We start from the raw sequence: 117,130 nt of genomic DNA on the forward strand, positions 1-117,130 counted from the left end.
GAGTCTATTTGCCTCAGATTTTCAGGAGCACCTTGGAGCAGCTGGTTGGGAACAGAGCCTGGCAAGTGTTTGCTCAGATTCCAGCCTCCCTGTCATTCACCAGGGAAAAGGGGCTGAATTTCCACTGCTCTGCCATGCTGGCAAAGTGAAGGGGAAGAGGGGAGTGAAAGGACCCTGCTGTGCAGCAGATCAGATGTTTGACACTTCAGCTGCAAAGTAGGTGAGGCATCTCTGCTCCTTCATGCAAAATCCACTGCTCCAGGGAGTGGGACCTGCTTTGTATGTCCTTGAGCAGCCATGGCAAGGAGTGTGTCCCTGTCCTCTCATCCCTGGCCAGGCTTGCTGGCAGATGGATCTCCTGTCCTGATCTGTCTGTGATATATCCAACCCTGCTCCTGCCATGGCAGGGTGAGGGAGAGGTGCTTGGGGAGGGGGGAATCTGCTGGGACAAACCTGCTTTCTGCTTTCCCTCCTTCCTCCCCTGCTTGTGAGGGTGTGCTTGCTTTTAGGACCTGCTCCTCCTCATGCTCTGTGAGGATCTGGGATGCAACACCGGGGGAAGCAGCTGGAGAGAGCTGGAATGCCATCCTCCAGCTGGGAGCACCCAGCACTGCCTGCTGCATGTTCAGAGACCTGTGCTGTGCATCCCTCCTGCTGTCCTGTCCCCTCAGAGCAGCCATGCCACCCTTGGAGGGGCTGGTGACACTCTGGCCACTGACCTGTTGGGATCTTCTGTCCCTGGCTCCATCTGCAGCCTCATGGTGAGGGATGTGTTTAACTGCTGCCTTGGAGAAACATTGAACCCAAAACAGCTTTGCCTGTGCTGGTGGTGTCCCCACCCTGTGTGGCTGGGCTTCAGGGGTGGCAGAGTCCCCAGTGGCACATGGACAGTCTCCTGCTGTCCCTGCTCCTGCCCTGGCTGCCCTCCTCCATCTCTGGGTTGTGTTGGCCCTGCCCTTTCAGACATAACTGGGACTTCACAGCAGTTTTGGGTGGTCTTTCTTGTTCTCTGTCTGCCTGCAGACTCCCAAGGTTCAGCTGATGCTCTGCTGCAGGATCCCAGCTCCTCTTCCAGCCCAGCCATGGCAGGAGCAGGGCAGAGAGGGGGTGGCAGTGTGTCTCATAGTGTTTGAAATGTCTCCTGGAAGTGCTGCTTGGCTTGCAGGGTCCCTTTTTTTGCTGTGGGATGGCTTTGAGGAGGCAGTGTAGTCTCATCTGTGCCCTGGCACCTCCTCAGTGTTGCAGCAGGCCCTTGGCACAGAGCTCCCTTCACCCCAGCACTGCTTTGGTTGGATTTTGGGATGAGAGCTGGCTTTATAGGCTGGAAGCACTGCTGGAGGCAATGCTGGCAGGAGTGTGGTGTCCATGATTTCCTCCATGTGTTACTGGGGCTGGGCACTTTGGGCATCAGGAATGGCTGGGCAGAGTAGGTTCTGCCAGCCTGGAGGTGACAAGGGCAGAGGGGCACTGCTGGCAGCGATACCCAGGCAGTTCCCAGCTCTCCTGCAGTGATCAGAGCAGGATGTCCAGGGCAGGAGGAGCAGCTTCCCTTTGGATCCGAGCCTGGCTGTGCCTCCCTGAGCCGTGGCTTTGCCTTGAGTGGCTGTCACTGGCTCAGTGTCCCTCTGTGTGCATCTCCCACCTCCCCACATGGCCTGAGGGACCCCAGGGGATGCCCCCATGTCCCAGCTCCTGCAGCAGCATGTGTGATGCCCAGTGCCTTCTGCAGCAGCCTCCCCACCCTGCCCTGCTTCCCCAGCCCCAGCGTGTGTGTGCAGGAGGGGTGGCCACGGCTTTGTCACCCTGGCGTGGGCTGTGCTGCCCTCTGAGCCCCAGCTGTGAGCAGGGACGTGGCTGCAGCCAGGATTTGGGATGGAACTGGCTTTTCTCTCTGCTCCCATGGCCCGTGTGGGCCTGTGACTAAAGGGGTCTGTCCCTGGATGCACATCTCCCTGAGGAAACACGATACATCCGGTCAGGTTTACATTCACAGTTCAGTTCTTTTGATAAAGCAGAATAAAATTATTTTGTTACCAATTTTTTTTGGGATGGTTTTATGTGTCCTAGGGCTGGTGGCACACGAAGTGGGGGGACCCCTCTACCTGTGCCCCTGCAGCAGCACTGCATGGTGTGGATGTCCTCAGCTGCAGTGAGTGCCACCCTGGGAGCCTGTGCCCAAAGCCAGGACAGCCAGGATGGTGCTGAGCATGAGGGGACTCCCTGCAGCATCCTGGGGCAGCCTGGCTCTGCCTGCCTGGCAAAATGTGCTGCAATTTGTCCCCTGTGGCTCTGGCCCTGGAGTGGGGAGTTCAGCTCCACCCTTTCCCCATTCCGTGATCCCCGCACAGCTCCCTGCCTGCTGCCACCCTGCTGTGCCCTCCTGCCCACACACACCCCATGACACCTCTTCCTTCAGTCTTTATTGGTATAAAAGCCTTGAACCTAAATTATATCAAAAATGGGAGGCCTGGTTTTACAGCAAGTGGCTCAAAATGGTCACATGAGGGTCATAAATAAATGGCTGCAGTAAAACGGCTCCCAGGGAATTCCCTTTTGAACACTTAAGGAATAACTCCAGAGATAAAGGCCCCGTGGGGAGGCCAAGCCCAGCTTTGACCTGGGTGACATTCCCCTGTGTGATGTCCCCACAGAGCCAGGGCAGGTCCCCACGGAGCTGTTCTCTTCCTGCCCCATGGTGCCAGGAGCTCCAGGACACATTCAGGACGTCGGGAAAGAAGGCAGCAGCTCCCAGGGCACAGGAGAGCCTGGGCCAGCGTGGGTTGGTGCCCCAAACCAGGAGCTGGCATTGTCCCGTCTCCTGGTTTCCTTGGGAAGCCCCGGCTGGCGGCTCCCCCTGAGGCTGCCGAGTCCATTAAGGCACAACTCGAGGATCTGTAAACACTGGTGCCCAGCCCGGGCACGGCCCGAGGCTCCGGCCGGCGATTCAAGTAAGGGTGGCAGCGAGACCATGGCTCCCCAGCGGTGCCACCCGCCAGCGGTGCCGCTCCTCGCAGCATCCTTGGTCACCTCCTGCCCGGGGGCGGCTTCAGGGCCACCTTGGGCGGGGGACACCGCTGAAAGGGGCTCGGTGGGAGGGTCGGTACCGGCGGCCCCTCGCCCTGGCTCGGCGCTTTGCCCTTCAGCGCTGGCAGAGGTTTGCTGGGCGGCTTCGGCTTCGCCTGGCGAGAGGAGAGACCCGACTGCCTCACCTGGGCAGGGACCCGGAGGGGCAGGGGGGAGGAAGGGTCCCCAATCCCCCCCAAGCCACCGCACAGGTGGGACTGGGGCCATCGAGAGGGAAGGTGGGGTTACCTGCGGGGGCCATTCCGGGAGGCACCGAGGCGGCCCCGGTGGCCGCGGGGCCAGCACGGGGCTGTGAGCCCGGGTGACCCGCGGGGCCGCCGTGCTGCTCAGCAGGCTGGGCTGGCCGATGTCCCCGCGGCTCAGCTGCCGGCGACCCGGCCGCGCCCGGCCGCCCTCCAGGAACAGCGGGTTGGCCAGGCCGGAGGGAGTCCCGCTGGAGCTCCTGTGGGACACGGGCACCATGAGGGGCTGCTCGGGCACCCCTGGAGCTCAGCCCCCAGCACCGGGACGGGAATGAGTTACCCTTTGTGCGAGCGCCGCGCCGCCCTGGCCCTCAGGAGCACCGCGCCGCCCGCCAGCCCGACCCCGGCCAGGGCCAGCACGGCCAGCCCGGCCGCCAGCACCGCTCCGCCGCTGCCTGCGGGGACCAAACCGGGCTCTGGTGAAGGAGCGGCACCCGGCAGCGGTGCCAGCCCCCTCCCCAGGCCCCCTCCTCGGCACCCACCTGCGGCTATGCCCGAAATCTCCTGCTCGCAGTAGGGCGCTGCCCAGCCCGGGTCGCAGTGACACTCGCGCCGGTGGTTGCACACCTGGGGAGGGGACAGAGCGGGTCAGGGCGGTGGCAGTGCCACAGCGGCACCTCCGGGAGGGGCCATCGCACCGCCTACCCCGTGGTTGTTGCACTTGGCCGAGCAGTTCTTGTCGCCGTAGACCAGCAGGTTCTGGCAGCGGCCGGCGTAGCAGACCTGGGGGCAGACAGGGGGGCTCTGAGGCTGTCCCGGGGCCGGTGCTCACCCTGCCCGGCCCGGCACGGCCCCGCTCGGCTCTCACCATCTCCTCGCCGCACTTGGCGCCGGTGGGCACCAGCCGCAGCTTGGCCGCCTCACCAGCGTCGCTGCCCGCGATCACCGCCTTGCACTTGAAGCGGCCGAAGTAGTAGCCGAAGGAGTAGTAGCCGGTGCCCAGGATGGGCTGGGTCTTGTCGCTCAGGCACAGCAGCGTGCCGCACTTGACATCCCTGCGGGGACAGAGCCGTGAGCGCGGCCCGGCCGGGCTGGGGCTCCCCCGCACCCCCGTCCTTACTTGGGGCTGCAGGGCTGCTTGCCGTACTCGGTCAGGCAGTGCAGGTGAACGTGCTGCTCGCTGTTTTGCTTGAAGCAGACGTCGGGAGCCACCTGGGCCTCTGCGGGACACACGGAAAATGTCATCCCGTTTGGGATCCTGGGGTGCAATAAGGGACCACAGCCGGGCGATGCGCTGGCCCGGGGGCTGCAGGCACATCCCGCAGCTGGTGGGGCAGGAGGAAGGGAAGGGAAGGGAAGGGAAGGGAAGGGAAGGGAAGGGAAGGGAAGGGAAGGGAAGGGAAGGGAAGGGAAGGGAAGGGAAGGGAAGGGAAGGGAAGGGAAGGGAAGGGAAGGGAAGGGAAGGGAAGGGAAGGGAAGGGAAGGGAAGGGAAGGGAAGGGGCCCTACCTGCGCCCCAGAGCGCCCGGCACTGCTCGCCGTGCGAAGGGCAGGCCCCGTTGTAGCAGTAGCCGCTGCCGTGCTGGCAGGAGATGCCGTTCTCCTGGAACACATCCTCGGGGCACTCGGCGCTCAGGCCGCTGCAGTGCTCGGCCAGGTCGCAGTCGTTCTTGCTGGCCCGGCAGAGCGTCCCTGCAGCCTTCACCTGCACGGGGAGCAGCGGGGTCAGCTCTGCCTGGATGCTCTCACTTCTCCAGGCACCGCTCTGGGAAACGCCTCCCAGCACACCCTGGATCCAGGCGCTCGGCTACCGACTGAGCCGCTCCGCCAGGGCTCGGACCGGCTCTGCCCCGGGTTAGGAGCCTGCGGAGCTGCTCCCTCGGGCGGCAGTACCTTGCAGTCCTGGCAGCATTCCCCGCGGGCACACTCGGCTCCCTCTCTCAGCTGGCACGTGGTGGCATTGCAGCAGCGGTCCGAGCACTCCTGCGGGACAGGGATGGAATTAAACCCTCCTGGAAGCCCCTGAAGGACCCTTTCCTTCCTTTCCGAGGGGACCAGGCTGCTAAGTCACCAGCTGCCCATAGCAGGGTTAAACCACGGGCTAAAACCACAACAACATTCCAGGTGGGGACGGACATTCCTGCTGCCTCTTTATCTCCATTACCAACACCAAACCAAAGGGCCAGAAAGGAGTTTTTCAAAAGATGGAGCCTGAGCTGGTTCCCTTTGCACAAGGAGAAAAAGTGAGGATTTCTGTGCTCCCTGGGGCAGGGAACATTCAGGGATTGATCCCAGAGGCATTGCCTATCTGTCTGTCTGTCTGTCTGTCTGTCTGTCTGTCTTAATTCCAACATTCTGGTAGGGGTGAGGAGCAGCTGAGCACAACTCTTGAAAGAACAGCCTGCCCTGATGTTCCCTCCTGGAGGGACGACACCTTTGGAGGACACGAGGGGATGTCCATATTTCCTAGGCTCAAATCACAGCCAGCCACACGAAGCGGGGGCACACACGAACATCCTCCGCCGGTTATTTTTTGGCAGGAGCATCAGGAACCAGACAGCTCTAAGGTCCCTGCTGGCCACCTCGGGAGGGCATCCCCACCTGGGGCGTGCCGCAGTCGCACTGCTCTCCCCGCTCCACGAACTGGTTCCCGCACACCGGGCCCCCGTAGAGCTCGTCGGCGCGGGGCGCGTTCAGCAGGCAGCTGGTGCGGGGGTCCCCCAGGAACTGCCACATGTCCTGCTCGCTGCAGCGGCTGAAGAGCTTGGGGTACACCAGCCTGCGGGGGCACAGAACGGGACACGGTCAGCAGAGAGCCCCGGGGGCAGCGGGAGGGACACCCATCCACTCAGAAGCATCTGTGGTCATGGGAATCGGAAAAATAGGAACTGCCACAGGCACTGAAGGGGTTGATCTGCGGCCTTGGGAGAAGCTTGGATTGATATAAAAATAAAATATACAGACATTAAGCAGAAAAATAATAAACTTGTGTTTCTGTACCCTAAGTGAGAAACTGCACTTATAAGGTGGTGAAAGGTTCATAATGTAGAAAACTGTATTGATAAGATGGTAAAGTATTTATAATATAGAAAAATGTATTGATAAGATGGTGAAGGGTTTATAATGTAGAAAACTGCATTGATAAGATGGTAAAGTATTTATAATATAGAAAACGGTATTGATAAGATGGTGAAGGGTTTATAATGTAGAAAACTGTTGATAAGGTGGTGAAGGGTTTATAATATAGAAAACTGCATTGATAAGATGGTGAAGGGTTTATAATATAGAAAACTGCATTGATAAGATGGTGAAGGGTTTATAAGGTAGGGTATGATTGTATGGGGTGAACTGAGAGTTTAGAAGTTATAATAGAAGCATATAAGTGTGGCAGAAGGCCATTGGGCAAAAGTATCCACAGGGAAGTAAAGATGATGAGTTAGAAAAGCAAAATGAACCTTGTGGCATCTGTCCATTGGGTTAGAAAGTTCTGTATTGCCTTGTAACAAGGAACTTGTGACTGCTTTGAGCTATGGCTGAGTGCTTGCTCCTCTAAAATCTCACAGCCTCGGAAACTGATGTTTATCTGAGCAATAAATGGTTCTGAGCCTGAAAACAGTCCCATCCCTTCATTACAAAGCAGTGACAATGATATGCAGTGACGTGAGGTGGGGTGAAATGTCCACCCAGACCTGACCATCTCACTGGTTCCACCCCCTCAGGACACCCTGCCTTTGGGTGTTTTTGCAGCCCAGGGATGTCCCCCTGTCCCCTTCACTCACCCCACGCTCCCTGCCATGACGCAGCCCCCGTCAGCTTTGGGGACAGGGCAGCGGCAGCCGGCGACGTCCTCGTCGTGGGACATGCCCAGGTTGTGCCCCAGCTCGTGGGCCATGGTGGAGGCAGCTCCGATGGGGTTTGTGCTGTGGTCCTGTGGGACAAGGAGCCCAGCCTGGGTTAGGGGCCCTTCTGGCTTCTCCATGTGTCTCCTCACACTGCCACGCTCAGGTAAAGGAAGACACAAGTTGGACATGGTCCCTCAAGAGGCCCAGGTTGGTCTCTCAGGGCTGACAGTGAGCTTAGACTGCTCCAAAAGTGATTCTTTGTGGTGGTTCTGGGGGATCACAGGTCCCAGAGGAGGAGCACAGCCAGTCCCTGACAGACTCCTAAAATCCCAGCTCCTGTGTCCATGGAGCTTTTCTGGGAGGCTTCCCAAGTGCACCAAAGGTACCACAGGTACCCAGCTGTGTGTCCACAGCCCAGCACCTCTCTGGGCATCAGTCACTTAGGGGATGGAGATGCCAGGGACCAAATCCAGCTGTGAGGCTGCAGAGGGGGACAGCTGGAGGAGGGGGTGGCCCTGGTGGCAGTGCAGGGAGGGCAGGGCACAGCACCCACCTGGTTGACGCCGCCCGAGTCCCTGGTGCACATCACCAGCTTCTTGGCCAGCCCCACGGTGTTGCCATGGAAGTCAACGCCCCTGTGGGATGGAGATGATGGAGATGCCACCATGGCCACCTGCCCTGGGAGGGTGACAGGGAGGTGTCCCCCCACCATGTCCTTACGTGATCAGCTGGGCGTTGTCGTGGGGCTTCTTCCTCAGCAGCTCCGACTCCCGCCAGTGCAGGAAGTTGTCCAGGGTCACCTCGGGGTTGGGGCTGACGGTGATTTTGTCCCTGTGGTTCCACACCTCCAGGCCAATGAGGGCCACCCGCAGGCGGAGGGGCTGGTACAGCTGGGGTGGGACACAGCCAGAGGGAGCCTGGACTGGGGCTGCAGCAGAGCAGGGAGGTCCCACCTGCCCCAGGAGCTGCAGCCCAGCCCAGGACGCTCCTCACTGAGCAATGTCACCTCTGTCACCTCAATAAATGACACCAGCTGGGGTGGCCATGGACACAGGATTGCCCCCCAAACCTCTGGGCTCTCTCTTGGCTGGTGGAGGCTGGGGTGTGTCTCCCACACTGCTAACCAACAACTGGGGCTGGAGCAAAGCCACCAGGAAAGTCAGCATGGCCCAGTGCATCCCTCCCCTTGTTAGCAGCCTGAGAGTGGCCACGGGATGGGCTCCCAGGGGTTACAGGACAAAATTTCCCTTGTGGACAGAGTTGAGTACTCATGTCCACGTTGCACATGTGGTTGGGGTGGGTCACACATGGAGGGATGTGGTCACTCTGTGGGGCTGAGGTTGGCTCCAGCTCCACCACCCCAGCCGTGCCAGGCTCTGTGCCACCTCCCCTGTGCCCACAGCGGAGCTGGGAGGGGGATCCAGAGCCCTGGGCTCACCTTGTCCACGTGGTTCACGATCTCCTTCATGCGGTTCTGCACCGTGCGCAGGTCCTTGTGCTTCCTGAACTGTGGGGAGGACACAGAGAGGCTCCCAGGTGAGCTCCCCACTGCAGGTGTGACAGCAAACCCCCAGCACCATTCTGCCCACTTTACCTCCTGGTTGTCTGCCACCAGCACCAGCTCCACGTACCGGGGACCTTTTTGGACCGGACCTGATTTCTGAGAGGGAAGAGGAAAGGAGGGCTCAGCTTCCAGCTTGCCAAGCCACCAGCTGCCCCACATCCCATGGGGGAGTGTGCTGGATCCTGGAGGGCCTCCCAAGGTCAGCAGGTCTCCTAGCTCAGCTCTGGGATGTTGTTTTGCTGGGTTACAGACCTCTTCCAGCCTGCGGATGCTGGGATGCTGCAGCCCCACATTTCTCCTCACAGAGAAAAGCAAGGCACAATTCTTCCCAAGAATATTTCTGGGATTCACATTCTCTGAACCCCAGAGAAAGGAAAAACAGTTCTTATCTCATTTGCTGTGCCTGTGTTTGTGCAGAAACAGAATGCAATATGGGGATTGTTTACCCAAAGTGATGGGGTTTTGCTACAAGGCCTGTTAGGGCCAAGAGTGTGTGTCAGGACTGTGGGGTGACAGTCATGAGCTTCTGTGCATTGTGTGCAGAGTGGAGTGCTTGGAGGTTCAGTTTTTAGATGTATAGAATAATATAGTATAATAAAGCAATTAATTAGCCTTCTGATAAGATGTTAATTCTGATAAGATGATAATTCTGATAGGAAGATAAGCATCACTCTCTCACACCTCATTGGGTTGCCAGCAAATGCCATAGGATACCCCACCAGGCTCTGCAGGATCACAGATGCTCCTGCTCATGGCACAAGATCCAGGGACCTCTTCCCACCACAAACCCTGTGTTGGGGCACTGACACCACCCCATGGGACAGGATCATGGCAGAGATGCTCAGAACCCCTTCCTCCCTCCCAGGACAGGCTCAGGAAGGAGCAGGGATCCCATCGCATCCCATCGCATCCCATCGCATCCCATCGCATCCCATCGCATCCCATCCCATCCCATCCCATCCCATCGCATCCCATCCCATCCCATCGCATCCCATCCCATCGCATCGCATCGCATCGCATCGCATCGCATCGCATCCCATCCCATCCCATCCCATCCCATCCCATCCCATCCCCATCCCATCCCATCCCATCCCATCCCATCCCATCCCATCCCATCCCATCCCATCCCATCCCATCCGTACCCATCGGTAGAGCTTCATGGCCGCGGGGATCTGTGGCTCTCGGTCGTACTGCAGGCTGGCGCCGGGCTCCCGGCAGGTGCCGCGCTTGCCGCGCAGGCGAGCGGCTCGGTACACGGCGTGCCGGCCGGCCACGGCCCCGTCCAGCGGCTCCAGCAGGAACGTGGTCCCGTTCACCCGGAAAAACCCGCTGGGGACGGACACACAGACAGACAGACAGAGGGCAGGCGTCAGGCTGGGGGACAGGCAGCCCACGGACAGATCTACAGGAGTGCCCGTGGTCGGTGCCCCATCCCTGGGATTGTTCTGGTCTAGTGGAAGGTGTCCCTGCCCATGGCTTTAAGGTCCTTCCATCCCCAACCGTTCTGGGATTCCCAATAAACGCAGCTGCCAAAGCGGCTGCAGGGCTGGGAGGGGACAAGCAGCACAAGTGTCACTCACTGGGAGTGCTCCAGGCAGCAGGAATGTCCTGGGCTTCGGCAGCTGATCCTTTAATTAAGGATGGATCCAGCCAGGGCATTCCTGCCCGGAGCTCCGGGGGGCTCAGGGCTCCACTCTCACCCCAAAGAGCCGGGAGCCTTTCCTGCCGGGGGCAGCAGCTCCAGCAGGAACAGGGATGTCACTGTCCCTTCCGCAGGGAAAGCTGAGCTGGGGCTCTGTCACCCTGGGTCACTGGGCTCTGTCACTCTGCTCACCGGGGCTCTGTCACTGGGGCTCTGTCACACTGGGGCTCACCAGGACTCTGTCAGTGGATCACCATGGCTCTGTCACCCTGGGTCACCATGGCTCTGTCACTCTGCTCACTGGAGCTCTGTCACTCTGTGTCACCAGGGCTCTGAAACTCTGGGTCACCAGTGCTCTGTCACCAGGAGTCTGTCACCCTGGGTCACTAGGCTCTGTCACCTTGTGTCACCAGGGCTCTGTCATTCTGGGTTACCAGAGCTCTGTCACTCTGTGTCACCAGGGCTCTGTCACCCTGTGTCACCATGGCTCTGCCACCCTGTGTCACCATGGCTCTGTCACTCTGGGTCACCAGAGCTCTGTCACTCTGCTCACAGGGGCTCTGTCACACCATTTCACCAGGCCTCTGTCACTCTGGGTCACCAGGGCTCTGTCACTCTGGTCACCAGAGCTCTGTCACACCGGGGCTCTGTCACACTGGGGCTCTGTCACTTTTGTCACCAGGGCACTGTCACTCTGGTCCTTGGGGCTCTGTCACCCTGTGTCACCAGGGCTCTGTCACCAGGGCTCTGTCACACCAGCTCACCAGGGCTCTGTCACTCTGTCACACCAGGGCTCTGTCACACCGGCTCACAGGGGCTCTGTCACACTGTGTCACCAGGTCTCTGAAACTCTGGGTAACCAGGGCTCTGTCACTGGGAGTCTGTCACCCTGGGTCACTGGGCTCTGTGACCTTGTGTCACCATGGCTCTGTCACCGTGGCTCTGTCACTCTGGGTCACCAGGGCTCTGTCAGTGGATCACCAGGGCTCTGTCACTGGCTCACAGGGGCTCTGTCACTCTGGGTCACCTGGGCTCTGTCACCCTTGTTCACCAGGGCTCCGTCACTCTGCTCACCGGAGCTCTGCCACCCTGGCTCACCGTGGCTCTGTCCCCCCGTGTCACCGTGCCCTGTGCCCAGGCTGGCAGCTGTCCCCAGCTGTCCCCAGCCCGAGCAGGGCTCCACTCACCTGAGCCCTGCGCAGGTGCTGATGCTCGCTGCCGAGTCGGGCTGTCCCCGCACGTGGCCCTGGTAGAAGCAGTGATCCTGCAGGGACAGGGGGCACAGCTGTGGGGCTGCCCTGGCACCCCAGGGGTGGGAGAGCTGCTCCCCCCAGCCAGCTGTGCCTGTGTGTCCCCCAGCTGTACCTGTGTGTCCCCAGCCCATACCTGTGTGTCCCCAGCTGTACCTGTGTGCCCCCAGCCCATACCTGTGTGTCCCCAGCCCATACCTGTGTGTCCCCAGCTGTACCTGTGTGTCCCCAGCCCATACCTGTGTCCCCCAGGCTATACCTGTGTGTCCCCAGGCCATACCTGTGTGTCCCCAGGCCATACCTGTGTGTCCCCAGCTGTACCTGTGTGTCCCCAGCCCATACCTGTGTCCCCCAGGCTATACCTGTGTGTCCCCAGGCCATACCTGTGTGTCCCCAGGCCATACCTGTGTGTCCCCAGCTGTACCTGTGTGTCCCCAGGCCATACCTGTGTGTCCCCAGCTGTGCCTGTGTGTCCCCAGGCCATACCTGTGTGTCCCCAGCTGTGCCTGTGTGTCCCCCAGCTGTGCCTGTGTGTCCCCAGCTGTACCTGTGTGTCCCCAGCCCATACCTGTGTGTCCCCAGCTGTGCCTGTGTGTCCCCAGCTGTACCTGTGTGTCCCCAGGCCATACCTGTGTGTCCCCAGCTGTACCTGTGTGTCCCCAGGCCATACCTGTGTGTCCCCAGCTGTACCTGTGTGTCCCCAGGCCATACCTGTGTGTCCCCCAGCCCATACCTGTGTGTCCCCAGCCCATACCTGTGTGCCCCCAGCTGTACCTGTGTGTCCCCAGCTGTACCTGTGTGTCCCCCAGCTGTACCTGTGTGTCCCCAGCTGTACCTGTGTGTCCCCAGGCCATACCTGTGTGCCCCCCAGCTGTACCTGTGTGTCCCCAGGCCATACCTGTGTGTCCCCAGGCCATACCTGTGTGTCCCCAGCTGTACCTGTGTGTCCCCAGCTGTACCTGTGTGTCCCCAGCCCATACCTGTGTGTCCCCAGCTGTACCTGTGTGTCCCCAGCCCATACCTGTGTGTCCCCAGCTGTACCTGTGTGTCCCCAGCCCATACCTGTGTGTCCCTCAGCCCATACCTGTGTGTCCCCAGGCCATACCTGTGTGTCCCCAGCTGTACCTGTGTGTCCCCAGGCCATACCTGTGTGTCCCCAGGCCATACCTGTGTGTCCCCAGCTGTACCTGTGTGTCCCCAGCCCATACCTGTGTGTCCCCAGCCCATACCTGTGTCCCGCAGGCTATACCTGTGTGTCCCCAGCCCATACCTGTGTGTCCCCCAGCTGTACCTGTGTGTCCCCAGCCCATACCTGTGTCCCCCAGGCCATACCTGTGTCCCCCAGGCTATACCTGTGTGTCCCCAGGCCATACCTGTGTGTCCCCAGCCCATACCTGTGTGTCCCCAGCTGTACCTGTGTGTCCCCAGCCCATACCTGTGTGTCCCCAGCCCATACCTGTGTCCCCCAGGCTATACCTGTGTGTCCCCAGGCCATACCTGTGTGTCCCCAGGCCATACCTGTGTGTCCGGCTGCTCCGTGATCTCCGAGCCGTTTGCAGAGTAGTGAGTCTCGGTGTAGTGCTGCCCCAGCAGGGCCCTGCGGGGTGGGGAGGGGAGATCAGCAGCTTTGGGGGAGCATTTGGGGGCTGTGACACCCCCGGGTGGGCTTGGCAAGGAGGGGACAAAGCGCTCTGGGCTGAGCTGAGCTCAGCAGTGCAGTGACACCAGGAGAAGGGACCCCCACCCTGCCCTCACCTGTTCCTCTCCAGCCACAGGAGGTGCTCCCTGCCCTCGGCACGGATGCCATAGAGGACATGGCTTGGGTAGGTGCTCTGCAGGAGAGAGAGGAGCCGTCAGAGCCTCAGCAGCTCCAGAGCCGCTCCAGAGGGGCCCCATCCTGCCCAGAAAGGGGCTGCTCTGCTGAGGGAGCTGCTCAGCCTGCGGGCACGCAGCAAAGACACAGGAAATCAGAAGAGAAGGAAGAGAGCCTGTGGGCAATCAGGCAAATCCCCACACATCCTGAGCCGGGGAACAGGCCACCAGCAAGGAGACGAGTCAGCAGAGTCTGGTTTCCCGTGTCTGACACATGGCTGCAGATGGCCCTGCCAGGGACTGAGCTTTCCTCCTCACCAGGCACAGAGCTCCTTTTTTGGGGTCTGAGTTCAGCTCTTACTCACCAGCTGAACCACAAAGATCCCCGTGGCTCTTATCAGCAGAAACTTTTTCCTGCCTGCCCGATCTGACACACCACAGCACGTTTGGGGAACTGCCTCCCCTCGGCCTCAGAGCACATTTTGGCATCGCTGCGTCCCCAATCCCAGTGGGAGCGAGCCAGGGCGGCTCTGCCAGCTGAGCCCTGAACCCCCAGGATGGAGATGTTCCTACAGGAAAAGTGTTTCCCTCTGGGTCATCCTGAGATCTCCACCTGCAGAGCCTCCATCCCGCTGGAATCACTGGGAAAGAGCCACGGTCCTGTGCCAGGCTGTGCCCTTGCCAGAGGGACCCGAGACCTCCCCTGAGGGCACTTCCTGATGGCACATCCACTCTCCTGAGGGCACATCCACTCTCCTGATGGCACATCCACCTCTCCTGATGGCACATCCACTCTCCTGAGGCACATCCACCTCTCCTGAGGGCACATCCACCTTTCCCAATGGCACATCCACCTCCACTGAGGGCACATCCACCTCTCCTGAGGGCACATCCACCTCTCCTGAGGGCACGTCCACCTCTCCCAAGGGCACATCCACCTCTCCTGAGGGCACATCCACCTTTCCCAATGGCACATCCACCTCTCCTGAGGCACATCCTCCTCCACTGAGGGCACATCCACCTCTCCTGAGGGCGCATCCACCTCTCCTGAGGGCAGATCCTCATCTCTTGCCAATCCAGGTGTGGAGAGAGCCCAGCCAAAGGCAGAGCCAGCCTTTCCCATGGGGCCAGCATTCCTCAGGGATGAGGTGTGCTGCCTCTCCCCGGGGAGGGTGGCAGTGCTGGCTGTCATGCCATGGCTCAGCATTCCCGAGGGGATGATCTGCACCCTGGAGGCAGCCAGGCTGAGTGGAGAGCTCTGCTGACTCAGTGCCAGCAGCAGGGCCAGGTGAGAGGCTCTGCCTGGCACTCAGCTGCCCTCGCTCTCCCTGGTTTGCATCCACAGAAATTCCTCTCTCATGAACAGCGTCTGTCCCAACAAAGCCATCCTTTGTTATTGTTGGCAGCCCCAAGGCCCGAAGAGCTCTGAAGGAACGGCAGGAAAGCTCTTGGAAGGGGCTGCTGGGTCAGGGAGACGACCGCAGGGCAAGTTTCAAATAAACGTCCTGCAGAAGCTGCTGTGAATCAGCCCGGCCTCACCAGCACGGGCTGGGCAAGGGCTCCAGATGGGAAAGCTCTGGGAGCAGCCCCGAGATCGGCCTGGCCGTGTGAGCCAGCTCAGCAGAGCACAGGGACAGCACAGGACAGGGAATTCTGCCAGCTGCTCCCAGGGAGAGACTCGGAGAGATTGGGATGGGGATGGAATGGGATTGGATGGGATGGGAGGGGAGGGGATGGGATGGGATGGGATTGGATGGGATGGGAGGGGAGGGGATGGGATGGGATGGGGATGGGATGGGATGGGATGGGGATGGGGATGGGGATGGGATGGGATGGGATGGGATGGGATGGGATGGGATGGGATGGGATGGGGATGGGATGGGATGGCATGGGATGGGATGGGATGGGATGGGGATGGGGATGGGGATGGGGATGGGATGGGATGGGGATGGGATGGGATGGGATGGGATGGGATGGGATGGGATGGGATGGGATGGGATGGGGATGGGATGGGATGGGATGGGGATGGGATGGGATGGGGATGGGATGGGATAGGGATGGGATGGGATGGGGATGGGATGGGATGGGGATGGGATAGGGATGTGATTGGGATGTCCCATCCCACCCCAACTCAGCTGGGAAGAGCCAAGAGGCCTTGCACACTTTTCCAGAGCCCTCTCCATGAAGATCCTGGCTGTGCCATTCTCCCTGCTGGGCTGGTGGGGAGGGTGGCACCAGGAGACCCCAGGGCTCCACCCTGCCTGCAGGGATGAACTTCGGGGTTGCTGGTCTGCTTCAACCTCTACCTGCTGGACCAATCCCATGTGTCCCAACCACTCCAGCCCCAGAACCAGCTCCTGGTGGTCTGCATCCATCCTGGCTACAGGAGGAGCCAGTGTGGAGCCCACCCATCTCCGTCTCACATGGGCTTGGTGGTGGCCAAACCTTGCTGAGAGCTTCTTCTCCACCCAGATGACCAGGAGAGCAAACCTAACCTCTTTCCAAGGTCTTGGAAAGCAGGAGAGTCCCTACCCTGAACAAGGCAGGTTTGGGATGTCCAAGAACCACCCAAGCCAAGACCAAACCCAGGTGCCAGCCATCAGACGGCCCCCGTGGCAGTGCCCAGGCACGGAGCTCATGGCAGATGTCCTCTCCAGAGGGATCCCTCGGGGTGGGAGAGCTCCCCTTGCCGAGGGTTCGGTGCCGGCGCACGCCCGGCACAGATGGCGTCTCTAAATAGCCCGGGGAATGTTTATCTCGTGGACAAGTTTAGGTTTCTGGAGCAGGGAAAACAGATGCTTTGGGGAGTGTTTTTGAAGCTAGCTTATCAGGAAGGGTTTGAATCACAGAGGAACGTGCTGTAAGGCACTGGGGGATGCGTGTCCCCGGTCCCTCCGTGCCTCCAGGCGCTGAAATCGGCGCTTTTTGGGGCTAGAAAAGGAATTTAAAACAAAAAAATTGGCTGTGAGGCAATGAGGAAAGTGACTTTGAGGTCAGGCACTCCAAACTCCTGACTCAAACCCCATTCCTTCCCCCAAATTGCCAGGTTTCCCAAGAAAAACAGCGCTGCTTTGCTTTCATGTGGATTTCTGCAACTTTCTGATTCTTATTTCTCCGTCCCTGAGGACAAAAAAAAAGCCCCAACTTCAGCAAACACAGCAAGAAAAGTGCTTACAGCTCCACGAGGCTCTGCAAACCCCTCCTTAAGGAAAGACCAGATGTCACCAGATCACGGCAGGGCTGCAAGAGGTGGCACCGCTGGGTCACGTCTCCAAAAAAAGCACCGGAGAAAGCAGCCCCGCTCTGCAGGTCCTGATTAAACCCCAAACTGCCCAGAAAAGCTGATCTGATCCACTGCTCCGGCATCTCCAAGGCAAGGAAAGGGGCAGCACATCATTTTTTGGGGGCAGGACTGAGCGGGTCTGGCCAAAATGTTGGTCCAGGGTCCCGCTCTGAGGCCGGTGGTGGGACAAGGTCCCTGCCGGTCGCATCCCCCCGGGCGCCTCCCCTGGGACTCACCGGAGGCGCGGAGAGCTCTCTCTTGGCCCGGGGCACCGGCAGCTCCCGCGGCAGCACCGTCTCGTAGCGCTCCACGTGCGGCAGCTCCTCCGGCCCGGCCCTGGAGCCTGGAAAAGCCCAAGGGATTTGAGACAGAGGCCCGGGAACCACCGGGGCACGGGATATCATCCCGAGTCGCACACGGATCACTGACCCAGCTCCTGACCCCCAACAATCCCACCCTGGGCATCCCTGGAGCGGCGTCCAAACCCTCCTGGAGCTTTGGCAGCCTCGGGGCCGGGACCATTCCCTGGGGGAAGAGCCTTTCCCTGAAATCCACCCTAAACCCTCCCTCCCTGTCCAACACGCCGCTCCCTCGGGTGTCAGGCTAGGGGACAACGAGACCAGCCAGCGTAAAGGTGCTGGGATGACCCCGAAGAGCAAATCCTCAAATATCAGCTGGGAACGCAACTCAGAGCGCTCAGCATCACCTGAGAGCGAGCGAGTCCCTTTGGGGCTGGAAACCCCAAAAAGGGATCTGGGTTTCTCAGCATCACCTGAGAGCCAGCAAGTCCCTTTGGGGCTGGAAACCCCAAAAAGGGATCTGGATCCCAGATCCTCGGTGCGGCGATACAGGGAGAGGTTTTCCAGCTCCCCATGGTGATGGCACCGCGTGTGACTCGGCGTCTGGCGGCTGTGGGGGCTGCCGGGGAGCGCGGCTGGTGCCTGGCTGGCTCAGCCCCCTCCCAGCCTTGCCTGGATGCCGGAGCGGAGAATTCCTGCCACAAACGCTCTGCTTTTCCCGGGAGCCCCGAACGCCGCGGTCGGACGGCGCTGGACGCTCCCTCCGAGGGCGCCCGGAGCCAGATGAGTCCCGGGACACCGCGTTTAAGTGGTGGCCGGGGGGACCTCCCTGTCACCCTCCTGTCGCCTTCCCGAGGCGCCCGCGCGGCCCGGGAGGCACCGGGAGCATCCCGGTGGGAGCGAGCCCGGCCCGGGCGTCCCTTCCCCATCATCGTCCCCCTCCAGCGGAGCATCCCCGTGCCCGCATCCCGGCGCCTCCGTGGGGAAAGCATCCCCGTGCCCGCATCCCGGTGCCTCCATCGCCCCCCAAGCGCCCGCCCGCCCTCCCGGACCCCGGCTCACCGCGGGCCGGCAGCGGCAGCAGCAGCAGCGGCAGCAGCGGCAGCAGCAGCGGCGGGGCCATGGCTCGGAGGTCCCGCCGTGCCCCCGCTCGCCGCGCCGCCGGCAGCCCCCGCCCGCCGTGACTCACCCACGGCCCGGACGGGACGGGGCGGGGCGGGCGGGACGGGCCGCCCACGGCGGGGAACGGCGGGGACACCGGGGGATGGGGCACCGGGAGATGGGGGCACCGGGAGATGGGGGCACCGGGGGATGGGGGCATGGGGAGAGGGGGGCACCGGGATATGAGGGGCACCGGGATATGAGGGGCACCGGGAGATGGGGGCACCGGGATATGAGGGGCACCGGGGGATGGGGCACCGGGAGATGGGGGCACCGGGAGATGGGGCACCGGGATATGAGGGGCACAGGGAGATGGGGGCACAGGGAGATGGGGGCACCGGGAGATGGGGGCACTGGGAGATGGGGGCACGGGGAACCAGGATATGGGGGTACCGGGAGATGAGGACACGGGAGATGGAGAGCATGGGGAGAGGGGGGCACCGGGAGATGGGGACACCGGGAGATGGGGCACAGGGAGATGGGGGCACCGGGAGATGGGGGCACCGGGAGATGGGGCACAGGGAGATGGGGCACAGGGAGATGGGGCACCGGGAGATGGGGCACAGGGAGATGGGGGCACCGGGAGATGGGGGCACAGGGAGATGGGGGCACGGGGAACCGGGGAGGGCGTGGGGAGCTGCCTGCTGGGAGTGGGGAGGGGGCTCCGGGGACATTGAGGGCGTCCATGGGGAACTGAGGAGGGGCCGCGGCACCGGGGGCAGCCGGTGGGGATCGAGGAGGATCCGCGGGCACCGGGGGTGTCCGTAGGGAAATGGGGAGTGCCCACGGGGAATTTGAGGGTGGTCTGTGGGGCTCTGTGAGGCCTTGGGGACTGTCCCCGGGCAATCACGGGGCTCCGTGGAGAATCGGGGAGGGTACACAGGGACACTTGGAGGGGCTGGGGGACATTGGGGAGGGAGCACTGGAGAAGGTCCAAAGGCCATTGGAGCGTGTCCATGGGCCACTGGGGAATTGGGGGGGGGTCCATGGGGCACTGGGGACTGTCCAAGGGGCACTGGGAGGGTCCCTGGGGCACTGGGAAGGGCTCACAGGGTATCAGGATGGTCCCTGGCGTGCGCAGGGTGACAGGGAAGGTTTGCAGGACACCAGAGGGGACACTGGGGACCGTCCATGAGCATCCAGGAGTGCTCTGTGGGGAACCATGGCTGGCTGTGAGGCTCTGGGGACAGTCCCTGGGGCACGGGGGGCTGGGTCAGTGAGGTGGAGGAGGGTGCCCACAGGACATTGGGGTGGGAGGACGGTCCGGGTGGCACCGGGGACTGTGTGTATGGCTTGGTGGGACATGTCCTGTGGCTCTGCAGGGGCACTCAGGGCACTGGGGTGGCTGGACTGTCACAGGAAGCACTGGAGCTGGGAGATCAGGGCAGATAAGCTGGGCACGTTTGTACTTCTGGGTGTTTCTGGCCAGGGACAACCAGGAAATGGAAATGGACAGAGGCACGTGGGTGTGAGCGGATTTGGGATTAGTCATAAATTCACTGTTGATTCAATGAACTCTCCATGACTTCCAGTGGGACTCAGTGCTGGCTGCTGGTCCCCACTCTGCTGGGCTCTCTCTCCCTCTGGCAAGCAGCATCAGCAGCTGTAGGCCATGGAGCACACAGAACCTGGCTCTCCCTCCTGCGAGCTCTGGAGGTCCCTGCACAGGAGCAGTGAGGGAGAGGAAGGACAGGAGCACTCAGTCCTGTGCCCACAGCCCTCACACACATCCCCAGGTCCCCACTCCTGCCCCCAAGGCCTCTGTGCCCCTGGCCCTGGTTACCCCTTGTTCCTGGGAGACATTTGAGTTTCATGTTCTTCCTTCCCTCTATGCACCTGCTCTCAGGCAATATTCAGATTCCCTGGAACTGCTGTGCTGCGGGCTTGGGGTTGGAAAGGAACTTAAAGGTTATCCCATGGCATGGGCAGGGAGACCTTCCATTATCCCAGCCTGCTCCAAGCCCTGTCCAGCCTGTCCTTGGTCACTCCCAGGGATGGAGCATCCACAACAATTTGTGTTCTGTTAACAGACAAAACAACCCTGATTTTTTTTCTTGTTGTTATTGTTTTTAAATTTATTTTACAACACACAAACACATCAGAGTACAACACAGTAATAAAAAAAAAAGAGCAAAAAAAGCCTGAAACATTACAAACAGGTCAGGAGGGTGAGGGTTGGCAGGGTTGGTGGCAGGGTGGGCTGGGCTCACTGGGCAGGCACGGCCAGGCGGGGCAGCAGCGGCGGCGCCTTGCGGCTGCGCTCGGCCGACATGTGCTCCAGGCGCTCCGTGTAGAAGCCATTGAAGTCCAACCTGAGGGACAGAACACACCTGGGCAGGGCTGGTGGCAGCAGGAAACCCCCCAGGACACCCACGGGGTGCTCTGGTCACCAACTGTTGTCACCAATTGCTGTGGTGTTGTAACAATTGCTGTCACCAGTTGTTGCGGTGTTGTTTTGAGGGTCCCCAAGACAAGGCGAGAGATGAGAATCTGACTCCCAAGTTCCCAACAGCCTTCTCAACTAGAAGGGTGATTTATTATTTTATGATATTCTATTATATTAAAATAAAATTATCTACTAAATCTATACTAAAGAAAGAGAAAGGATGCATCAGAAGGTTAGAAAAGAATGATAATAAAAACTCGTGACTGACCAGAGAGTCCAACACAGCTGGCTGTGATTGGTCATTAATTAAAAACAATTCACATGGAACCAATCAAAGATGCACCTGTTGGTGAGCAACCTCCAAACTACATCCCAAGCAATCAGATAATTATTGTTTAAATCTCTTTTCTGAGGCTTCTCAGCCTCTCAGGAGATTTTTCAGAAAATACCCCAGTGACACCAGGGAGCCCTGTCCCTGCACGGGATGTGTGCTGTGCCATGGGTGTGGTGACACCTGCTCTGTGCCAAGCCTTTGACAGGGAAATGCATCAGGAATCTGTCCCAAACACACTGGGAAGGATCAAATGCTCACAGCTCCTCTGCAGGCCACACAGAGGTGTCTCGTGTGGACAAGGGTTGCTCAGGGTCTGCACCTTCCCAGCCCTCCCCAGCAGTGCTGAAACCCCAGAGCTCAGCCCTAACTCCCACAGGAAATCCACCCAGCACCAGGAAATGCTGAGGTTCCCATCCCCACCATTCCCTGGCTAACATCAGGATGCTCCCCATGAATCCACAACTCACCAACACCAGCACATGGCCAGAAGGTGCTCAGCCACAGGTGACACTTGGAAAAGCCTCTCCAAAGCACTCACCACCAGGGGTACCACCACAACCCCACCTCCCTGATCATCCAGAGTGATGCCACCCAGCCCCAAGCCTGCTGTGACCTTCCCTTGGCACATCCCAGAGCACCCCCAGCCTGTGCAGCTCGTGTGCCCTGGATCACTGAGCAGGCAGGCAGTGACAGCCCATGAATCACACCAAAGTTACTCTCTCCCTTTCTCAAATTAGGCTGCTCCAGTACCAACTGAATGGGCACAATATTTGAGTTTCATGTTGCTTAACAACCTCACACAAACGGCAACAAATTGTTCCTTGACATTTTTTGGTGCCTGCAGAAAACAGAGCCTCGACAGATGGAATTTATCTGTTGCTCTCTCCTGGCTGAAAAGCTTTACATCGCCTTCATCCCCGAGGAGTTGAACCAGGGAAACCTGACACTGAGGTGAGAGCTCTGGGCAAGTTTTGCTTCAAACACAAGGCCAGGACTTGCTGCTTTGAGCACCTGCTCCATTTCTAAAGCTGCTTCATGCCCAGCTCAGTGACTGGCAGATTTTGCTTGGCTTCCCTTTCAGCTGTTTTTAGTTTCAAGTGATCCCTGATAACCATTTCTTCAGAATCTCTGTGGTGCTCCCTCAGCATGTGCTTACGTGCCAATTTCTTGTTTTGTGGAGAGGTTTGCACCACTCCATGTCCTGGTGACCTACTCTGAGCTCAGCTTCCTCCACACTGGTAAGGGAAGGATGCTGGTAACCACACTGATGTATGAGATTTCTAAGAATGAGGACTTAACTAATCCTGCTGACAGAGCCCTCTCCACTGTAGTTCTACACCTTTTCACTCCTGGGATGTGTTGCAGTGGCTGGAGAGTTCCTGCACTCCCAAGGGAAAGGCTGGAGCTGGGCCAGGGGAGGTTTAGGTTGGATTTTAGGGAAAGGTTCTTCCCCCAGAGGGTGCTGGCACTGCCCAGGCTCCCCAGGGAATGGGCACAGCCCTGAGGCTGCCAGAGCTCCAGGAGAGCTTGGGCACTGCTCCAGGGTGGGATTGTTGGGGTGTCTGCAAGATCCTTGTTGGGTCCCTTCCACCTCAGGAGATTTTCTGATTCTAGTCCATGACACACTGAGCAGGGCTTGGGCACAGCAGAGATCTGTCACCTGTGAGCTCTGGAGGAAACCCTCTGCATCTCCATCTCCTGTTGCTTGATGCCACAAATAAAATGTCTCAGTTACTCAGTACCACAAAATGAGTAAGTGCTAACCAGGATCAAGTAAATGATGAGCAAGTACCAGAACTGTGAATTTTGTTATTTATCTGACATGTTGATGATCCCTGTTGGAAAGCAGTCCCATAAAAAGGTTATAAATTAGAAGAAAAGTGTGGTGTGTCTTACAAACTCTTCCTTATAAACTCTCTCAAATATGTTATTTCAGATGGCAACTGTCTCCACTCTGCTTCTCAGGTTCCTGTTGCCATAGAGCCCAGGCCTGGAGCCAGCAATCCCTCCAACCTGAATGGGAGCTAAATGTCACCTCTGGGTGACATTCACTGTGGGGCTCCCACCCTTTCACCAGCCCTGAGCAGGGACTGGAAAGGTCCCTTGGGCTGTTCACACCAGGATTTCTGCTGAGGAACTGGGGACATCAGACAGGAAAGGTCCCTTGGGCTGTTCACACCCAGGATTTCTACTGAGGAACTGGGGACATCTGGGTTGACAGGAAAAGTCCAGCAACTCCAATGTCCTGATGAAGACTCAAGTGGTCCCAGAGAGTTCAGTCTAGGGGGGGACATGACAGTGGTGACAGCCCTGGTGGCATAAGGACAGGGACATGGGAACAAAGGGAGGGCAAAGCAGCCAGACCCTCCCCTGAGCCTCTGGGTGCAGCTGGGTCACTGTCCACAGCACACAGCACAGACAGCAGCACTGCATCATCTGCACCATCACTTCTCCTTTCCCCTGAAGCAGGAAGTGCTGCTTGCACAACCCAACCTCTCTGTGCTTGGCAGCAGCAGCTGCAGAGGTTTCACAGCTCAGGAGTCACCTGCTGGCCCAGCTGAGCCCCAGAGGGGCTGTGACACTGATGGAGCAGCTCCTGGTGTGGCACCCTGGGCAGGACACACAGCCAGGCTGTCCCACTGTCCTGGCACAGGGTGACATTCCCACCATGGCAGAGTTGGTAATTTGGTCCTCAGCAGTGTCCTGGCCATGTCCCCTGTGCCCTGGGATCATGGGGTGAGCTGCCATCAAGATCTCCTGGATGGGGAAGTCATGAACATGAACATTCCCCTCTGTTAGAACTTGTACTGGAGATGGGAAAAATGTAAAAAAAAAAAGGATAAAGGAGGAGAGCTGGAGCACTGAGGAGCACTGAATGCTCCTGCCTGGGTGACTCAGCTGCCTGTGGACCCAATCCCTGAATCTAACCCAGTCTGGATGCTCCTGTGACACCCAGCAGTGATGGCAGCCAGGGAACAGGGAGAGCTGAATCCTGCCAGCCTTTGCTACAGATGGATCCTGCCTGGAACCTCAACAGCCTGATGATGATGATGATGATGATGAGCTGGGGTCTCCAGGCACATGAAGGGTGACATGAAATGTTGAGAAGCCACAGCAGCCTCTCCCAAAAGGTCCTGCAGAGATTTGGGGGCCCTGGTTAGTCCTGACAGGAACAACACCACAGCCACACAAACAGTGCTTTGGAGGAATTCCAAGATGAGGAGAAGACCTCTGACTCTGGTTACTTCAGAGCTGGAGCCAGCCAGAGTTCTTAGGGCTGTGGAGAAGGGCTCCTCACCCACATTCCCACTTCATGGGCTCAGCAGCACCCACAGGGGCAGCTCTGGGGGCTGGGAATGCTCCCCTGACAGGGGGTGGAAGCAGGAGAGCTCAGAACACCAAGCAGCTCTGGGGCACTGCCAGGGGCTGTGCCAACCTGGACAAGGGGCTGGACAAGAAGCTCCCAGAAGAAAAGGACAAGTGGAAGCACAATCTCCTGTGGGAATACTTCACCTAACAAGGGTTTGCAAAGTACCAGCAATCCTGACAGCCCTGACAGATGCTGTCAGAAGCAGCACCAGGAGGGGACAACAATCTCCTTAAAAAACACTTGTGAGACATTCCCTCTCTCTCTGCTCTCAGGTGTAGCACATCTCAACAGAGCTGTGGGGGTATCAGCCGCCCAGAAAAGATGTCAGTGCAGGTGGACAGGGAACAGAACATCCAGGGTTTTTTTTCTTGAAAAAGCAACACCCAGCAGCAAAACTTCCATCTGCTTTCTCTCCCCTCCCATCCTGTGTACCTGACTTTTATGTATTTCTGAAGGAATTCTGATTTCCAAGAAGTGGAATAAATGCAATATGGGAACTTAAAATAGACACTTAATGATAAAACCTTTGTGTGATTTTCTCATCTTGGAATGCTAACCCTGTAGTTGGAAATTGGTTTATTCACTGTCTCCACAGTGAGACAACCCCAGGAAAACTAACACTACATTTACAATATTAATGGCCAAATTTCACACAATTCAGAGGAATGCTTTGGGGTTTTCCTAAAGCCTAGGGTAGAAATGCAAAGCAGAATGGTCTGAGTTGGAAGACACCTCAAAGCCCATCTCATTCCAACCCCCTGCCATGGGCAGGGACACCTTCCTCTAGCCCAGGCTGCTCAGAGCTCCTAAATAAACACATTTCTCAGTTATAATGAGCATTTCCTGAGCTGAACCTGGGACCTGGGGAGGGGAATTCACAGACAGGGAAGGCCTGGCTCACCTGTAGATGATGTTGAGCATGCTGTGCTCACAGTCATTGGTGCTGTACACGCTCAGCTTGTCCAGCAGGTCCAGCAGATGTGTGGAGAAATTGCTGTCAAACTTGTTGATGGTGGCTTCAAAGCCAGATGTGAGGTGCAGGCTGTCAGCATGCTCTGCTAAAAGCTGCCAAGACAAAGGCAGAGTGGCCCCATGTGGGTGCTGATCTGCTCACAGTGATTCCCTCCATTCCCTAACCCACCCAAAAGCACTGCCAGCAAACTTCACTCTGAAATAAACCTCTCCAAGTCCTTGGTAGCTAACAGCCCTGCTGTGCCCAGCCTGGGAGAAGCCCAGAGCAGATCCCAGCTGAGTTATCCACAGATAAATGCTGCCATTGCTCATTTTCAAGCAGGAGGAAAAGCCAGCAGGCAGAAAATGTGTGTTGCCTATGACAGGCTGTGACCTCTGGAGCTCTGTGACTGCATGGTGATGCAGTGTGTGCCAGAGGGACAGCAGGATCTGCCAGCCACAGAGCAAACCCCCTGTGCATCCAGACAGAGAAATATGGACAGGACAGATCCCCCAGGTGTGAAAGCCATGGACTGCAAAGAGCCCTGCTCACACTCTGGGAATGGTGAATTGCTGGCATTTTCAAAGCCTGGATGTGGCTCTGCACAGCTGAAAACACAAGTGAAACTCAAATACCAGTGCAGGGACTGCAGTGGGAGAGACAGGGTCTTCAAACAGGCTTTGAGAACTCCAGCAGAGCTCCACACTGCCCACAATTCCACAAAGGTTGTGGTTTTGGGGCCAGAGGTGGTCTAGAAACCAGGAAGGGCTACCTGCACATGGCCACCCTGGCCAGAGTGTCCCACCTTGTTGGTCAGCTTCTTCTTGGCAGCCTCCTCAGCACGCTCCTCCTCGGTGGGAGGGCCCAGCATGGTGCCGTGCTCCAGGGTGAGCCTCTCCATCTCATTGTCCAGCTTCATGCTCTGGGTGAACCTCTGGCAAGGGGACAGCGTTGGGGACATGGTTACAGCTCATTTCTTCCTTTGTGGCACAGCACAAGGCTCAGCTGTGCCCACCCCAACTCCCTGGAGAGCTAACTGTGAGTCTGAATTCAGCATGCAGGTCTGAGGCTGGAAATGGGGGTGTGGATTCTATTTCCATCTGTCAGAGGTGGGGCAGTTCTCTGCTGTTAACTGGGCAGTTTTGTTTATCTCTTCCACAACCAACCCTCCCTCCAGGAGATCTCTGCTGTTCATGGGCCATTAATTATTAGTTATCTTCTGTTCATAGGCCATTAATTATTAATTATCTCCTGTCCATGGCCAGTGAGTGTCCCTGCAGGGCTGATCCAATCCCACCATCCCATGGGGAGATGCTCCGCCCAGGGGAGGAGCCAAGCATTCCTACCTGGATCCAATCTGAGCTTTGGGACCCCACAGCAGCCTTTGCCCCCTGCATTCCCAGAGGAGCAGCTTTCTGCTGCCCTGCATGGCCAGAGGAGCCCAGGCCCATCTCCAGCAGCCCTGGAGCTGCAGAGGAAAACTCCCCCTTGTGCAGGATCCCTGCTGCAGCAGAGCCACAGCTGGCACTGCAGGAGGGCTGAGCCCCCCTGGGATGGGGCTGGGACACCGCCCTGACACACAGGGGGCAGGGACTGCTCTGGCTCTGTTTATCTTTTTGTACTATTGCATCTGTATTTTAATTTTCCTAGTAAAGAACTGTTATTCCTATTTCCATATCTTGCATGGGAGCCCCTTAATTTCAAAATTACAATAATTCATAGGGAAGAGGTTTCCATTTTCCATTTCAAGGAAGCTCCTGCCTTCCTCAGCAGACACCTGTCTTTTCAATGCTGGTACACAGATCTCTCACAACCCACTGGAAAGTGAATTTTAGAAAAGCTGTGTGGGCTCCCTGATGCTGGAATGCACCCCTCACCTCACCCTCAAGAGAGATCTCTACAGAGCACTATGATTTACACCTCAAGAGAGGGAATTTGGTCCATATGAACCTGATCTCCCCATGGAAAAAGGAGAATTTTGTGCAGTAAGAAGCCACAGAAACCATTTAGGAGAGGTGTCAGCTGTGAAACCCTAAAGCTGCAGACAGAGGGAACAGAGACAAGTCCACGTGGGGTGGCACAGGGACTGTGGCACAGGGAGGCTGTACACACCTGCATGCAGTTGGTGAACATGACACACACAGACATCAGCTTGGAGAAGATCTTGAGCAGCTCTGGGTTGGTGAGCATGCAGTCCTTCAGGCAGTTGTCCAGGAAGCTGGTGTGGTGGCTCAGGACATCGTCAATGTTGGATGCCTGTGACAGGACAGCCCAAAAATGACAAACCAAACCATGCTCTGCCCCAAAGCTGCAGCCCAGCACCCTGCCTCTGCCAGGGACCCCTCAGAGTGAGCAACTCCTGGTGTAGCTCCCAGAAACACCCAGAGATGGAGACTGCATCTGCATTGCTGCCTTCAACAGCCCTCACAGGCTTTAAACCTTTCATTTATCACACCACTGCCCACAAAATGCTTGCTTTGATCACCCAAGCTCTTCCCTGGAAAGGATGGAGTTATCTGCTTTATGAACTTGCATTTCCTTTGTTTTTAAATCTGCTTGTCATGGCCACTCCCACCTCCACAACCTCAGTAAAGTCAGTGAAAACAAGAGCAAAAGGGAAAAACAAATCTTAATGTCAATAAATCTTAAATGTTAATAAACTCATATAAACTCAATTAAAGCATACAGGCTATTCAGAAATATGCTTTAGGACCCAATAAGGAACTGGGACATGCAGTGTTGGGAGGATTCTGTAGGATTTTTGTTCATCTCTGCTACTCCAACAGGCTGTTTCAGTCTAGAGTTTTGAATGAGAGATTAAAACTCCCTCTCACTCTGCACAGTGCTGAAGCTCAGAACACAAATCAAAGCTTAGCAAAGAACCACAGGACTCAAACTGCCTCAGCATCCACACTGCTCCAGCAGGACCAGTGCAGGAAACCCCTCCCACACTTTGGGGATTTTGGAAGGAATTTTGAATGAGTTAGAGATGGATTTCTGAGTTTTCAGATGATGTGGTTTATTGAAGAGTGAGTTTGGCTCACATCTTTATTGTATGGTTTAGAAAGTTACAAGACCCCTAATTACAAGATCTCTTAAGGATTTATTGACCAATAAAACACTGCCAACAAGGATATTTATGTTTTGGACCCAATCCTTAAATATGGACTCATGCTACAGCTCGCTTAGCCAATCATGTTATGACACACAAACTTACAGTACCACATTCTAAACTTTTTGTTTACCCCTGTAACCACTTTTATTTTTTCTATATCTTAAACTCTAAAACTCTAAACTTTCCTCTTCTTAACTTAACATGCTTTAAACTATAAATCCACATTCTCACTTCTAGCACCTAAGTTTGGAAGCCTTTTTCCAAGATCTCAGATCAAATCCTGTCTTTAATTCTAAGCTTTAGTTTACAAGCCCAAAGTTCTGAGAATTCCCAGCATTTTGGAACCCACACCACATCCCTTTAAGCTACTGCAGAACAGGGACAAGTGCAGCTTTCTAATGAAGATGATGATGAAGTTGTGTTGATGAAGACAGTGATGTTGTGCAGATGAAGATCCCAGCCACAATTTTAGGAAGAGAGCACCTCTCTTTAGGAAGAGAGAAGTGTGACAAATAAAATGTACTACATGAGACCAGTGAGGATCATCCTTTTCCCCCCTAAAATACAAATTAAAGGAGAAAACAGGGACAGGATAACTTCAACAACAGCCTCCATGCAAGTACAGTAAACTAAATGATGTATTTCACAAACCTAAACTTGCAACAAAATTAAGAAATAAGTACAATTCCCAGATTATCCAGGAGCTTGACATATGAACCCTTTCTCATTCAGAAGTTCTGCCAAGAATGTGCAGAGACACAATCCTAGACCTGCTCCCTCCTGTGAATTCTCCAGGAAAAAAAACATAACAGGGCATGAAAATGTTGGCTAGCTGACCCCAAAAACCTCCTCAGGGCACAGGAAGAGCTAAGGCAGGATCAGATGATGCTGAAGATCCACAAGGGCTGCCAAGAGAGCTGATTGCAGGGGTGTTGGGTGGTTTGGTACCTCAGAGGAGTGTTTTGTGTTTTTCAGGGTGTAAGAGGAAAAAGATGCACAACCCAGAAGCATCTGATCACAAGGTGACTACCACAGGGAATGGTGATGATGATGATGATGATGATGATGATAATAATGGTATTTTTTAAACCAAGCATTCCCTGCCTGCCAGTCCTTGGCAGTTTCATGGAAGGGAAAGCACAGGCTCTACTTTAGGAGCACTGTAACCCAGCCAAGGAATCAGCTGGAGATGCCTGGACTGGCTTATGACCTTTGCATCCACCTTCCTTTTGCACAGCTCTCTCTCTCCTGTGGATGGGAATGTTGAGCAGAACCTGCCTTTACATAACAGGGAGCAGAGTGAGACAGGAGGATGCAGCACAGGAAAGGGATGTATGACTAATCAAGCAGAAAGGTGGTGCAGAACAGCAGCACTCTGCAATGTGGCAGGAACAGCAGCTCCCAGATATTTTAATGCCTCCAAAAAAACCAACAGACAGCTGCAGTTACTGAAATTAGGCCTTACATTTGTTAAGCCTTCCATTCCAACTTCACTCACCAGCTTCAGGTTCTTCTCCAGGATGTGCCATGTTGGCTCCATCACTTCAAACATCATGTAATACTGGATATTCTGCACAAAATTCAGCATCCGCTGCCGCAGTGTGAAAGCACCAGCAAACCTAGGGGAGAAATCACACCCACACATCTCAGAGCTAGCAAATGCCACGGAGAACTAGCACCAGCCTTGCACAGCCAAGCACAGAGCTAAATATTTCTGTCCTAGCAAATGCCTTGCTGCAGTGTGAGAGGGATTATAGTCACTGCAAACCAGCTCTGAGTATTTTTCAATTAGTAGAGTCAGAGTTTTGAACCTGGCATAGGCTTTAAATATTTGTTCATACAAAACGAAAATTTTGATATTAAATATTAAAGCAACTTTACAAACAGCTATTGAGTGAAACCTAAAATGTTACAAATTGATGTCTCTGAGCCTGTAAGACATTTGTAAGGATCTTTTTCGGCTCAGTATTGTCTGAGCTATGTCATGAGGTATCTAATTAGCAAGAAGGAGACCCAAAACTGAAAAAAAAACAAATAAAAAGCTGTACCACTTAGCTGAATGCAGGGAGAATTGCTTGGCTGTCTTATTGCTGATCCAAACATTGCACAGCTGCCTTTCCACGTGCTTGCAGTAGAACATGTGTCTGAAAAGCATCTGGTACCTTGTCAGTGCTTTCCTGGAAAGAAAGGAGAAGCCCATGCAGATTTTGAAGTCCTGCTCTGATTGACAGACCAAGCTGTGAAGGCTGAGGCTGCTCAGAGGTAAAGAGACTTTACACAATATGTTCCTCACGCCTTCAGACACACACAGATCTGCACTGAACCAAAGCAAGAGAGCCACATTTGCAACCCCCCCCAAAGAATTCCTCTCCAAGGAGACCCTCCTCCATATTTCCTGCCAGTGGGTTCATCACCAGCCTCCTTAATTCCCTCCAGTTCCAGGCAGGGGTCACTCACATGGGCTGGGAGGGAAGGTGCAGACACTGTGGTCACCATGCTAAGGCTGAGATGGTCACCCAAGAATTCACCAAGATTTTAGAATTTAGCCAGATTTTCCAAAAAAAGGGGAGGCAAAGCTGTAACCAAGCTCCAGGCAGCATTACCCCAGCAGCAATGCACTGTCACAAGCAGATGGGGCTGCTTATTTATAGCTCTGGGACTGGATTCAGGTCTGTGCTCAGACACTTGGGCGTAGGTGTCTGCAGAGCTCCAGTCGATACAGTTCAGGAAACCTTACCAAAATCCTATTTTCACTTCCATAGCTACCACCAGAGCTAACACACTGTGTTGGGAAGGAAGAGACAAAATCCCAAAAGCGTCGCGTCGTTGGGAAAGTCTCACTGATTCAATGGAATTTTTCAATGGAAGAGGGGAAATTAAGGGAGGAGTTAATTGCTGGCATTCAGCAATTTGGAATCTGCCACTCAGCTCACTCAGTGCTGCTTGTCCCATTTGCTTGTAGCTCGCAGCAGTGTTTTCCCAGGGAAACAAGAAGCAAATTCCTGCAGAATTCCATTTGGACCCTCACAGCTCAGTTAAATGCAAAATAGCCTGTTAGAGTAGCAACAGCCTGAATGCTTTGAGTCTGCAACCAGAGATAGCAGAAAGTGTGTTTTCTTCTGCTCTCCAGCTTTGAGGAATGTTTGATTCCTGCATGGAAAGCCTCTTGGGAGAGTACCAGGCTGTTTTTCCCTCAGTGGATTGATGCCTTACCTGTTTATGATGAGGGACAGAGGCCACTTCACAATGTAGTCGAAGGAAAAGGCCTCCAGGCCGCTGAGGGTGAGCTCTGTGGGCTCTGCACTGATGATGGCTTTCTCCTGCTTTGTTTCTATGGCCAACACCCTCAGCAGCTGTGTGATGAGGTCATGGGGCATCAAGTCAATCTGTAAGGGAAGAGCAGGGAAAAAATGAAGCCACAGGACACCCAGAGCTGCTGTGGAACAACAGCAAGGTGCCCAAGGTCAGAGTCACTGCTGTCACACCAACCTAGGAAGCAGCAGGTTCTCACAGGCACAACACAGATCTCCCACACCTTCTGCTCAAAATCAATTTATCTTCTGCTTCCACCCATTCTCACCTTTAAATCATCCTTGAAGGGATCAGTGTTGGCTGTGCTCATTCTCAGGGCTAATTCCAGCAGAGCCTCCAGCCTTGTTGTTATGATGTCATCCACAGGCTTCTTCAGTTCCTCCTCTGTCAGATCCATGAAGTGAACAAAAAAGTCCCCTTGATCCATCAGGAAATAGTGTTTTATAGATCTGCTCAAGAAAATGAAAAGATAATTGATGACTTTTCTTAAAGTTAAGCCATATCAAACCTAAAGGAACAAATGCAATTAATTCAAACGAGCCTGGGGGGTTTGAGCACAAAATATTTCTCTTTCTGGAGAGCACACACAGCCATAAATAACCAGTTTGGAGACCAGGCTTTTATGGATGTCTCCTCCTCCCTACCTCCTCAGTCAGGACACTTCTGTGCAGTCAGATCAGGGCTGCTGCTGTTGTTTTTTGCCTAGAAAAATGAAAAAAACCCCAAAACTCCTAGGTGTGCTGTGTGCAGGCTCCTACTGCTGTCCTGAACAATTCCCAGATCTGCTCCAGCCAAGGGGCAGCTGCCAGTTCTGAGCAGAATCCTGCCTTCCTCTCAACAAATATCTGTATTAATTTTTTAAAATCCAGCAGACTTTTGCTGTAACAGGACACATGAACTTTGATGTTCACCTGGCACCAGGAAGTGTTCCCTGTGGTGGGCACAGAGCTTGGAAGCAGTTCTGAGGTGAGCCTGAGGATTAACCAAGTGCCTGGTCAGAGATGACACATGATAACTGCAGGCTTTGGAGCAAAAACAGGAGCACAGCCATAACACAGGGTGGCTCCACACTCCTGATCTTGGCTAGACAAAGCCCTGACCTAGTTTTGGCAACAGCCTTCCAAAGAAGTTGGACCAGAGATCCCTAACATCTTTCCCACTCAACATTTCTATCATTTTAGACTTTTTTTTCCTCCTCTCCAGGGAAAAAAACCCCAAATCTTATTTTTTTAGGTCAACCTTTCTAAATGGAAATAGAGAGAACACCTTGGTAATATCCCAAGAGAACAGAGCTAACTTCAAAAATTTATGTCCCTTAGCAGAACCAATCTATTTATCATGCATTAAGTAAAATAAATCCAACCTTAGGTGAGCCACCAGCTCTTTCTCCTCCATCAGGAAGTCCAGAAGAACTTTGCTGGCATAGTTATATGCTTTTTCTATTTGTTCCACATAGGCTCTCTCCTTTAAAGTGTAGATGACCTCTTTGGCCACAGGGCAGGTGACATCTCGCCCACATTCCCTCACAACATTTAAATATTTCCCTGAAATGAAAAAGAAAGAATGTCCCATATTCATCCCTGCTGTACAGCCAACAGGGAAACTTCCACACCACTCCCTTCAGAGGAAGATGTGCTGAGAAATGTTTACACTGTGCTGTGCTGAAAGTTGGAAAGGATTTAGGCACTTTTCAAAAGATGATACAGAACTTTAAGAGGCAGCTGGTATCACATTTAAGGAGATTTAGAAATGGTTTGGTTTCCCAGTGGTGACAAAACATCTCTGCAGGTGGCCTGAAACTCTTCTCTTGAAGTCACTTTGTACAAGGACAAGAGGTTGAATGTTTAAATTAACACTCAGTCAAACCTCAGCTCCATCCAGCCAGAAAACCTGCTCACAAAACAGCAGTGAGACAGCTCCCCTTGCTGCTGGGCTCCTGTGCTGTTTCATTTATAGGGTTTGGGGTTCCTTTTAAATCTGACTCTTCTACTGCTCTCAATTCAGCTGGACAACCCCATAAAGTGGCAAGGCATGGTGACATTTCCCTTCTCCTCACACAAGACCAGCCTGCCTCAGGGTTTCTGTCACAGCAGAAGCACCTACCTGTGCTTAGGATTTTGTCAGCCATTTTCTGCAGGAAGGAGGGGATCTGCTGCTGGACAACAGTGTATCTCTGATCCCAGTACTTGTCATTATAGTCCTCCTGAATCTTCTCCTTCTGCAGCTCGTGCTCCTCCACCATGAACTCACTGAACAGTTAAAGCAGATGTTTAGGGGCAGGAAGTGGCACAATGAGGATTACTGGTTTTGACCTGCAAACTGGGAATGGGATCTATCAGAAATAAGGTCTCATGAGGACATATCCAATCAAGAACTGAAATTTGTCTGTCTGTGAAGCAAGAGGAAAGCACTATGCAGTGTCTCTGATGATCTGCAATGAGAAACAGAATTTTACAGGGTTCATAAGCCAAGGCTAAACATTATCTGTTTGTCAGTGCAGGGGTGAGGAAACACCTTTGTCACCAGCACAAAGGCATTAATTTCAGATATTTTACCTTCATCTTTGTTCCCACCTTAGGATTCTGAAAATGTGGGAAAGAGAAATGCTGCATAAACTATCAAATACATCAAAATGCTTCAAGTGACTCTACAAAAGCCACAAAACTTCCAAGAGGGTTGTTTCAGGCCCCCAGGCAACACAGACTCAACAAAGCAGATCAGAATTCATGAAGTTTTGCATTTTATTTCATTTTTTACTGTTCTTTACCTGTATGGATCATTAATGATGCCTCTATATATCCACTTTTCCAGGATTTCAAAGTAAGGCACGCTGGCTGCCTTGGTTAAATACAGGCACAGCTCCTGGGCCTGGCTGTCCCCTGTGTAATTGAAAGTCTTGTCATGGAGCAAGCTCAGGGTTGATCCTCCCATACATTCACCCTTATCCACAGAGGTAGCTGGAATTAAAAACAAAAACAAAACAACAATATAAGACACAACCTGAAAAGTCCTGAAATAAAATCTCCAGATTGGACATGGCCCCCTGAGCTGCCTGTGTAGCTGTAAGCAAGGGGCTGGACTAGGAATTTCCAGGGATTGTACCCATACAGAGCTGGAGAGGAGTCTGGAAAGGAGCTGAGAGGCAGCAGTGGTGGATACAGCTGATGGGAAGGGCAAGGGCTGTGAAGGCAAAAGGCCCTGAGGTGCCTCCTGACAGCTCCAAAGGCTCATTCACCCCTAGAAGCTGAGTGTTCTTCTCCAGAAGAAGTGCAGTGCCCTCACAAGTACAATTCCCCTGGGCTTTCTTCTTTAATAAAGCAGGAAATCCAAATGGGACATGTCCTGCCTGCTTGGCTACCCTGCAGCTCTCACAACCTGTACATTTTGGAAATTTACCCAGTGAAGCCAGAATCTCCAGGGTCCTCATTGTGGGCTGGATGTAAAACCACAGCTTCTGCAGTGACAGCAGGCCCTGCCTCTGAAGGTGCTCCAGCTGGGTAATTAATATCATGTATTCCTTGATTAGAGTCCTCATGGCTGCAGCCAGAGCATGATTTACCTGTCCATACTCAAAGGAGGACTTCTCCTCTATAAACCTGTAAAAAGCAAAATGAAAACTCTGTCAGGCAATGCAATTTGTGTGATTTTCAGGAAGTTCTGCCTTCAGGACACTGTGCAGGCACACCAGGAGATCCCATGCTGGGAATCACACCAGTCCCTCTCCTTTATTTCTCATCCCACATTTCCTAGAAGGGAAAGCTGTGGGAAGATGTTTCCTCTCCAGCCACAAGGGATTTGTATAAGGGAATTAGAACCATTTGTTTGTTGTAAAAGCACTGTGTAGAAAGTGGAATCAGCACACAAAGGTTCTCTCAGTCCTGGATGCCCAGAGAGGAGCAAAAAGCAGGAAATATGGGGAATTTCATAGCAGAGTGGGAAGAGAAGCCAGAATAGGCAGATACACCATAACTGCATTTTATTTGAAATCACCAAGGCTAAGACTGGAAAGAACAAAGCTGTGTGAATGAAAAAGTGAACTGGTAGCAAAGAGGAAAAACCCAGCAGAGCTAAAACTGACCCAAATAAACTGTCACTCATTTTATACCCTCTAGTTTAAATTAAGCATGCAAGTTAACACCTACACAATGGCAGCTTCTCTATTCTCACAGGAGATCCCCTGACAAAACCCAGCTCAGTACCTGGTGACAGCAGAGTAACTGGCAGCCACAGGAAGAATCCTGGTCACCAACTCCTTGATGGACAAGTCCAGGTTTGGATCAAGTGAGAAGGCTCTGTTCTGCCTGCCCACCAGGGCCTGTGCTGTGATGTACCTGCCATCCACTCCAATCAGCACGTACAGCAAGTCCTCCACAATCATGGATTCCTGGGAGGCCAGTGGCAAAGTGCCTGCTCCCAAAGAGGAGACAAAAAAACAAGACAAAAAAAGGACAAAATGTGTCACCTGTTTCAGCCTTGTACTTTGATTTCCTGGAGAACAGAATCCTTTGCTCATTCCTACCCAAATCCAGCAGGAAAATCCTCCCACCCAAAAGTGCCCAGTTACTTCCAACACCAACAACTTCCCCAACCTGCCACCAAAATATTCAAATACCCAGAAAACAGCCCAAAGAAAAGAAGCGCCAAGAGCCAAGTTTTGCTGAGTGTGAACATCTGGACAGCATTTCTGAATGAGAACAAAACACCACAAATGAATGCAATTTCCCCTGTGTTCCACATACCTATTGGTACTGTGGTGTCAGTGCTTAGGCTGGTGCCAATTAAGAAATCCCCAATGAGTGCAGGTCTCTCATACACCCAGGATGGAAATACTGGAATGGGCTGCCCAGAATTCTTCTTGTTCTGCTTATCCCGGAGGATTTTTCGTGTAAGCTCAAGAGGCTGTTGGAGAAAGAGAGAGAGGGAAAGAAAGGAAAAAACCAGGAGACTTTCAGAAGTCCAAGAAATGTTTAATTTCAGGGAAAATTTGACAGCAAACCAATCGATGGACTTGAGAACAGAAAGGAGAGTGGCTGGTATTTCAGTAGCATGGTGGAGGGTTTAATTTCTCAGTGCCACCTAGTCAATTTGTCCAACTGCTGCAAAAAAGAGCATATTTTTTCATATATTTGACCTTTTAATGTGTGGGTACATCAAATAATGCCTTTCTGCATCTGTCCCCACTGGCTTGGGTGCTGGGGCACACCCAGGGAAGCAGAATGGGGACATGCATCAGCAGCAGGCAGTGATTGCTGGTTTGGAGACAGCACCAAACTCCTTCCAGAAGCAGCAGCATCCTGTTCCAGGGGCACTGAGCACCTCTGAACTCAATGCCAAATGCAACCCAGACAAATCCACCCCCAGAGAGCTGGAAAATGATGGAGTTTTTTGCTCTGAGTGGGAGTTGGCGAAGGAAGTGAGCTCTTGAAGACTGAAAGACTCTCCCACCCCCAGCTCTGACACTAAAATAAATGGAGTGCAGGATCAATCATCAGCTGGGGAAGCTTGTGAAATGCACAACCCACGTGAACATTTGGAGCCCCAAGTGCACAAAGCCAGGGCTGCTGAGGGCCATTGCAGAAACTGCACAGATGTGAGTGTGTGTGTGAGAAAAGGGATAAGCACAGGCTCATTTGACTTCATTATTTACATCATGTGTGGGTGATCTGTGATCTGCTGAAAGGACCTTGATTTCCTCTGCTCCCCTCACAGAACTGGGACTTGGATGTGGAGAAATAGGAAGCATCAAGCAAGGTGCCAGCAATTCAAAGGATGGCTAAACCTATTAAACTGCAAATCTCAGTTGGTTGTATGAACATGTTCTGCTTGGGAGAAGGGCAGCCACCAGTGGGTCTTCCCAAATGGCAGGCAGGAAAAATTTCTTCTCTGAGAGAGTGGTTAATCACTGGAACAAGCTCCCCAGGGAAATGGTGGTGTCACCACCTCTGAAGTGTTCAAAACACGGGCAGAAATGGCAGCTGGGGACATGGTTTAGTGGGCATGGTGATATTCAGTCCAGGGTTGGACTTGATGACTCTCTGATTTTATTCTGTAACAAGAGGCACTATATTTATTCTATATGTTTATTCTATGTTTATTCTATAACAAGGGCTCTTCTGTTGCAGTTCAACCAGCTCTAGTGTAATTTTGTTAACTGGCAGAGGTCAAAAAAGGCAACATTTTGGCTATAAAGGACACATCCACCTGAAAGGGAACACTAAACTTCGCCCACCTCCATGAATCCTGGACCAAAACTGGTCCAAGCACTAACTCCAACCCCTGCATGATCATCTTTCTGTCAGTGCCAAGCAATCCCAGGGCACATGGCACAGCACTTGTGGCACTGGTGACAAAGCACAAGCCACAGGGACATGAATCACCTTCTCTCTGCAACTCAAAATTCAGGTCACTGTCACTACAGGCTTCAACAACAGCCTGGAGAAAGCTCCCAGGGCTGAGAACCAACCCTCAGGTGGCACCCAACAGCCCTGGCACAGGGTGGCAGCTTGCCACTGTCATGGTGGGGAACCTGCAGCTGACATCTTGAGCAAGGGCAGTGCCAACATCCACGGAGGGGGATGAAGGGCTGGACTCTGAGCTCCACAAACACCTCCAGCTCCATCTGTGACCCTCACAGACAGAACATCTGGTCACAGGCTGAGCAGAACCAACACTTCCAAGGAATGTCCTCCTGTCCCAGCCTTTACTGACCCAACAGGCCTGAGCATCAGGGCCTTTTAACACAGTTTCAGCTCTTTAAGTCTGAAGAGACTGCAAATGGAGCAGCAGGGAACACAGATCTTGGCTTGTGATGGCATTTCAATCCCTCTGGCTGTGAACTGCACATCCCAGGGAACGACACTTCCAGGTCTGTCCTCTTTTAGCAAGTTCACACATAAATCCTGGTAAGAAGATCAGTTTTATCACTGGAAATTCATCTTCCCCTCATGATCTAAATCACCCACTTGACTCAGATTGTCTGTGAAGGATCAGGATGAGTCAGGCCCAGTGTCTGTGCAGTATTTCAGGGGATGTAGGACAAGGCTGGTCTCATCACTGCTGACAAGGTGAGGGGTTGGACCCTTTGTTTAGGATTTGAGTTCTCCTCCACCATCACACTCATGTAGAGCCCTTCAAGCTGACACCCAAAGCATGAAAGGTCCATCTCTCTTGCCATTGAGGGCCTGAAGTGATCTGAGGCTTGTCCCTTGTTAGATTTTGCTGACCAGACATGAGAAGGCACTATGGACCTCTGAGCATCTTTTCTTCTTTCCCCTCTGTCCAAAAAACTCTCCATAAACTTTTGCTCCTCTGCCTTCTACAGCCAAAATATCTTTATCTTGACCCATCAGTTTTTCACCATTTTTTCCCTCCCTGTCTTGTTTGGCAGGTCAAGCTACCAGAGTGCAGTTTTTTATAATGACAGGAAACAGAATTTGGGATTTAAGTAATAATCAGCCCTTTTGCACTCTGACCTCACAACCTCCTGCTAATGAAATGTTTAACTGTTTGCTAAGCCTGGTTTTCCTCTTCCTTTGTGTCTTTTCCATGATGCCAGGTTGCTCCAAGCCCTGGCCTTGGGATGAAACACCCACAGCTGCTCTGGGCAGCTTGTGCCAGATTCCTCACAGAGAAGAATTTAACTGTGAATTTTACCTTAGAATTACCTCAAAGAATGTAACCTCAACTGACTGGAATAGAAAAAAGCCACTTTTACAAGGAACAGCACCAAGATTTAATACTGTCTGACTACCAGAAGGGCAGATTTTGTGCCCAGAGCCTGGGAAGGAAGGGCTTTGTACCTGCTGTGCACTGGAGCTGGCCGTGACACTGCCCAGCTGCTTGCGCAGCTCCTCCAGCTCCTGCAGAGACATCTTGGAAGTGGAGCAGGGGATGGAGAAATTCGTGCTGCTGCTGCTGGTGCCTGCATTTGCTGCCAGTTCTGCCCTTTCTTTTGCATTTTGCTGCAGGTAGTGGAGTGTCTGTACATAGAGAAACAAAGAAAAGGTTTTGTGAATGCAGGGCAGCACAAAATAAACACGTGACCATGTACTGAATCTAACCACAGAGCTCTCTCTGTCCCAGTTTTCCATGTCCTGGTGGATTATATCAAGAGGAGCATAACTCTCAGCAGGGCTTTAATAACTCAGTGAAAGCTAGAACTGCTCATTTGCTGATTTCTACAGATTTCACTGAGCTTTACCATAAATCAAACATTGCATTGCTGCTACTCCTCAACACCCAGTTCTAAAGGAGGAACCAACCTCTTTGTCTTCGGTGAGTTTGGACAGCAGATAAACTAAAGAATCCAGATGTCTTGTGTTTTTAGACTTCAGCTCATCATACTTCTTCAAAAAATCTTCAGGAGTTCGAGAAAACTCTGCTATTTTCACCTGTAAAACAGCAGGTTAATATTAAATGGAGTTATAATTAAAATGAAATGGAATTAGAGCAAACAAGCAGCTCAGGCTACGAAGATGCCAAATTTCAGACAGAGCTGGAGACTTCATAGCACCTGAGCTTGACTGGTGGATTGCTTTTAAAAATGAAAACAGAAAGATGTCTTATAGCTACAAAAGCTACATGATTTATATAGCTATAAAAGTATATGAGTCTGATCATGAGTGCCAGGCTTTAATCTCTAGTATTTGGGAGATATTCAGAAGAAAAAAGTCATGTTTTAGTCATATAATTGCATTTTATACAATTTCCATTTCATCATGTATAGTAGAAGAGCAACCCCAATAAGAGGGGAATAATGGGCTCTGACTCCATGGTTTCAGAAGGCTGAACAATTGCTTTATTTAGTTTTACTATATTACATTAACACTGTACTAAATGACATACTAAAGACATACTATACTAAAGAATAGTATAGTATTTTTAGTATATTATTAGTATTATTAGTATACTATGCTAAAGGAGATACTAAAGAAAAACCTGTGACTGTCTGAGACAGGCAGGACACAGCTGTGACCCACCTGACCAAGGAATCAAAACAAGTCTCACTGTGTCTATTTAACAAACCACTGTGGGTAAACAATCTCCATAACACATTCCACATGTGCAACAACAGGAGCAGTGGATAGAAATAAGAATTGTTTTCTCTTCTTCTCTGAGCTTCTCCCAGGAAAAATCCTGGGAGAGAGAATGAATTCTGAACAGAACCTCTGTTCAGAGAATGTGAATACCACAATCATGGAATCAAGGAAAGGTTTGGGTGGGAAGGGAATTTCAAGGTGATCTTGTTCCACAGGCAGGGACACCTTCCACTATCCCAGGTGGGTCCAAGCCCTGTGGGAAGGGAAGGGGAAGGGAACTTCAAGGTGATCTTGTTCCATGGGCTGGGACAATTTCCACTATCCCAAGTGGCTCCAAGCCCTATCCAACCTCACCTTGGACACTTCCAAGGATCCAGGGCCAGCCACAGCTTCTCAGGGAACAATTCCCTCCCAAAATCCCACAAAACAACCTCCTTCTTTGAACTTCCCCACACCCCAGTCCTAACATTCCTCCTCTCCCTCAACCACTCCACCTTTTCCCGCCCAGAACCGCCACCCCGGACCCAACCAGCCCCTCCTTTTCCCATTTTCCCTGGATGGGCACCGAGAGGTCGGGCTGCTTTGCCATCAGAGGGTGGCAGGACCTTGGCACTGTGGGCAGAGACGTTGGTGGTGACGTAGGGCGTGCGGTTCTTCTGCAGCAGCTCGATGTAGACCTCGGCGCCCTCGCCGCCGTGCACGCGCAGCAGGCTCAGCAGCTCGTTCACGTCGTGGTGGATGCGGAACTCGCTCATGCTGCCACCTCCTGCCACCAGCCCTGGGGACACGGGGAACAGGGGTCATCACACTGCTCCAGGGGAAACAGATCCACCAGGGAAAACAGCCCTGCCAGGGGAAACAGCCCCGGCAGGGAAAACAGATCCACCAGGGAAAACAGCCCTGCCAGGGGAAACGGTCCCTGCAGGGAAAACCGATCCACCAGGGAAAACAGCCCTGCTGGGGGAAACAGATCCACCAGGGAAAACAGCCCTGCCGGGGGAAACAGCCCCTCCAGGGAAAACAGATCCACCAGGGAAAACAGCCCTGCCAGGGGAAATGGCCCCTCCAGGGAAAACAGCCCCAGCAGGGAGATGCTTCTGGAATGTGGAGATGTTTGGCTGGGGAAGGAGGAGGAAGCAAACCAAGCAGGGTTTGAGTATGGTTTGGGACAGAGACTCAAAGCCTGTCTCATTCTGGTGCCTCAGGTTTTAGATTTTGTGTTTTTCAGAGTCTGTGCTGCTTTAGTGTGCAGTTTTGATCTACACACTAAGGGATGGTGAGTTCTCTGCACAGAATAGCTAAATAAAACAATTCCTTCTCTAGCTGGGGACCAAGGACAAATGATCCAAATCTCAGGCCCAAGTGTACAAACAATGTGGACTGAAGAGAGAAAAACAAGCAGGATGGGACTGCAATGACTTAAAGCTGTAATTGGACAATTTACTCCAATATGCAAATGGAGCAGAACTGATCAAAGTGACAGACCCTGCGCCTGGTCGTGCATTTTGTGCCCATTTTGGTTCATTTTGTGCCCATTTTGCTTCACCTTGGGTGCAGCCCTGGCTGGGCTCTTGTGCTGCCCAAGGTGGATCCATGGAGGAGATCCTGTTAATAAATCCCTGCTTTATTCTTTAGCTCTGTTCTAGGTCTCAAAGCATCTGTTCCACCCCTGCCATGGCAGGGACACCTTCCACTGTCCCATCCTGCTCCAAGTCCCCTCCAACCCAGCCTTGGACAATTCCAGGGATCCAGGGGCAGCCACAGCTGCAGCTGGGACAGCTCCAGCCAGGAACTCTAAGTCTGGGGGAGAATCTTAAGTTGAGGCTGGCCAGCAGAGGGTTTTTCACTCAGAAGGAATGCTGGAAGCACTGCTTGGTGTCCTGACAGGCTGACCCTGCTGCTGCTGCTTCTGAAATCACCCCAAAGCAGCTTTTCCCCAACTTTAGCATCATCCTATTCCACTGCCCACTTACTGACTCCACTCAAACGCTGCAGAATGCTTAAACAATAACTTTAATACTGACACAGGACCCTGAGATGAGCTCAGCAGGTCAGAGCCTGGTGCTAAAAACACCCAGGTTGTGGGGCCAGTCCTGGAATGGGCCATTCACTCCAGAGCTGGACTTGGTGATCCTTGTGGGTCCCTTCCAGCTCAGAACATCCTGTGATTCTGTAAATCAGAAACAAGACCCTGAGTCAGGAACCATGGAAATTAATAAGGGAGATTCATGTGACACAGACTGTATCAAGCAGATACAATCCAGATCCATGTATCAAGCACAGGGACACACTTTTGTTTTGCCAAGATCGTGGAATCACTTAGGCTGGAAGGGATCCCTGTGTGAAAAATGCCAATCACTTGTTTTTAAAATTTTAAAAGTTTAATAGTAATAAAATGGTTATAAAAATGGTAATACAATTAGAGTAATGATAATTTGGACAATTTGAATTAGGACAATATGAGACAATAGAGACAAAGAGTTATGGATGTCTGGGTACCTTGTTCTGGGCAAAATAAGCCCGAAAAAGGACCCACGTTAACAGAGGATTAACCCTTAAAAGCAACAGCCTGTTGCATATTAATACACTTTATATATGATGCATAAATTCCATTCAAATACAGGATTCTGTCTGGGCAGTGTCAGCTTCTTCCTCTGAATCCTGACAGCGCCTTTGAGGTGGGAAGAAGTTTGTTTCTTCTGATAAGAGGGCAATAAATTCTCCTTCTCTGAAAGATTTGGGCGTCCTGTGGCTGCTATCTCACTGTGAGTCCTTTCTTTAAAAAAGTATTCTACATAGCATAGTTTCTATTTTAACATTTTGTTATAACCTAAAACTATATTTAACATACTGCTTAATTAACACAGCATAACTTTCTAACACAACACATATAATATTCATTTGAATATTTGCGAAAAGCCAATCATAAAATACATGCATTTTTCACAGCTGCAAGCCTTGGTCCAACTCTCCACTCAAAAGTGACTCACATTAGAACAGGCTGGCGCAGTTTAAGCTTAAATCTCTTTAAAAGCTCGGCTTCCCCACCACCTGGGGCAGTGATCCTGCAGGGATTTCTGGATGCAGTGTCTGTGGGTCAGGGAATGAGGAGGAGCTGCGGGAGCTGGGCTGGCTCGGCTGAGGGCCTGAGGGGGCGCCGCACACTGGAACAGCCAGCGGGGGGATCGCCACCGCCGGAATGACCCTACAGGCCCGGGCAGCACCTCAGCTGCGCCTCATCCCACCCTCCATACCCTGCTCTACCCTATCATACACTATCTATTAATGAAATTAAATTAAATTAAATTTCATCCCATCCCTACCTGCCCGCCCGGAAGTGCCGCCGCTGGCGCCGGGAAGCGCGCCTCGCGCATGCGCTCTGGGCGGCGCGGTAACCTTGGCAGCGCTCCCCCCGCGCATGCGCCCCGCGCGCCTCGCCCTTCCCGCCATGCTGCCGCTGCCGCCGCGCCTCCGCCTGCTCCTCCGTGAGGGGCTCCCGCCGCCCCCTCAGGCTCCCCCATCCCCGCCTGCCCCTCGCCCAATGCCGCCCTTCACCTTCACCCCCCGCCGCCTCCAGCTCGGCCCGCAGCACCCGCTGCTGGAGGTGAGGCGGGGCCGCGAGGGGGCCGCTGTTACTGCGGGGCAGGAGGGTTCGCGCTGCGCCCCGAGCCCTGCCCGCCCCACAGACAGCGCCGCTCTCTGCTCCTCTCCAGGATGGGGACGTGCACAGGCACCTCTACCTGCAGGGCGTCCTCACCAGCCTCGAGGAGGTGGCCGAGAGGCCCAAGTAAGTGAGGCGGGCTCGGAGTCTGCCCGTCATGGCATCAAGGAATGGTTTGGGTTGGAAAATCATCTCATTCCTCCCCCCTGCCATGGGCACGGACATCTTCATCTACCCCAGGCTGCTCCGAGCCCTGTCCAGCCCGGCCTTGGGCACTTGCAGGGATCCCCACAGCTTCTCTGGGTTCCTGCAGCTTGTCCAAGCGGGAAGGCCAAGCCTGGGGGAGAATCTTGGTCTTGCTGTCGTATTTAAAAGCCAGGAAGTACTTTGAGTATAGTGTGAGGTTCAACTTTGGATGTCTCATATAAAAGCACTGGCCTAGCAGGACTGTGCTGGATAACTGAGCTGTGATCCACAACTGCAACTTTTAGCCCAGACAGCTAATTTATTAATTAATGGCTTGTTTGTCCTTCAACAGGAGCACGATCTAGATGATCCTGGAGCCATAATGGTTAATAAGTTTCCAATGGCAAATAAGTTTCCATCTGCCGGCGCCATCACGATCTTTGTTCATTGCACCTGGCATTTAATATTAAATATTAGTCACAAAAACATGCCACAAGTGTTGTGGCTGCAGGTGTGGGCCTGGTGGAAGCTGTCCCTTCCCATGGCAAGGGGCTGAAATCAGATGAGCTTTGTGATCCAATCCAAGATAAAGGCATCTAGAGGGGACGTTTGCAGCTGAAAATAAGGTTCTAATTTAGTTTAAAGTCATTATTTCCCTGCGGGGCTCTGATTTAGCTTAAAGCCCTGATTTCCCTGCAGGGCTCTAATTTAACTCAAAGCCCTGATTTCTCTGCAGGGCTCTGATTTAGCTTAAAGCCCTGATTTCCCTGCAGGGCTCTAATTTAGCTTAAAGCCCTGATTTCCCTGCAGGGCTCTAATTTATCCTAAAGCCCTGACTTCCCTGCAGGGCTCTAATTTAGCTTAAAGCCCTGATTTCCCTGCAGGGCTCTGATTTAACTTAAAGCCCTGATTTCCCTGCAGGGCTCTAATTTAGCTTAAAGCCCTGATTTCCCTGCAGGGCTCTAATTTATCCTAAAGCCCTGACTTCCCTGCAGGGCTCTAATTTAGCTTAAAGCCCTGATTTCCCTGCAGGGCTCTGATTTAACTTAAAGCCCTGATTTCCCTGCAGGGCTCTAATTTAACTCAAAGCCCTGATTTCCCTGCAGGGCTCTAATTTAGCTTAAAGCCCTGATTTCCCTGCAGGGCTCTGATTTAGCTTAAAGCCCTGATTTCTCTGCAGGGCTCTAATTTAACTGAAATCCTGATTTCCCTGCAGGGTGTCTGAGTTCAGCTGCCACATCTCTGGCTGCAGCCAGGTGTTTGACACGCTGGAGGGCTATGAGCACCACTACAACACCCTGCACAGGAATGTCTGCTCCTTCTGCAAGCGCTGCTTCCCCTCTGGGAACCTCCTGGACATCCACATCTTGGAGTGGCACGACTCCCTCTTCCAGATAATGGCTGAAAAGCAAAATATGGTGAGCTGCTATGCCCAGCCCTTGCCTGGTGGTTGGTGTGTGGTTGGTTTTTTCCCAGTTATGTGGTTTTTTTTTTTCCCTTTCTCCTCCCTGCTTTGCAGTACCAGTGTCTGGTGGAGGGCTGCACGGAGAAGTTCAGGAGCAGCAAGGACAGGAAGGATCACTTGGTGACTGTGCACCTGTATCCTGCTGACTTTCGGTTTGACAGGCCCAAGAAGGTGAAAAGGTAACTGCAGAACTTTCCTCTTGAGGGAATTGGGGTTGTCCAGCTCTGAGGTGACTCCACTGTGGCCTCAGGGAGCTACAGGAAACATGGAGAGACTCTTTACAAGGCATGGGGTGCCAGGAAAACAGGGAATGGCTTCCCATTCCCAGAGGGCAGGGAGAGATGGGGTATTGGGAAGGAATCCATCCCAGATGGACTTGTTTCCTCATGAGCTACCTTTGATTTCCTTGGCTCTGGGCCCACTGGCAGCTCCTGAGCCAGGATGTAAAATTTGATCTCTGCAGTGGCTCCAAGCACACAAACTCTCCTGTGGAGCAGGGCAGCAGCGTGCCCATGGATGTGAGCGTGGAGATGGCAGAGCAATCCCAAGGGAATGCCATGGAAACAGGGCCTGAGGAGAGCATGGAGATCTCCCAGCCTGCAGCCAGCCCCGGCCCCTCACTGCCAGAGAAACGGTTCTACAAATCCAGGTCAGTACTCTGGCCTCAGGGCAAGGGGGCTGGAACCACTCCAGCTCCTCAGCCCTCTGCAGCATGGCTTGGGCTGCTCTGTGCTGAGGATGAACCAGGCAGGAATTCCAGGTGTGCTTCCAAAGGCGTTTTTGAAAGGAGGAGGTGGAAGGAAGAGCAGGCTGTGAGGGCTGTGTCTTTCCAGCTGATCTCTTCCCAAGGTATTGCAGGTTGCTGCTTCTGCCCTCCTGCTTCTCATTCTCAACCACTGCAGGAATTCCAGGTGTGCTTCCAAAGGCATTTTTGAGAGAAGGAAGGAAGAGCAGGGCATGGATATGCTGTGGGAGCTGTGTTTATCTGCCCTCTCTTCCCAAGGTATTGCAGGATGCTGCTTCTGCTCTCCTGCTTCTCATTCTCAACCACTGCAAGAATCCCACGTGTGCTTCCAAAGCCATTTTTGAAAGGAGGAGGTGGAAGGAAGAGCAGGCTGTGTTTGCCCAGCTGATCTCTTCCCAAGGTGTTGCAGGTTGCTGCTTCTGCTCTCATTATCAACCACTGCAGCTGCCCAGGTGTTACATTTGGTAACACACCTTGTTGTGAAGAGGCCTCCAGGACAGGAATGTGCAGAGTACCCAGGAAATCCAACCAGTATTTCATTAATTCTTTAAATCATGTGGTGATTTACATGTCCTGCTTCTCCCATACCTTGCTTTTCCCACTCTGGGAGCTTAAAATGCCCCACAGATCATTCAGCATCCCAGTGAGCCTGTGAGGGCTGGATCCTCACGTGGAATAAAGGCTGTCTCCCTTTCCAGGATCCCATCCACAATTTGTTTTGGACAAGGTGCCACCCGAGGATTTAAAGGACCACGGAAAAAAGTCTGAAGGTCAGTGCAGCAGCTTTGTGCAAGATGAGCCAGTGCCACCAGGGATATTTCCAGTTCCCACTCTGGAATAAACCAGCCAAACCAATTAAAGCTCTGCCAGCATTTGGGCACGTGTTCCTGATGTCAAACATCACCCAACTGAGTTAAGAATCCTCAGGATTTGAGGAAGAGGAACCCAGAACGTGTGGTGAGGTGTTAAGGAAACTGTCCTGCAGCTGAGGCTGCACAGGATTTTATTTGTTCCCTCTTGGGGGTAAAAAAAATGGAATCAAGAAGTTACAAGATGACCAGGTGACTGTATGGAAGTTGGAATAACTGAGAAAAGAAAATGGGGGAAAAAACCCCATTGGTCCTCAGTTCTGACTTCCTCCACCTCACTGAAGTCTCCTCTGCACCCCAGCACCTGCTCTCAAAGGTCTGTCTGGGCCAGGAGAAGCATTTTCACAGAGAGTTGAAATAAAGTGACTTCCAAGCAGGTGAATAAATAAAAGGAATTTTTACAAAATTGCTTCATAGTGAATTTAAGTACTGTTTTGAAGCCCAGGCAGAGTCAGATTTTATGGAATGAACCTCCCTCCCTTTGCTGCAAATGCTGCTAAAGTCAGGTTGGGATGGAGGTTGTTTTCCTTCTCACCTTTCCCTTTGTAATCTCATCCTCCTGGAAAAAAACTGGAAACTCACTGGTGAATCCTGACACTCAATAATTTTGCATAAGGAAAAAAAAAAAAAAAAAAAAAGAGGTTTCTGGAACAAGTTTCTGGAACAATGTTTATCCAAGAAGCTTAGGATCTATAATTGCAATTTTTTTCCCTTCCCCCTCCCTGTGAGGAATAGAAGATCAAAGGGGCTTTGAAAAATCCTTGCAAATGGGAGCAGGGAATGATGTTTACGGAGATGTAGGAGATTTCCCAGTGAGTTTTAAAAAGCTTTGCTCTGTTTAGAACTCATCCAACCCTAATCCCTGCTCCGTGGGCTCTGCAGAGGGCTGTCTCCAGCAGGCAAAGCCTGCAGCCACACAGCTGCCCAGGGACATCTCCCAGCAGGGACCAAAGATCACTTCCAACGCTAAAGCCCTGAAGGAGGCTCTTTCCCCACACTGGGATAGCTGGGAAGGGGAAGCAGGCCTTGGCATGTGATGGTGCAAAGGTCAGGCAGCAGCCCAGCCTCCTCTTCCTCACTGTGTTCAGGAGTTCTGACCTTGGAATTCCTTTTTCCCAGGCTCCCTGAGAGCCTGTCCTTGCTGCTGGGAGACAAATTGAAGTTTCTGATTGTCTCCTAGGCACCAGCTTTTCCCAGAGTCCAACAAAGTATTTCCCAGCTGGTCACTGGCTGTCAAAAAATCCTTATTTCAAGCCAAAACTTGAATTTCCCATCTCTCCAGAAATCGTGCACTGGCAGGAGGACACGGAGCTGCCTGGAGAGCCCAGGGGTGCACGGGGTGCCGTGTCCATGAGCAGCGGGACCTGGATCGAATCGGGGCCGGGAGGGACACGGGATGGGCGGCAGCGGCACCTGGATCCTCCCGGGGACAGGAGGGACACGGGATGGGCGGGATGTGGAGCCACCAGGGACAGGAGGGACACGGGATGGGCGGGATGTGGAGCCACCAGGGACAGGAGGGACACGGGATGGGCGGGAGCAGGACCTGGATCCATTCAGGGACAGGAGGGACACGGGATGGGCGGCAGCGGGACCTGGAGCCACACAGGGACAGGAGGGACACGGGATGGGCGGCAGCGGGATTGGGATCCATTCAGGGACAGGAGGGACACGGGATGGGCGGGAGCGGGACCTGGATCCACCCGGGGACAGGAGGGACACGGGATGGGCGGCAGCGGGACCTGTATCCACCCGGGGACAGGAGGGACACGGGATGGGCGGGAGCGGGACCTGGATCCACCCGGGGACAGGAGGGACACGGGATGGGCGGGAGCAGCACCTGGATCCACCCAGTGCCAGCAGGCTGCCACGGGGCGGGCAAAGTGCGAGGCAGGTGTGACAAAAGGCAGCCACGGACAGGTAGGTCTGTGCCAGCCCGGTGGGCACGGGGGGTGCTGGGGTCAGGGAGGAGCTGTGGCCACGGGAACAGGGTGTGTCACGGCTTGTGCCACCATTCTCTGCCATCCCTCTCTTCTCCACCCGAGGACCATGGGGCTCCGCAGTGTGACCATCCTGCTGGGCACGGCCCTGCTCCTGCTGGCACCGGGCAACACCCAGGTGAGCCCTGCCTCCCCTGCCCTCCCGCTGTCCCCTCTGCTGAGGGCACCCACGTGTGACCCGTGTCCCCCCTCGGGACCCCCTTGTCTTCCCACAGGCTCTGAGCAGCTCCTGGTGGAAGGACCTGGCCACAGTGCAGGATTTGGCTGAGGAAAGGTAAGGGGTGCTCACATCTGGCTTGCCAAAACCAATAATGGGAAAGTGTTTCAGGAGGGAATCAATTGTTGCTTTGTGCCCTCCTTGTTGCTTTGCGCCCCCCAAAATTAAGGGAGTCCCAGCTCCATCTCCCTCCCCGAATTATGCAAACTCTCTGAGCACCCAGCTGGTTTCTCTATTCCTTTTGTGAAACAAGTATTTAAGTTTGCACCCTGAGATCCTAACTGGTGCTTCATGGGGTGTGGGCAACCTCACCAGAGTCCCTGCACTCCACTGTGGTGGGACTCTTCTGGCACAGGGGGGTATTTGGCAACCTCTCCTTGATTTTGTTCTCTCTTCCAGCATCCTGGGTGTGGGAACACCAGAGGAGGGTGAACCAGGTATAAAGGTCTTCTCCAGCAGTGCCTGGGCTCAGAGGGGCCCACCCCAAGGCCAGGCAAGGCCAGAAGAGGATGGTGACCACCTGTACCAGCCCCAAGATGATGCCAGGGAGGCCCGTGTGCCATTCTGGATGCCGGTCCCAGAGGTGCAGAATGGCCCGGAGGAGGATCGTGACCACCTGTACCACCCCCAGGACAATGCCAGGGAGGTCAATGCCCGTGTGCCATTCCGGATGCCAGCCCCAAAGGTGCAGAATGGCCCAGAGGAAGATCTTGACTACATCCACCATGGCTGAGTGGAGATGTGCCTGGGCTGTGAGATGAGGGGTGGGAGCTGCCCCTGGGGTTTCCTGGAGAAATTTGTCCCTTCCTACTGAGCCTTGAGCCTCACCAATAAACCCATTCCCCTCTCCACATCCTGGTGGGCTCCTCATTACTGGCAGAAACCTGCTGGGGCCCCCAAATGTGCAGGAACTCCCTCAGGGTTACCCCAAGGCGCCCGGCAGGGTGAGGATGATGCCTTAGGACAGGAGACTCAGCCCATCATCCCAGTTCAGGTGAGGCTGAGGCAAACTCAGCACATTGGTTGTGCCCCAGAAGGTGCCACAGGCTGGGGAACACCCAGCCCTATGCTCCACGAGGCTGCTCTTGCCCAGCCCATCATGGAGAGCAGTGAGGGAGCATGGGGGGCTCAGTGAACCCCAACATTTCCCAGCCAAGGCAGGACCTCGCAGCAAGGATGCCCCGTGTCCCAGCAGCACCTAGAAAACCCTTTAATAGCGAAGGCCGAGGCGGTCCCCACTGCTGGCTGTCACCCCGAGCATGGCTCGCCGACGGGTCCCGGTCCCCTGGGCGGGGTAAGGCGGGGGTGGACGGGCTGCAGGAGGCCGTGGGGACCTGCACCACCCCAGGGACCTGCAGCTGCCGGGCTCAGCTGTCGGTGAACTTGGCCTTGCGCTTCTCCACGAATGCCGTCATCCCCTCCTCGCGGTCACTCTGGGACAAGCAGAGAGGTGAGGTGACAGTGAGCCTCAGGGGGGGCTGCAGTGACCCTGTTGTCCCTCATGCCACGAGGGATGCCTGTTATCCCTCATCCCCCTACTCACGGTGGCAAAGGTGGCGTAGAAGAGGCGCTTCTCTGTCCTGTTCCCCTCTGTCAGCGTCGTTTCGAAGGCTGAAAGCAAGGGAGAAGTTGGGGAGACCCCTCAGCCTGGCCCTGCAGCCCCCCCAGGGGGTTCCCAGTCGGCCCCCAGCCCCTACCAGCATTGACTGACTCCTTTGCCATGGCAGCCACCAGCTTGGAGTTCCTGGCGATCTTCTCAGCGCAGGCAATGGCTGCGTCCAGCAGCTTGTCCACAGGGTAGACCTTGCTGACCAGACCTAGAATGGGCAGTGGCACATGGGGGGATGGCTCTCTGCCAGACCCCTGCAGTGCCAGGGCTGTCCCACAGCTCTACCTGCCTCCTTGGCCTCCTGTGCTGAAATCTGGTCCCCGGTGAGCACCATCTCCATTGCCAGCGACTTCCCCACTGCCCTGGTCAGCCTCTGCGTGCCGCCAGCACCTGGGGCATCGAGGGAAAGGAGGGGTTCAGAGAGGGCTCCCACCCCAGCTGGGATGGAAGCCCCTGGCAGGTGCTGCTGCTCACCTGGGATGGTTCCCAGCAGGATTTCGGGTTGCCCAAACTGCGCCTTCTCCCCAGCGTAGATGATGTCGCACATCATGGCCAGCTCACAGCCGCCTCCCAGCTGGCATGGGGAGGCACAGATGGGTCAGGGGGTGCCAGGGTGGGGACAGGGGGTGCAGGGAGGTGTGGGGGGCACTCACGGCGTAGCCATTGACGGCGGCGATGACGGGTTTGCGGACCGTGGCGACCCTGTCCCAGCCGGCCAGGAAGCCACCGCGGTAGCACTGCTGGAAGGTTTTTTTCTGCATCTCCTTGATGTCTGCACCAGCTGCAAAAGGAAGCGCAGTGGGACTCCAATCCCCTCCAAAACTCTGGGGTGAGCAGAGGCCACGGTCCTACCTGCGAATGCTTTCTGGCTGCCGGTGAGGACGATGGCTCCCACGTTCGGGTCGCACTCCATGGCCTCCAGGGCCCGCCCCAGCTCCGCCATCAGTCCGTCGCAGAGCGCATTGAGCGCCTGCGGCCGGTTCAGCTGGATCAGCCCCACATTCTTCATTGCCCCCGTCTTCTGCACCAGCAGGTACCGGAATGGAGGCCCTGGCCGCCACAGCAGTACTGCCCCGTTAGCCACCGGCTGCCGGGCACCGGGCGGGCCCCGGCCGCCCCCGCCAACCGTCACCCCAGGCTATTTAAAGGCGACCTTGGTGGCGGCGGTCACCGGCAGCCGGCGGGACGGGCTCGGAGGAGCTCCCAGTGCCACCCTAGCCCGCGAAGATGAAGCCCCGTGACCACTCTGTGCTGGGACCCAGTGCTGGTACCGGGTGCACGGTCCAGCGGCCCCGGTGCCCGGTGCCTGGCCGCAGTGCCGGTGCCCTGGCATGCAGCACCGCTGCCCATACATGGCGCAGGGCCCCGGTGCCCGGTGATGGGCTCTGGAGCGCAGCTGCGGAACCACGTGCAACTCGCTGGGCACAGGCCCGGCGCCGGGACCGTACCTTGCGCTAGGTCCCGGTGCCCGGTGCTGTGGCCCCGGTGCACAGCCTAGAGACTTGGTGCCCGGCGCTGGGACCGCACACGGAGTAGGGACGCGGTGTCCGCTGCCATGGCCTAGTGCACAGCCCAGGGACCACGAGGAGGTCGATGGGCACTGCCCGGGGCTACAACCGTGCCCGGTGCAGGGACCCGGTGCCCTGCGCCGAGCACAGGGCTGGGCCAAGCCCACCCCCCCCGCGGTGCCCCCCCGGTGTCCCGGTGCTCACCGTCACTGCAGCCCCGAGCGCCGCAGGGGGCGCGGAGCGGCGGCGGGAGGCGCGCTCGGGGCAGCGCAGTGGCGGCGGCGGCAGCGGGCCGCAGGAGCGCTCGCAGCGCGGCGGCCATGGCGGAGCGCGGAGCGAGCCCCGCCCCTCCCGCCGCCGCCCATTGGTGCAGCCGGCCCCGCCCCGCCAGGCGCCGTTCCCATTGGCCGAGGCGGGGCGAGGGGCGGGGCCGGGCCCCCCGGGCCGTGAGAGGGGGCGCGGGGCCGCCCCGAGCGGGGGTCCCGCCGTGCTGCCCGCGGGGCTCGGCGGGCCGGGGCGGCGGCGTGCGCGGGGCTTAGGGGCGGGGAACGGGGAGGGAAGGGGAAAGGGTGAGGAGGGGGGATTCCCCCGCCGCCCCCCGCGCGGGGAGTGGGGAGGAGTGCGGGGGGCGCGGCGGGAGCGCGGCAGCGGGAGCGCGGCCAGGGAGGAGTGGAGAGGAGCGGAACGAGCCGGCGACATCCCCGGGTCCGGTGAGCCCCGCGGCTGGGGAGGGAGGGGAGGGCGTGTGAGTGCGCCCTGCGGCGGCGTGTGTGCGAAGCCGGGGAAACGCGTGGGTGCGAGCGTGTGCGGGAGCGCCATCCCCACGGCTGTGCGGAGCGTCACCCGCGGGGTTCTGCGGAGCGCAGAGCGTGTGCGAGTGTGTGCAGGAGCATCACCCACAGGGGCGTGCGGGATCGTGCGTGTGCGGGAGCATCACCCACAGGGGCGTGCGGGATCGTGCGTGTGCGGGAGCATCACCCACAGGGGCGTGCGGGATCGTGCGTGTGCGGGAGCATCATCCCCAGGGGCGTGCGGGAGCGAGCGTGTGCAGGAGCATCATCCGCAGGGGTGGGGGGAGCGCGTTTATGCAACGCGGGGTGGTGCGTGTGCCGTGACACACGCGTGCGCGGCCGCAGCACACGCCACACGCGCAGCGGGACGCGGCGGTGCGCGGTCCCCGGCCCCGGCCGGGCGCGGCTGAGCGGCGGGGCTCTCCCTCCCTCCCTCCCTCCCTCCCTCCCTGCGGCAGGTGCGGGATGCGGCGGAGCGCGGCGGCGTGCTGGGCGCTGGTGCTGCTGGCCGCCACTTTCTGCGACACGGTGGCCGGCAAGGGTGGGCGCGGCGGTGCCCGCGGGGCTGCCCGCGGCGCGGCGCGGGGGGCGGCCCGCAGCCGGCCGAGGGCGGCCGTGCCCCGGTACGGCTCGGCCGGGGCGGCCCTGCGCGTGGCTGGGGCGGCGGCGGCGGGAGCGGCGGCCGGCGTGGCGGCGGGGGCGGCCCTGCGCCGGGCCCGGCTCTCCGGTGAGCTGCAAGCGGGAGACGGCGTCGAGTACCGCGACGGCAACTGGACGGCGGCCGCCAGCGCCTGGACCTCCGCCGCGCCGGCCGCCGGGAGCCCGCCGAGCCGGGCGCTGCCCTGGCTCTGCCCGCTGGCCGCCCTCCTCCGCCGCTGATGGATTTCGGGGGACCTGACTGTGCCCGGTGCACCCAGGACGCTGCGAGGACCGGCCGCCCCCCACGGGGCTGAGCTCCACGCCCCGGGCGAGCAGCGGCTCCCGGGGATACGGCCACCCACCGCCGGCGGGGCAGGACCCCCGCGGAAGACTCTCCACCGCCACCACCCCTGCACACCGAGCCCAACCCCGCCGGCTCGGGCACCCCTCCGCACCGCGCCCCTGTCCGTGGCCTCGCCGTGTCCGGAGGCCGAGGAGGCGGCAATAAAATTGGGCAAAAGCAAATGTGGCTGGATGCGGGGCGAGGGGCGGGACCCTGGGATGGCCAGAGCTCGGCCCCTGCCCACACAGGCTTTTATTTCGGGATGGAGGCTCCAAAGCAAGCCAAACCCAGAGAGGAAACAGCTCCCTGGCGAGGAAGCAGCTCCCTGGCGGCTTCCAGGTGCCAGCCGGAGGCACCAGCCCTGCCCCAGGCTCTCCATGGGAGCATCACAACAGCGACACCACAGGGCATCCTGTCCCTGCGGCATCTTGCCCAAAATCAGGGACAGCCCTGGCAGAGCCGCTTCAGTCACACCCCACGGCTCCCTGCTGAGGTGTCCCCAGCTCCAAGGGGCACCAGGGTGTCCCCAGTCCCCACGGCTGCCGGCAGTGCCTGTCCATGACAGGTCTCAGTCCAGTGTCACCCTGCCCAGGCGTCCTGCTCGGAAGTCCTGCAGGAACTCGTAGGCAGCAGCTGAGTAGTTGAGCATCATCATGTTGACATTCCCTGGAGGTGGCAGCAGATACAGGAGTGTCAGTGCAGCCTGGCGCTGCCCTGGGATCCCCAAAACTCCCAAGCACCCCGGATCACCCACCTGTGCCTGTGAGCACCTTCACCTTCTGCGTGCGGCCCTGGCTGAGGGCCACGTGCTTGAGCAGGGGCTCGATGTGGTCGCAGGGCTGGCCCAGCCCGTAGTGCTGCACGTACCTGCCAGAGGACATGGCTCACACCCCCAAAACTCCCTGGGCAGGGCATCTCCCTCACCCATGGCATCTCCATCACCCTCTTGGCACCCTTCCCTGCTGGCTCACCTGAACTGCTGCTGCTTGTTCAGGGTGTACAGCAGGTAGTCGGCCATGACGTCCTCCCCCACCAGGTGGTCACGGATGGCTCCTGGAAAAGAGGGTCGAGCCCCAGCTTCCCTCAGCCCTGCCTAGCCCTGGCCAACCCTCCTTCCAGCCCTCACTCACAGGGGATGTGAGCAGCAGTGTGACCCCAGCCTCACCACAGAGTGCCAGCTTCATGCCCATCTCCACATCCCCCAGCCGGGGGGGCAGCACGCCGGGGGTGTCCACCAGGTACATCCGGGGCTTCTCACACACCTGGCACGGGCAGGCAGGGCTGCTAATTAGCACCACAGGGCTAACGAGCAAGGCACTGAGCTTGAGTTAAGCTCTTGCTGAAAAGGGGGCCTGAGCAACCCCTCAGTGAGCCTGGAGCTTTCCTGGATGCAGGGACGGTACCTGGATCCTGGACAGCACTGCCTTGGTGATCCCTGGCTCTCCCCCCACCGCAGTGGCTTTGCCTGGGGGCACAGACACAGTCAGGGACACGGTGGCACTGTGCCCAGCTGTCCCCCGAGCCCTGGCACCGTGCAGGAATACCCTTCTTGAGGTGCAGCCTCCGCAGGGAGTTGATGAGCGAGGACTTGCCCACGTTGGGCACGCCGATCACCAGGATGTTGTGCTCGGAGCTCTGCCAGCCAGGGAGACACGGGCAAGGAGCAGCTGGTTACCAACCACCCCCTGCAGCAGCAGGGAAATATCCCAGGGTTTGCCCTGCCAGGCACTTGTGGCACAGGAGGGAGCAGCCTCATCCCTTGGCTGGAGAGGGGGTGACCCTTCCCTCTGCTCTGCACTGGGGCAGCCTCACCTCCTGCCTTGGGGGCACCACAATATAAAAGAGATGTAAAGCTGTCAGGGAGTGTCCAAAGGAGCAGAGCACACTGATGTCAGATCTCCCCAAGGGCTGCAGCTCCTCCCCAGAGCAGCTCCCATCTCTGCTCTCTGGGACAGGGACAGGACCAGGGAATGGCTGGAGCTGTGCCAGACTGGAGATCAGGGCAAGGTTCTTCCCCTAGAGGGTGCTGGGCACTGCCCAGGCTCTCATGGTCCTGAGGCTGCCAGAGCTCCAGGAGAGCTTGGACACTGCTCCAGGGATGCCCAGGGTGGGGTTGTTGGGGTGTGTGTGGGGCCAGGAGCTGGACTGGATGGTCTTTGTGGGTCCCTTCCAACCCAGGATGTTCTGTGCCCCCGTGCATGTGCCTCACCTCGGCCCTGTGGTAGCGTGGGCCATCGGCCACCAGCCTGGCAACCATGGGGACAACCTGCAGAGGGACAGGGCTGTCACTCTGTGCCCTGGCTGGCAGCAGCCACTTGCTTGGTGACACTGTGCCAGCGGCATGTGCACAATGGTGGCTGAGCAGAGGACTCAAGGAAAGGGAAGGGGGAAAGGGAGCAGCCAGCTGGAGCACCGAGGGCTCTCCCTGGAACTCACCAGGGAGCAGGGCTGGGCTGCTGCCCCATTACCTTCTTGACATTGACATCACGCTGGCAGTCAGTGAACACTACGTGCGAGCATCCCTGCTGCCTGAGCTGCTCCAAAACCTCCTGCAGGGGACGGGACGAGGCACTGCTGTCACCCACCTGTGACACTGCCATAGTCACCCACCCTGCCCTGCCCCGGCGCTCACCGGCTGCCGGCGGGGATCCGCCAGATCCACCTTGTTCAGCACCAGGACGTGAGGGCGGATGCCCAGCGCCTCCTGCAGCGCGGGGTTCCGGCCCGACAGCGGAATGTGCCTGCGCTAAGGACAGTGACCGCAAGAGAGTAGCGGGAGGGGATGGAGAGGAGGCGGAGAGGGACAGGGGTGGTGCGGAGGGACAAGGGACAGGGTTGTCCGGCAGCTGTGCAGGATATCCGAGCGTCGTGCACCTCCACCAGGCAGTCGGCGCGGCGCAGCGCCAGGCGCATCTGCCGCAGGCCTGCAGCGCACAGCACAGCGCGGGGTGAGCGCTCGGCGGGGAGGCCGAGGAGCCCGACCCGCCGCGCTGCCGCCGCTCACCTTTGGCCATGTGCCGCGGGAACCACGAGGCCACATCGCGGCCGCCGAACTCGAAGCGCTCCCGGAACGCTCCCGGCGCCGTCCCCGCCGCCCTCAGCGCTGCCCACACCCGCATGGCTGCGCCGCGTCACTTCCGCCGCGACCGGAAACCGCCTCAGTGACAGCCATGGCGGAGCCGCCGCCGCCGCCGCCACCGCCACCACCGGGGCCTCAGGGGGGTCCGGCCGCGCCCCCCGGCGGCACGGGGAGTGCCGGGACCCGCGGGGGGCACAGCGTACCCCCTGCAGGCCCCGGAGCGCCCCCCGGCACTCCCTGTACCGCCGTGCCTGAGCCTCAGCCCCCTCGCCCACCCGCCCCGGAGGCTCCCCCGCGGCCGGGCCCGACGCAGGACCCGCTGGACGATCCCCGCTACACCATCTCCAGCACCAACTGGTATTGAACCGGCAGCGCCCCGCGGAGCCAGCCCCGCCGCACCCGCCCCGCCACCGAGAGGAAGAAGCCGCCGGCGCGGAGGTTTCTCAATAAAGGAGAGCGAAGGGCAAAGCACCGCGGTTTATTTCGCCGCCTCAGGACTGAGGCGCGGGGACGGGCGCCTGGAAGAGCTGGTTGAGCCGCTCGGCCTCTCGCCACCCCGAGAGCAGCGCGCCGTGGGTGGTGGAGTAGAAGGTGCGGTGCGTGGCCTCGCCGGCGAAGAGGAGCTGCAGGGGCTGCGAGAGGCGGGGGATGAGCGCAGGGGCCTGGGGCTGCGCTGGAACAGCCTCACCCCCGCGCTCCGGCACCCCGCGGGGGCACCGCCGCTTTAACTACCCCCTAAGGGCACTTCCCCTTCCTTAGGAGCCGCCTGCCCACGACTATTGTGGGAATGCCCCCTCCCTCCCTCCCTCCCTCCCCCGTGGAGCACAGCGGGTGACCCGAGCACTGGTGACCCCCGCTCGGGTGAGCAGTGCCACCTCCCTGTGCTGTCCCCACCACCGTGTGTCTGTCCGTCTGTCCCCGCCGCACCCCCTGGGGCAGCAGTCCTCACCCGGGGGTCGCGGGGGTCCTCGGGCAGCGGCTGTGCGAGCACATCGATGTCGTCCCCCGAGCTGCCCACGGCCACGTAGCTGTAGGAGCCGCGCGTGTAGGGAGCGCTGTGCCAGCGGGAGCGGAGCACGCTCCTGGGCGCGGGCAGGTCCGGATTCCCTGCGGATGGAGCTCAGGGATAGGATCGGGAGATCCCCCCGGGGCAGCGGGCGGGGCGGGGAGGGGCGGGCACCTGTCATGGTGCGCAGGACGTGGGTCATGGCGCTGAGCACCTCGGCGTCGCTCAGCGTCTCCATGTGCTCCGACTCCTTCCCCGCGATGAAGCCGCACAGGACGTGCCCGTGCCTGGGGCGGCAAGGCGGGGCTGAAAGCTGCTGCCCCTCCCCGTGCCCACCCGGGAGCGGCCCCGATGCCCCAAATCCCCCGTCACCTACTGCTCTGGCGGCTGCAGCACCACGAATCCGATGAGCTTCTTGAACCAGTTGGCCTCCAGGTCAGCGTCGGGCTCCTCCAGGGGCGACTCGTCCTCCCACACCACCTCCAGGAGCTGCTGCTCGGGCTCCCAGAAAGGCTGCTCGAACTCCAGGAAGATCTTGTTGTTGGTGCCGAAGCCCAGGTTGCGAATGGCCTGTGCTTTCCGCTCGGGAAGGGGGGGCTGGAAGAATTCCTGGTGCCGTTCCTTGAGGAAACCTGCAGCCACAAGTTCGGGCAGGTAACGGGGCAGCTCTCAATGGTGTCTGAGGTGCTCGGAGCTCCCCAAACCCCTTTCCAACCTCTTCCCAGCGGGAGAGGGGAGGCTGGGAAGGGGTTTGGGCAATCCCTGCCCTCCGCTGGCCCATCTGGCCGGAGGGCAAGGGCGGGGCAAGGGAAGGTGTTGGTGTCCTCACCCAGCGGGACAGTGACGATGACGTGGTCAGCAAGGAAGACATCTCCATCCTCGCACTCCACCCGCACGGGGAAAACCCTGCCGCCATCGTCGCCTTCCTCTCGGAAGGAGCCTTGCCAGTGGATGGTCCTCACGGCCTTGTTGAGCAGCAAGGCGCCCTCGGGCAGATCCGAGAGCAGGCGCTCGGCCAAGCTGCTGTAGCCGCTGTGGGAGGAGTCAGCGCTGGGCACGGGGCGGCCCCGGGTCGCTCCTCGCGTCCCGCCGCGGAGCCCCGCGCTTACCCTGGGAAGGTGCAGTCCAGGCCGGGCAGCGACACGTACTCGCCGAAGGGCTCCAGCCCCACCAGGTCCATGCTGTGCGTCCCGCTGATGCAGCACTCCAGCTTGAGGCAGGCGGCCAGCACGGCCAGCTGCAGCCGCCGCGCATCCTCCTGGCCCCCCGCCATGGTGGGCACCGTCCGGGCGATCTCCGCCCGCACGTACTGCCCCACGCTGGGCCACGGCGGCTCCTTGGAGCCCTGGAAAGCGCGGGTGGAGGCCAGCAGGGCGTAGAAGAGGTCGCGGGCTTCGCGCACTGCCTGGGCGTTCAGCACCTTGCCCGAGCTGCCGTAGGTGACGGACGGCAGCGGGGGGTGGCCGCCCCCCTCCACCTGCTGGTTCTCCTCCCGGGCGGCCTCCGGGCCCAGCAGGCCGTACTGGGAGGCCAGGCGGAACACGGGATTTCCCGGCGAGGGGCCGTGGATCCAGTGTGCCCCCATCTCCGCCAGCCCCGACGCTGCCGGGAGGGAGGGACAGAGGGAGAGCGGGTCACGCCGAGCCGTGCCCGGGCAGGAGCGCTCGGGGCGCAGCGGGACCCCGGTGCCCCGGAACGGCCCCCGCCGCCCCCCGTGAGCGGCTTCCGTTCGGTGCCCGCGTGCTCACGGGACCGGCCACCCCCGCCACGTGTCCGGCCCACTCCGGACCGGCCCCACGGGCCGGGGCTCAGGTGCGGCAGCTCCCGCATCCCGGTACCGCCGCCCCGGCCCGGGCCCGCCCCCCGGTGCCGCCCACCCCCGGTTCCCGCAGCCCGCCCCGGCCTCGCCGCCCGTACCGAAGGGGCGGGTGCAGACGCGGCCGCCAACGCGGGCCGCCGCCTCCAGCAGGCGGAGGGAGCCGTGTCCGCGGAGCCGCTGGGCCGCCCCCAGCCCCGCCAGCCCCGCGCCCACCGCCACCACCCGGGGCCCGCTGCCCTCCATGGCCGCCCGCGCCGGCCGGTACCGCCCTCCGCCGCCGCCGGCACCGCCCGCCGCCAACGGCACCGCCCCTGGAGCGGCCCGAGCCCCGGCACGGAGGGAAGGAGGAAGGAAGGGATGGAGGGAGGCATGGATGGGGTCCCGGTGCGGGGATGAACCGGCTGCCCGCACCCATGCGGGGCAGGGCTGGGAGAGGGGACCCGCCTGGAGCAGGGGCAGCCCTGGGAGCACCTCCCCACCCTCCTCCGCTCCCCATTCTGCTCCCGCTCATCCACCTCATACGGTGGCGGCCAGCCTGGCGAGGTGGAGGAGCCGTGGGTGCCCATCGCCCCGCGGTCCCGCCGCACACATCCCAGCAGAGCTGCCCCAGGGCCAGTCCCAGCGCTCCCGCCCACCCGTGATGCCCAAACCTTCATGAATACAATAAAGCTCTCAACTCCCAAGGCTGTCTAGTGGGGTTTTTTTCCTGCCCCCTGCCCAGGGGTGGGGTAGGGTGCTGGATGTACTGGGATACTCCCAGCTGGGACACTTGGAGAGCCTACGGTGCCACCCAGCTCTATCAGCTGGCCCTGTGTCCCTGCTGCCAGAAAATATTCACATGCAAGGAAGAGCTGGGGGTGTCAAAGCACAGGCTCCTGAAACCCCCTTTGAGTATTTATTTAGGAGGGATTTTTCCCACCTCCGGGTTTGCAGCAAGCAGCAGGGTGGGACAGGCTGGGGACATCAGCCTTGCAGCAGCTTCCCGGGGGGATGCCAGCCCTGCACCCCAGCCCAGGGCATCTGGGGTCAGCAGGAATGAGGGATGAGGGATAATCATTCCCAGTGCCTTGGTGCTGAGCCAAGCAGCCACTCCTGGGGACCTTTGGCCACTGAGTCCCTGCCCAAATAACGCAGGCAGCTGCCTGGCTTGGCCCAGATGGAGACCTTCCAGTCCTGAGGACTTGTCTTGGGGAAAAAGGATTCTCCAAATCCAACCTGAACCCCCTGGGCTGCAATCTGGGGCCAGAGCCCTGTGGTTGCTGCTGCCAAGAAGGGTTTGGCCTCATGCATCCCCTGCATTCCTTTGTGTGCCACGCTTGGGGGCTGCTCTCAGCCTGTCCCCCCACAGGCCCAGCTCCTCACAGCCTGGCTGCTCTAATCCACAACCCACCTTGGGGTCATGGCAGGGTGCCCATGTGTCCCTGGCTCAGCACCATCATGTTGGGGCCCTTCCAGCAGGGCTGGTGGCTCCTGCCTGCTCCGGTGCCTTGGCTGACCCCAGAGCTGGAGCTTGAGGACCTCCCAAGCAAGGAGGAGAGACCCAACAACCAAAGCACCATCACCACAAGCGTGTCAGGCCAGCAGGAAGGAGGGGACAGCAGGCAGTGTCCCAGCCCCTCCTGGGGCTGTCTCAGCTGAGGGACAGGGGCCAGGCCGCCGGGAGCTGCCGCTCTACCGGGAGGCCTCCATCAGGCTCAGCATGCTGCTGTAGAGGCGCCCGGGGGCGTCCAGGCCCCAGACAAAGTCCCAGTGGTTCCAGTCGGGGATGTGGGTGTAGGTGACGAGGTGGCTGATGCGGGGCAGCAGCTGCAGCACGTCCCTCCAGTCTGCTGCCCAGTCCTGCCCTCCCGACCACACTGCTGTGGGCACCGGCATCTCCTCCAGGGGGTACAGGGGCGGGGTGTCCTGGGGGACACGGGGGGCTCTCAGGGCTCAGGGAAGCCACTGTGTCCCTGCAGCACCCTGGAGTGGCCCCCAGCACCTCCAGCTGCCAGCACGGCCATGGGTCCTACCTGGTGGTACCGAGCGCGGTTCTCGCTGCCGTAGTCAAAGGCTTTGAATTCTCCGGATTTTATCACCTGGGGAGAGAGGGGGGATCTGCTGTGGGAGGATGGAGCTGCTGTGGGGGGATGGATCTGCTGGGAGAGGATGGATCTGCTGGGAGTGAGAGGATGGATCTGCTGTGGGAGGATGGATCTGCTGTGAGAGAATGGATCTGATGTGGGAGGATGGATCTGCTGTGAGAGAATGGATCTGCTGTGGGAGGATGGATCTGCTGTGAGAGAATGGATCTGCTGTGGGAGGATGGATCTGCTGAGAATGAGAGGATGGAGTTGCTGTGAGGATGGGTCTACTGTGGGAGGATGGATCTGTTGTGGGGGGATGGATCTGCTGTGAGTTAGAGGATGGATCTGTGGGAGAGGATGGATCTGTGAGAGGATGGATCTGCTGTGGGAGGATGGATCAGTGAGAGGATGGATCTGCTGGGAGACAATGGATCTGCTGTGAGAGGGTGGATCTGCTGTGGGGGATGGATCTGCTGTGAGGGAGAGGATGGATCTGCTGTGGAAGAATGATCTGCTGGGAGAAGATTGATCTGCTGGGAGAGGATGGATCTGCTGTGAGTGAGGGGATAGATCTGCTGTGGGAGGATGGATCTGTGGGAGGATGGATCTGCTGTGGAAGGATGGATCTGCTGTGGGAGGATGGAGCTGCTGTGGAAGGATGGATCTGCTGTGGGAGGATGGAGCTGCTGTGGGAGGATGGATCTGCTGTGGGAGGATGGATCTGCTGTGAGGGGGAGGATGGATCTGCTGGGAGAGGATGGATCTGCTGTGGGAGGATGGATCTGCTGGGAGTGAGGGGATGGATCTGCTGGGAGAGGATGTATGTTCTGTGGGAAGATGTATGTTCTGTGGGAGGATGGATCTGCTGTGTAGGGTTGGATCTGCTGGGAGAGGATGGATCTGCTGGGAGAGGATGTATGTTCTGTGGGAAGATGTATGTTCTGTGGGAGGATGGATCTGCTGTGTAGGATTGGATCTGCTGTGGGGGGATGGATCTGTGGGAGGAATGATCTGCTGTGGGAGGATGGATCTGCTGTGCGTGAGAGGATGGATTTGCTGTGGGAGGTTGGACATGCTGTGACACAATGGATCTGCTGGGAGAAGATGGATCTGTTCCTGCGTGGGTCTCACATCTCCTGGCCCCCTCAAGGCACCCATCATGAGAGGGTGCTTAGAAAGTGTCTGTGGAAGTCCCTGCCCTCCGTGTGCCCATCTCCAGCCATGCCAGCTGGCTGGGGACAGGCAGGACAAGGAGAGGTGTTGGTGTCCTCACCCGTGGGACATTTCAGGAGGAGATGGCATTCCACCTTTTTTAACAGGGTGGCTTTGTGACCCCTGGCTCCATGCCTGTCCCCAGCCACGGGCTGACGAACCAAGGTGCTCCATGTGATTCCTAGGCTGCCCTGGTGCTCTTCCCTCTGGAATCCTGCTCACCACCAGCTGTGTGTGCAGGGTGCTGCTGCAGCTCCTCCAGCACCCTGATTGTCCTTTTCCAGCCTCCACTGCCAATAATTGGCTCTGCAGGGAGGCACATGGGTGGGGTTCTCCATTTCCAGCAGGGCCTGAACTCTGCTGAAGCTACAGAGTCCATCTCCAGGGTGTCCAGGCCCCCTTTGGACAAGGGGAGATGTTGTTGGCTCCCCAATTTTCCTCCTCATCCAGTTCCCCCAGCCTCTCCTTGGGCTTTATGGTATCCCCAAGTTCTGCTTTGGGGACCCCTGAGGGGTCCAACATCCATCTGTGGCCTCCCCGTGCTGTCCCTTGTCCTGCCTGGCCCAGCACAGGACACACAGTGTCCTGCAGAGTCCCCTGGTCCCCAGAGGCACCAGGGCAGCTCATCCTGCACCCAGCACCTCTTCTGACTTCTTGCCTTTCCTTTCCCAGCGTCTGGGACCCCTGAGCTCTCGTGCCTGCCCTGGCCCGCAGTGAAGGGCCCATCCCAGGGGTGTGTGTGTGTGTCAGGGGTCCTACCTGGGCCCAGTGCATGATGTTTTTGACAGAGGTGCCATCTGGATAGTGGGATGTGTACACATCCAGCCGTGTCTGCAAGGAAACAAATCCCGCTGAGGGTGCTTTCCAGCCGGTGGGAGGGGAGTGGCAGCTGCCAGGTGTTTCCCAGAGCAGCCACTGCTGAGTCACACTGCCTGAAGAGCTGGATATGATTTTTCATTAAAAACCCATTGCTGTGAGGCAGCACAGGGAGGAGAGTGATGGGGATGAGCTCTGTGAGACACCTTCCCTGGGCCCAAGGCCTCAGTGACTGCCTGAGCTCACCCAGAGGCTGCTTCAGCAGAGGCTGCACCCCAGGCTGGTCACAGTGATTCAGTGGTGCTGGCAAGGCCCACCTGGCTGTAGCCATGATATTTTCTGGAAACACCTTTGCCAGGATTTTTCTCCCGAGAAGCTGAGAAGCCTCAGAGGAAATGAAAAACATTATCTGCTGCTGTGGAATGCAACAGGTGCATCTTTGATTGGTTCATGTTGGTTGTTTCTAATTAATGGCCAATTACAGTCAACTGGCTTGGACTCTGTGCGAGTCACAAGCTTTCCTTTTCCTTTCCTTTTCCTTTTTGCCATTTCCTCCCTTCCCTTTTCCTTCCCCCTTTCCTTTCCCCTTTCCTTTCCTTTCTTTTCCCCTCCTTTCCTTTTCCTTTCCTTTTCCTTTCTTCCATTTCCTCCCTTCCCTTTTCCATTCCCCTTTCCTTTCCTTTCCCTTCGTTTTCCTTCTCCCTTTTCCATTCCCCTTTCCTTTCTTTTCCCTTCGTTTTCCTTCTCCCTTTTCCATTCCCCTTTCCTTTCTTTTTCCTTCGTTTTCCTTCTCCCTTTCCTTTCCTTTCCTTTCCTTTCCTTTCCTTTCCTTTCCTTTCCTTTCCTTTCCTTTCCTTTCCTTTCCTTTCCTTTCCTTTCCTTTCCTTTCCTTTCCTTTCCTTTCCTTTCCTTTCCTTCCCTTCCCTTCCCTTCCCTTCCCTTCCCTTCCCTTCCCTTCCCTTCCCTTCCCTTCCCTTCCCTTCCCTTCCCTTCCCTTCCCTTCCCTTCCCTTCCCTTCCCTTCCCTTCCCTTCCCTTCCCTTCCCTTCCCTTCCCTTCCCTTCCCTTCCCTTCCCTTCCCTTCCCTTCCCTTCCCCAGCCTTCTGATGAAATCCTTTCTTCTATTATATTCTATTAGTATAAATTTAATCTATATATACCATAAAATAATAAATCAGCCTTCTTGAAGCACGGAGCCAAGATTCTCATCCCTTCCCACGTCGGGACTGCCTGCAAACCTCTCCCCTGCCCACGGACAGTGACCCTTGTCCCCAGGGGGATGGCACACGCACCATGTTGAGGTTCTTCTCGTTGTAGCCCCCCAGGAGGAAGAGGAGGTTGGCACAGGGCCTGTGCAGCAGCGTGTGCCTGCAGAGCTCGGGCAGGAAGCGCCACAGCCTCCTGATGCGCAGCGACGCGTCCGTCCTGCCCAGCAGCAGCTGAGGAGCAGAGGGACACACTGAGGGTGTTCCTGCCTGCCCTCCCTGCTGCCCGGCCCCACCAGCCAGGGAATACCCAGGAATCAAGCCCCTGCCCCACGGAGATGTGCACAGCTCGTTGGTGCTGACCGAACACACAGCAATGAAATCAATATTCACAGCTCTCCTCTTTCCCCTCACCCCTCCAAGCACAGGATCTGTTTTTCATGGAATCAACACAGCAAAACTGCTCTTCCTCAGGTGTTGGTCTATGGCTCTTACAAGTGCCCCTGTTGCAGCAAGGTAGAGAAATTATAAAGAAAAGCCTTGTAAAATCAAGCCTGCTCTGGCTGGCCTGTCATTTCTTCTAAGGGAAGCTAGCACTGTGCAAGTTCCCATGTGAAGCAATCCTGGAGTGAGCAGTTCATTAGCATAGCAATCTATCACTGGGTAAAAAAACAATCAGCACCTGCATAAACTGTTTTTGCACCATTGGACAGAAAAATTAAAATTGCCTCTTCACAAACAACTTTTCCTGCACGTACACAGCAGGGGCTTGAGTGACAGAATTCAATATTCAATACAGAATAACAACTTGTTTATTACCAATAAAAGTAATTGGCAAGAAAGCTCCTGACCAACTGGAGTCACATACAGGGTCTGTAAAACTGTACAAAGAGGAGTTATGTGACTAAAGAAGGGGCTTTTCCCACCATGAAGAAAAGGGAGTCCTGTGTGATTTATTCCCATGTGCCCCCATATAAAGACCATGTGTATCCTACAGATGGGAAGAAGAAATGCACTCAACAATCCAACCAGGACTGTGTGTGTGCCTGAATTGTGCCTGTGCTAATAAACTGGCAGGAATTAACTGTTTTCTGCTGCACCAGGGGCTGTGGCTGGGCATTACTCCTTCTCTAGAACCAGTCAGTTTTGGGACAGAAGGGTGTGGAGTAAATCCCTTACCGGAATCATCTGGAGCTTGTTGTCCACAAGGAGCTGCATCTTCATGAATGGACTTCTGCTGTGTTTCAGTGACACTGCTGGAGCCAGGGCAAAAAACATTTTGACTTTCTGAGCCAGTTCGGGGATGGATGAAAACGCAATAAACGCTGAGAAAACAGAAAAAACAACCTCAGGCTTGCTCCATCTTTCCTCAGGTGCTTATCTGAAGGCTCACTTGGACTCAGCTCTGTTTAATTGATTATCTCCACTTGGAAATCTGAGATCTGTTGCCACCTTCTCCTGCTAAATGTTGGTGCAAGAGATGCCCAAAGGGAGGCACCACTTTTATTCCCTTGGCTGATGGGGCACTTCAGTGGTTTTTAAGCCCACAAGGAGGGGAGCCCTCTGCTTTCTGCTGACAAAAACACCAAAATGGACTTTTTTGAGTCAAGGTGGTGGGTGACCCTTTGGAACTCACCAATTGAGCAGCCCTGGGAGTATCCAACGTAGTGGAGCTGCTTCTGCCCTGTTTTCTGCAGCACAAAGTCGATGGCAGCCGGCAAGTCGAACATTGCCATCTCATGGAAGCTGCAACACAGGAGGGGGATGCTGCTTGTGGGGCAGCAGCTTCCCCTGAGCTGCCTTGCATTGCCCAGCTCCACATCTGGGGCTGATTTTCCAGGGGGAAATTCCTGGCATGGATCCCTCCTGCCATGGCATCATCCTGCCTTGAAAGGGCTTAGCCCTCCCACGGCTGGGGTGAGCAGTAAACAGAGTGTGCAGAGAGCCTGGCCAGCATTCCTGTGCCATTCCCAGCTCCCACCAGGATTACAGCACCAGCTCTGCTCCCTGGGATGCTCTTTCCCCCCGGGGAATGCAGCAGTGGCTCCTGTTGTGTTGGTGGGAGGTGGTGAAAGGCACACCTGCAGTGTGAGGTTTTTCTAAAAGCCTCTTCATGAGCCTGGGGGTTCTGCTCTGGAGAGGCAGCAGCAGCTTAAAAAGGGGCAACAACAAGGTCTAGGAGCAGGGGAGGTGGCAATGACACTTGTGGCCAGCTCAGTGAGGTCTCTGTGATGTCTCTGTGTGTCCCCACACAGGTGGCAGTGCCCGTGCTCTCAGCGCTGCAGGGAGGAGCTGGCACCGTGTCAGCAGGCAGGTCTGCTCAGGTGCCCCATCCTCCCCAGTGCCAGGGGTGAGCTGCCCTGACTTGCCTGCTCAGAGGCCCCCACCTGTGCCTGGAGCTCGGGGACAGGCAGAGAGCCTCTGCCAGGCTTTTGTAACATCTCCAGCCCACCTGAAATCCCAGAATTCCACCTGGTCGGCTGAAAGGTGCTGGTGTCTCCGGGACCAGCTGGTCCCTCGGCTGTTTGCCAGCCACACATCGTAGCCAGAGTCTGCTAGGATGAAGCCAAGGCTGTTGTTGGCCAGGTTTTCTACCCAGTGGCTGCCTTCTCCAAATATCCCGTGCTGGAGAAACACCACTGGCTTGGCCCCTGGGTGCAGAGGAAACAGCACATTTCATTGGAGCACATGCTCTCTGTTCACTCACCCCAAATTAAGGCCAGTAAAGCCTCTGCCTTGCACTGCCCAAGCAAAATGTACATTATGGCCATGTCTTCAGCTACAGCTTTGAGTGTAAATTGGAGAAATCCCACAGATTCAGTCTTTTTGCTTTAACAATGACTATTCCCCCGGCCTGTCCAGGTTGATCCATTCCCCTGCCGACATTCAGAGCTTTTATTTTTTGCTGTCTCTGACTGAAATCAAGCTGTACCTCTGTTCTTAGGCTTTTCTCTTCCATGAGGAATCCTGTTCAGGTGGATGTAGTAGCCATCATCAGTCAGCACTTCATACTCCTCACTGGGGTATCCTCTGTGGCAGATGATTTGGCTCTGGGAGAAGAAAAACCCAGGTGGGAAACTTTCCATGGTAAAGGTGCTTATCTGACTCGAGGAGATAAGCTTTGACTTTTACCATCTGACATGGTAAAAATGAAGTTCTGGGATGTGGTAAAACTGAAATTGTGGGACATGGCTTTGCCCAGGCTGTCTCTGGATGAGCTGAGGACTTTTTGTGGCTCTGTTCAAACCCTGCCCCAGTGACCTACCCAGGGGAAGGGGAGATGCTCAGCCATGGGAGGGAGGGGAGCTGGAGGCTGCAGGGCTTGAAACCATTGAAACCAAAAGGATTTACTGAAACCATTGAAAGCAAAAGGATTCACTGAAACCATTGAAACCAGAAGGATTTCCTGACGCTTCACCCCGCCTTACAGACGGCTGGCACCGATTTCCTGCCGCGCATGTCACATCAGGCTCCGGGTGATGAGCCAGGCTGATAAGGTGCTGGGGCAGAGGGATAAACCTGCCGAGCTGGGCTGACTGGAAGGGCACTGGGATAAATCCCACAGGAGCCATGCAGGGCTCCCAATGCTCTGCCTGAGCTTTATTCATGCTGGAAACTCCACAGACTGGGAAAATCCAGCTGTGGTCCTGCCCATGGGTTGCTTTGTTATGAGGTTGGCAGGAAAGATTTAAATGCAGTTTAAAGATTTAAATGCAGCAATTTTATCTTATAACCCAGGTTCAGAGCCTCTCAGGGCTCACCTGGATATGGCCCTGAGCGACTTGCTGTCATTGAAGGAGAGGAGCCATGCACAAATTTCTACCCTCTGGGGAGATATCTGATCAAATCCAGTCTGGGATTATCCCCATCTCTAACTGCCCTGCTGGTAATTGCATTAATTCTGCTGGGAGGAGGAGCTGGTTAATGATGTTAATGATGCAGCCCAACAACACCAGCCCTCTCCCAGCCTCTCTGTCCTCCAGCTGAACGTGCCCAAGCCTTCAGACAGGGAATTCAGAGTTCTCCTGGCTTACAACGTTCATGAGAGCCTCGGGGTTCAGAGCCTTCTTCTGCTTGGTGGTGCCTTCGGAGCTGGTGGGTGCTTGGAGGAGGAGCAGGACTGCCATGAGCAGCCACATCTCGTGCCTGTGTGAATAATAACAGTGACAACAACAGCAAAAAATAATGATAATGATAGTAATAATAGCAACAGGAGCAGCAGCAAGAGCGACAACAGAAATCCAGCAACATGGATGCTGCTGTTGTTATTGCTGGTTGTTGTTGTTGCTGGAATTGACGTGAGTGTTTGTTTCTGCTTGGCTGGGATGTGTTAGGTTACTCACATATCTGGAGATCACATACCATTTTCTGGGCTGAGAAAGTGGAGGGAATTCCCAAATTTTTAGAATTTTTTATACTGTACAGACAGGATCTGGTACTAGGCTGGAGCCTTTTTAATATTTTTAATGGCAAGAAGAAGAGAACCAGCTATGCCAAACAATAACTAAACCAATGCTGGGATAATCCCAGACTGGGTCAGTTGTCTCACAGAAGGAATTAACCTAAAGGGGGAGTTTATGCTGTGGAAGGAACATGTTTAGTGTGGCTGGGATATGAGTCTGTCTCTACTTTTCGTGTTTATTCCTTAACTTTCCTACCCAAACCCCACTGTAAACAGATTCTATTTTTCAGATCCTATGAGTGAAACTGGTAGAGCCTCATAGGAAGGCTATTGGTTAAATCCGTGTAGCCTGAAAAAAAAACCAGAAACCTTTTTGATCACCTTAGCTGAGCAGAAGCCTATTTTTAATTCACACAATTAACATTACAAATGATTCCTGATGTTTTGCCAGGCTCTCAAAAGTTAGATCTTAACCTCAGCCCAGCAGCATGAACTGTGAATTTCTCTCTGCCTCCCTCCTTCTGCTCCCACACCACAAAGACTTTCCTACCCTCTGAAATACTCCCAGCAAACCTACCTGTGGTGTCACCAAGCTGTGAGATAAGACCAAAAATTAAAAAAAAAAAATCGAGTGATGCTTTTCCCTCGCTGGGGACAGCTCCAAAAGGACACAGATCTGAAGGACAAGGAGGGAAATAAGTTACCAGGCAGAGCCCTGGCGCGTCTGGCCAGGCTGCTGGTGGCAGTGCCAGTGGCTCTGTCATCACCAGAGTTAAAAGGACCAGGCTGTGTCAGAGCCCAGCCACGCTGGCACTTGCTGTTCACGTGCCCTCCAATTAACAGATGGGTGCTGATCACTCCTGGGGCACCTCCCTTCATGGGAAGCTTCTGGTGGCTTTGATTGCGGTTCTGCACAGGCAGCTGGGCTGGTGTGCTGAGGAATTCCAGCTATGGAGTTGCACCTTAAGCTCTTGATGGCCAGGGTGCGAAAGAAAAAAGCCAACAAGCCAAGAGAGAGCAAACAAACAAAATAAAAGCCAACAGGTTTTCTTGGTAAAGGGTCATTTCCTAATTCTCAGGGTAGTTTCCTGTCTCCCAGGGTTATTTGGGAGAGTTTCTGGGGCAGCAAAAAGCTTGGTCTGAACTGATGCCTTGAGAAGGCTGGCCTAGAACAGAGTTAAAGAATAAAGCAGGGATTTATTAAAAGAATCTCCTCCATGGATCCACCTTGGGCAGCACAAGAGCCCAGCCAGGGCTGCACCCAAGGTGAACCAAAATGGGCACAAAATGGACACCTGGTCACTTTTATCAGTTCTGCTCCATTTGCATATTGGGATTAATTATCCAATTACAGCTTTAGGTTATGGAGTCTCATCCTTCTTGTTTTTCTCTCTTCAATTCACCATTGTTTGTGCTCTTGGGCCTGAGATTTGGATCATTTGTCCTTGGTCCCCAGCTACAGCAGGAATTGTTTTGTCTCCCTGCTCTGTGCACAGAGCTCGCCATCCCTTAATGTGAAGCTCAGAGCTACACACTAAAGCAGCACAGAATCTGAAAAATATAAAAACTTAAACCTAAGGCACCATTCTGAAGGCATCACTCCCACCTTTCCAAAGCCTCAGCAGCATGCCAGGCTCCCCAAGGACAGCTCAGGCCTCCCTGCCTGCCTGGATGGGAGACACTTGGGCATCCCACCCCTCATGAAAAGTGACAGTTGGGTCCAGAAGTGTTGTGTTAGCAAAGGGCAATTCACCAAAGCTCTATAGAACTCTCTGGAAAAGCACCAGGCTGGAGGTCCCACCAGCAGCCAGAGGTACAAGGCAGAGCTGGAGCAAATGACCAGCTTTGTATGAAAAATTACAAGTCAGGAGAGTTTAAGGAGAAAAATAGTTTGTCACAGGGTGAAAAGGTAGAATTTTAAGCTTTTTAGAATGGAGGTTCAGGGTCTCAAGATGGAGGAATTTGGGTGTGCCTTGTCCTTCTTCTTTCTCCCTCCTAGCCTCCATCTTCTGGGTGATGCTGGCACTTTGGGATTGGTTTAGAGCAGAGACAGACTGTCTAACGTGCAGGCTGGCCACTCAGCCTCTTATCCAATCTCCTCCCAGGTGTGCTCATGCAGAGGGTGTCACATGAGGCTGTGAGGGCTCACAGCTGTGTCACATCCCCCCCAGGGCACAGCAGTGTCACCCTGCTGCTGATCCATCCTTTCCCACCTCACACAGGGCAGCAGCACTCACAGGAGTCGTGGAGGGGAGCACAGGGAGAGGTGCCTGCTCTGCCTGCTCTGGGCTTTTGGAAATATCTTCCTTCCTCTATGGGCAGGAAAATCCCACTGCAAAGAGTCAGAGAATCGTGGAAGGGAACTTAGATAGGTTGGGAGGACCTTAAAGCTCAGCTCATCCCACCTCTGCCATGTCAGGGACACCTTCCACTGTCCCAGGCTGCTCCAAGCCCCAAAGTCCAGCCTGGCCTTGGGCACTGCCAGGGATCCAGGGGCAGCCACAGCTGCTCTGGGCACCCTGTGCCAGGGCCTGCCCACCCTGCCAGGGAACAATTCCTAATTCCCAATATCCCATCCAGCCCTGCCCTGTGTCACTCTGAACCCATTCCCTGTGTCCTGTCCCTCCAGTTCCTGTTGCAGGGTCCCTCTCCAGCTCCCCTGTGTCCCTTCAGGCCCTGGAAGGAGCTGTGAGGTCTCCACACACCCTTCCCTTCTCCAGGCTGAGCATTCCCAGCTCTCCCAGCCTGGATCCAGAGGGAAGCTGCTCCAGAGGGGCAGAATCCCCCCTGCCCTGCTGCCTTCTCACCCCGCTACTCATTCTCTAGTGCAGTTACTAACTAGTAGTAACAGTGATAAATTAATAGTAGTAGATGTTGGAAAGGCAGCAGAGGCTTCTCTGGCATCCCCAGGCTGTGGAACGAGGCCATTGGAGCAGTGTGTCAGTGCTGGGGTGAGTGTGTGATTCAGCACCTGCGGTTGTTCCTCCTCTGGTGGAAGGGCAGAAGGTGCCAAAATAAAACACCAGCTGGATTTTTACTGAGGAACTCTTGTGTAGCTTAGCCAAAGGGAGGAATGAAAGTCCTCAAACCTTTGAGGACTTGAAGGAGGTTGGGTTCAGATGGGATATTGGGAATAAGGAATTGTTCCCTGGGAGGGTGGGCAGGCCGTGAAATGGATTTCCCAGAGAAGCTGTGGCTGCCTCTGGAAAAGGGAAGCACAGGGAGGGAAGGAAAGGAAAATCAGAACTGAAAAAAACACCTGCATGGGGTTGGAATGTTGTTGGATAAAAGGTGTTGTGCAGGGAGTTGGGATATGTGAATGGAGGGATGGGACACAGGGAATGGCTCCCAGTGCCAGAGGGCAGGGCTGGATGGGATATTGGGAATTAGGAATTGTTCCCTGGCAGGGTGGGCAGGCCCTGGCACAGGGTGCCCAGAGCAGCTGTGGCTGCCCCTGGATCCCTGGCAGTGCCCAAGGCCAGGCTGGACTTTGGGGCTTGGAGCAGCCTGGGACAGTGGGAGGTGTCCCTGCCATGGCAGGGGTGGAATGAGGTGATCTCTAAGGTCCCTTCCAACCCAAACCACTCTGGGATCCCACATTCTCAGAGGGATGTGTGTCCAGGTGTGACATGGAAGGTCAAGGTTTCCAGCCATCAAGTCCTGGGCTCTGCCTGAGTCCCAAACCCTGTATTATTCTTGGCCTCTGAGGCCCTTAAGAATCAAAATTTACACCTTCTGCTGAGGTGTGTTGCTTGTTAGCCTCACCCTTCTCAGCCATCAGGCAGCATTGCTGCTGGATGCCTCTCATGCTCTCATTTGAGGCATCACAGGACCGCAACCCCACCTGCTGCTGGCACAACAGGAAGGGAAGCAGCCCGTGGGATCAGCTGTGTCCCCAGTGCTGTCCCTCAGGTGCAGGTCTGCTGCTGCTGAGTCACCTCCTCTGAGGCACACGGGTGCAATCAGCACCTCCTCAGCCCTGAGATTGGGGTTAATCCTGCTGTCCTGGGCTGTCCATGCCCACCTTCCCTCAGCTGGGGCCCTGCTGTTCCTCCTGCTGCTGCCCCTTTCCACCAGCACCTCCTCAGCTCTGGCATTGTGGTTAATCCTGTCCTGGGCTGTCCATGCCCACCTTCCCTCCAGCTGGAGCCCTGCTGTTCCTCCTGCTGCTGCCCCTTTCCACCAGGACCCCCTCAGCTCTGGGATTTGGGTTAATCCTGCTGTCCATGCCCACCTTCCCTCCAGCTGAGACCCGGCTGTTCCTCCTGCTGCCCCTTTCCTGTGCCCAGGTGCCTCTTGCCAAGGGTGAAGCAGCCACAAACCACCTGGCCCTGGCAGCCTGACTTGGGAAAGGGAGCAGCACCCTGCTGTTGGCAATATGAATGCCAGCTCTTGTGCAATTCCTGCCAAATAAACACAAAACTGCCTTGCAGTAACCTTGGAGAACACTCAGGTTGAAGAATCTGGTGAGTCCTTATCTGCTCGTGCTTTTCCTGGTTTAAAGTCCCTTTGGCTAGGCTGGGCTGTCTCTGGTTTGCACATTTATAGGGGTTTTGCCCGTGCTGGAGTTGCACAGTGGAGCTTGAGGAAAGACCTGATCTTTTCACAACACCTTGTTTGGGTTGCTCATGCAATCATTCCATTCTCTCTAATGAAATGGAATAAACAAAAGCATAAATGTGGGTTGGGAAATAATGCAGATGTGGTCACTGGTGTTTCTTCAGTAATTCGTCCCCTGTTCCTGTGCTCACAAGAGCCCAGAACAACACTGAACTCGTTGTACTTCTTCCCTGATCTCTCTTCATTGGCTTTAAAGTGTATTTTACAGCTGAAAGAGTTTGGTTTGTGCCTGAACAGACCTGGGACAACGTGAGCAAAATTTCTCAGCAAAGAAACACCCACAGTTTGCAAATTTGGTGCCGTGGTGCTCCTGAGATTATTTCCCAGCATACTGGAGAACAGCTGATCTGGCTGAGCTTTCAACACTTGTTTGTGAAGTTTTGGAGAAAATTACATCTGATTTTGATTTCAGCTAACTTTCCATGGCCTTATATTCCCACCTGCTTGAAGTCCCATCCCAAGAAAATGCAAATCTTAAAAGCAGAGTCTCTCTCTCTCAGAGGTTCATCTAACAAGCTCAAAAGAAAATTTGAAAATTACACTGGAAATAGCATGGGAAATTGCTGTGAGTTCCTGAAATAAGAAAGCACAGTGTTTTCAACCAAATGAAAAGGCTGAATCTACTCAGCAATGCCTCTGGAAATCGTTGTCAGGCTGTAAATGATCAAAAAGACTTGAAAAGGCAGCACGCCATCTGTCATAACTCCACAAAACCTTGTCCTAGATTAACTCTGGGACAAATCAGTTTCCAAATAACCCCATGGGCTGGCACATTGCTTAAAGCAGACACCAGAGCAATCCTTGGGCTGCTTGCAAAAGCACCACCTCTCTTCAAGCCTGTGCATGTGGGAAGGAGCCTGTGCTCCTCTCCGCGACTCCTGTGAGTGCTGCTGCCCTGTGTGAGGTGGGAAAGGATGGATCAGCAGCAGGGTGACACTGCTGTGCCCTGGGGGGGATGTGACACAGCTGTGAGCCCTCACAGCCTCATGTGACACCCTCTGCATGAGCACACCTGGGAGAAGATTGAATGAGAGGCTGAGTGACCAACATCCTCCCCACGTGTGGCTGAGGCTGCTTTGCCCACACAGGGAGGAGAAAAGGGTGGTGGAGGCTTTGTGGGTGAATGGAACACCATGGACTGAGATATGTGGGACATTGATCTGTTGGAGCAGATCCAGGGCAGGCACCAGGATGAGCAGAGGGACGGAGCAGCTCTGCTGGGAGAGATGGGGGTGTTCAGCCTGGAGAGGAGAAGCTCTGGGGTGACCAAACTGTGGCCTGAAGGAGCTGCAGGAAACATGGAGAGATTGTTTAAAAGGGATGGAGTGCCAGGACACAGGGAATGGCTTCCTAGTGCCAGAGGGCAGGGCTGGATGGGATATTGGGAATTAGGAATTATTCCCTGGCAGGGTGGGCAGGCCCTGGCACAGGGTGCCCAGAGCAGCTGTGGCTGCCCCTGGAGCCCTGGCAGTGCCCAAGGCCAGGCTGGACTTTGGGGCTTGGAGCCACCAAGGTGTCCTTGGGGTGGGATGAGATGGGATTTGAGGTGCCTTCCCACCCAAACCACCCATGATTCCATGATTGTGTGATACCCTCTGCAATCACCACAGACCTGCCTGGTGGTGTTGGACTTGCCTGACAGAGCTGAGACAAGCCAGGCCTCCAATCCTGCCATGGCCATCCCAGGAGATGGGATGTCACAATATTTATTCTGCAGGCATAAATCAATTTGCTTCCAAAACAAACCTCTTCATTTGTTATTGATCCTTTGGCAGCAGAGGGGAAGCAAGTGCCAGAATCTGATCAAACCAGAACCTCAGAGAGTGCTCTGTCAGGGCAGAATGAAGATAATGCATTGCAAACACTGAACCAGATAATTGCAGGAGTGGCAGAAACTTCATAACCTGAACAGAAAGAGACCAAGCCCAGCACTTTTAATGAGTTTCCAGAAGTGCAAAGTTAGTGCTTTAAAACTGAATTTGAATAAAAAACTGAATTTGAATAAATGGCAGGTGTGGTTTAGTGGTTTAGTGGTGAACGTGGTTGGCTTTGATGATCTTGGGGGGGTCTCTAAGGATTCTGTGATTCTGATTTCCTGCCAGCTTTTCAGAAGTTTGCATGGGGAGCATCTTGGCAGCCTCTCAGTGTGTTTATTTTCCATTTGCACTGCTATCCATGGCATGAGCACACTGCAGCCCTGTAAGGTGCTGCTCCAGGGCATGGCCCTGCCTCGAGCAGCTGATCACAGAGAAAAAGATGTCATTACAAATGTCCTAAGTGAGGCAGCTAATCACTGGCAATCCAGGCAGATCCTATCTGACCTATAGCCTCATTCCTGCACCCTGCCATGGCCTCACCCTGCCCCGTTTTCTGCTGTGGTCAGTTCCAGCTCTAAGGGCAGAAAGTGAAGCACTTTACAGGTGCTAACCTGAGCAGTGCCAGCCCTGTGCCACCATCTCCAGACTCCTGGATGAAGCTCAGCTGCTAAAACCCCTCAGTTTGGCTCTGCAGAGCAGCTGTGCTGGGCTCCACGCCCTCCTCACCACCCACCTCTTCCCTGCAGGGACATGCTGGAGGCATCAGGATCATCTGGAAATGATCCCTAAGCATGAGGAGCATTGCACCTGCACCTGGTGAGAGGTCTGTGCTGAAAACCTTCACACCCACAGAATCCTGGAATGGTTTGGGTTGGAAGAGACCTCAAATCCTGCCTCATTCCACCCCTTCCATTATCCCAGGTGGCTCCCAGCCCCATCCAACCTGGCCTTGGGCACTTCCAGAGATCCAGGGGCAGCCACAGCTGCTCTGGGCACCCTGTGCCAATTTCTCCAGAGTTTTAACCTTTAGTTAACAGTACAACCACACAGAGCCCAGTAGACCCTATCCACTTTATTATTATTATCATTATCATTATCATTATTATTATTACATATTTGTGGAAAGAGAACCTTATCCTTTGCCCTGCTTGCTCCCAGGCGTATTTTAAGATGGTAGATACACAAACTGGCAAATTCACGATTCCTCCTCTGATCAAGGTATCATTAACAATTTAACCCAGAAGCTGGAAACAGATTTAGGCTCGTTGCTGCTGTCCACCACACTCTTCTTCTGTCTCCCTGAGAGACAGCAAAAGGTGGCCTTTGCAGCTGGGTTTGTGCCTTAGGGTAGCTTGAAGTGGTGTAAAATGGTGTTTCCTGCTGGAACTTACTGAAACTCCTTTGTGCATAAGTGAGATTATCCAAATCAGCATGAATCTGAGGAAGATGTCCCCTTTGTTAGTAAAGTGGGAGGATCTCATGGATACAAACCCGTGGCCACTCTTCATTGTCACCAGGCAGGATGTTCATAGCTCCTTCCTGCCCTGAAGGAAGGCAGTGAGTGCCGGGATGTTGGGATTCCTGGTGTGGAAGCGCCGCCAGAAGGTGAATAAAGCAGGACCCATCCACCACGTGGCTTCATCCCATCCCTGTGGGACACCAGCATCCAGGAGGGCACGGGGCTCCTGGCCAGCTGTTTGCAGCTGGGAACCCAAGCTCAAGGAGCCCAGAGTCCACAATGGCCACCAGGAGCCAAATTCCACTAAACTGGTGGTGAGGGAGGCACGTGGGAGACTCAGGGTGTGAGGGCTGTGCTCAACTTCAGCCTACTGAACCTCAGTCCAGAGTGCTTCCCCAGTCATTGCATTGCCTGGTTGCCCTCACTGGACAGAGCAATATCAATCCAGACCAAGTGTAGCAGTTTATTGAGCTTTTCCCCCCAGTTTTTCTTCTTTTTTAAAATAATTTCCCCCCCAAGATGAAAGATGCCCCAGAAGTCATGGAGAAGCCAACAATCACTGCTCCAGCTCTAGGCACCCTTCTCCATCAGGTCAAGCATTTCTTTGTAGACCTGCTCGTAGACCTGCTTGCCCCAGAGGAAGTCAAAGTGGACAAATTCGGGGATGTACTTTTTGTAGGCCACGTTGGAGATGCGGGGCAGGGTGATGTTCACGTCCTCAGGGGCTGAGATCCAGTCCTTGCCCCCATACCAGGCAGCCAGCGGAGTCTTCATGTTCTCCAGCTCATAGAAGGGAGGAGTGCTCTGCAAGACAGGAGGGAGGCAAAGGGCAGGCCAAAAATTCAAAGTGTGTCCTGGTGGCTGCTTGGAATTTCTCCCTTATCCCAAGGGATAGAAGAGGAGCTATCACCAGGGAGCCTCACTGTGCCTTGGGCTCCTGTTCTTTCCACCAGAGGGTCAAAAAGTCATCACTGAGTGACTGAGTTACTTATTTTTATTAGAAAGTTATGAACCTGCTTCCCCATACAAAGCAAATTCCATAAATACCATGTAATTCATGGAATCGCAGCATGGTTTGGGTTGGGATGGACCTCAAACATCATCTTGTCCCAGCTCCCCTGCTGTGGGCAGGGGCACCTTCCACTATTCCAGGCTGCTCAGTTGTCCAAATGCAGTCTCAGCCACTGGAATATTTATTTTATTTTTTCTCTGAGCATGGCTCTCTCTTACCTGGTTGTAATGAAGCACGTTGTCACTGCCGTAATCGTAATGCTTGAATTCTCCAGTCTGATAGAGCTGGAAAAGGAGAGTTATGTTCATTATCCACACATTGGAGGGGGCTCTAAGACAGATAAAAGAGGTGACAGGGGACTGCAGTGCTCCCTCCTGCCACCAAGGCTCAGGGATGCCATTTTTACATTTGGATTTTGGGAGGAGAGCCCAGCCCCAGGAAACCCACAGTGAAGAACCTGGTGTACAGCCAAGAGCCTCAAAAGAGACATGAATCAGACAACTTTGGGCAAGATTTTTGTGTGTTGTGGTCAATGCCATCAGCAGGAGGATCTGAGTAGAACATTTTCAATAATTAGTTGTACCATTAGTGGTCTCTCTGACCCTCAGCTTTCCCTCTGGCATCTCCTGTCCTGGTTTATCACCAGGTTCCACCTCCTCCTCCTACAAGCCCCAGTTCTTTTGTTGGGATAAATGACTTTATTTGCAGCAGTGTTTCAGCTTTCCCCTCCCTCCCTCACACAGCTCTGCAGGGGGAGCAGGGGGGGATTGTTCCTATTTTTATTCCCAGATCATTCCCCGAGCAGAGGGAGGAGAACAGGAGGTGTTACCTGGCGCCAGTGCAACATGTTTTTTAGGGATGTGGAGTCAGGGTAGCGGGCCAGGTACACATCCATGCGGCTCTGCAGGACCATCAGAGAGGTTTATTCTCTGCTCCCCCAAAAAACCCACATCAGAAATAAAACCAAACCTGTTCAGTAGCCACACCAGCCTCACCCACACTGAGCTCCCTGCAGCAAGATGAGCAAATCCCATGGTAGGAGCCTGCCTTGTTCCCAAGGTAAACTAAGGCTCCATACCTCATGCTCAGGATCCTTTTGCAAAGCTCAGCTCTGTGTGTTGTCCCTAACACATTTCCTTCTTGGAATATTAAGGAATTTCACCAATGATTCACACCCCCCACCCTGGTGCCTCCAGGTTGAATTTTTCTACCAGCCAAAGATGTGGAAGGGCATGGAGGCAGCAGATGCACAGCTCAGGCTGGGACAGTGAGGAAGGGGATCTCTGGAGAGGGAAGCTGCAGTGTACATACCACATTCAAGCTGTTGGTGAACCCACCAGGCAGGTAAAACACCAAAGAGCACACGGTCTTCAGCATGGGGTAGGTGCACATGGTGGAAATCACTTGCTTCAACACCTCACCCTTATCAAAGACCACTGTCTTGCCTAAAATGATCTGTGGAAGTCAGAGGGGTGGATCAGTGGGGTGCATCACGCTCTGTTTTGCCTCCAGGTGCTCCCCACCTCTTTGCTCACCCCTGAAAGTTTGCCGACAACTTTGCTGTGCTTCATCATTTTGGCTTTTCAGAAAAGGCCACGGCCTTGGAAGAGCCCTGACCTTCCTAGGAGAGGTTTCTCCCAGGAGAAGGGACCCATACCCAATCCCTGTTAATAGCTCTGTGATGAAGGCTGGACAGGAGGATGACCTGCCTGCCCTCCAGGCTCACAGCACACGCACAAACGCCCAGAGTGGGGAGATGGAGGTGATGGAGGAGCCCTGCCTGTCTCAGGTGAGCCTCCCAGTCCCTCCTCCCCCTCACACCTCACCTATGCTGAGGACACACCTTGATCAGCGCCTCGGGGAGGTCAAACACCCTCACCAGGGGGGACTTCATGTGGGAGTTGACAGTGATGGGAGCCAAGGCGAAGAACATCTTGATTTTGCGATCCAGCTCGGGAATGGAGGAGAAGGCAATGAAACCTGCATGGGGGAGAGGGAAGCAGACCCTGCCCTGCTGTTCCCGAGGCAGATGTTGGCTTCCAGGTGTGTGTGCCCACCTTAAAGCCCCTCAGAGGTGGCTCCAGCAGGTCAGGCTCTGGCAGCAATGAGATGAACCCAGTTTGGGGCTGCCAGTGCTCAAAACTCTTCTGTTAAAACAATTACCTGCTCTTTTCCTTTTTGTTATTTGGAAATACCCGGACATTTCCCTTCCTTTTTTAGGAACACTCCCTGACCAAGGTTTTAGGAGCACTCCCAGGCTGGGGTGCACAGCTGGTGTGACCCTGCCAGGCCTGCTCTCCTCCTCAGTACCTGTGGTGGTGCCTTGGGAATAAGCCACGTAGTACAACTGCTCCTGCCCCGTTCTCTGCAGGATGTAGTTGATGGACGCTGGAAGGTCATACATGGCCATCTCATGGAAGCTGCAGGGGAGACAGGCATGTGACAAAATCACCTTTTCTGACCTTGCCATGGTTGCTTGGGTGCGGGCAAGCGCTTTGGCAGGAGCTGACAACCCAATTTCTGCCCAATGGCAGAGGGTGTGACTGCCAGGAGCACCTCTCCTCCGGCCTGCACGCACTGCTGAGGGTACCAGGGACCTGCTAAGCCTCCAGTTTCATGGAAAATACCTGTAAGCTGAGTATTCCTGCTGGTGGAACTCAAACTCCTGGTGTTTCCGTGACCAGCTGTTGCCCCGGCTGTTCCCGATCCAGACGTCGTAGCCAGCGTCGGCCAGGATGAAGCCCAGGCTGGTGTTGGGCAAGTTGGTGACCCAGTTGCTTCCCTCCAACACCAGGCCATGCTGCAGGAGTACCACAGCCTTTGGAGCTGGAGGAAGGAAGAGAAGGAATAATTTTCTGTGACCATGAGCAAAATCGAACATTCACATGATTGACTCACATTCACATTCATGCTCTGACAGCAGCCCTGGGAAGTGACACCAGGGCAGGGACACTGTCCTCTGTCCTCTGTCCTCTGTCCTCTGTCCTCTGTCCTCTGTCCTCTGTCCTCTGTCCTCTGTCCTCAGCCTCTCTGTGGAGCTGTTTTGGAAGAAGGCCAGGGCAGACACTGGAAATCTGGGTTTTTTTCTCACTTATTTGCCATGTACACGACAAGAACTGGGCATGACCCCACCACTGCTCTGAAGCTGGGGTTTCAGTGCAGAACAGGGAGATCCCCAAATCTTCCTTCCTGGACACAGGAAAGATGCAAAATACTGAGATGGCACTGGGTTGGCTGCCTGGTTTGTTTTCCTTTCCTCACTAATGGCTTTTTGCTGCTCCACTTCTGTTTTTTAAAACCTGGGGCGAGATTTCTCTGCCCCATTCATCCTCCTTCCTTTTTGGGGCAAATCCTCTCAGAACAAGGTCAGCATGGTGGGCACCTGCATTTCTTCTGCTCCTGAGGCTATTTGCCTGCTTTTTCCTACAGGGACAGCTTCCTCCTGGAGCACCGTCCTGGGCTGACTATATGATGCTTTTATCCCCAGCCATCTGTTCTGTTTATGCTGAATAATAAGTTTTGCACCTTTAAGACTTATTCCAAAGAATAAAGAAAAAAAACCCCAAACTGTGCAGTTTATTTTCAAACACTACACTCACTCCTCCATATTCCTTGTCCTAAACTGTGTTGTCTGCAAATAAACAAACAACAAAAAGCTCTCCTTTATTTTAGTTAGTTTAGTTAGCAAAAAATTTCCCTAAAGTGTAATTTTTTCCCTTTTCTTTAAACCTACTCTAAACCTACTCTAATTTTTTTTTCCTTTTCTTTAAACCTACTCTAAACTGGACACCCAAAAAACCACCAATAGCTCACACCTGTAACCCCCCAGACCAAACCTGAGCTGCAGCATTTCCAGCACCAAAAAGACTAATAAGAGACTAAGTAAACTAAACTGCAACCCAGAAAAGAGACTTTCTGAGCTTGTCATCTCTTTTAAAACAGCAAAAAAAAGAGTATTGTTTAATATAGTATTAGTTCTATTGTTTAATAAAGTTTTTGTTTAAACAAGTTTTTTCCACTTTTCTCCAAAATAAAAAATTTCTCCAAGACCAATAAAAAAAAAAAAAAACCCCAAAAAAAAACCACAATTAAATCTGCTTTTCAAAAAAAGCTCCTTTAAAAGTTCTCTCCCAAATTTGCCCACAACCAAAACAAATACAAGCACCCATCCCACGGTGAGGTTGCCTTGGCTGTGGGTTATTGCAGCCCAGCCAAGCCCTCAGGGTGGCAGGGGCAGGCAGAGCTCCCTGTGGCACTTACGGGGACAGAACATGTTGGATGGCGGCGCCCCTGCCTTGTGGGAGAGGCTGAAGCTCCCTGGGCTGCCTCTGCCGTGGGGGATCCTCTGCAGGGTGAGGAAATATCCGTCCTCTGTCAGCACCTCGTGCTCCTCGTAGGGGTACCCGTGGTACCGCACAATTTCGCCCTGTGGGAAGGGAAGGAGAGCAAGGGACAGTCCCTAAGGAGAGTCTCTGTCCTCAGGGGTGGCAGGGCTTGGCTGGGCAGAGCCATCTGTGCTGCTGATGGTGACACCAGGGGGAAGCTGGGCTCAGTCTCTCCCAATGTCCCCATGGTGATGTCATGACTCCAGCCAGAGTTTTTGGCAGGTCTGGTGAAGAATTGTCATTTTTTGTGTTGCAATCAAGAGCAGGGCAGCACAGACAGCCCAGCTCTGAGCCTGAGAGGGCTGTGAGGGCTGTCCTGACCAAACCTGCTGACTTGGAACAAAGCCCTCCCCCTGTGATGGTGTTCACAGGGGTCTCAGGATGAGGGAACAGATGAGAATGTGACTCCATGTTCCAGAAGGCTTGATTTATTATTTTATTTTAGATATAGATATAGATATAGATGATATAGATATAGATGATATAGATATAGATATATATAAAATTAAAACTATACTATTATTAAAACTATACTAATAGAAGAATAGAAGAAAGGATTTCATCAGAAGGCTGGCTAAGAATAAAAAAAGAATGATAGCAAAGGCTTGTGACTGACCAGACAGTCTGGACAGCTGACTGTGATTGGCCATTAATTAGAAACAACCAACATGGACCAATCACACATCCACCTGTTGTATTCCACAGCAGCAGATAATCAATGTTTACATTTTGTTCCTGAGGCCTCTCAGCTTCTCAGGAGGGATTTTTCATAAAAGATGTCTGTGACATCCCCGCATAAATTCCTGCCATAAATCTCTGTGCATGTAAGAGCAGGGAGACAAATATCTCATAAAATCGTGGTGTCAACCCTCAGTGAAGGCAAACAGAGCCCGTGGGTCTTGCACAGACCATGTGGGTAACTTGCTCAACCCAGCAGCAAAAGAAGGGACTTACAACATCCATGGACACCTCGGGGTTCTCCTCTGACTTTGCAGCGACGAGCACGAAACAAGAGATGGTGAGGAACAGCCACATCATGGTGCTCTGCAAAACACTGCCAGAACTTTGAGAGACTTTGCTGGCACTAGCACAGAAACAAGAGATGGTGAGGAACAGCCACATCATGGTGCTCTGCAAACCATTGTCAGAACATTGAGGGATTTTGCTGGCACTGGCACAGGCACAGAAACAAGAAATGGTGAGAAACAGCCACGTCATGGTGCTCTGCAAAATGTTGTCAAAACCTTGAGAGACTTTGCTGGCACAGAAGCTGTGGGGAGTTCTCTTGATCTGCCCTGCACTTCCACCAGGATACCAACCTCACCCCTCCATGGGTTAAATTATTCTAAAGCAGAAGTCCTCCAATTCTGAAAATGGCTCGTTTTGCTAATCTTGAACAAAGCCAGAGTCCAAATTCCATCCCATTTTAATCCCACATTCTCCATAGGCTCTCATATACAGAAACACACAGAGGTACAGGTACATCTATATGTGCCTGGGCAAACCTGGATTTCGAGGAGGTGATTATAAATCATCCATTTAAAATAATTTCTTGGATAGTTGGAAGAATATGTTATTTTGTTCCACCGACAGCTGACCTAATGAGGAGTAAACCACCCAGTTTTAAGTTTCAGGGCCACGTTCTTAAGAAGAAATCAAACAATGTGGTCTGCTTGGGTTCTCCTTATGGCTGGGAGAAACCCTGGGACACCCTGGGCTTGTTTTTGCAGACCTGAGTGAGATGCCATCTCAGGACACCCCTGTTCTTCCTGGGAAGGATTTTGGTGTCTACTTCAGCTTGTTCCTACCACAAAACATCTCACTGTGCTACTTTATCTGACAGAAACAGAATCACAGAATGCTCTGGCTGGAAAAGGACCTTAAAGATAATTTTGTTCCAATCCCTCTGCTGTGGGCAGATCTCTGCCACATAGGAATGGGTAAATTTATTGGAGGTGACAAATTTGCAGCAGTATTTCTGCTACCTAGAGAAGTTCCCTCAGCTACTTAGAGGAGTTTAATTCTGTGGAAGAACTTAGCAGGGATTCCCAAATTACAGAATCACAGAATTTCTAGGTTGGAAGAGACCTTTAAGATCATCGAGTCCAACCCATGTTCTAACACCTCAACTAGATCATGGCACCAAGTGCCACTGACTGCCAGCGCCAGGTATCTTGCACCCACCCAAGCGAAATTGAGGAGATCTGGGAGCAGATTTCTGTCCCTTCGCGGCTGTCCCCGATCCTGCCGCGGGCTGCCCGTGCTGCGGGAGGTGACAGAAGCCAGCCGGTCCCTCCCGGAGCGGTGGCAGCGGAGGATGGGCGCACCTGCAGCGCTCACCTGGGCACGGCCCTGCGGCTCCGCCCGCTCTCAGATCCGCCAAGGGGCGGCCGTGCCCGGCCCCAGGGACCCCATCTCCCACCCCACCATCCCCCGGAGCCCGCCAGGTGCGATCTGGGGACGCTGTCGCCTGTCGCTGGTCTCCACCAGGCTCTGGAGTTGGTATTTTTAGGGCGAGCCTTTAGCAAAGCCAGCAGAGCACATTTTTTGTGACGTAGCGTCAGGAGAAGGGCATGCAAATTCCAGGGCAGAGCCTTGCTTGGGATGGATGGCCCTTTCCTCCCAGCAGCCAGCTTGGGAAAACTCCCAAAATTTCCCTTTGCGACATGTCCCTCATCCCAGCACACCTTGTGACATCCCAGAGGTGCGGCAGGGTAAATAGGAACAGCATCAATGTCCTGACCCCTCTCCAAACACTCCCACCCCTTCCCTGAGCAGGACATTCCTTTGGAGGATATTCCCTGGGGCTGTCCAGGGGCCCTGTCCCGCTGTCCCCAGGGTGGCACCGAGCACAGGGATTACCCGTAGTGTCCAGAAGAGCCCTTGTCCCCGCTGTGCCCCGAGCAGAAGGTGCTGCTGGCTGCTCACGCCGCTCCCATGGGGCTGGAGCTGCCTCTGCTCCCGATTCGGGAGATTTGGGAGCCGCCACTCCCTCTGGTCCCTCCTCCTGCCGAGCTGGAATTCACCCCAGGGCTGCCGGGCTGCCCTGGCAGTGTTTCCACCCAGAGCTGTGACAAACGGGTTGGTTCCAGCCGATGGAGTCACCTGGCGTGGCTGTGGCCCCTGTGGAGCCCAGGGTGGGCACTGAGGGTTCTCACCTGCGCTGGGGCTGGTTTGGTGCAAGGGGATGAGTGGGACCAGCTCATCCCACCAAACTCCACTGGGAAAGCCCCTTTTGTGTCTTCCTGCTGCCTCCTGGCACAGAATGAGCCTGAAAATGCAGAACATCCCAGTCCCAGCGGTTCTCAGGATTTCCGCTGGTCACAGTGACCCTGGGATTGTTGAAGTGAGGGGGAGACGACCATCCTATAATGCATTGAACTCCGATTTATTGATTGATCAGTCACTTTAAATAACAGTGTTAATTAACTTCATGCATATTCCAAAATCCAGGTTTACGATAGGCTAACAGAGAAAACTCTAACCACTCCTTTTGTTTTACAATACCGACAATTGTTTACACAAAACAAAACCAGTGTTCCCACTGTGATATGAAAGGTTCCCAAAACTTCCACATCTGTTCCCAGGGTGCCATCTTTTCCCAGAGAGGGTGTTACACTTGTTATGGGAAGACTGCCTGAGAACCTTATTGTTTATAGAGTGATGCCTGAGAGAGTCTAATTGTTTATAGTAATCAGCCTGGGAACTGCTTTTGGAACTGCTTCGCAACTACCTTTTACTTTTCTCTCAATTGCATGGCTTCATGGCCTTTTTTTTAAGCCATGCTTGAACTAAACTCCTGACATGGGATGCGTTAGAAAATCTCTTTTCCCAGCCTGGCTGTCAAAGAAGGAGTCGGGACTCTTCAGTTCTCATTCTCAAGGTTGCTTATTGTTTCTTATCTATAAAATTCTTTCTCTGTCCAGCTGGGGTCTGCTCAGACAGAGGCACACTGGCCACCCTCAGGGTGGTGTCATCATTTGTTACTAAAAACTACATGTACAATATTTACAATAACTTCCCAATGCCTATCATCTATGTTAGACAGTGAGTTTCTACTCTAAACCAATCCAAAAGTGCCAACATCACCCAGAAGATGGAGGCCAAGAAGAAGAAAGAGAAAGGCTGGACACACCCAGATTCCTCCATCTTGTCCCCTGAACCCCCATTCTAAAACCCCCCCAAAAAATCTATTTTTCCACCCTGTGATAAATTTACTGTCATTCTACTTAAACTTTCATGGCTTGTAATTCTTCATATAAAAGTTGGCAATTATTTTTTTGCAAGGGCTAAATCAAAGGCACGGGGTCTTGGGCAGAGGAATTTCCTGGGCTCTGACAAACAGTGACTTCAAGGGGTGCTCTATTAAAAAAAAAAAAAAAAAAAAAAAGGAAACTAAATCCATCCCCAGGGAGGGAAGGAGCTGTGGATGGAGATTTCACATCTTGCGAGGCTTCCCCTCTTGCCAGCTGGTGATGCCTTTGGCCAGGAGCTGCCTGAGGAGGGGCCTGCAGGGATGGTGACAGGTCACAGGAGCTCTGGGTTGTGACGGTGTTCACAGGGGTCTCAAGATGAGGCAAGAGACGAGGATCTGACTCCATGTTTCAGAAGGCTTAATTTATTATTTTATTATATATATTACATTAAAACTATACTAAAAGAATAGAAGAAAGGATTTCATCAGAAGGCTAGCTAAGAATAGAATAGGAAGGAATGATAACAAAAGTTTGTGGCTCGGGCTCTGTCCGAGCCAGCTGACTGTGATTGGCCATTAATTACAAACATCCAAGATGGGTCAATCACAGATCCACTTGTTGCATTCCACAGCAGCAGATAATCAATGTTTACATTTTGTTCCTGAGGCCTCCCAGCTTCTCAGGAGGAAAAATCCCAAGGAAAGGATTTTTCATAAAAGATGTCTGCGACACTGGGTGTCATTTTTGTCACCTCTGCCTTGGTGGCCACCTCTCCACTCCTTGCTACAGGGCCCTGGTGCTGAGTGTGGGATCCTGCATCCCTCCTGCAGCCAGCACCTCCAGGTCTGGCCCAGCCACGCTTGCTCAAATGCAGACAGGCTTTGGAAATCCTCGATGTCTCCACCTCTAGCTGGATCTCCGATGGCTGCTCTTCACCAAGGACTAGCTGCAGGCAGCGCCAGGAGCCCTCCCAGCTGCCTCACCCTCAAATAAGCACTGGCTCTGAGAAGAATCTGATTTTCCCCCTGCAGGGAGAGGAGGAAAGGTGGAAGAACAGGATCAGGTATGCCTAGATGAGAAAAAAGCCACTCCCTCTTCCTCCCAGCACCGACAGAGTTTGCCTTTCTTTTGGGCACAGGACGTCAGAAAGGTTCCTATGGACACTCCTGGTCCTGGCATCAAGTTCAGGGCCACATCAGTGGGCAGCCCCCCAGGGTGAATCACTGCACAGCCTGCTAAGACATGAGAAAATCAGAAAAAATTAAAATCGGGATAAAAATTAAGAGTTTTGAGCCAAGCTCATTCCATAGGTTTGAACAGTTATTTTATTTCCCTCCATTGGAGGGAAGGGGATTGCTGCAAAGCAGCCAGAGGGTGAACACTGGGCTGCTTCCCACCAGTGCTGCTGCCAGGACAGGACTGGTGTGACCATGGTGGGAGCCTTGGGAAGGAGCATCCCCCACACGTGGGCAGAGAGGCACCTGAGACCCTCTGCCCTGTGCTGGGGAAAAAATTAGATTTTTCCTAAATTTCCTTGCTCTTCAGCTTGCTGCTGGCTGGTCATGGGGGCACTGAGGTCTTGTGTTGGAGAGACAATTGTGTTGGTTGCTGAGAATTTTGGACTTTCTGTGCTGCCAGGCTCTGACCCCCAAGAGAACACTGCATTTGACCTGAGGCCATGGAAAATCTTCCAAAATGGAATAATAGAATTCAGTTCTATCTGAATGAATGGTAGAATTCAAGTCTTGCCATAATCTGGGATTGTGGGTGTGGAGTTTGAATAGAAGTGTGTAATATCACATGGTGGGAAACTCAGAGTTTAAGGGTTTAGACAAACCCTGACCCCCAAGAGAACACTGCATTGACCTGAGGCCATGGAGAAGCTTCCAAAATGGAATGGTAGAACTGGGATTGTGGGTGTGCAGTTTGAACATAAATGTGTGATATCACAGGGTGGGAAACTAAGAGTTAAAGGGTTTAGAATACAGCAATATATATAAACAAGATGGAGGTTTTAGGGCACAGGCTGGGCCTTCTTCTTCACCTTCTTCTTCACCTTCTTCTCCTTCACTTTCTTCTCCATGGATTTGGGTGGTTTTGTGTAACTGGATAAAAAACTCCACATTGTGGGCCATGGGTGGTTGGTTATTGGGTTGAAAGTAAAAATAATTCAGGTGTCATTTCTTAATTGGACAGTTTATCCTTAAAAGGCCTTGTAGAGAGAGAGAGATGGAGCTCCATTTTTAGTTTGTTAGAGTGAAGTGCTGTAGAACTCAGGGTTTGTGAGACTGTGACAGAGATAAGAACTAATAAACATCTGAGTCCCATCAAGAAACACCATCTCACACATTTAATCCTGACCTTGGCAGAAAGAAGTTGAGACTTGGCAGTGTTGGAGCTCTCCCTGTCCATGGGATGGTGCACTCCAAAGGAAACAGGACAGTCTGGGCAGCAGAGGGTGCTGTGAAAGTGCTGGTGAGGGGAAGGAGCTCCTGCCCAACCCCTCGCGGAAAGTGGGGAGGTTTGGTGTATGAGAATCCCCAAACCCAACAAACCCCACATGTCCCAGAGCATGAGGTGGTTGTGTGGCCTGGCCCTGGCCACCCAGGGCTCTGTGGGGATGGAGCTCTCTCCTGGGAGAGGATGGGAATCACTTTCAGCTGATTTATAAAGGTTTTTGGTGTTCCTTCTGTGGGATGTTCCTTTCTGTGTGTGCCATCAGTGCTGCTAAGTTTAATTTAGAAAAAACTTGGGCTTCCTTGCTTTGTCAGTAACAGAATGTAAAATCTGCTGGTGAAAAAATCCCACCCAACTCCAAAACCCCAGGCCACCCCTGCCTCTGGTTTGCTTTTGGTGCCTTGAGAAGGCTGACCTAGAACAGAGGCTAGACAGAGTTAAAGAATAAAGAAGGGATTTATTAAAAGGATCTCCTCCATGAATCCACCTTGGGCAGCACAAGAGTCCAGCCAGGGCTGCACCCAAGATGAACCAAAATGGGCACAAAATGAACCCAAAATGGTCACAAAATGCCCAACTGGTCACAAGGTCTCACACTTTTATAAGTTCTGGTTCATTTGCAAACTGCAGTTCATTGTCCAATTCCAGCTTTAGCCCATCCAGTGCCATTCTGCTTGTTTTTCTCTCTTCAGCCCACGTTGTTTGTGCTCTTGGGCCTGAGATTTGGATCATTTGTCCTTGGTCCCCAGCTAGAGCAGGAATTGTTTTGTCTCCCTGCTCTGTGCACAGAGCTCACCATCCCTTAATGTGAAGCTCAGACCCACACACTAAAGCAGCTCAGAATCTGAAAAATATAAAAGTTAAACCTGAGGCATCACTTTCCTCTGTCACCAGAGGGCCAAGCAGGACTCTGTGCTGAGCTCCCTCCCTACCTGATTTTTTTACTGCTCCTGTCCCTAAACCCCTCCCCACCCTCCATCTGGAGCTATTGTGCAAACCACCCCAGCTCAGGGCTGGAAACACCTCGTGGGCTTCAAGGACAGGCACTTGTCCCTTGGCTGCTGGGCTGAGGGTTATTATGAATGAGAAGCTTGACTAGGCCAATATTCAAGCAGCAATCAATTTATTATTTAATATGGTAAAGTATGAGCAATACAGCGCTGGGTACAGTGGGGGAAGTTTTCCCTCCAACTGCACACCGATAATTCATGGTTACAGGTATTTATAGGGGTACTTATCAGCTTTCTCAGCAGTTTCTATTCCAATTTTTACTCATCAGCAGTTTCTATTTCCCAATTTTTCCGTCACAATTCTATACACTATTGTGATTTAGTTTTTCTCAGGATGTATCTCAAAAGGCGTATCCCCAGATGGTGACAGTCCAGTTTCTGAAAGAAGAAAGACAAATCCCATCTGGTGGAGTCCAGCTCCCCAGATGTGGATCCACCTTTTAATTGCAGAGACTATAAATCTCATAACAGTGATGTCCAGCTTCTCTTGGTTGAAACCATAAATCCTTGAGGTGATGTTCATCTTCCTTTCTCAAGCTGTTTTTCTCTGCTTTATTAAGGTGTGAGATAAGCATGTTTCCTTTATATATATTCCAAAGCTATAGTTTCAAGGATACAAGTAATAGTCTAAAATTATACTTCAAAAGGTTATTATTGCAGAGCTCTTTATGGATTAAATGCAAGCAAAAAGCAACATCCTTAAAGCTTTAATTCCAATGCTCCTAAATCAAGCAGGGTTAATTGCAAACAAAAGAGAGGTTCAAAGGCCTTTTTCCACGCTTTACTTTCCTCAGTTATTATTAGAATTCGCAACTGTCCCACGGTCAATCTCCACACATATCGCAATCACAAATACACACATTGTCTGTATGTACCTGACACGAAACACAGCTTTGTATTTCACAGGGTGGCAAAGCAAGGAGGGGTGGCCGTGCCATTGCTGCTGCCATGCCTGGACATGGATCTTCCCAGGCTCCCTGTGTCCCCTCAGCTCCTTTTAGTGAGGAAAAGCCTGTCCTGGCTCCAGCTGTGGCTGTCCTGGCTCCTGGTGAGGAGCTCACAAGTGGGATTTGTGCTCAGAGGGATTTGTGCCAACAAAATTTGTGCTGCCCTGGCTGAGGGGAAAAGCAAAGGCCTTGATGTTTTCTGGATCTGTTAGTGGACATGTGGAGCTGGGGGATCCCAGCCTGGCTCCAGGGCTGCCCTGCTCACATTTTCAGGCTGTTTCTTTGAGGACAGCCAGGCTTTCTGTGCTGCTCTGTGGCTCTCTCTGTACCTCTGGGCCTCTCTCTGTGCCTCTGGGGCTCTCCCTGTGCCTCTGGGAGCCCCTTGGGCAGGGGGAATCAGCCACTGGCTCTGGTTGAGCCAGCCCAGCCTCTCCTTGCACCTTGGCCTTGGCCTCGGCCTCCACCCACCATCTCTGGGATCATCCCGATGTGGGGGTGTCCCAGTAGTCCCTGGAAACCCAAATCTGGGTTCTGCATGGGGCTGCAGCCTCCCCAGTGCTAAGCAGAGGGGATTATCCCATGTGGGGGTGTCCCAGTAGTTCCTGGAAATCCAAATCTGGGTTCTGCATGGGGCTGCAGCCTCCCCAGTGCTAAGCAGAGGGGATTATCCCATGTGGGGGTGTCCCAGTAGTCCCTGGGAGCCCAAATCTGGGTTCTGCATAGGGGTACAGCCTCCCCAGTGCCAAGCAGAGGGGATTATCCCCTCTCCCAGCCCTTGCATGTGCAACACATCTCCTGTGTCCTGAGTGCAGCCCGAGGGCCAGGTGTGGAGTCACCCTTCCCAAAAGTGGCCCAGCCTGCCCAGGAGGAGAGGAGAGGTTCAGGAGGTGGGGCAGGGGCTGGGGAAATAAGGGGGCAAGAGCCCACAGCTTGTTCAGAGAGGCTCGAAGGGGAACGGGCATTCTGGGAGAGGAAGGACCTCTGAAGGACCAGGAAAGGCTCTTCAGGCTTCCTGCAAGCCCAGGAGGGAGATGAAGGTGAGCCTGGAGGCCAGAAGCTGCTTGTGAGAATATGGGGACCCCAGACCTGGCCTAGCCCCTGTTCCCTGTGGGCATTCCTGCCCACAACCCTTGTGGGGTCTGGCTTTGGGGCATTCTGGGGACAAGGAGAAACTCTGTGCACCTCACAGCCTGTCCCTGCTCTGGTGGCAGCAGGGGACACTGGGGGACAGGGTGAGCACTGCAGGGAGCCACAGTCTGAAGGTCCTGAGCTGGGCTAGGGAGGGATTTTGGGGAGATCCCCCCATCATCATCCTTCAGGGTGGTGGGAAGGAGCAGGTGACCTCAGAGAGTCACTGGAATATTCCGTAACACTATTCCAGGACCCTCAGAAGGTCACTGGAACAATGTTAAATGCCCAGGCTGTAGTAGCAGGGAAGCTGAGGGAGAAAATTCTCATTTCTGCTCATGTCTCTCATAATTTCTGCTGGGTCCTCATTTTCTTCCTAGGTCAGCTTGAAGATTAAGCCCTCTTTGCTCTCTGGCACTTCTCAGCAGGGTTTTTGTTCTCTTTTCTCGAATGAATGCCCAACTTTGCCTGGTCTGGTGCTGCCTGAAGGGTCAGCCAGGGCAGGGAACTCCTCACCCAGCATTTTGCCGCCTCTCTGTAGCTGTCACCAGACCCCCTCCTTCCTCCAGGACCTGGGCTGGGTGTGGGGAACAGCAGCCAAAAGCTCCATAATTAAATAGAGCCCTTGCAAAGTGCCTCATCCTGCTCTTTATGCCAGCATTTAAACCCAGGAAAAATCCCAAAGAATGATTCTGCTGGTGAAAACAACAACAGATGTGTGTCTATTTTCAACTGACAGAGGAAATATTTTGCTCAAACCACCCCAAACCAGGGTGAGCAGGAGGCTGGGGTGGAGATGGAGACCCCAAAGGTCCCTTGCCACCACCACTGCTCTCCTGGCAGGAGGAGAGGTGGAGGGGCTGGAAAATCTGCTTAAAGGGGCTCATGGACTCCTGGGGGGCTGATTGTCCCCCTGCCATGGGAGATTTGCTGTGCACCCTTTGGATTTCCCCTCTTGGGATATCCACACTGACAAAATCCAGCCAGTGTCTCAGGCAAGTGGCATTTCTTCCTCCTCTCCTGAGATTTGTCCCTTTCTTTTCAACCCAGCCCTGGTGCTGACATGCAGAGCTGACCCTTTACCTACACCTGGAAATCCAGGATGAGCAGCCTGCCTGGCACCCCCAGAGCAGAGACAAAGCAGCTGGAACCCCTCTGCCAAGGAATGCCAAAAATGCTGTCCCAGCTGGAGAGGACACCACAGGACCTGTGTGTTCCCAGCGGTGGGGACACATCCCAAACTTTGGGATGTGGCTTTTGGGGTGCAGTGTCTGAACCCCTGAGCTGTGTGGCTGGGCAGGGACAGGCAGGTGTTGATGGACAAGTCCCAGCCTCTCTGGGTGTTTTTATAAGCCAAGGACTGGTTCCCTCAGTGCCACCAACCCCACTGACTGCACGGAGAGCCGGAAGCAGAGGGTCAGGTTGGTGTTCTCCTCCTGTTCTCCTGCTCTCCTGTTGTCCCATTCTCCTGTTCTCCTGTTCTCCTTCTAGCCCAGGCTATTGCTGAAAGGAAGGATCCCAGCTGAGTTGAGAGGCCACTTATTATAACTAATAACTTCTAGCTAATAACTTAGTTATTGCCACTCCAGCTGAGCTTTTGATGCATGGAGAACTTGGTGGTTAGGCATTTTCCTGGGTATCCATCCATTTTGGCTCTGTGAAAGGGATGGGGAAGGGGCTGGGTTGCATTACCCAGGGCTGGTGCTTGGGGAGCAGCAGCTTTGAGGATGAGCTCTGCTCTCCTCCACCCTGGCTCCCCATGCCCAAGGACTGTCCTTCCCTCTCTGCCACATCTTGGGATACCAGGAGGAGTTCCTTCTGTCTCTGCTGTCACTGTATTTCCATTTTAAGATATTGATGAAATCAATACCTTACCTTTGAAAGCTGCTTCTACCTCTCAGCAGAACAAAGCTGCTAAATAATAAAGAGTGTGTAACATTTATATTGCAGTTATAAGACAGAATGCTTGAGGTTTTTTGCCCAGATGGATTTTCATCCTTCCCACCTCACTTAGAAAGTCCTTTCTTTTTCCTGTAGAGCTGACTGGATGTGTAGATATCTCATTTTCCAGACTGTACATCAGTAAAAATATGTGAGGGCTCTGCTGGCCATGGAGCAGGGGAAGGTTCCTTTGCACATGGTGAAGGGCAGATCTAAGGGAGATGGATAATTGTGGGGGTCCCAGCTGTTGGTTTCTCTGGGTCTGGACTGAAGGCACTTGAGACAGTAGTTCATGTTCAGACTCAGGTGTTTATCATTTCTTATCAGTAAAACAGTCTCACTACTGTGAGTTCAGCAGCTTTTCATTACAAGGCACCAAATGGCCAACAATCTCTTGTTCCAAGGGCTTTTAAGACTAAACTGTCCAATTAAGAGCTGACCCCTGGATTATTTTCCCTTTTAACCCAATAACTGATCCCAAAGAGCTGCCATGGGGACTTTTCTGCCCAATTACAAAATGCCACCCAAACCCATGGAGAAGGAGGAAGAAGCAGCATGAAGAAGAAACCCAGGATGACACCCTGTGCCCCCTATCTTGCTTCCATCCACAACACACTAAAAATCCCAAACCCTAAATTTCCTACCAATTCTTCAGTTTCTTATTTCTTACTCTCTATAATCTGTTTCACACTTTTGTGGGTTCCAGTCTATCTTGAAGTCCAGGAAACTTTCTCCATGAATGAGGGTCAAAGTCAGTGCTCCCCTGGGGGTCAGGGCACCCCAGAGCAGACAGAGAAATATTCCCAGTGCTCTGGGTTTCCACAGACAGAATGGGGACAGAATCTGACAGGGATTTGCCACCTCTCTGGACAGCCCCAAGGGAAAGAAGCTCTTTCCTAAGTGACCAGCTCAGCCAGGGGATGCAATTGGTGTGAAACTCCTGTGGGTTTAGCAACAAGCAAACAGCACTGAGGATCACATTGTTCTACCTGGGTTCCTGATTCCTGAGCAGGCCTGGCTTCTCCATCTCCTATAAACCTCAGTGCTCACTGAAGTGGTGATTTCAGCAATTGGCCAGGCTCTGATGTCTGTGGGCAACTAAGCTGGGAGAGGAGCTGGCCGCTGCAACTCCTGCTTTCCTGCTCTCCTTTCCATCTTCATTCCACATTCAGGCTGAGGGGCTACAGGACTAATATCACCTAAAAGAGGTGATTTGCACTGAGACCAGCCTGAAGTTGTGGTGTTGGGCAGCTGGGCAGGACAAAGGGAGATCAGGTTTAGTGATGTGATTTGCCTGGGGGATCAAAGAGCAATATCCAACCTCTCCTTCCCTCAGCCATCTCAGCAATTTAAACCCAGGACATCCCTTCTCACTTGCATGTGGAGATGGAGGCACTGAGGTGCTGCTGGTGGGCTTGAGTTGGCACTTTGTGTTTGAGTGAGAGGGAGTTTTTGCTGTGGCCTGTGACGGTGTTCACAGGGGTTTTTGGATGAGGGAAGAGATGGAGATCTGACTCCATGTTTCAGGAGGCTTGATTTATTATTTTATGATATATATTACATTAAAACTATTCTAAAAGAATAGAAGAAAAGGTTTCATCTCAGAAGACTAGCTAAGCTAAGAATAGAAAAGAATGATAACAAAGGCAGCTGTCTCGGACTCTCTGTCTGAGCCAGCTGGGCTGTGATTGGCCATTAATTACAAACAGCCAACATGGGCCAATCACAGATGCACCTGTTGCATTCCACAGCAGCAGACAATCAATGTTTACATTTTGTTCCTGAGGCCTCCCAGCTTCTCAGGAGGAAAAATCCTAAAGAAAGGATTTTTCATAAAAGATGTCTGTGACAGTGGCCCACACAGATCTCTGCTGTTTTCCTGAGCAGCCCAGGAAAGCTTTCCATGCAGTAAGGCTGCCGGGAAAACACACTCTGGGAGGCAGAGAGCCACCTTTAGCTCCTGCAGCAGGATCAGCAGGGAACTGGGCTTTGCTGGATGTGCCCTGAGTCTGGAATGCCTCGGGCTGGGCACTCCAGGAGCACCTGGCAAGGGGCTGTAAAGCATCCAAGGCAGGGATGGAGCTCTGGCATGACCCCTCCTGCTTGGGGAAGCATTCTTCTCCTGAATGCTTTTCCTGAAAGCTCAAGGATTTCCTTGATGCTTTTCCCAGGCAGGGGGTGGTGGGAGGCTGCTTGTCCCACACTTACAGCTGCACTAGATGACTATGGCCAGCAAGAGGGGCTTGGGGTGGGCTCCAAACTGCACAAGGGGTTGCAGACACCCGCTCCCTGTGGCAGAATCAGGCTTTGGCTGTCCCAAAGGGTTCCTGGAGCACTCACAGCCTTATTATCCCCCAGGTGCTGCAGGTGGGTGAGATGTGGCTGCTGCTGGTGGCCCTGTGCCTGGCCCAGGGGCTGGAAGATGCCATCCCAGATGATGAATTCTTCCGCAACCCAGAGACGTTCATGAACATTGTAAGTGCTGGGGGAGCACCTCACTTCTCCATGGGCATGCCCAAAATCCTTCCAGCTGGGACCAGCTGGGCTCACCCCTTCCCTGCATCTGCACCTGGCCTCTCTGGGGGGTTTGGGGCATCAATAATCTCCCATATTTTCATTGCTGGCACTCACCCCATGCCCTCAGCTTGAGCTTGGCCTCTCTCTGCTCTCCCTGTGATTCCTTTGGGCGCAGGTGACACCAGGGACACCACGTGGGCGGCAGCAGTGAGGGAAGCTGAGGCAGGCCCAGGGCTCTGGGTCACCCTCTGCCCTCACACCCCTGTCCCTGCAGAGCGAGAAGATCCTTTTCCATGGCTATCCCAGCGAGGAGTACGAGGTGATGACAGAGGATGGCTACTTCCTGAGCCTCAACAGGATTCCCCATGGCAAGGAGGGCACCAGGCTCTCAGGTGGGCTCAGCCTCACCCAGGGGGCACCAGCTGTGACCCTGGCCCTCCTGACAACAAAAGGAATGCCTGTGCCTCCAGGCATGGCTTGGGCAGCTGGGAGAGGGATGAGGAGCTTCCTCCTGGCTGCCTTCAGGAGCTCAGCATTGTGCTGTGACCCAGCAAAGCCCCCAAAGTGGGTCTTTCCCTGCAGCAAAACCCTGCTCCAAGGCCCAGGCTCAGGGCCTGGGGTGGCAAAAGCTCCCCAAACACAAAAAAGCACCAGCATAACCAGGGAAATAAGGGGAGAAGGGAATTTTTAATGTGCAGCTTGCATGAAACAGTACCAAGGTGTTACAGTGGTGTTTTATTTCTATGTGGGAAAGGTGTCTCTGAAGTATGAGTCTCCTTGAGCCAGGTCTCATAAGCTCTTGGAGATCTATTTCACACCCAAGATAGCTCAGCTACCTTAGAAGGCATAAAATCAGCAGGATGGCTTCTGTGGCAGTGTTGGAAACAAGAAGGTCTTAATAAAAGGCAAAATAACAAAAGTCTTTACAGAGAAAAACCGAGCCAGGTGCCCAAGGTTCTTGTTACTGGTAAAACACCTCACAAAAGCGATTTGTTTCTTTGCTCTCTTCTTTTTCTAGTTAATTGCTCAGGTGAGACTTTTGGCTCCTGTCCAATTGGCTATCCTTAAGTTTGAGCTGAAGCCCCCCAGATCCTATGAGGTGTTTTTTCACCTAATTGAGAAGATAAACTTCTGGCCTTATTTCCTTTTTGAGGGGACAAAGGACGATTTTGTCACTCCATCAACAAGAAGCACATTCCTTCTTCTGCCCACTACCTCCCATCTCCTCCTTCAGGAGCCAGGACCCCCGTGCTGATAGTGCATGGGTTTTGCCTGGATGGTGGTGACTGGGTGGACAACTTACCTGAGAACAGCCTGGCCTTCATCCTGGCGGACGCGGGATATGACGTTTGGATCGGGAACAACCGCGGCAGCAGCTGGTCCCGCCGGCACCGCAGCCTCTCCACGGCCTCCGAGGAGTTCTGGGACTTCAGGTCAGGGCCACCAAGGGCAGCTGGGCTGCAGGGCTGCCAGCACTGAGACCCTGGCGGGGTGGGTGAATGGGAGGTGGGAATCTCCTCCAGGCTCTCCCTTTGCCGCGCAGCTTCCACGAGATGGCCGTGTACGACCTGCCGGCCATGGTGGGCTTCATCCTGATGCAAACGGAGCAGAAGCAGCTGTTCTACATTGGCCACGCTCAGGGCAGCTCCCTGGGTGAGTGATACCAATGTCCATCTGTCTTGGTTTGGAAAGACAGGAGTCTGCTAAGGAAGGCAGGAGCCTCCCCTGAAATGGAGAATGTAAACCCTCCCCACCCCTCCAAATTGCTATAAATTTTAAATTAAGGGGCTCTCAGGCAAAAAAAAATATGGGAGCAGAAAATAACAGTTCTTTAATAGGGAAAAGGAAAAAAATAAAGGATAAAATAAACAATGCAGTACACCAGAACAACACTGACAGAGTCAGAACCCAACCTGACACCCTGTGGGCTGTTGGTGGCAGTCCCATTGGAATTGTGGCTGCAGCCCTCCTGCAGTGTCAGGGAGGTTCTGTTGGAGCAAGGGGAATCTGTAGAGAAGGATGTATTCTCCCTCTGAAGATGCAGTGGAAGGAGACACAGCTGCTGTTCCTCTGGGAAATCCAGTGGAGAAAGCTGTGCTGGTGTCTCAAAAACCTCTGGATTATATCTGGGTAGCAATGCTTGGCTCCTCCCTCTGGGCAGAGCATCTCACAATGGGATGTTCTAGTTCTTATCAGCCATGCAGTGACATTCAATAGTCTGTTATTAGCAGGTGTCCCCTCCTGAGGGAGGTGTGAATGTGGTCACTCAAAGAGAGAGATAAGGCAAACTGCCCACTTGACAAAGGTAATCTGCCATACAGATGGCAATGGAAAACAACTTGCATTGCAACTTTCAACACCATCCCAAAATGGACTCTGCTGGGAGCTGCTGTCCCCTCCTGCCTTCCCAGCCTTCTGCAATGGGAGGGGTTTGCCACATCCTCCCCATCCATCCTGGGCTGTGCTGGCATCCAGGAGTGTTTTTTGTTAAAAAAAACCCTCAAACACAAGGCCTAGGGTAAGCTGGGGTTGTGTTGTTCTCTCATGCTGCTTTTCAGGTTTCATAGCGTTTTCCAGCTTGCCACACCTGGCCAAGAAGATCAAACTCTTCTTTGCCTTGGCTCCTGTGTACACCTTCCACCACGTCCGGGGCCCTGTGTTAAAGCTGGCCTTCCTACCAGACCTGCTGCTCAAGGTACAGGAGGTGTTTCTGGGTGGTTACTGCCAAAATCCAGGGATTTCTGGCAATTCCTGTCCCCTGCATTACCACTGTGTGCTGCTCCTGCACCTGCGGCAGGCCTTGGAGCTCCTAGCACCATTCCTGACATTCCCTCGTGCTCCTGCAGGAGATATTTGGAACCAGAGAGCTGGTTCTGGTGCCAAGGAAGGAGAAGCTGTTCCTGGTTCACAAGTGCAGCAGGCCACTGGAAGCTGAAGTGTGTGCCAACAGCATCTTCCTGGTCGGAGGCTTTGACAGGAACAACTTGAACATGGTGGGTGCACCAGGCTCTCCAGGTCACAGCCCTCTCTGGTTTTCCTATACACCTGGAGATATCTAATGAGGCACAACAATGAGTATAAACCTCCAAAATAAGGTGTGAGAGGCAGTGGTTATTTGGAGATTCCCTGCAGTGGTGTGGGGGTGTTAAACCCAATGGAGTCTTCGGTAAGAGAAAATCGCTTGTGGTCTTAGCTCTTAGGAAAGGAAACTCCTGCCTCATTTTTGGCTGGCACACAACAGGTTTACAGAAGAAAATAACCAAAGAATGACTAGATCAGTTGCATTTCCATTTTAAGTGTATTTCCGTTGATTAAGTGGCTTACCTTTGGAAGCTGCTTCTAGCTCTGAGCAGAATAAAGCTGCTGAAGAATAAAGAGTGTATAACAATTATATTGCAGTTATAAGACAGAATGCTTGAGGTTTTTTGCCCAGATGGATTTTCATCCTTCCCAACTGACTTAGAAAATACTTTCTTTTTCCTGTAGAGCCGACTGGACGTGTACCTATCTCATTTTCCAGACTATACATCAGTAAAAAATCTTGTGCACTGGGGACAGGTAGAGATTCTGATTTTATAAGTATTTTAACTTTCTTTTAATCTGTGAACGTGGTATTTTCAAATGCTTCTGGAAACAGGTAAAGGAGGTGGAATCAAAGAGATAAAAGGGATTTTTAAGCTGCTGCTTTTTAACCAAGGTGTCCCAAAAGGTGTGTCTGTCTGGGGAGGCTGGTCCAGGATGTTACCTGGATTAACCCTTTGCCTCTGCCTTCCAGACTGCAAAAACTGCCGAGTTCAAGCAGTTTGACTACGGGCTGAAAAACATAGAGAAGTACAACCAGGTGAAGGGGCTGGCTGGGATGGGGATGGGGGAGCACACCCCACCCACCAGAGCCCCAGGTAACAGGAGTGCTTTCCCCCTGCCAGCTGAGGCCTCCCTCTTACGAGATCGAGGGCATGCTGGTGCCAGTGGCCGTGTGGAGCGGGGGGCACGACTGGGTGACCCCCCATAAGGAGACCAAGCGCTTGCTGTCCCGCCTCACCCACGTTGTGCACCACGAGCACTTCCCCGACTGGAACCACTTCGACCACCACTGGGGCCTGAACGCCCCCCAGCGCATGTACCAGCGGATGGTGGCCATGATGGAGGAGAATCCATGAACCCATCTATGCATCCATCCATGGTTCCATCCATCAGTCCATCCATCAATCTGTTGATGAACCCGTCCATGAATCCATCCATTAACCCATCCATGAATCCATTGATGAACCCATCCATGAATCCATCCCTGAACCCATTCCTGGATCCATCCATGGATCCGTCCATGAATCCATCCATCCATCAATCCATCCACAGATCCATTTATCAATCCATCCATGGATCCATCCACAAATGCATCCATCAATCCATTGATGAACCCATCTATAAATCCATCCATTAACCCATCCATGAATCCATCAATGAACCCATTCATGAATCCATCCACGAATCCATCCATCAGTCCATCCATGAATCCAACCATCAATCAACCCCTCCATGAATTCATCCATGAATCCATCCATCCACGAATCCATCCATCGATCCCTCCATCAGTCCCTCCATGAATTCGTCCATCAATCCATCCATGAATCCATGAATCCATCCATCCATCCATCCATCCATCCATCCATCCATCCATCCATCCATTCATCAATCCATCCATCCATCCATCCATCCATCCATCCATCCATCCATCAATGCATCCATCAACCCATCAATGAACCCATACATCCATGAATCCATCCATAAATCCATCCATGAATCCACCCAGCCATGAATCCATCCATTAATCTAATCCATGAATCCATGAGTCCATCCATCCATCCATCCATCCATCCATCCATCCATCCATCCATCCATCCCTGTGCTGCCCCAGGATGGAGGAGCTGCCTGTTCCCATGTGCCTTGGGGCACGGGGTTTGTGTGAGGGATGCTCTGCTTAAAAATGTCCCCTGTTCCCCTGTCCCCGTGTCCCACACTGCATGGCTTTTAAATGCACTGCTGTGATTTCTGCCCGCCCCTGTGTCTGTAGAGATTATTGCAATAAAGTCTTGCATCACAGCCAAGCTCCAGCCCATGGCTTGCAAGAGATCTGCTGTGTTGGGGTTTTCTTTCCAGCTTTTCTTTCCAGCTCACAGCAATCCAGGAGTGAAATTTTACTCCAGGAATCGAGCACGTGCTATGGTTTGTGCGTTCAGGCACAGGAGGGGAGGGAAGTGACCTTGTGACAGCCACTGGTCGAGAGAGGGCACATCTGGCCCAGGGGGCTCTGAGCTGGGCACAGGAGCAGGAGATTCTCCTCACCAGATCCTCCTCACTGTGCAGAGTGGAGTTGAAACCTGGTGATTTGCTGGTGATGAAATGTGCAAGGAAAGGCTGAGCCCTTTCTCACCTCACAAATCCACCCAACTATCCCTCTCCAATCACACGGCTTCTTGCCAAGCTTTTCTTGCTCGTCCTGTTTAGCTCCTTACTGTTGAAATTAAAAAGAAAGTCATGACTAGAGGAGTGAATTTCAGCCACTCTATTTACCCTGGAGGGGTTGACTCGCTACTGACTCTCTGGAATCAAAGCTACAATCTTTTTTCCCTACACTTGTGCTGCATTAAACAGGGCAGGAATTGGTAGTGCCATGACTGAGTTTCAGGTTCGGGGGACATCTGGCAAAGCCGAGCATCTCACTTTCTGGGTTCCACCTTACCAGCAGGACTACTCAGAGAAAACCCCTGCAACACCCAAATGCCAGCTTGTAGGAGCAGAGCAGCCCAGCACCAGGATGGATGAGCCCTCTGCAGGTGCCTCTCACCTTGCCAGGGATGGGAATGGCAGAGTATTGCCAGAGTTGACACCAGAAATTTCATCTGCATCACCAGGGCATCCTTGGTGTGGCCCAGTGACCAGGACGGAGCTATTTCTACCTTGTCACTCTGGAGAAAAACCTCAGTGTGAAAACCTGACCAGGTGGATGATGTGAAACAGCAGCTCAAGTTTTTCCAAGGAACAGGCACCAGCATCTCCCCACCTCCCCAATGACTGCCCAGCCAGCAGAGTCACCCATCAGCTGTGGTGGGCACGTGTAGGAACGTGGTTTTTGTTGATGCAGTGACAAAACTGTCTTTTGTCTCTTCAAAAAGGAAAGAAGCTTAGAAGTTTCTCTTTTTGATTAGTGAAAAAGCTGCTTCACAGGCTCAGGGGACTTCACCTCAAACTTAAGGATAGCTAATTGGACAGAAGGTAAAAAGTCTTGTTTGGGCAATTTCCTAGAAAAAGAAGTGAATAAAGAAGCTAATTGGTTTTGTGAGGTGTTTTATGAGGAGCAAGAACCTCTGGTACCTGCCTCGGTTTTTCTCTGCTTGTTATTTTGCCTTTTATTAAGCCTTTTTGTTCCCAACACTACCACAGAAGCTATACTGCTGATTTTTATGTCTCCAAAGGTAGCTGAGCTATCTTAGGTGTGTTGTAGACCTCCAAGAGTCTATGAGACCTAGCTCAAAGAGGCTACTCTAACAGACATGCTCATTATAGCAGCCCCATCTATTTATTACACGGGATTCACTTATTATGTTTACTGCAAATTATTTATGACAGAGCCACCTCTGTGTTGCATGTGCTGGCCAGCAGCTGTGTGTGGGGTTGTGCAGGATTCTGCCTGCAAGTCCCTGCACGTGGCAGAAGACACCCACAGCAGAAGGTTTTAGGACCTCCAATCCAAAGAAAATAAAAATGCTGACGGTCCGGGCGGATTAAACCTCAGCGGGATTAATTTGCAGCCTCTGCATCCCCCGCCTTTTAATAGAGAGATAAATATGTTTAAAGGATAAAGCACTGCTCTCTAACCCAAACTGACGTCAGCTGAGCAGCTTGTGGGGCTGCAAAGCTGGGCTCAGGGCATCCATCCTCCTAAGGAGGCATCTGGTGGTGCCACCAGCACCAGCACCAGCCCCACCAGGGTCTCTGCACAACACCGAGCCCACCAGGGCTCTGCAGAGATATCCCAACACCTGACCTGCATCTGGAGAGGGAAAGGAGAAGGATTGAAGCCAATCTGTCAGTGGATTGCCTAATAACAGGTTGGCAGAGGTGAGGAGTTGGCACAGGGGCTGGAGGCTGCTGCCAGCGATTTGCAACACAATGCTGGGGCTGATGAGGGTGGGTCACACCCACGATCCGGGCTGCGCCTTCAGACAACACCTCCAGCGCCTGCTCCAGGTGAAATAGCGCCAGGCTCCTATTATTCCACCCACAAAACTCTGAGGACCTGGAGCCCTGGCCACTGTTTCCAATTTCTTTCACAAAAGAATCAGAGGAGCTCAGCAGCCAAGGGCCAGCAGGCCTGGGTGTCACTGGTGCCACATCAAACCCGGCTCACTGTCTCAGGAGCCCACGAGCCTAGTGGCAAATGGTTCTTTATTTGTTTGTTTATTAAGCTTTTAATTTGGGGACGTGTTTGCCTGCCAGCCAAGGGACAAACGTGCTGGCTCAGCAGGCTGGGGAGTCTGGCATGGCACAGCCTTTCCCACCAGGACAGCAGGGAATGACAGCGGGACATGGAATGACAGGGGGACAGTGGAATGTCCTCATGGGATGATAGAGGACAACGGAATGACAGGGGACATGGGATGTCCTCATGGGATGATAGAGGACAACAGAATGAGAGGGGACATGGGATGTCCTCATGGGATGGCAGGGGACAATGGAATGACAGGGAACATGGGATGTCCTCATGGGATGGCAGGGGACATGGAATGAGAGGGGACATGGGATGTCCTCATGGGATGGCAGGGGACAATGGAATGACAGGGAACATGGGATGTCCTCATGGGATGGCAGGGGACATGGAATGACAGGGGACATGGGATGTCCTCATGGGATGGCAGGGGACATGGGATGACAAGGGACAATGGGATGACAGGGGACATGGGATGACAAGGGACAATGGAATGACAGGGGACAATGGGATGACAGGGGATATGGGATGACAGGGGACAATGGAATGTCCTCATGGAATGACAGAGGACATGGGATGACAGGGGACAATGGAATGACAGAGGACAATGGAATGACAGAGGGCAATGGAATGTCCTCATGGAATGTCAGGGGACATAGAATGTCCTCATGGGATGACAGGGACAGTGGAATGTCAGGGGACAATGGAATGTCCTCTCCCCATGCAGGGTGGCGATGGCCTCGGGGCAGTGCCAATGTCCCCTGAGGTCCCTGGTGCCCTCCCAGTGCTCCCAGCAAGGGACAACGGGCCAGACGGGGCAGCTGGGCAGGAGCAGGGTGGCAGCCCGTGGTGGCAGTGGCACAGGACCTGTCCCAGGAGCAGTGGTGGGGACAGGTCCTGGTCCCCCCGTCCAGCTGGGATAGGACCATCGGGATGCCAGGCACTGCTGGAAAACAGCACACAGGAAAACCCTGTCTGGGAATTTGGGAATTTTGGTGTGTCCCAGCTGGGAGCAGGGGCAGGGAAGGCTGTGTCACCCCTCTGTACCTTCCTGACCCCAGGACACAATTTGGGTGTTCTTGACTCGTTTATTTCTGCACCTTCTGGGTGCTGCCATGTGCCACGAGTCTCATCTGCAAATGTCTCCCGCTGCTGGCAGCTGGTTTATTTTCATTTCAGCCAGGATTTGGGTCACAGCTTTGTTTCAGGGTTTTGAAAGGGAAAGAAAATATTTAGGCACAGGGGAAAAAAACAAAGCAATCAAGGAAAAGCCCTTTTGTCCCCATGGCAAAATACCAAGTGAAGCCACATTTTAAATTTTTTTTTTTGGCTTTGGGCAAATTGTTTCTGCAGAACTGGCAAGAGACTTAAAAAAAAAAAGAAAAAAGATGTGTTTAAACAGGCTTAACTTAAGCAAGAATTTGCACTACAGAAAGATGCTTAGAGAATCTCCTAAAGGCAGAAAAGCAAACAATATCCAAATCCAATAATCTGATCACCCGATAAAATTCACGAGCAATTTTCTTAGCAGAGAGAAAAGTATTTACTGGAAATGGATGGACTTGAGCAAACTGAATAAACAGATTAGGTGAAGAGCATTACCTAAAAAGACCATTTTACAGAAAGCTTCTTGGAATGAGGCAGAAACTACAGACATAGGGAAAAAAGGGGTGAAAAAAGAAATAAATCCCGAGTTATTTACTCCAACCATTGTGGCTGCGTAATACTCCAGGAAACTGTAAAGAATGCAAGCTTCTTTTCATAAGTAAATGCCATTAGATTTTCATTTTGCTTGCAGGCTTTGCCCTTCAGAGGAGAAAGGCTTAGACAGGACAATGAGGGAAGCAGCAGGGGCACAAACACGTCGTGGGTGAGAGTCACCCTGGGAAGCCCCAAAGCCACTGCAGGGGACAGCAAGGACAGCACAGGGACACCCAGCAGCAGGGAGGGAGCTCTGTCCTGCACTTCTGCCAAATTTTAGCCAGGAATTATTTTATATAGTAATACACCAACAATAGAAATATTATATTATATTATATTATATTATATTATATTATATTATATTATATTATATTATATTCAATGTATATGATATATATGATATATTATATATTATATATTATATGTTGTGTATTATGTGATTGATTATAATTTATTGTATTATATAATATATGACAATATAATATATATTAATATGATGTGTATAATATACTATATATAATATGATAATATATAATATAATATATTTTATCTTTATATATTATATATTAATATGCATTAGTTATATACATTATATAATATAGTGCATATCTATTAATATATGTACTATATATTATAAGATATTATATCTTAACTATATTAAATTATATATTATATTAAACTATAATATAATAATATATATGATACAATATATTATATTTAAATATTATATTATATGATATAATATAATAATATAATAATATAATTTAATGTATTTTATAATATATAATACAATATTAGAATATAATAGATAATTATATAATATACATAATATGATATGTATAATATGATCATATATTATAATATATTATCTTAATATATTATATACATTCTGTATAATATACATAAATATAATGCTACATATATAATTATATAATATATATTAATATAGGTACTATATATTATATTATATTATAATAGATACTATTATAAAATATATTATTATAATAAATAATTATATATTGTTTTATTATATGATAGTATATATAATCTATAATACAATGTATTATAATATTTTATATATAATATAATATAATATAATATAATATAATATAATATAATATAATATAATATAAATAACCCACAGCAACACTTGGAATGGCTGCTCTCCCCCAAAATTACTTCCTCGCCTCCCACAAGACTCTGACTGATCTACTCTGCTTTTCAGGGTGATGGATATCTTCCAGGGAATTTTAAAGAAAACTTGACAGACTGAAAATCTGACTGTGCTCCAGTGCATGATTTTGAGCAGTTCCTCCATGAAATATTGCTTTGCCTCACAGCTGGATTCTCCCTCCCTGAAAGAAGCTGATTCTTCTGGTGCTTGCAACATTGACATATTTATTGAGGTTTTCTGATGGGCCTCAGGATTTTGGCTGATAGAAGCACCCAAATTTTTTATTGCTATAAAATGACTGCCCTTCCTTCAGGCTAAATAAAACAACCATCAATGCATCACAGCACCTCTGAGATCACTGATCAGTCTTATTACCACAACCTCTCAGATAAACCCTAAGATAAGCACTTTATGAAAACCCTTAAGCCCCTTTTTATTTGGATTTTACACATTCACCACCAGAATCACACACTGGGCTGTCTGACTGGAAATTTCTCTTCAGGATTTATTAATTTCTCACCCCTCAGTCACGGAAAGGAAAAAAAAATAATGCCCAAACCCAGCAACATTAAAAATGTGATTAATTACAATTTTATTGAATTCAAAACCACTAGAACTGCTTTTTTTCTAGGGACATGTCCTTCTAGTACCTGAAGGGAGAAAGATGGAAAGAAACTATTTACAAGGGGTGGAGGGACAGGACACAGGGAATGGGTTCCCAGTGCCAGAGGGCAGGGCTGGATGGGATATTGGGAATTAGGAATTGTTCCCTGTGAGGGTGGGCAGGCCCTGGCACAGGGTGCCCAGAGCAGCTGTGGCTGCCCCTGGATCCCTGGCAGTGCCCAAGGCCAGGCTGGATTTTGGGGGTTGGAGCAGCCTGGGACAGGGGAAGGTGGATGGGCTTTGAGGTCCCTTCCCACCCAAAACAATCTGGGGTCCTAATTCTGGTGTTTTTCACCACAGATCTGTTGGGTGTCTTTCTGATCCACCTTCATGGTTTTAGGCATAAGAGTGGCAGACCTGAGACAGCCACAATGAGCTTTGTGTCACTGATGAAGGCACAAAAAAAAACCCCCAAAAAACAAAACCTCAAAACAAAACAAAACCAAACAAACAAAAAAAAAACCTCCTCCGAAACCAAACCAAACAAAAAAGGAAAAAAAGGAAAAAAAGGGAAAAATGGGGAAAAAGGGGGAAAGAAGGGGAAAAAGAAGGGGGAAAAAGAAGGGAAAAGAAGGGAAAAGAAGGAAAATAAGAAAAGGCAATGCAGTGCCAGTCAGGAGTGGCATGAAGGCTCCTCTCCCCACCCTGTCACTACTCCAGTTAAAAGCTGAACATTTTAATCAACTGTATTCAGGTGGTCCAAACAGAGATTAAAAAAAAATTTTCAAAAGATTCAAAAAATTCAAAAGATTGAAAAGAAATTTCAAAATCCTGCAGAGACAACGCTAAAAATAAAAAATGTATCAGGTAGAACCAGCACCTTTAGGGGTGCTTCTTCATGATGTCCAGGATTTCGCGGTACAGAACCTCGTTGGCGTCGAGGCCCAGCACGAAGTCCATGTGGTTCCAGTGGGGGATGAGCTTGTGGTGCACCAGGTTCCTGACCTGGGGCAGCAGCAGCGCCGTGTCCCGCGGGTCGGCCAGGCAGTCCCGGCCCGCGTTCCAGATGGCCGTGGGCACCTCCATGTCCTGCACGTCGTAGAACGGGGCCCCGGTCTGGGAGCACAGGGAAAAGGGATTCGCAAAGAGGAGACGGAAAAGGGGCTTCACAAAGAGCAAAGGGAAAAGTGGTGTCACAAGGAGCAGATGGAAAGGGAGCTTCACAAGGAGGAGCTGGAAAACGGGCTTCACAAAGAGGAGATAGATGGAAAAGCGGCTTCACGAGGAGAAAGATGGAAAAGTGGCTTCACAAGGAGGAGATGGAAAAGCAGTGTCATAAGGAGGAGGTAGAAAAGGGGCTTCACAAAATGGAGAGGGAAAAGGGGCTGCAGAAGGAGGGGAGGGAAAAGGGGCTTCAAAAAGAGCAGAGGGAACAGTGGATTCAAAAAGAGGAGATGGAAAAGTGGCTTCACAAAGAGCAGATGGAAAAGGGGCTTCAGAAGGAGGAGGTGGTGAAGGGGCTTCAAAAGGAGCAGATGAAAAAGTGGTTTGACAAGGAGGAGTGGGAAAAGGGGCTTCACAAAGTGGAGATGGAAAAGGAGCTTCACAAGGAAGAGATGCAAAAGGGGCTTCACAAAATGGAGAGGGAAAAGGGATTTCACAAGGAGCAGATGGAAAAGGGGCTTCACAAGGAGCAGAGGAAAAGGGATTTGACAAGGAGGAGATGGAGAAGGGGATTCACAATGAGGAGATGGAAAAGGGGCTTCAAAAGGAGCAGATGGAAAAGGGGCTTCACAAGGAGGAGAGGGAAAATCGGCTTCACAAAGTGGAGAGGGAAAAGGGGCTTCACAAAGTGCAGAGGGAAGAGTGGATTCACAAGAGGGAGATGGAAATGTGGCTTAACATGTAGGAGATGGAAAAGGGGCTTCAGAAAATTGAGAGGGAAAAGGGGCTTCACAAAGAGGAAAGAGAAAAGGGGCTTCAAAAAGTGGAGATGGAAAAGGGGCTTCACAAAGAGGAGATAGATGGAAAAATGGCTTCAGAATGAGGAGATGGAAAAGGGGCTTTAAAAGGAGGAGACAAATGGAAAAGGGGCTTCACAAGGAGAAGATAGATGGAAAAGGGACTTGACAACAAGAAGATAAGTGGAAAAGTGGCTTCACAAAGTGGAGGTGGCAAAGGGGCTTGATAAACAGGAGATGGAAAAGGGGCTGCACAAAGGACAGATGGAAAAAGGGCTTCATGAAATGGAGAGGGAAAAGGGGCTTCACAAGGAGGAGATGGAAGAGGGGCTTCACAAAATGGTGATGAAAAAGGGGCTTCACAAAGTGGAGGTGGAAAAGGGGCTTCACAAAGAGGAGAAAGAAAAGTGGCCTCATGAGGAGCAGATAGATGGAAAAGGGACTTGACAACAATAAGATCAATGGAAAAGTAGCTTCACAAAGGAGAGGGAAAAGGGGCTTCACAAGGAGCAGATGGAAAAGAGGCTTCACAAAGAGGAGATGGAAAAGGGGCTTCAGAAGGAGGGGATGGATGGAAAAGTGGCTTGATAAGGAGAAGATAGGTGGAAGATGGACAAGTGGCTTCCCAAGGGGAAGATGGAGAAGGGGCTTCAGAAGGAGGAGAAGAAAAAGGGGCTTCACAAAGTGGAGAGGGAAAAGGGGCTTCACAAGGAGGAGATGGAAAAGCAGTGTCATAAGGAGGAGATGGAAAAGGGCTTCACAAAATGGAGAGGGAAAAGGGGCTGCAAAAGGAGGAGAGGGAAAAGGGGATTCACAAAGTGGAGAGGGAAAAGGGGCTTCACAAGGAGAAGATGGAGAAGGGGCTTCATAAGAGGAGATGGATGGAAAAGGGGCTTCACAAGGAGCAGAGGGTAAAAGGGCTTAAAAAAGAGGAGATGGAGAAGGGGCTTCAAAAGGACCAGATGGAAAAGGGCTTGACAAGGAGGAGAGGGAAAAGCGGCTTCAAAAAGAGCTGTTAGATGGAAAAGTGGCTTCACAAGGAGAAGATAGATGGAAAAGGGGCTTCACAAAGTGGAGATGGAAAAAGGGCTTCATAAAGAGGAGAGGGAAAAGGGGCTTCACAAGAGGAGAGTGAAGAGGGACTTCCCGAAGAGGAGATGTTGCTGGAGTGCAACAAACTGTGCACCGTTGCTACTTTTTGGGAAGAGGGGGGAATGAAAACTGGAACGCCTTTCTTCTAGAAAGGAGAGGAACTACAGTAGAGATGCAGCATAACCTTACATGCTATGATTTAGTGAGGCAATTTAATTAAAATTAATTAGAGAATTGGTTCTGCTGGGCTAGAAATTCTAGTTCTGATTCTACAGATGGTTTGGATAAGAAGGCAGAACTTTGGCTGCTCTGGTTTAGTGCTGTTGGATCATCCTGACCTCCACAGGTCCCTCCCAAAGTTCTTTGTGGTGACACTTCCCCAGCACTTCCTTCAGCGACACCAGGGAGGTGTTTGGAAGCAAGTTTTTTGAAATTAAAACATTTCTGGAGGGTTTGTGTCGGCTCCACACCCTGAGGATTTGCCATGAGGTGATTTGCCAGCAGCATCTCTCGTTACCTGCAGTGTAATTAATCCAGTTAAGAAGCATACTGCTTTCTGAATGACACATTTTGTTTAAGAAATAAAAAAAGTTTTTTCTTTTTCTTTTTCTTTTTTTTTCCTGTTCCAAGGCTTAACCACTATTTCAGAGAAGAAATTTTTCCTAATATTTAGCCCAGTATAACTTGCGACCATTTCCCCTTATCCTATGGAAAGTGGAAAGTCTAATTTAAAGTGTTTTATTCCATCTAAAATATATTTGCAAAATAGAGTTGAGAATGGAAAATGCTGTTGTTCCAAGCAGACATCCTGACTTCCAGTTTGTGAAGGGAGGAATACATTAAGGGGAGACACAGCAGGCATGGATGGGAAGAGAACAAGGAAAGGGAAGGCCACAGGAAGCGCCTCACCTGTCTGTAGTGAAGGCTGTTGTACATGTGCCCCCCATCAAAAGCTCTCAGTGCCCCACCGTGGACTCCCTGCAGCAAATTCAGACGTGCAGTGCTCTGAGTGAAGTCACAGCTCTCTGGGGGTGCACTCAACCCTCAAAAGTCTACCCTCAAAAGTTAGCTTTCATCACTGAACTGGCAGTGTCTCACAGGCCTGGCCCTAGGCCCAGCACAAGTAATTATTGTCATGAATTTGGACAAATGGGCAGAGATTATGTTTCTAATGCTTGTGGATAACACCAGGATGGGAAGAAATGAAAATGGTCTGGAAAATGGGTTTAGAACTCTAAGTATTCCTTGTGGGCTGGAGAGTGGGCCTGAAATGGCACGGTCAGAGATGGAAGGAGCCTCTGAGCATCTCTTGTCTAATTGGAACAGGACCAACAGCAATACAAGGTCAAGGTGGCCTCATCCCTCACTGGGCAGCAGCACTTCAGAAAATGGGGTGTGTGCTCTTGCTGCAAACCCCCCAAAGTCCTTTTGGGGTCCCTGAGCAGGAATCCCACACAGAGAAGGAGCTGTGCCCTGAGCACAGCCCGTGGCACACACCTCAGAGAAGGCAAACAGACAATCTACCAAAAATGTGCAAATTTTTAGCTTGGGGAAGAGAAAAGGAGTGCAGCAGAGCACAACTGCAGTGTCAAAGGGCTCTGGTGGTGACTGTTCTCATGCTCACAAAGGGAAGAAGGAGAAATAATCAGCTTTATCAGTAATGAGCTTAATTGGCTGCTGTCCAGATGCCACTAATGGTGGCAGTCTGGTCCAGTCTGACCACTAATGGCACTTGGGCTGCAGGGCTGGAGCTGGTTTGAAACAAGAGCCCTGGGATGTGCCTGCTGTGGCTGCAGGGCCCTCAGCTCCATGACAGATCCACCTCTCTGGCTCCAAAACCCGCCGAGTGTTTTATGGAGGGGTGGAAACAAAACCCACCAAAGACCTGGCCAAGGTGTGTCTTGCAGCCAGCAGCACAGCAGGCTGCCCACAAGGGACCAGGGACACTCTGTGGGGCATGGAGGGTGGCTGGGGAGGTTTACCTGCAGCCAGTGGATGATGTTCTGCACGGAGGAGCCCGCTGGGTTGTGCCCCATGTACACATCGAACCGGCTCTGCAAGGACACCAGCACATCCCACATTTCACCTGGCCCTGCAGAACAGGGCATGGCCAAGGCTTTGGCCCTCAGAAGGACCCTCTACAGGTCCATTCCCACGTACCATGTTTGTGTTCTTCCAGTTGAACCCGAAAATTGAAGCCAGGATGTGCTTGCAGACCTTGGAGCAGGAGCAGAACCTGGAGAGGACCACCTCCCCCAGGGCAGTGTGGGGCAGGAACTCCCTCGTGCCAAAGAGCTCCTGTAAAATCCCAAATCTGCTATCAAATAGGAAGTCTGGTCATGCTTTTCCCCAAAGCACTACTTTACAACCTCTATTTTATCCCCCCATTAAGGTTGCCCATAGTGAAACCTCCCTCGCACCCCATTAAATGATTCAGCTCCTTGTTTCTTATGGGCATGATCTCCTACATCCATTAATGCTCTTGTGTTAAATGCTAGGGCTCAATTCACAGCCTCTGCATCAGTTTTATTCACCAGAATAATTCATTTTAGGGAGTGAATTCAGGACAGCACTGAAAGGTTCTGCAGTGAGATGTGTTTTCCTTCATAATAAAACAGAGCGCAGAGCTCTCCTCTTTCTAAATGACTTGAAATACTCCATAGATAATCTCACAATCCCCCCCCAGAAAAACCATTTTAGCTGTGCAGGACATAGCGCAGACCAACCTTAAGCCCAGAGTCAGAAAAGACTGAGAGTTTTCTAAATGGGCTCTGAGAAAATATCACTGTGGTCACAGGCGAAAGAGCAATGAACACCTTGATTTTCTGAGCCAGCTCAGGCATAGTGGAAAAAGCTATAAAACCTGGTGGGGGGGAAAAAAGTAGAAAAAAAAAAAGGTTTAGACTTTTTTAGTCTTTCAAGGCACTCATGCACATAGTTTAATTTCAGTGAGTAATTTTACTAATCTGAGAGGGGATGTTGACTTCTCGTGCTGCCATCAGCAGGACACACTCACCTATGGTGGTGCCTTGGGAATGGCCAATGTAATAGAGCTGTTTCTGTCCTGTTTTCTGCTCAATGAAGCTGATCATGGCTGGGAGATCATATTTAGCCATCTCATCAAAGCTGCAGAAAGAAGAGGAGATGTCCTGCTGAGAGGGGCAGCGTCAGCAAACCACAAAACCAGCAGGAGGACAGGGCCGCCCCACAAAACTCTTCATCCTACTGAGTTTTCACTCAGAATAATTGAATGAGCTTCACTCCAGCCTGGTTCACTCATCCCCCAGCTGGAGCAGCGTGACCCTGACAGAATTCAGCTGTTTATGAGACCCTAAACCCTGCCCATTTACCTGAAAGCCCAGAACTCATCCTGTGTGGTGGTCAGCACCTGGTGCCTCCTGGACCAGGTGTTCCCTCTGCTGTTTCCTATCCAGACATCGTAGCCAGCATCTGCCAGGATGAAGCCCAGGCTGTTGTTGGCCAAGTTGGCGAGCCAGATGCTGCCTTCTGCAAGGAGACCATGCTGCAGGAGTGCCACGGGCCTCACACCTGCAAGACAGGCAGCATCATGACTCTCCTCATTTTTAATGATGTTTGTCACCTTTTGAAACAGTTTATAAAGTGTTATCCCCATGACAGCCAAAATCCGTGGAGGTTTGTGTTGGTGTTCCTCTAGATTTCATTTTAAAATTCACCATTATCTTGGACTTTATCCCCAGAATCTCTGGGGGTGTTGGCAGAACTTGGTGTTGGCAGAACTTGGGCTGCCCAGGCAGCTCTGCGGGCAAACATGGAGGAGCCTGGGGATGTGACAGGAAAAATGCAATTTTCATTTAGATAGAATGATCTAAATAGGATCTAACCCCCCACAGGACAAGAGGATCCCCCGGGAGAACCAAACCAGTCTGTTCATCCATCAAATGGCAGCAGGAGCACATTTTGGGAGCCAGGAGCACATTTGAGAGCCCCAGGTGTGCCACCAGGGATTGCAGACTGATATTCAATGCTCAGGGGTCCATGAGGGGTGAGGAAACATCCCTGGCAAGGCATCAGCCTTCCTGGCAAATTCTGATCCATCAAAACCGATGCCGAGCCACAGGGAGCCCTGAAAACCCTCTTGCACAAGCCCTGCTATCCCAGTGAGTCCTCAAGGTGTGTGTGTGTGTCCTGTGTGGCACCAGTTTTACCTTGGCACCCAGAATTTCCTCTGCCATGAGGAATTCTGTTCAGCTGAAGGATGTAGCCATCTTCTGTCACCACGTCATACTCCTCGCTGGGGTACCCCCAGAAGGAGATCATTTCACTCTGCAACAAGAAGAAAGCCAATAATTGCCAGAACCCAGGACATCCCTCTGGCTGTCCTGAGCAGCCAAGACCCCTGCCAGGGGGCTCAGAGACCCTGGAACAGAGCCCAAAATGCCTGTGTGGTTTTGATTATCACCCACGGAGCAAGTTCCCAACCATAGATGAAGATCTGCAAGCCACACAAATTAAGTAGAATGACAGTGAATTTATCACGGGGTGAAAAAGCAGATTTTGGGGTTTCTAGAATGGAGGTTCAGGGGGGCAAGATGGAGGGATCTGGGTGTGTCCAGCCTTTCTCCTTCTTCTTCTTGGCCTCCATCTTCTGCTGTGATGGTGGCACTTTTAGATTGGTTTAGAGTGGAAGCTCACAGTCTAACATAGGTGATAGGTATTGGGAAGTAATTGCAAACCTTGTATATGTAGCTTTTAGTATAAAAAGATAACACCACCCCAGGGGTAGGCAGAGTGTCTCTGACTGTCTTGCTGAGCAGACCTCAGCTGGACAGCAGAAAATATTTTATAGATACGAAACAATAAACAACCTTTGGACCGAGAACTGAAGAGTTCTGATTCCTTCTTCAAGTGCCAGGCTGGGAAAAGAGACTTTCTAACACATCTCAGGGTCACTGTGATCAGCAAGAGGCCCCGAGAAATAATTGTTGCAGTAATGTAGAAAAATCATAGAGAAAGGCTCCATGAAATCAAGCCTGCTTTCCTGGAATCAGTGGCTGGCCTGGTCAAAGCCAGCATTGTGCAAGTGCCCATGGGAAAGCAATCCTGGTGTGAGCCGTTAATGAACATAACAAGCTATTCTTACGTAAAAAACAAATTCCACCTGTAAAAACTGTTTTTACACTGCTAGATAGAAAAATTAAAACTATCACTCACAAACTTCCCTGCACTTAGACACTGAGAGTTTGAGTGACCAGTCAATACAGAATAACAATTTGTTAATAACCAATAAAAGCAATAATTGGCAAGAAAGCTCCTGACCAATTGGTGTCCCACACAAGGTCTGTAAAACTGTATAAAAAGGAATTATATCCATAAAGAATAG

At 53.2% G+C, this 117,130-nt stretch overlaps 12 protein-coding genes across 12 annotated transcripts in view; 4 read left to right on the forward strand and 8 right to left on the reverse strand.

The window, feature by feature from the left end:
* Positions 1 to 2,541: 2,541 nt before the first annotated feature.
* ADAM8 (ADAM metallopeptidase domain 8) lies at positions 2,542 to 18,080 on the reverse strand. The gene is made up of 21 exons (XM_058810744.1): positions 18,020 to 18,080; positions 16,895 to 17,001; positions 13,319 to 13,395; positions 13,082 to 13,160; positions 11,501 to 11,577; positions 9,814 to 10,000; positions 8,702 to 8,767; positions 8,546 to 8,614; positions 7,828 to 7,997; positions 7,661 to 7,742; positions 7,045 to 7,193; positions 5,867 to 6,044; positions 5,159 to 5,248; positions 4,775 to 4,970; positions 4,387 to 4,486; positions 4,135 to 4,321; positions 3,972 to 4,049; positions 3,809 to 3,893; positions 3,607 to 3,721; positions 3,313 to 3,526; positions 2,542 to 3,179 (listed from the first exon to the last, which is right to left on the reverse strand). Exons 1-21 carry the CDS (start codon positions 18,078 to 18,080, stop codon positions 3,024 to 3,026), a joined length of 2,523 nt encoding a protein of 840 aa, XP_058666727.1. The 3' UTR covers positions 2,542 to 3,023.
* Positions 18,081 to 20,205: 2,125 nt separating this feature from the next.
* Positions 20,206 to 43,969, reverse strand: TUBGCP2 (tubulin gamma complex component 2). Its single transcript, XM_058810631.1, has 19 exons — positions 43,949 to 43,969; positions 42,650 to 42,795; positions 41,231 to 41,403; positions 39,849 to 39,977; positions 39,387 to 39,566; positions 36,327 to 36,486; positions 35,787 to 35,994; positions 34,984 to 35,183; positions 34,355 to 34,544; positions 33,691 to 33,836; positions 32,951 to 33,131; positions 31,856 to 32,036; positions 31,489 to 31,661; positions 30,324 to 30,452; positions 29,774 to 29,894; positions 27,273 to 27,416; positions 25,966 to 26,094; positions 25,110 to 25,273; positions 20,206 to 20,430 (listed from the first exon to the last, which is right to left on the reverse strand). Exons 3-19 carry the CDS (start codon positions 41,378 to 41,380, stop codon positions 20,325 to 20,327), a joined length of 2,691 nt encoding a protein of 896 aa, XP_058666614.1. The 5' UTR covers positions 41,381 to 41,403; positions 42,650 to 42,795; positions 43,949 to 43,969; the 3' UTR covers positions 20,206 to 20,324.
* Positions 43,970 to 44,064: 95 nt separating this feature from the next.
* ZNF511 (zinc finger protein 511) lies at positions 44,065 to 48,058 on the forward strand. The gene is made up of 6 exons (XM_058810771.1): positions 44,065 to 44,229; positions 44,339 to 44,412; positions 45,689 to 45,890; positions 45,992 to 46,116; positions 46,401 to 46,586; positions 47,381 to 48,058. The coding sequence occupies exons 1-6, from the start codon at positions 44,074 to 44,076 to the stop codon at positions 47,448 to 47,450; spliced, it is 813 nt and encodes a 270-aa protein (XP_058666754.1). The 5' UTR covers positions 44,065 to 44,073; the 3' UTR covers positions 47,451 to 48,058.
* Positions 48,059 to 49,426: 1,368 nt separating this feature from the next.
* On the forward strand, positions 49,427 to 50,564 carry PRAP1 (proline rich acidic protein 1). Its single transcript, XM_058810896.1, has 3 exons — positions 49,427 to 49,669; positions 49,767 to 49,825; positions 50,168 to 50,564. The coding sequence occupies exons 1-3, from the start codon at positions 49,601 to 49,603 to the stop codon at positions 50,499 to 50,501; spliced, it is 462 nt and encodes a 153-aa protein (XP_058666879.1). The 5' UTR covers positions 49,427 to 49,600; the 3' UTR covers positions 50,502 to 50,564.
* Positions 50,565 to 50,962: 398 nt separating this feature from the next.
* ECHS1 (enoyl-CoA hydratase, short chain 1) lies at positions 50,963 to 53,213 on the reverse strand. Its single transcript, XM_058810707.1, has 8 exons — positions 53,090 to 53,213; positions 52,230 to 52,427; positions 52,031 to 52,158; positions 51,852 to 51,951; positions 51,663 to 51,767; positions 51,466 to 51,585; positions 51,312 to 51,379; positions 50,963 to 51,201 (listed from the first exon to the last, which is right to left on the reverse strand). Exons 1-8 carry the CDS (start codon positions 53,205 to 53,207, stop codon positions 51,136 to 51,138), a joined length of 903 nt encoding a protein of 300 aa, XP_058666690.1. The 5' UTR covers positions 53,208 to 53,213; the 3' UTR covers positions 50,963 to 51,135.
* A 928-nt stretch (positions 53,214 to 54,141) lies between these two features.
* Positions 54,142 to 54,825, forward strand: SPRN (shadow of prion protein). Its single transcript, XM_058810892.1, has one exon. It carries the CDS (start codon positions 54,142 to 54,144, stop codon positions 54,553 to 54,555), a length of 414 nt encoding a protein of 137 aa, XP_058666875.1. The 3' UTR covers positions 54,556 to 54,825.
* Positions 54,826 to 54,933: 108 nt separating this feature from the next.
* On the reverse strand, positions 54,934 to 57,777 carry MTG1 (mitochondrial ribosome associated GTPase 1). Its single transcript, XM_058810762.1, has 11 exons — positions 57,663 to 57,777; positions 57,516 to 57,582; positions 57,291 to 57,393; positions 57,127 to 57,207; positions 56,868 to 56,924; positions 56,203 to 56,293; positions 56,062 to 56,123; positions 55,824 to 55,920; positions 55,630 to 55,711; positions 55,413 to 55,525; positions 54,934 to 55,324 (listed from the first exon to the last, which is right to left on the reverse strand). Exons 1-11 carry the CDS (start codon positions 57,775 to 57,777, stop codon positions 55,227 to 55,229), a joined length of 966 nt encoding a protein of 321 aa, XP_058666745.1. The 3' UTR covers positions 54,934 to 55,226.
* Positions 57,778 to 58,228: 451 nt separating this feature from the next.
* PAOX (polyamine oxidase) lies at positions 58,229 to 60,808 on the reverse strand. The gene is made up of 7 exons (XM_058810694.1): positions 60,661 to 60,808; positions 59,853 to 60,345; positions 59,573 to 59,775; positions 59,120 to 59,375; positions 58,918 to 59,030; positions 58,687 to 58,844; positions 58,229 to 58,369 (listed from the first exon to the last, which is right to left on the reverse strand). Exons 1-7 carry the CDS (start codon positions 60,803 to 60,805, stop codon positions 58,229 to 58,231), a joined length of 1,509 nt encoding a protein of 502 aa, XP_058666677.1. The 5' UTR covers positions 60,806 to 60,808.
* Positions 60,809 to 62,233: 1,425 nt separating this feature from the next.
* On the reverse strand, positions 62,234 to 71,026 carry LOC131561153 (lipase member M-like). The gene is given in 11 exon segments (XM_058810317.1): positions 62,234 to 62,467; positions 62,575 to 62,640; positions 64,600 to 64,671; positions 65,948 to 66,094; positions 67,040 to 67,185; positions 67,497 to 67,606; positions 68,313 to 68,511; positions 68,793 to 68,910; positions 69,895 to 70,006; positions 70,967 to 70,978; positions 70,980 to 71,026. Coding segments are annotated over 11 exon segments (1,263 nt in total).
* A 7,595-nt stretch (positions 71,027 to 78,621) lies between these two features.
* LOC131561236 (lysosomal acid lipase/cholesteryl ester hydrolase-like) lies at positions 78,622 to 86,490 on the reverse strand. Its single transcript, XM_058810456.1, has 10 exons — positions 86,418 to 86,490; positions 84,510 to 84,599; positions 83,431 to 83,596; positions 81,798 to 81,996; positions 81,481 to 81,590; positions 81,014 to 81,150; positions 80,482 to 80,625; positions 80,000 to 80,071; positions 79,389 to 79,454; positions 78,622 to 78,962 (listed from the first exon to the last, which is right to left on the reverse strand). The coding sequence occupies exons 2-10, from the start codon at positions 84,591 to 84,593 to the stop codon at positions 78,729 to 78,731; spliced, it is 1,212 nt and encodes a 403-aa protein (XP_058666439.1). The 5' UTR covers positions 84,594 to 84,599; positions 86,418 to 86,490; the 3' UTR covers positions 78,622 to 78,728.
* Positions 86,491 to 97,610: 11,120 nt separating this feature from the next.
* On the forward strand, positions 97,611 to 101,911 carry LOC131561212 (putative lysosomal acid lipase/cholesteryl ester hydrolase). Its single transcript, XM_058810426.1, has 9 exons — positions 97,611 to 97,709; positions 98,026 to 98,143; positions 98,986 to 99,184; positions 99,295 to 99,404; positions 100,310 to 100,446; positions 100,598 to 100,744; positions 101,238 to 101,309; positions 101,527 to 101,592; positions 101,678 to 101,911. Exons 1-9 carry the CDS (start codon positions 97,611 to 97,613, stop codon positions 101,909 to 101,911), a joined length of 1,182 nt encoding a protein of 393 aa, XP_058666409.1.
* A 7,686-nt stretch (positions 101,912 to 109,597) lies between these two features.
* LOC131561187 (lipase member K-like) overlaps positions 109,598 to 117,130 on the reverse strand; it is a 7,810-nt gene continuing 277 nt past the window's right edge. Inside the window, exons 2-9 of the mRNA XM_058810385.1 lie at positions 115,956 to 116,073; positions 115,119 to 115,317; positions 114,785 to 114,894; positions 114,495 to 114,631; positions 113,929 to 114,066; positions 113,751 to 113,822; positions 112,678 to 112,746; positions 109,598 to 109,831 (exon numbers count right to left, since the gene is read on the reverse strand). Of these exons, the coding sequence (XP_058666368.1) occupies positions 109,598 to 109,831; positions 112,678 to 112,746; positions 113,751 to 113,822; positions 113,929 to 114,066; positions 114,495 to 114,631; positions 114,785 to 114,894; positions 115,119 to 115,317; positions 115,956 to 116,073 (1,077 nt within the window). The remainder of the gene's footprint in view (positions 109,832 to 112,677; positions 112,747 to 113,750; positions 113,823 to 113,928; positions 114,067 to 114,494; positions 114,632 to 114,784; positions 114,895 to 115,118; positions 115,318 to 115,955; positions 116,074 to 117,130) is intronic.

The sequence above is a fragment of the Ammospiza caudacuta genome, chromosome 9 (assembly GCF_027887145.1).
Source record: "Ammospiza caudacuta isolate bAmmCau1 chromosome 9, bAmmCau1.pri, whole genome shotgun sequence".
NCBI classification, from domain to species: Eukaryota; Metazoa; Chordata; class Aves; order Passeriformes; family Passerellidae; genus Ammospiza; species Ammospiza caudacuta.

What these genes read in the sequence shown, in the direction of transcription:
- TUBGCP2 (XM_058810631.1), bottom strand. Translation starts at nt 41,380, where the DNA reads ATGAGCGAGTTCCGCATCCACCACGACGTGAACGAGCTGCTGAGCCTG. An exon ending in AACTCACCGAAGACAAAGAG is followed by an intron (nt 39,567 to 39,848) that starts GTTGGTTCCTCC and finishes CTCTATGTACAG; the next exon opens with ACACTCCACTACCTGCAGCA. An exon ending in TGTTCACCAACTGCATGCAG is followed by an intron (nt 26,095 to 27,272) that starts GTGTGTACAGCC and finishes TCCCCTTGCCAG; the next exon opens with AGGTTCACCCAGAGCATGAA.
- MTG1 (XM_058810762.1), bottom strand. Translation starts at nt 57,777, where the DNA reads ATGCGGGTGTGGGCAGCGCTGAGGGCGGCGGGGACGGCGCCGGGAGCG. An exon ending in CACGCTACCACAGGGCCGAG is followed by an intron (nt 56,294 to 56,867) that starts GTGAGGCACATG and finishes CCTGGCTGGCAG; the next exon opens with AGCTCCGAGCACAACATCCT. An exon ending in CAGTGCTGTCCAGGATCCAG is followed by an intron (nt 55,921 to 56,061) that starts GTACCGTCCCTG and finishes TGCCCGTGCCAG; the next exon opens with GTGTGTGAGAAGCCCCGGAT.
- LOC131561236 (XM_058810456.1), bottom strand. Translation starts at nt 84,593, where the DNA reads ATGATGTGGCTGTTCCTCACCATCTCTTGTTTCGTGCTCGTCGCTGCA. An exon ending in ATCCAACATGTTCTGTCCCC is followed by an intron (nt 81,997 to 83,430) that starts GTAAGTGCCACA and finishes TCCTTCCTCCAG; the next exon opens with CTCCAAAGGCTGTGGTACTC. An exon ending in TCCCCGAGGCGCTGATCAAG is followed by an intron (nt 80,626 to 81,013) that starts GTGTGTCCTCAG and finishes TGACTTCCACAG; the next exon opens with ATCATTTTAGGCAAGACAGT.
- LOC131561212 (XM_058810426.1), top strand. Translation starts at nt 97,611, where the DNA reads ATGTGGCTGCTGCTGGTGGCCCTGTGCCTGGCCCAGGGGCTGGAAGAT. An exon ending in CAGAGACGTTCATGAACATT is followed by an intron (nt 97,710 to 98,025) that starts GTAAGTGCTGGG and finishes CTGTCCCTGCAG; the next exon opens with AGCGAGAAGATCCTTTTCCA. An exon ending in ACATAGAGAAGTACAACCAG is followed by an intron (nt 101,593 to 101,677) that starts GTGAAGGGGCTG and finishes TCCCCCTGCCAG; the next exon opens with CTGAGGCCTCCCTCTTACGA.
- ADAM8 (XM_058810744.1), bottom strand. Translation starts at nt 18,080, where the DNA reads ATGGCCCCGCCGCTGCTGCTGCCGCTGCTGCCGCTGCTGCTGCTGCCG. An exon ending in TGGTGGCAGACAACCAGGAG is followed by an intron (nt 8,615 to 8,701) that starts GTAAAGTGGGCA and finishes TCCTCCCCACAG; the next exon opens with TTCAGGAAGCACAAGGACCT. An exon ending in TCGTGAACCACGTGGACAAG is followed by an intron (nt 7,998 to 8,545) that starts GTGAGCCCAGGG and finishes GTCCCACCCCAG; the next exon opens with CTGTACCAGCCCCTCCGCCT.
- ECHS1 (XM_058810707.1), bottom strand. Translation starts at nt 53,207, where the DNA reads ATGGCCGCCGCGCTGCGAGCGCTCCTGCGGCCCGCTGCCGCCGCCGCC. An exon ending in CCTGCTGGGAACCATCCCAG is followed by an intron (nt 51,768 to 51,851) that starts GTGAGCAGCAGC and finishes TCGATGCCCCAG; the next exon opens with GTGCTGGCGGCACGCAGAGG. An exon ending in AAAGGAGTCAGTCAATGCTG is followed by an intron (nt 51,380 to 51,465) that starts GTAGGGGCTGGG and finishes CCTTGCTTTCAG; the next exon opens with CCTTCGAAACGACGCTGACA.
- ZNF511 (XM_058810771.1), top strand. Translation starts at nt 44,074, where the DNA reads ATGCTGCCGCTGCCGCCGCGCCTCCGCCTGCTCCTCCGTGAGGGGCTC. An exon ending in TGGCTGAAAAGCAAAATATG is followed by an intron (nt 45,891 to 45,991) that starts GTGAGCTGCTAT and finishes CCTGCTTTGCAG; the next exon opens with TACCAGTGTCTGGTGGAGGG. An exon ending in AAACGGTTCTACAAATCCAG is followed by an intron (nt 46,587 to 47,380) that starts GTCAGTACTCTG and finishes CTCCCTTTCCAG; the next exon opens with GATCCCATCCACAATTTGTT.
- PAOX (XM_058810694.1), bottom strand. Translation starts at nt 60,805, where the DNA reads ATGGAGGGCAGCGGGCCCCGGGTGGTGGCGGTGGGCGCGGGGCTGGCG. An exon ending in CATCGTCACTGTCCCGCTGG is followed by an intron (nt 59,376 to 59,572) that starts GTGAGGACACCA and finishes TTGTGGCTGCAG; the next exon opens with GTTTCCTCAAGGAACGGCAC. An exon ending in GTGCTGCAGCCGCCAGAGCA is followed by an intron (nt 59,031 to 59,119) that starts GTAGGTGACGGG and finishes TTGCCGCCCCAG; the next exon opens with GCACGGGCACGTCCTGTGCG.
- PRAP1 (XM_058810896.1), top strand. Translation starts at nt 49,601, where the DNA reads ATGGGGCTCCGCAGTGTGACCATCCTGCTGGGCACGGCCCTGCTCCTG. An exon ending in TGGCACCGGGCAACACCCAG is followed by an intron (nt 49,670 to 49,766) that starts GTGAGCCCTGCC and finishes GTCTTCCCACAG; the next exon opens with GCTCTGAGCAGCTCCTGGTG. An exon ending in CAGGATTTGGCTGAGGAAAG is followed by an intron (nt 49,826 to 50,167) that starts GTAAGGGGTGCT and finishes TCTCTCTTCCAG; the next exon opens with CATCCTGGGTGTGGGAACAC.
- SPRN (XM_058810892.1), top strand. Translation starts at nt 54,142, where the DNA reads ATGCGGCGGAGCGCGGCGGCGTGCTGGGCGCTGGTGCTGCTGGCCGCC.